Raw genomic sequence first — 110,044 nt, forward strand, 5'->3', positions numbered from 1 at the left:
TCCAAGGGAAGCAGACACTGTTCATGAAAAAAAATCATTTAATCAAAAACCCAATTTTCCACCAAAATAACCTGTCAGCAGCAAACTTTTGACCTGCCCTAATCACACAATGCACATAGATATGGACAGAGTTTTACAGGCAACCTTCTCTTTGGGATTTCCTGACTTTCAAGAGCTTGACTTTGCAACTTTAACATTATTTTAATGTAGTTTTTGGTATGGAATTTGCAAAACAAAGAAATGGCAGCTTGGGGCACCATTTTCCAGACAGCCGCAGAACACGGTCTCAAAGGGGCGAGGGCAGAGTTAAGGAGATACAGGCAATCTTTGGCATTCATTGATTTGTAAATTTTAACATTCTTTTAATGTAGCTTTTTCAGGCAGGGAATATTATTAGTGTAATGCCAAGGTCCTGCTGGGTGGGAAGGTTTAAAGACAAGGATCCCGCTCTAATAAATTTACAACTATGCTGATGAGATTCATTTTCCAATCCTGTAAGCCAGTCATCACTTTTACAAAATAACTTCTAGTTGGAGAGCAAGGTCCCTGTACAGTTCCTGCCTATTTCTCCTCTGCTTTCCACAAACCCCACATTATTATAACTCTGCAGCTGGTGGTTTCTTTCATATGCCAAGAGAACATCTTTACCCAATTAAGGAGGTTAAAAAAAAATGCTTTCTTGTGGGAAGCATTTTTTCCCCAACAGAAAGGGACATATTTAAAACTGCTCATCCCAGCTGACGCATCCTGCCTACAGCGCTTCAGAGATGGCGAGGTTTCTACAGAGGGGTAAGACACGAGCAATTATGCTGATGCGGGAACAATAAAAGCCATTTGTAGGGAGTTATGGGGTTGGGAAGGGTTCTTGCTGAGAGGCGACAGGCTGCTTCCCTGCTGCAGATAAGGAGGAAATGTATTACAGGGATGATCAAAAGGAGGATTAAACCTAGCAAGGCCCTTTAAATGTCAAATTCTCCTTTATGCTTTTAAGTGCTGGGTTAATGACCCTGGAGTCCCGTATTTATCCTCAGGATAGAGACAGCATGTGTGTTATTTGTGGCACCTATTGTGGTAAGTGCTGGACATACAGTTTTTAGGCCACGTCTACACTACATAGTGTAGATACAGCATGCTCTGACAGAAGGAGTTCTGCTAGCTTAGCAATGCCAGCTCCCTAAACGACATCAGCTGAGCCAACAGACGCTCTGGTCTGTCAGCACAGTTGTGTCTACATTGGAGACTTTGCTGGCATAGCTAAATCAGCTGGCGGGGGCAGGGGGCCGTGATTTAGGTCTAGCCTACCCTAAAAAAGGTTTGGTGGTACCCTCAAGCCATCCTAGAGCAGACGCAGCGTCTACAGACAGCAGTGTGCTTTTGCCGATATAGTTTATACCAGTTCCTTGAAACAAAATTAGCTATCCTAGTAAAAGGACTTTTTCTCTGTATAATTTTGTCCATACTAGGGCTTTTGCGGATATAAAATGGTCCTTAAAAACAAATCACACCCCAGCCGACATTATCATACCAGCCAAAGTAGACCTGGTCTAAGAGACAGTCCCTGCGCCAGCGAGCTTCCAGTCTAAATAGACAAGACTGCGAGGGGGTGGGGGGCACGGAGAGGGAAAGTGATTGGCTCAAGGTCAGAGATTTCATAGATTTTGGCCAGAAGGGACCTTTAGATCATCGAGTTTGACCTCCTGAACCACACAGGCCGGAGAATTTCTCCTAGTTATCCCTGTATCAAGCCCCACAACTAGTGGTTGGTTAAAGCGTCTCGTCCAGAAAGGCAGCCAGTGTTGATCTGAAGCCATCAAGAGACAGAGACCCCACGACCTACCTTCCCAAGGGAGTTGGTTCCCCATGGTTGATTACCCGCACTGTTAAATCAAATCGGTGCTGTATTTCTCAGTTGAATTTGTCCAGCTTGGACTTCCATTCTGCCTTTCTCCACGAGACTAAAGGTCTTCCAGCAATAGGCCGGCCATTTGTCCTGTGGTAAGCTGGGCGCCCCTATTTGTCTCTGGCTTGTCCCGTGTCCAGTCCTGAGACAAAACCAGGTGTGGCTTTGTCCGGTCTCACCTGCGCCGCTTGAGATCATACCTGGATGGATGGGATCACACAGGTGCGGGTGGGCCCCGGCGGTTCCCAGAAGTACCAGAATGTCCAGTATTCCGGGGCTGCATCAGCAGCTGAGGCAGGAATCTCCTGACTCTAAGCCTAGTGCCTTATCCAAGAGATCACGGCCTAAAAGCTTGAGAGGGCAGTCATGTGTCCACGATCCAGTCCAGTCTTGGCCTCTCTGCTGAGGCTGCCAGGGAAGTAGTCTAGTGTCAGCTTTGAGGGTGGGGGTTGTAAAACAGACACAGTCCTGTTAGGAAATGCATTGAGACACCCCGCACTGGCCCAGTCACTCACTAGGATTCAGGCTGGTGCTTTAGAGGTTAAAGGCTCTGTGGGAGGCGTTGGGTTTTAAACCAGTGGGAGCTGCAGGAAGTGGTCAACTCTGCTGCTGTCTGGATGGAGAGATGCTGGACTGGAGTCATGGGGATCATTCAGCAAAATGAGACAGCGGGACACGACCTCCCGCTGTGGGTATTTCCAGTGTCCTCACCAACCCAGCCCACCTGGGAATGGCTGGGGGCGGGGAGGGACGACAGCTGCTCCCTCTCGCTTTTCTTCTTGGCTGGAGGGGATCAGTAGCTGCAGCTGGCATGGGAGGAGCCCGGGGCTGGCAGCAGCATTGTGGGGAGCTGAGGATGGAAACAGCAGGAGACTGTGGGTCTGGGCTAGGGTGCTTTCATAGTACCTGACTCTAGCAAGCTCTCTAAACTGCCTGGGGTTTAAATCCAACCCACAATTCAAGCAGGAACACAAGTGAGAGGAGATCGGGTGACAGCTGCCTCTCCTCCCTGCCTGCCTGTGTGAGCCCCTCACAGCTGCGGTGCGGCTCTCCCGGACCCTCCCTTCTGAGCAAGCTCTCCCTGGGGTGCAGCTAATCCCTCCCAGATGCTCTGCTCACGGATGGGCTGAGCTCCCTGCTGGTCCACGTGCAGCCCTCAAAACTGACGGCATGCATCAGGCTCCTGAAAGATGCCCACCTCACCTCCCCCACCTCAGGTGGATGTGCAGCAATCCTCAGGGATGGGCCCATGCTCCCATCCCCTCCCGCTGCTCCCAGAGGCACAGTCAAGAGGCTGATGGCTAGAAGCAGCTCCTTGAAGCTGGAAAGGGGAGAGGGGGAGGGAAAGGCGCCTGTGGGCTCCCCTGGCTTGCCAGGTTCATGTTCAGGCATGTGGCCAAACAGCGAGTGCTGAATCACTTGTGGCTGACGCGCCCGTGAATCTGACCCGGCAGCTGCGGTTGTACTAACTACACAAACCATTGCCATGGCACTGAAAAGGGCAGCAAATCAGTTGCATTCCCATCCCCACCACTTTCTAGTCTCCGGATGTGCTGGGGGCATGGGGGATCTGGCACGGGCAGGGTACAGAATCCCTGCAGCAAGGAGTCCTCTGGCCCCACGCCCCCTTCTGAGAAGATCAGCCACACATGCCTCTTTCTGTGGGCAGGGGTGTGCCCCCTTTGCAATAGGCCCAGAGCCCTGGCATGCTAAGCTGAGACAGAGCTGGGGTGTACTGAGAGCACCCAGAGCATCTCCAATACCCCTGTTTCTGCGGTACCATGCCAGACCTTGGGTGCTCATCCCTCAGGCCTGATTCTCCATCACCAGGGCCCAGGGTTACCCATCCAACTGGGAAGCATTTCATTTCCACTTAGCCCAGGTGAGTGGCCATCCCAGGAGCAGATCAGCCTTCGCCCAGCCAGCCCACTGCTCTGGGTAACCCCGCTGCTCCATCGAATGGAACATCCCGCCCCTAGCTTATGCTTCTAAAGGGGTGTTAGCTCAGTTGTTCCCAGGGGGGTTTTGCCATCCCCACCAGGGGAGGGGGGGGGAGCTACAGGACATCTGAGAATCAGCATGGGTTTAACGAGATCAGAACCTTTTCCTGTTCTTTTCGAAAGACGCCCGGCTGCTCCCCTCCCTGCAAACACCCAGCTCGTCCGCCACCGATTTCTGGCACGAGACTGGCTAGGTTCAAAGACTGCCCGGGCAGGCGTGTTCCTGGAAAACACGGCAGGTTCACGGGCAGGGACTTGGATTGCTGGGTTTAAACCGTCACTGCAGAGGTAGGCTAGCAGGTCATCTCCCTGATCAGCCGTGCTGGCCTTTTATTCTGCAGGTGGCTCTTTCCTAAATGACGGGCTCCGTTGCAAAACATTGCGAATGACTTTGAATCCCCCTCCTCCCCACCCACCCCTCAAACCTCCATCCGGAGCGACGAGGTGCAGTCTACAGGTTTGGCTTATCCCCTCATGCCCGGGTCTTTCCAGTCTTGCATTATCTCCACTCAAGTCCCCAGCAAAACACAACCGCCCCGCAACTCCTAGAGCTTTACAAACGTTAAAAGAGTAGGCTGCAAGCAGGGATGGTGGGGCAGGGTGTGTGGGGAGTGCTGGGGGGGTGTGTCGAGAGCATCAGCAGGGAGGGGTGTAAAGGGAACCCAGGCAGGGCTGTGGGGCGGGCTTGTGGCAGATCAGCAGGGCTGGCTGGGGTGGGGAATCCTGGGCTGGAAGAACATAGGGAGTTGCAAGTCAGGAGCAAGAGGCCGCAAGGGCCCTGAATGGGAACAGCAGGACACACAGGGGCATCGTTGCCCTCAGAGATCAGTGCCTTTCCGTCACTGGATTCAGCACCCTACAGCTGAGATCAGCATCTCCCATGACTGATCCCCCTCTCCTCCAGCCCCTGCTCCCCTTGCTGCCTCGCTCAGAGATTTCCTCTGCCTTTTGCAAACGCTGCTCTGACCTTTCACTTCACCCTAGCCTTGCTGAACAAGGGGAATCAGCTGTTCTGTAGGACAAAGGACAGTTCAGAGACTGAGATTCCCCCCCCACACACACACCTAATATTTGAGTTGGATCCACCCCAGCGGGACCAGAGCACACATCTGGCAGAGCAAACACCTTTCACATGGCTGCCAGCCCTGCTCTGGGGCCCTGCAATCTCAGGGCTCTTCAGCCGGGTGTCAGGCTACTGCTGCCCGGCTAGGGACTAGCAACTCTGCAGGGGGACACAGGGTCACCCCGACCAGCTGAAACGAGCGTATCCCGCAAGCCAAAGAACCGATTCAATAGGGCTTGTCCAGAAAGGCAGAACAGACACAAACACCCGCCAGGATCTGGTCCTAAGCACCTAACTCCATTGATTTCAGCAGATTGCAGGATCTGTGCCTTAGCCCTCTACTCCTGTTGCCAACGCATTACCGTTGGCTCACGTGTGAGAGGAGTTGGGCCGGTTTCAGCTCACACCCTGGCACAAGTGCCCCCCCCCCCCCCCGATTCCCTCCCCTCCCCGTTGGTGCTCGGCAGCCCCTTGACTGGCAACTTCGGCACAATGGCCAAGAAGCAAACGAGCCTGCCTCCTGGGTAGGAGCTGCCCATTCTGCATCTGGCCATGCAGCTTTCCACCTGCTGGGATCATCTATACTGCAACATAAGCCCCAGGTTCAAACTCGGGCTCAAGCTTCACCCCACTTCTGCCTACGCACAAATTGCACTGGTCCCGGGTCCCAGGACCCCATAGGGCCAGAGCATCTGAGCCGGAGTCAAGCCCCAACCCAGGGCTCAAGCCCTGTTGCTTTGCAGTGTAGACGCAGCCCCCCTCCCCGGACTCTGGTAGGCCCTCTGGCCAGTCAAGGTTGCCCACCCTACACCACAAACACAGGAGGTTTGGGATTCAGCTGATTGGACTCAGGCTGACGTAATGCAGTGTGGACGCTGGTGCCGCAGGGTTCAACGCGTCCTAACCTGGTCACAAGCACGGGCAAGACGCTCAGGCCCTAGGTTAACACACACAGAAGCTGCTAACTTGAATCCGACTAACCCTGGGCTTAGTTTGCAGGGGAGACGTTTCTAACGCGGGGCCAGAAAAGCAGGCTAGGGGAGCGTGGCGGGTAGGCCAGCGGGAAGCTTCGAGCACTCAGTCCTACAAAGCCCAGGGTCCCACGGTGAGGAAGGACGCCCCCCGCTGCTTCCCAAAGCCGCCCTGCTCGGTGGCGTGCGGCGAGAGGACTTTCCAAGCCTTGCCCAGCATCTGAAAAGGCAGCAGTGGGGGTGCGGGCGGGGGGCAGGCAAACCCAGCGGAGAAGATTCTGCTAATGGGGGGGTGCGAACTCACGCTTCCCCTGCAGAAGCCGGCTCCGGGGCACGGGAGGGTTTAAACGAGCGTAAATGGCAGATTCTCGGTCACTCGAGGACGTCCGAAACTCAGCCAGAGGTCAGGGCTCTGTTACAGGAGTGGGTGGGGGAGGTTCTGTGGCCTGCAAGGGGCAGGAGGTCAGACCAGATGATCACAATGGCCCCTTCTGACCAAGAGGGCCTGAGGAACCAGAGCCATTCCCCACCCTGAGCCTACGTAATCGGTCGCCCCCTCAGCTCTAGATCTTCTGGGAAGAGAAGCTGGGGCCAGAGCGAACGTGATAACCGCACGAGTGGCCGTGGGGAAGGGCGGCCCCTATTCACCAGTCGGTCTTGGAGCAGCCTTCACTTGGGAGGGCGTCCTGCAGACACGGCGAAGGGCGTCGGCCCTCGCGGCAGGCAGCCGCAACCCGAGAATGCTTGAAAGACAAAAGGGGGAAGGAGGATCGCTGGAGGGGGCCTGCCAGGCTGCCGTTTAAACTGGAGCAAAACAAAAACAAAAAGGGGGGAGGGCTGTTACAAATAGGGAACAAAAGGGGGACTGGGGGTCAAGGAATGGGATATGGGGCCTTTCCCCTTTAGGGGGCACTGGTTCGAATCCCGCCCCAGATCAGGGGGACTGGTGAGCTCAGGAAGGTCAAGGAATGGGGTACAAGGCTTTTCACCTCCAATCCAGGCCCAGGTAGGGGGGACTGGCAGGCTTGGTGGAACAGGAAACGGGATAGGGGGCCTTCCCCACAAGGGACTGGCTCTAATCTAACCTATATTAGCAAAGTCAATGACTATCCAACATCCAGTGATTCGTGTGGAGCAGGCTGCTAGGTTTGAGTCTCGTTCCCGGTGGAGCAGCCCCCCCAGCACCCCACACATCCCAGCAGGGAGGGCCAGGAGTAACCAGGACCCCAGAGACCGAGCCTGCTGGGCAACTGGCTGGGGGTAATGATTTGGGGGGGCAGACCTGTGCTGTACCTATGTGGGGGGTACACAGAGCCCCTCGTTCTCCAGGGCTGTTTGTGCAGCAGAACCCAAGTGCATGAAGAACGGGAGGCACAGGTGAAATGAGTTGTCCGGTCTCAATTCAGCGACTGCAGCTTGGCGGCTTTAACAGACCACAGTCCCCACCCCCAGATGTGCCGTTTGGATCCAAAGATGTGAACACAATAGACAGAGGGCTCCTCCGGGGAGAGCGCCCCGGCTGGCTAACCGCAGAGACAGGAAGCGGATGAGCGCAGAGGTACCAGCTGGCTCAGCCCAGGAAACGCAGCGGCTTGCTCGGCCCAGGCTGCTGCAACTCACTTCCAGCGAGCGGGGGCCTTGGCTTACCCCTCCCACCTGCCAGCTTTCCCCTTTCCACCATCTCCCAGTGGGGCACGCTGCCGACAGCCCCCCGTGCAGCTCCGAGCTGCACCCGTCCCAGGCGTGCAAAGCACACAGTGCCCGCCTTGGCGCCTGTAGAGAGGATCTCGGTCAAGTGGCAAGGGGATGGCAGGCGGGAGGCTGAGAGGTGGGGCAGCGGGTTACAGAACCTTCTCCGGTTCAAATCCCACTCCGGGCTAGGAGGGACCAAACATTCTCACCTGAGGCCGTTCGGTCTCCCAAGTGGAGTGAGTTGGAAGGTCTCAGCCTTGGTCCTGGTGGAGGAACGTCTCCCTCCCGAAAGCTGCCCCCTGTGCTGACTGCCTCAGAGTGGTCACTGGGCAGCAGCTTCAGAGATGTTAAGGGCAGACCCGCTGTGGGCACGAAGCATCCCTTCCTGTAGCACCCAGGCCAGAGTTCAGGAGGGGAGGAAGGACAGTCGAAAGCCCCCAAGACGGGGAGTGGGAACAGCTGGGTTCCCAATTCCCAGCTCAGCCCCAAACTTCCTGTGTGAACCTGGGCCCCTTGCTGATCCCTGGGGCCTCCCTTCTCCCGCCTTAAGAGGGATGATGGAGCAGGGACTCAAGTACCTTCCCAGGGGGAACGCAGCAGCTACTAAAGACCTCCTTAATCTAGCAGAGAAAGGCCCAAAGCCAGACCCAACAAGGCACTGGTTTTGAAGAGCGTGGGCAATTAACCCCAAGAACCAACCCCCAAAGGGAGAGCCGGATGCGGTCTCTTGACATCTTCAGATCCAGAGTGGCGTGTCTGGAAGAGCATGGGCCTGGCCCAGAGAAACCAGGGTGAAATTCTCCAGTCGCACATAGGCTGAAGATGCCCTTATGTTGCCTTCTGGCCTTAGAAGTCTACGGGCATGTCTATGCTGCCATAAAAAAAACCCATGGCTCCCAATCCCAGCGCCTGGGCCAGCCATGGGTCCTTGATTGCAGACATTCCCTACTTCCGGGGGACATCTGTCCATTGTGAGGCACTCCCTACCTTGGACAGCTCAGACTCAGACTGCCATCAATGGAGGGAAGTGGGGGGGGGGGGGCACAATGCAGGGCTCTGCTCCCAGGCCCTGGCAAAGCCTGTCCCGTCACCAAGCTGAAGGCTTTTGCCAGCGCGGAGACCTGCCTCTCTCCTTCATGGACCTGTGTGGTGGGGTGCAGGTGGAAGGGGAGTTTGGGTCTAAAAGGTTTGATCTCTCATTGGCCTGGAACAGCATGGCCTCAAGCAGCTCCCCTGCACTGGCCTTCCCCACTCAGCCCAGGATAATGCTCCCTACTGCTGCATAACCCCACGCATGGGGATATGAGGGGTGCAAATGAGAGAGATTCAAGAAACAACCTAAATATTCATACTCAGGTTGGGCCCAAAACCAGGGCAGGGTTGCAATGCTAAAAATGGGGGAATGGAGTCTAATGGATAGAGCAGGGGGCTGATAGAACCCAGGAGTCCTGGGTCTATTCCCAGCTTTGAGAATACAGTGGGGTCTAGTGGTTAGAGGAGCTGGGGGCTGGGAGCTAGGACTCCTGGGTTGTTCCCAGCCCTTCCATGGACTCTCTCACTTTAGGCAAGTCACTTGACCTCAGTTTCCCCATTTTCAAAACAGCCCCCAAGGATTGGCTTAGATTTCTGTCCCACTCCTTATGCACAGAGGGAGCAGTTCCCCTCTTCCCCCACCCCCTCTAGAACACAGAGGAGCCCACCTAGCAAAGAGGGAAAGTATAGCTCGGTTTTCAAAAGGGCCCAAGCCTGCTTTTGAGAATTTCTTGAGCCCCTCCCCCAGGTTGGGTTGGCAGCGAGAGGGGCCGCAAACTCCAAGATCAAACCCCTACTTGAGAGCTGAGCCTGGAACCCAGGAGTCCTGACTTCTAGGTCCCTGCTCAGTAGTTCTGCAGGAAACAAGCGAGGCAGTGAAAAGCAGAAGGACCCGCTGTACAGAGAGGAGGTGGTTGGCTTAGTGGGTTAGGTGCGGGGGGGGGGAGGGGTGTCACATGAGTGCCCAGACGTTGGTGCAATGAGATCAGCTGCCTCCAACACCTCCTGCGCCTGCTTCCACTCCCGAGTCACAGCCAAGCTTCGCCTCTCAAAAGAGGAACCGAAATGCTCAGTAAGACACCAGCCACTCAGTGCTTCCAACTGGCCCCCCGCAGCACGCTGTGAGAACCTCAGCCCCAGCTCAGCAAACCGAGCCAGAGAAGGGGGAGCCATACGGGGACAGAACTGCGCTCAGAGCCCACCTTTCGGGGGCCTGCTTGACCCCACAGGCCCTGTAGGTACCCAGGGGTCCCGTCATCTTAAAAAGAAGGGATGCTTAACCAACCATGCTTGCTCTGAAACCTTGGGCCTGGTTCACTGATGCTTTGCACCTGCTGCACCCTTGCAAAATCACCCCCATTCTGAGGCCGTCGTTTTGTACCCCCAACTCCACCCAGTGCCAGCCCCTCCGCAAGGCATAGGACATTGGGCTCAGGCCTTCGTTTGAGAACCACAGAGCGCTGCTATGGCAGCGTTGGGCTTAGCTGTGACATGGCCCTTTTCAGCCCCCGGATCCCACCGTGCTTTACAAGAGACGGGTCACAGCCCCCTTTTAAACAGGTGAAGAAACTCCAGCGGCCAGCGGGGAAAGCGGTCAAAGTGACAGAGCCGGAAACAGACCCCGAACTGCAGTGGCCCTGTCCAGAGCTCTAACCACTGTCCCATGCTGCCTTGTTAGAGACACTTGTGGGGAGGGAATAAAAAACCAGGCCCTTTTATAGAGGGAAATCTCTGCATGAAAGTGAGAAATAAAGCACAGGACGGCAGCCAATACGATTTTTAAAAAAGATTTTCATTTGCATAAAGATTAGAAAGAAAAAAAACCCCTTAAAAAAAACCCCTCACACAGTTTGAATGTCATGAGCCCTTTGAAACACACTGCACTTGCAGCCTCCTCTGGCTGCAGGGAGAAATTTACCAACGAAAAATGGGAAATGCTAAATCTTCCCAGGTTACATGTACAGTAGAGAATACTTCCCCTGTGTAGCATCTCCCCAAGTAGATTACAGCCCCCAGGGGTTTCCAGCACATCTTACAGCTGGCTCTTAAAGTACCTTCGTTTTCCTTTTCGCAACAGTGGTACTCCAGTAAAGGCACAAGAGTCTCCAATTCTCTCCCCTTCAGGAGGAAGGTTTTAGACAGCCCCACTTCACACAGGGAAGGTAAACACTCCACCAACTCTGGATCAGAACCAAACCTGACGCAGGATTACGGAGGCGGCCACCCACCGCGCAGCAGGATCAGCTCCCACACCAGCGTACGCTCTTGAGATGAACATCTGTGTAATGAGGAGACGCTTATTTCACAGCCCCAGCTCAGCCCGCTCCAGGGAGCGGAAACAGCCCTAGGACGCCCCCTTGCAGCAGCAGCTTCTGCTAAAGCCCTAGGGCCGGTGCGGCCCCCCCCCACGCAGCGAGGGTTGTGCCTCGGGAATGCAGGCTGGGAAAGCCGGCACGGACCGTTAACATGGCCGATCAGCTGAGTTTGGAGGAAGAGTACATGGGACTCATGCTCTGCAGCCACCCCTACGGTAGAAGCTGCTTGTGCCAGACGCATGCCCAGACTTAAGTGCTTTGGCCTGCTCACCCTGTACAAGATGCAGGAGCAGGGGGGTGGAAGGGGGGGAAAAAACCCGAGCCCGTTTCTATTTTCTGCAGGAAGAGGAGCCTGCCCAAAGAATCACAGCTGTCCCGCAGTAAACAATAAACAAGAGCCGCAGTCTCATCAATTCCAGCTTCATTTCAGCAGGGAGCAGGAGCAAACTGGGCCCCCTGTGCCAGAGGGGGAATTTTGGAAGGGGGTGGGGGGGAAGCAAAAGGAAAGAGACATGTACCAAACTGGAATGTTCGAGGAAATCTGCTCCTAAATCTGCCCATCACCCACTCGCCTCTAGCCCTGTGATGGAACCGGCACTGCCCTGTGCCTCGCTTCTACCGCATCACGGGGTTTCTCGCCAGCCAAAACGTGCGTCAGATGGGGGGGGGAATTGGCACACCTGCACCTTTAAGGGCTAGTCCACAGGGCAAGTGCCCCCGCCAAGAAAGGTAATGCTGGAAGGCTTAAGGACAGAGGCAGCATCAGGACACCGGCTAGTCTCCCCTCGGAGTCAGGGCACGTCCTGTGCCCTGCTCCGCACGGCCGAGCCGGGTTCGAGCGAGAGGCAGGGACAAAGTTTACAAGGCCAAGCCCCGGGGAGAGGCGGCATTTGCAGAGTGGGTGGCACCGGGGCTGCCAGGAGCCGGCTTGCAACAAAAAGGGGCGTTGACTCCTCGGTAATTAGACACTCGGACACCTGAGGGGGGAAGGCACTGCCCCTTTTCCTAGTTATGATTCATTCTCTCCCAGGGGGGCATGCCCAGGGAGTAGGTTGGGAGCCCGGCTGCAGGGATGGGAGTGTGGGATTTCCCTCAAGCGTTGCCCCCAGGACTCAGAAATAAGGAGGGGATGTGAGGACATGGCTCTAGGGAGACTCCTTCCCAGACCAGTCCCTGCTCAAAGCCCCAGCAGCTGGATCTTGGCAGGATGGGACGGCACATCTTAGTGGATGTGTGTGGCAGGCGGAAAGGGTGGGGTGCGAACAGGCCTCGGGCGGGGCAGGCAGAGGCCAGGCAAAACTCATTCCAGCACTGGGTTCGGTTGGAGCAGCACCCACGCAGGGGAGGAAAAAGGGAGTTTAATCCACTCCCTTGTCTAGCAGGTTTCGCAAGGTGGCAGCTTTGCCTTGCCCGCCTCCCCGACGAGCGAGAAAAAGGCCCACGAACCAGGGGCTGGGCGCGAGCCGCCTGAAATCAGAGGGGGCCCCAAGGGGGAAGCGCTGTGTGTGTGAGGGTTAAGAGGGAAGGGGAACAGCTCCAGTTTGGCATGGCCGCTTTGCACCCTCCCTCCAAGGAAGGGCAGGGCTCCCACCAAACGGTGCTACCCCCCCCCCCCATTGCTCCTCCCCTTCCACCAGGATCATCAGCCTCTGCTGGATGCAGTTTCCTTGGCAACAGCCCCTGCCACCTTGTGGGCATTGGAGGAGGATGCTAAGAGGACAGAGCGGGGAGGAGCTGGGGGGCAGAGCCTGTCACCCCATAGGAAGAGGGGCTGGGCCAACAGCTGCAAGCCAGTGCCACTTCCACTCCTCCCAGCAGAAACTGGGAACAGGACTTTCCCTAGCCATGGGGCCCCCCCCCCAATGTGGTGGGGTCCTCTCTCTAAACACACTGGCCCCCCCATCCCTTTGCCCTGGGAATACCCCACCAATAGGAAGCGAAGTCATATCCCAGAGACTAAAGGGGTCCCTTCCCCCAAACATTCCCATCAGGACCCCTTTGCTTGGCTTCAGCAGATCCTTGGGGTATTGGCAGCCCATGCCTGGCCTGGTCACAGACTGGGAGGCCTCTATGGGCAGATGGCCTGGAGCCAATGCAGGGGGAAACCTGTACCCCAATTGATAAGCTGGGGGGGGAGGAGATGGACGCGAGGCATTTACCAGGGAACCCCCTGCCTCACCCCACCCAGGTCCCAGCCTGCAGCTCAGCAAAGGACAGAGCTTTGGAGGAGTCCCAGGGAAGGGGTGCGGCCACACCCACAGGTTAACTACGATCCCAGCTGGGCCTGATCCAAGGCCCACTGACATCCCAGGAGACGGACGCCCCCTGGATTTCCACCAGCCCCGTGGCCGCATTCCCCACAAACAGGAATGTAAGCCAGCAAGGACAGGTAGCCCCAGGATTCAGGGGAGAGCCACTCCTCTACGGCGGCTCTGATGAATGGGCTCTTTGATTCCCACCACCCACGTGCTGGGGAAACTGGTTTGGGTGGAGACATGTGGGCGTGTTTGCGTCTCCCTAGGACGCCAGCTCTCCTCCTGCCAGGGTAAGCTAGTCACCAAGGCGTGCACGGCCCAGTCCCCTCCCACACGTGGGACAGCCCTCACACCTCACCCGGGCTGGGTCACTGGCAGAGAAGAATGGCAGGGCAGGGGGATAAATAAGGATCATCCAAGATTGAGTTTGATCAGGGCACGCAGCTGTCACTCCCAACAGGCAAGGACATTCTTATATTCGTGGATTATTGGGCAGCTGGACGGGGGACCCCCATAAGCTGCTCCCATGAACCTGCCACTCCAATGCAAAAATCTTAAGTGCCTAGTATGAGAGATCTCCAACACTCCCACCGCCCCCCAGTTGGTTCTGCAGACCACCAGGACATAAGGAACGGGATGGATTCTGTGAACCACAGGTGAGAAGGGCTGCTGTCGAGGGCACCCCAATAGCACCAGATGATCTGCCCCTGTTAACATAGCTGCGGGGGAGGAGAAGGAGAGAGTCTACACCCATCCCCTGCTTCCCAATTAAATAATAAAACTACAGGATTTACAATCAGAAACGAGAAAAAAAACTGGCTTGCATTCAGATCTAAAGAGCCACCTCCCCCCCAAGCCCGCAGCATTCACAACACCCCAGGCCCCCCCATTTTAGAGGGCGGGTGCCAAGGTACCATAGCAGGGATCCAATCCCACCCCACCAGCAATTCTGAGACAGAGAGAGAGAGAGAAACAGACAAGTGGGGGAGGATGGGGTTATGGGGTGGGGATGGGGAAATAAAGTTTCATTGGTTAGAGACTCGTGCGCGGGCTCGGGTACAAAAAGCCAGGATTAGGATTTGTAATTGGACGTCAGCCACATCAGACCTTCGCAGAGTCCTTCCCCGGACGTCGCGCACGAGGGCTGGACATACCAATTCCTGTCCCTAATACGCGTCAGTCCCAATTTCTCCTGGATTTCGTGGGGCTTCATGGCATCGGGCAGGTCCTGCTTGTTGGCGAAGATGAGGATGATGGCGTCACGCATCTCCCGGTCGTTGATGATGCGGTGCAGCTCCTGCCGGCCTTCGTCGATCCGGTCGCGATCGGCGCAGTCCACCACGAAGATGAGCCCCTGGGTACCTGTGTAGTAATGTCTCCAGAGGGGCCGGATCTTGTCCTGGCCCCCCACGTCCCAGACGTTGAACTTGACATTCTTGTAGGTCACCGTCTCCACGTTGAAGCCCACGGTGGGGATAGTGGTGACCGACTGGCCCAGCTTCAGCTTGTAAAGGATGGTGGTCTTGCCGGCTGCATCCAGCCCTAGCATCAGAATCCGCATCTCCTTATTGCCGAAAATCTTGGACAGCATTTTCCCCATGGCTGCAGGCAAGCAGCAAAGTCCATACAAGGCTGGAGAAGGAACACAGAGAGATGAAGTGCAAGGCAAGGGCCTGTGATCTGCCTAGCCTCGGGCCCCCTTCCTGCACTCCACCCCACCCCACCCCGAGGCAGGTCACTGCAAGGCACCAGTACTCAGAAGGTGGATGGGCCGGGATGCAGGAGATCTGGGCTCATATCCCAGCCCTGCCACCAATTCCCACTTGAGCTCTCAAGGCCTCAGTCTTGCCCATCTGTAAAATGGGGAAAACACTGTCTCCCCACCCTTTGTCTGCTTAAATGGGAAGCTCCTTGGGGCAGAGGAAGAAGCAGGCCAATACGTCACAGCACCTAGGTGCTACTGGTAGCCATGAATCTAACACAGAAACCGAGGCCCTCCAAAGCATTCAGGCTTGGTCTAGCATAGTAACATTTCGCCCACCTGGATCACAGAGGATCTCAAAGCTCTTTAACTCCTCCCCCATTCCACAGGTGGGCAAAACCAGAGGCAGAGAGGACACAGCAGGTCACACAACAATCAAGGTCTTGTTCCTACAGTCCCACCTCCCAGTCCCCTGTTCCAACCTCTAGCCCTCACTCCCCTCCCAAAGCTGGGAATAAAAGCCAGGAGTCCTGACTCCCAATCCCTCCTCTCCTAGGAGCGGAACCCAGGAGTCCTGACTCCCAATCCCTCCTCTCCTAGGAGCGGAACCCAGGAGTCCTGAGCCACCCCCATCCTCACCACCACTCCTCATAAGGAGCCAGATATTAACAGCAAACCAGGAATGGATCCCACACCTCTGAGGACAGAAGCAGACCTGTAACTAGTTTAGCCAAACGCAAAAGCTTGGGGAAATGTCACACCATTACTGAGGTCTCTGGCCCAGATCCTCAAGAGGAATTTAAGCACTTGCTCACACTGAAATCAGCGGCGGTTTGGCCTTGCTGCAAAGAAGCCAGGATTACCCCAGAAGTACAGGCAGGGCAGCTCCTAACACCAGCTGTTCATTGCTACCCTAGGGGAAGGGGCCAATTTCTCCACAAAGTCCCTGGGGAGCAGAGCCTCCCTCCCCACATGGGATCCTGCTAAGCCAGCATCTGATTAGACAGAGAACAAGCCCAGAGCAGCCTTGAAGGTCAAACTCGAGGGAAAGTTTCCAGGAGATGGAAAATACCCATCATCTGGGCTGGGCTGCCTCACCCCCAGGGCACAGCAGCTCCAGCCGGCATCTGGCCCCCCTTTGTCCCACCCCGAACAGTTCTTCTCCTCGTCCGTCTGTCCTTCCCAAGCTATGGGAGGTGAAAGACTCCTTTCACCAAAAAGGAACCGGGGTAGGAAGGCAACAAACTCTGAGCCCAATTACCTCCAGAAGGTCAGAACACACAGTAGCAATCTCAGTGTCTCAAAATTCCACCTTGACGCCACACCAATCTGCACCCTTTTCGTTAAACTGGTTTAACGGGACACCCCCCTCCCCTTCACCTCCCATGTGGGCGACTCTCACGACACTTTAAGAGCATCTTATTTTGGTTTAGCGGGCCCCTGTCCCTTGTTTGCCTTGAACCGAAATCAGGCCATCAGAAATAGCTTTAGGCAAGCCCCTAACTAAGCTGTTACTCAGCACCTGAAATCCGAGTACCTGCCCAGGGGGCTGCTCCCAATTTAACTGGCTTCGTGAAACTGAGGCAAGTTTGTTGAGGTCCCCCAGCATGGCCCCTCCAAACCCCCTCTTCCCTGCATGGGGACCCGTAGGAACCCAGTCAAGAAAGGCACCGAGTCCCTTTCCCGTCTTACTGTCGGTCGCCCCATCACAGAATCCCACCCATAAACGGCTCAAATTCCAGCCGAAAGCCAGTTAGGTTGTTTGTCCCCACAGCCCCTGCTGGGGTGCTCTTCCAAAGCACCCCCCTCACTCTGATTGGTAGAAACCTTCTGACTTCCAGCCTCGGATTTCCTCCCAGCCAGTTTATCCCCATTCGTTCTTGTACCAACTCTGTCCTTGAGCTTTATCTGCTCCTCCCCCCCACCCCCCGACGTATTCCTGGCTCTGCCTCAGGCCTGCTGAGTTGCTGCCTCCTCTGTGCCTCAGTTTCCCCAGCTTGACACAGGGATAACGATACCGTCCTCTTTCAGAAAGGGCTTTGAGATGGGCTGATGAAAAGCTCTAGATCGATAAAAGCTATAGATTATCATACCCCATGTAGAACGCATACCAGTCCCCTGAACAAAATAAGTCATACCAACCACAGGGGGGGGGGGGGGAGGTGCAGCGTAACTGTGTCTACACTAGGGCTTTTGCTGGTCTAAAAAAGTCCTTCAAACCCTGCTAGCTGATTTTGCTGTACTGGCAAAAATTTCAAGCGTAGACCTGACCTTTGAGCCACAGAAATTGCTCAATGAGGGTCCAACTCTCCAGCAACTGTCCCACCCCCAGCATGGTACAGCAGAAGGGACCTGCTTTGCGAGCTCCAAAATGGCCCCCACAAGGGGCCAGAGGGAATCCCGACCCACCTGTCAAGCCAGACCCAACCCAACTTTTATAGGTTCCCTGGCTCAAGCAAGCTCTTCCACCCTGCAAAGTGAGCTCAAAAGGCTGGCTGCCCAGTTCTGCACATGTGGCTTCCCCCCCACCCCCAGAAGCTTCTGTCCCCAGCAAGCGGGACAGCTGGGCCGAGGGTTGGAGGAAGACTGGATTTAATTTTTTTTAAACCTCCAGTAAGACACTGGAGAGAACTGGGGACAGGTGCGCCGTGCTGCCGGCAAACTCAGACAAATCACTGATTCTAGCAAGAGTCTCTCTGGGACTACATTTTAAACCCAGGCCAAGGAGAGAGACTCAGGACCCCCCCCCCCGAATTTGGTTGGGAAAAGGAAAAAAACATATCCCCTCCCCAATCAGCAGAGCAGCTGGTTGCTACCGGCACCCAAGTCAGCACTGGAAGGAAAAAAAAATCGACCACTTCCCCTTTCTTCCTGCCCCCACCCACAGCAAGCAAGTTCGGGTTTTTTCCGGGGGTGGGGTGGGGGGGGGGTGCATGTGCTGCTGTTTCCGGACAGGGAGTCGTTTCTAGGGCTCTTCCTGGCCGTTTTAATTCAAACCCCGCAGATCCACCCAAGCAGTTTCAACCCTTGGGCACACACACGCCTGTTCCTCCTCCGGGATGCGCTGGGAAAATATTTCACACCAAGGGGGGAAGGGGGGGGGCAGAAGAAGAGACCAGGACACCCCTTTAATCGGATCACTTCCCCCTCCCCTTCCAAACTTGAATTCAACCCCCCCCCCAGCCCCACCCGTGAGAAGTTTCAAGCCTTCCCCCGTCAGACTGGAGTTCAAATCTTCCCCTCTCCCCCGACCACATGCGCCCATCAGAAGTTCACACTCGCCTCCACACCCCCCCCCGCCTCACCCCTTAATGTGTGTGTGGGGGGGTATTTTCAAAGCAAGAAGCCGGCGGGGGGGGGGGGGGAAGAGGAAGGAAACCCTTTAATTTGATCGTTTTCTCCCCCGCCCCATTCGAGGGCTGGTATTTAGGTTTTCACTAAGCGATCAATGCATATCCCGCCCCCGCCCGCCCCCCCCCCCACTGCACTGTATATGGGGGGGGCGGGGGGGTCCACCCCCTCGGTACGCGAAGCGGAAGGGGGTTTCCAGGGGGTACCCCCGCCCCAAGCCCCACTCCGGTTCCCGGCCGCGCCCAGCCCCACTCACCCGAGCGGGGCGGAGGTCAGCGGCTCCCCGCGGCGGGCTCCGCCGCGCCCCGGCGTCGTGGCCGCTTCCCACTTCCGAACGCGATGTAACAATTTTCAGCGTCTCGACGTTCCAAAGCGGGGCTGCCCGGCCGCGGCCGCCCGCGGGCTGCTCGGCATCGCCCCGGCCCCGAGGCGCGGCGGATCCGGGGGTGGGGGGGGGCGCTGCAGGGAGGCCCCGGCTGCAGGATCCACCGGCCGCCGTGTGGCCCCGCTCCGGCTCTCCGGTCCCGGCCTCTGCCTCCAGCCGGCGCCGCGCTCTGCCCGCCTGGGCGTCCCGGAATGGAAAGGGCGCGGACTGGGGAAGGGGGGGGGGCGCCCCGCCCTTTTGACAGCCGTGCGCATGCTCCGGAGCTCTTAAAGGGACCCGACCTCTTCCCCCCCCCCCCTTCCCGCTGTTTCCACCCAGACGAGGGTGGTTAATGGGGGGCGGGGGGGGGTTTCTGGTCAGTTTTCCTGTAGAGAACGGGGAGCATCGGGGATTTGCTGGGCTGCTAGGTGAATACGTGTGTATGTCTGTGTGTGTAGGGCTGCTGGGCGAATACACGAGTGTGTGGGTGCATCGGGCTGCTGGGTTAATGCACCCACACCTGTGTGTGTGTAGGGCTGCTAGGTGACATGACGTGTGTGTGTGTAAGGCTGCTGGGTGACATGACGTGTGTGTGTGGGGCAATGAGCAGAAGCAGCTGAAGCCAATAAGCAATTGATTAAGACTCCGAGCAGCTCATGGGGCCCTGATTTTGTTGTACCCCCCAGACCACCCATCTTACTGACCATGGCAAGGAGAGTCTTGGCATGTGTTAGGCTGGGATATTGTTTGGTTTGTGGCAATAATGCAGGGAGTATTTTTAGGGGATTGGTGAGGGATTGGGGGGAGCCCAAACCATCCCTGCTCAGCCCCCACCCCTCCGGGGTAGCCCCCCCTGTGTGTGTGTTGCATTGTCCTTTAAGCTGTATTTCCCTTGATTAAAAAGAACGACCGAAAGAAAGAAAGGACCCATGAGAGGCTGGGGCTTTGCATGAATGAAAGTCGAATGTGACATGCAGAAGGACGAGTTACACACCAGGGTGGGGCTCAGGCTCCAGCCACTTACAGAGCAAGTGTGTGACACGAACATTGAGACTCGTCATACACCAGAGGTAGGGTGAGGGGGTGAGTCAGCTACAAGCCAGCTACCCTGTGACGGGTGTGTGACTCCAGCCTTTGGACGAGTTATACGCTCGGGACAGGGTGTGTCGTGTGTGTGACACTAGCATTTGGAATAGTTCTCCGCTGGCAGCGGGACTGGCTCTTGAACTAGCTGCAGACTCTTGGTCGAGTTACTTGTGCATGACACTAGTGCTTGGGCGGTGCACTGAATTGCCCGGTGCCTCAATTTCCCCACTTGTAAGATAAGGATAGTGATTCTTCCTTTACCTCATTTCTCTAGGCTGTAAAATGTTGGGGGCAAAGATTGTTTCTCACGATGAGTCTGGGCAGCATCCGGCACAATGGGGCCCTGATCTCAGTTGGGCCTGTCTCTGAGTTCTAGGATAATAACAACACAGGTAACAAGACGACTCTGAAGAGAAACTCAGATTCTCAAGGTGGGGGCAGGGGTGTGGGAGCAGGAGGATTCCCCTCCACATGCCCCCCTCTCAGTTTCTCACACACACGTGCACTGAGCTGGGGAGCTTGAAAGCAAATTCTCCAAGCCATGAGGCTGCAGTAACTGAAGGGCTGTTCGCGGAGGGTGGGGTGGCGAGGAGAAAAGGGAAGTAGAAGAGGCAGGTGCCGGTCTTGCATTTGCACATATTTCCTTCCACCACGCCCCAAACAAAACCGAGACGATCTTGCTGATGTCACTTCATTTTGCATCCGGAGGAAAGGCGGCGGGGAAGGTCCAATAAGACCAGCCAAGTGAGCTGAAGATTGTTTTAAAACTAAAAGGAGATAAGACCATGCACTAGGTACTGCACCTGGGTGCTAGGATGAGATAGATTCGATAGATGATTAGATTAGATAGAGGGGGTGTGTGGGGACAGATAGGTAGAGGGGGTGGATGGGGATGGATAGATAGATATAGATGATGGAGTATATGGGGATGGATAGATAGATAAGCTCCAGATGTACATGGGGATAGACAGCCTCAGCCGTATCATCCTTATATGCAATGGCTGGGAGTTGAAGCCAGACAAATTCAGACTGGAAGGAAGGCACGTGCACCGTTTTAACGGTGAGAGTAATTGACCATTGGAACAATTGACCAAGGGGCATGGTGGATTTTCCCTCACTGGCTGTTTTTCAATCAAGCTGGGATGTTTTTCTAACAGATCTGCTCTAGGAATTATTCAGGGGCAGGTCTCTGGCCAGTGCTGTTCCGGACTTGGAACCTACGAATCTGTGATGGATTCTGCTTGTCCATTGCACCGTGAAGTCCGTATGTAATTGGCTTGTTCACCATTCCATTTGGAGGCCTCCTCCCGTCAGCACCCCTCTCTGGGCCCAGAACGAGCCAGACTTGTTTTTACTCTCCTGCCACTTCAGATTGGTCAACCAGAGGTTGGCAGCTGGATTAGAGGAAGGCATCCAGCTGGTTGGTCTCTCTTCCCGGAGATCCAGCGCTCCTGCTGTTCAGGGCCAGCAAGTTAACCAGCCTCTGCGCTGAGTTGTATGATGTCACTCCCACGACATACCATTGAGGATCTGGGCCAAGCTAGGTATAGCTTAGTCCCCGTCTCACTCGGGAATAGGTAGGCCAGCAGAAAGTGTGTATAACGCTGGCTTGCAATGAATGGGAATTAAATACCCACACACCTTTAAAAATCTGGCCCTATGTTCACACGCAGGGGAGTTGTGTCATGACTTTCTAGTGTAGACAAGACCTTCTATTGGAAGCGCTTTGGGGCGGGGGCCAACTCTTTGTTCTGTGTTTGTGCAGTGCCAGAAGGGCCTGACCCATGACTGGGACACCTGGGTGCTACCGTATTACCCATAATAGCAATAAAAACATACCATACTTGGTACAATGGGGGCCTGGGCCATGAGCAGGGCTCTTAGGCACTGCCATAATACACCTAATAAATGACAATAGTAACTATAAGATTTGTTCAGGTTATGAAATCCCAGCAGCTGAGATCTCACTCTGGTAACTGACGAGGCACATTCCTCCTGGGATTTGCAGGCTAGGGTGGTGGGAGTGGGGAGCGGCAGGCTGGAGGGATCCCGAGATAACCCCGCTGGGCTCAGTCCCTCCCTTTGTACCTGGGTCTGCGGCTCAGTGTAAAAGGGGCAGCATTGATAAGGGTGCTGCGACCATGGGTTGACCCAGCCAGGCCAGCGTATGTGAACGGGAGGTCAGGCTCCTGCTCTCTGCTAGTTCCCTCGAAGTAACAATCCCCCACCTCCTGGGCCAGGAATAGAACCCAGGAGTCCTGGTTCCCAGCCCTGCCCTGCTCGAACCACTACATCCCACTCCTTTTCCTGAGCAAGCTTTACGAAATAAAAGACACGAACAGGCTGAACCGGAAAGTTTCTCTCCAAGTGGGGACAACAAATAACATTTTTGTAGAACACAACTGGTGCCCGTGTGAAGGAAACAGCTCAGCTCCTTGGCTAGGCAAGCCTTGGGGACGTGGAATAGCCATTATGCGGGGCCCTGGGGTTTGCCTTCCCCGTTAGCAGAGGGTCACTGTGCCCACCCCCACACATGCACGCCTCAGACCTCGCACGCACACTCCAAGTCCCACCATGCGTCACCCCGTCGCCATGCGACTCTGTCTCACACATACATCACAAACACACACACAGACTTACCATGCATGACACACGCACTCACATGTACCATGCAACACACACCCGCACCAGCTGTGCGTAACGCACATGCCCACACACCCGCCATGCATCTCTCTCTTTCTTACACATGCTCATACACGCACACAACCCTGCCACGCAAATGTGCGTATAACTTTTTACCCTCCCCTGCTCACTGGGGCTCGGCTCCTCATCACCTGTCTCTCTGGCTGCAGCAGGCGTCGCCAGGCAGCACCGTCACACACGTGCTGACCGAGTCTTTACTTAGCAGTTGGGCAGATGTTTCCTCTCTGAACAAACACTGCGGCTGGGATGAATGTAGCTGGTGCCGCCTGGTTGTGGGGGGAGCTGTTGCAAGCAGCAGGAGCCTCTCCATTCTGCTTTCCTCCATTTTTGATGCAAAGTCGCCCCCTGGGAATGGCGCACAGAAGTCGGGCTCCGATCCCTGCCGGAGGGGACTGGGCGCGTGTCGTTTGCGACCGCCTCTGCTCCAGGACTGGTGCATACAGTGTCAATGAACAAATGGCATTAAGAAAGTACCCAGGCTGCACGGCACTTTTCTCTCCTTCCTCAGGACCTGCCAAGCCCTGAAATCGGTGATTGTGCAGCGGGGGTGGGTGGGTGCAGAACTGCTCTGCTGTGTGTCCTAGACCCCTACATTGCTTACAGCTGAGGGTGATCCCCTTTAGCGCTATGCCCATGTTTAGGCCCGAGAGGGGCTAAGCCACTGCTGCTGCGAGGTAGCAAAGCACCGGCTGGTTACAGCTTTGCTGGCTGCTCACGTGGCTCTTGGTGCTGTACGGGACTCACAGGGAGCCACAACCCCCTGCCCCTCCAATCTGCAGATTGCACCCCCCCCATGGCTGTACTGAGATCTCCCCCTGCCACCCCTGAACTCAGCCTAGTGTGGGAAGGAGTGCTGGGAACTGGGTCCCCCTTTAGGAGGGGAACGTGGCAGGGCTGCCAGGACCTAGGGCCCAGCTGGGGGTGCTGGGCAAATGCCCCTCCCTATGTCATTGATGCTGGCAGCCCTCACTTTCCAGCCCCTCTGCCTACCAGCACATCCCAACCTCGCCCCAGGTTAAGTAGCTGCCCTTTAAAAACTACCCAGCTGGACACCATCAGGCGGCAGCAGTGGGGTTAATGAGGCAACTTTCAACACACACAATTCCCGCCCCCCCCCCACCACTCCCGGCCCCAAGGAATCCTCTGTGGAAATGCTGGCAAGGAAGCTCCAGCAATGAGAGCTGCTTTGGAGTAAGTGAGAGAGGAGGGTCTAGTGGTTAGAGCAGGGGGGCTGGGAGCCAGGACTCCTGGGTTCCAACCCCAGCTCTGGGGGAGGGGAGTAGGGTCCAGTGGTTAGAGCAGGGGGCGGGGGGGCTGGGAACCAGGACTCCTGGGTTCTATTTCCAGTCCTAGTCAGAGGCGTGCATAAGCAGGTACAGCGCTACGCTGTTGAAAGTGGCAGAGCAGGTGTTTTATTTGGGGCCGGGGGCCTGGGAGCGCCCGGGGCGGGGGGCGGGTGACGAGGCCAAAAGAAGATTTTTGCAGCGGCTCTAGGGTAAAACGTCCCCGCTTTGTTAAGGCGCCGCGGGCTCGGTTAATACCGGAGTCAGACAGCAGAGGGCGCCCTTCTCCTGGGAATGAGAGGCCTAGGCAGGCTGTATATGGCGATTCAGGACCAGCTGGCGGGCCCCGGAGTTGTTTGGCAAACACAGAGAATAGAGGGCAAGGGGCCCTGGCTGCGGGTCGGGAGTGAGGGGCACTGGCAGAGGTTGGGGCGGGGGGAGCCCAGGGCTGGGCTAGCAGGGGGCTGCAGGTCGGGAGTGGGGGGCACCGGCAGAGCTGGACGGGGGTCAGGGGGTGGGTGAAGACCTGGAATAGCAGGACTGACCGCAAGCCAGGACTCGGAGAGCTTAAGGCCATAAGGGACCATCCAGTCTGACTCCCCCCCGCCCTGCCCTGGGAGCAGAGAGCTGGAAAGCTTTTGACACGGTCTCCCATAGTATTCTTGTCAGCAAGTTAAGGAAGTACGGGCTGGATGAATGCACTATAAGGTGGGTAGAAAGCTGGCTAAATTGTCGGGCTCAACGGGTAGTGATCAATGGCTCCATGTCTAGTTGGCAGCCGGTATCAAGTGGAGTGCCCCAAGGGTCGGTCCTGGGGCCGGTTTTATTCAATATCTTCATAAATGATCTGGAGGATGGTGTGGATTGCACTCTCAGCAAATTTGCGGATGATACTAAACTGGGAGGAGTGGTAGATACGCTGGAGGGGAGGGATAGGATACAGAAGGACCTAGACCAATTGGAAGATTGGGCCAAAAGGAATCTGATGAGGTTCAATAAGGATAAGTGCAGGGTCCTGCACTTAGGACGGAAGAACCCAATGCACAGCTACAGACTAGGGACCGAATGGCTAGGCAGCAGTTCTGCGGAAAAGGACCTAGGGGTGACAGTGGACGAGAAGCTGGATATGAGTCAGCAGTGTGCCCTTGTTGCCAAGAAGGCCAATGGCATTTTGGGATGTATAAGTAGGGGCATAGCGAGCAGATCGAGGGACGTGATCGTCCCCCTCTATTCGACATTGGTGAGGCCTCATCTGGAGTACTGTGTCCAGTTTTGGGCCCCACACTTCAAGAAGGATGTGGATAAATTGGAGAGAGTCCAGCGAAGGGCAACAAAAATGAGTAGGGGACTGGAACACATGAGTTATGAGGAGAGGCTGAGGGAGCTGGGATTGTTTAGCCTGCAGAAGAGAAGAATGAGGGGGGATTTGATAGCTGCTTTCAACTACCTGAAAGGGGGTTCCAAAGAGGATGGCTCTAGACTGTTCTCAATGGTAGCAGATGACAGAACGAGGAGTAATGGTCTCAAGTTGCAGTGGGGGAGGTTTAGATTGGATATTAGGAAAAACTTTTTCACTAAGAGGGTGGTGAAACACTGGAATGCGTTACCTAGGGAGGTGGTAGAATCTCCTTCCTTAGAGGTTTTTAAGGTCAGGCTTGACAAAGCCCTGGCTGGGATGATTTAACTGGGAATTGGTCCTGCTTTGAGCAGGGGGTTGGACTAGATGACCTTCTGGGGTCCCTTCCAACCCTGATATTCTATGATTCTATGATTCTAAGTGGGGGTCCCTCAGAGACCAGAGCAGCCCAGCCCAGGCTGCCCTTCCAAGCAGAGGGAGACTGGGGGAGGGTGACACACCCCATGGCTCAGCCCAGAGCAGGTGCCCGCAGCCCCCTCAGCCACCACTCCCCACGCCCCACTCTGCCTGAGAAACATGTGCTCTAGGTGTGGGGATTCAGGAACCCCAGCATCTCCCCCGGCAGCCTAGAGAGGGGCAGGCCCGGGACACCTGCACGCATCCCCTGTGCTGAAAGCAATGCAGCCACCCAGTGCTGCGTCTCCGCTCCAAGGACAACCCCGAGCTGGCTGGTGGCTTAGGGGGCACAGTGCGGCCAGGAACAGGGCGGCAGCGTGGGACTCTGCAATTCATCAGAGGTGCAGGAAACAGGATTTGGAAGCAGGCCGCCACCGGCTGCAGCAGGGGCCAAGGGCACCACAGAGCTGTAGTTAGCCCTCCCAAGGGCTCTGTCGGGCTGCGGGCCCTCTGAAGCCATCAGAGACTGGGCTCCTACAGCTTCTGGATTGGCAGAGCTCAGCTCCGGGCCTGGAACCGGTTGTGGGACCCCCCCCACCACCATCGGAGGTTGCTAAGAACAGGTTGGACAAACCTGGGTCAGAGCTGGGTTAGGGTTACGTGGTCCTGCCTCGGCGCCGGGGGCTGGGCTCAGACACCTCCCGAGGTTCCTTCCAGCCTGATGCATCTCTCTTTTACGCAAGAGATCATTTGGCCAGGATCCCCTTGCCGCCACCAATCTAGCGCACCGAGCGAGGAATTCCAGAGACAAGGGACGTTCGTCGGTTTCAGAGGCTACAGCACCTGCCCGCAGGATCGGTGCCTATCTGGCTACACAGAACCATGCCCCACGCAGAGGAAGCTGCCCCCCCCCGCATATCACCACCCAGGAAGGGCAGATTGAGAACCAGTCATGGCCCTAGGGGATGGATCCCTTCAGCACCAGAGCTTTAGGAGCCAGGTATAAGGGGGCTTCAGCCCCTCAGAAGAACACCCTCCCTCCTATAATTACACACGCAGGACTCCTGGGTTCCATTCCCAGCTCTGGGAGGAGAGTGGGGTCCAGTGGTTAGAGCAGGGGAGGGCTGGGAGTCAGGACTCCTGGGTTCTATCCCTAGCATCAAATGGGGGGTGTAGCATAGGGGATAAACACTCCTGTTACAGTAATCGGGGCCGTACAGTTCCCTAGATAGGGGGCTAGGCATCAGGACTCCTGGGTTCTAGGCTCAGACCTTCCCCAGACTTGTCCCTGGATTTTAGGCAATTGGCTTCTCCTCCCCTTGCCTAGTTTCCCCGTCGGTAGGGACTGAGGCGAGTCCCCACTTTAAGCTCCAGCTATTATGGGCCAGGATTGTGAGCGAGAGAGAAGGGGAGCCCGGCTGGCATGGACACAGGGTGCCTGGATCTTCCCTTGGGCCAAGCAGAACAAAACACCCAGGGCTTCACGCCACCAGGCAGCAACCGCATTATAGCTGCAGGGGGACTCAGCGGACAGACTCAGGAGATGCCACCTCTGGCCTGCTGGATGACTCTGGGCAAACCACATCCCTGGGTCTCTATCCCCATTCCCAAAGCTGGGAAGGGAACCCAGGAGTCCCCCCTGCCCCCCCCAGCAAGCTGCCCTGCTCTGACCACTAGACCCCGCTGTCCAGAGAATTACACTTTTAAAAGGGAGAGGAACCTTTTAAGAACGCACGGAGATCTCCAGGTAGAAAAGAAAGCAGTGGGTAGTTACTCTGTGGGCAAAAAACCGAGGCATCACCAGGATACTTCTATAATTGATTGATTCAGGACACAGATTACAGGACTGTTGGGTTGTTTTTTTTCCTGCCCGTTTTCTGCTTTATAAGGAAGTGGAGGGATTATAAAGTAGTTGGAGCCAATTTTAACCCCCCCTCCGATAGTAAACAGTAAAAATAAGCAAAGATTGGGGGGGTTAAATAAAATAATAACCCTTAACGGCACTTTACATTTTGCAGGATTCTCTTTTCTACAGAAGAGAGGAAAACCAGGACTCGACTGCAGCGGAGTTGCCCAGATGCAAATAAATGGCCCGACACGTCCACATCCCTTAGATCGACCGACCCCCTTCTTTCTAAAAGGTCCGTCCGACTTTCTTCAGCGCCAGGGAAATAAAAATAAAATCCACATTCTACAGTTCACAGTGCAAATCGTCTGCCATCAGAGGTGGGAATGCAGTGCTGGGCGAGGCAGCGCCCCCTGGGGGTGGGAAGGGCGAAGCAGGGCGCGCCCCTCTTCAAGGAGACGCCTGGGGAAAGAGAAATGCCGATCAGATGCAGGTGTTTGCCGCGGTAGCAGCGTGGGGCCCCAGGGTGCTGGGCACACAGTGAGAGAGAGTCCCTGCCCCAGAGTTTGCACAGCAGAGGAGGGGCAGGAGTGGAACTGAGGTACGGAGACTGACCCAAGGCCGTGCAAAGCTGGGGATAGAACCCAGGAGTCCTGGCTCTCAGCCCCCTTGCTCTAACCAGCAGATCACGCTTCCTCCGACCCACCAAAGCCAGAACTTCGAAAGGCGGCTTCATACACAGCCCTGCCGGTGACCTTCAAGGTTGATCAGTTGCAGAGGGCTCGGAGAAGAGCCCCAGGAATGATCAAGGGCTGGAAAACCTGCCTTAGAGTGAGAGACTCCAGGAGCTCAGTAAAGAGAAGGTGAAGTGGTGACGTGATCCCAGGCTATCCATGCCTACAGGGAGGGGCAGGGTAAATACTTAATACTGGGCTTTTCAGTCTAGCAGACCAAGGTCTAACACGATCCAATGGCTGCAAGTTGAAGCTGGGCCCATTCAGGCTGGAAATAAGGGATACATTTTTAATGAGCGGAACGACTTACCCAGGGGTCGTGGTGGATTCTCCACCCCGGAGGATTTTTTTTTTAACCAAGCCGGGATGTTTTTCTAACAGATCTGCTCTAGGGATTGTTTCGGGAGCAGTTCTCTGGCCTGGGCTATCCAGATGAGATGAACACAATGGTTCCTTCTGGCCTTGCAATGAGCAAGCTGCAGCCCTTGCCATCCCAGCCCCAGCCTGCCCCCTACCCATCCGGCTCTCCGCAGCGCTACCAGGCTGAACTGCAGCTCTCTCACCTGGGCAGTGGTGGTGTAGGCATGTGGGTCCCAGGATATTCGAGACACAAGATGGGGGAGGTGACACCTTTCATCGGGCCGCCTTCTCTCTCAGCACAGAGCTTGGGCCGCGAGAAGACAATACCTCCGCCTTGGCTCTGTCTAACGTAGGGCGGCCAGCCGGGAAAGGCCAGCTCTGCCGTGGAGAGGCGGCAAGCTCAGGACTTGCCCTGCTGTCCCAGTTTGGAGGGACAGGACCATCCCCTGGCCAATGACCGCTGGAGACGAGAGATGCTCTGCCCTGAGTTACTGCTCAGGTGTTCTGAGTAAATCAGCTCTTAGCTGCAGGGGGCGACACTTGAAAGGCCCTTTTCTAAGACACACTGATGCCTGGGAAGGGGATTTTTTTCCCCCTGTCCCATGCAAGAGAACTGGGCTCTTCCCTCCCTTGCTTTCTGTGATAGCTTGCAGCCCCTGGCAAATCCGGGTCCCTCAGATACAGGAGGGGAGTGGGGGCGGGGGGTGGGAGCCAGGCTGCCCGAGTTCCAGTCCCAGATTGGCCCGGAGCAAGGGGCTTTGCTGCCACACAGTTCCCCCCAGCCTGCCCGCCCGAGAGCACCGGGAACTGGGTTCCACACCGGCCGACCTCCCCATCCATCCTCCCCGGGCTGGATTTGAACTCTCAGCCCAGGGGCTCTGCTGCCACCTAATCGAAAGCCAGCGGCCAGCCCTCTCGCTCACCCAGCGCTAGCTGAGCCCCAGGCAGCCCCTGAGCTCCTGCAGGGAGACGAGCCGGTTGGCGTCCAGGTCGCAGTACTCCAGGAACTTGCGGGCGCAGCGTTTGGGCCGCGTGCGCTGCTTCACGTAGAGCTTGAGGGGCCGCAGCTCCCACTCGCTCAGCCCGTCGCTGAAGTCCTTGTCCAGGCGCACAAAATGCCAGCGCGCTGCCCGCTCCTCCAGGCTGTGATCCGACAGCCTGCGGGGGGCAGAGACACGGTCACCTGCCAGGGCTCGAAGGCCCAGCCCCAGCGCGCAAGCCCCCCCCCCCGCCGCCAGTGAGCCGTGAGGTTGCCGGGGCCGCGGCAGGGCGACGGGGACGCCTGCTGCACCCCACCACCCTGCGGGGACTTTGGGGCGCCAGCCGGGAAGCGCCCCAAAGCGCCGGGCTAGGGCAGAGGACTCTGGCAAGAACAGCTGTCAGGGGCTTGCAAAGAGAGCGGGCGTCTACAGCCTGCTCCCCGTGGGAGCACCCGGCCCTCGAGAATCGATGGTCCATCTAACTCAGCCCAGGGCGATTTTGGAAAGATCCACCCCTGTCTTCCAGCAGCTGGGGGTTTAGGGTCCCCCCGAGCTAGGCTGACCAGATAGCAAGTGTCAAAAATCGGGACGGGGGTGGGGGGTAATAGGTGCCTATGTGAGAAAAAGACCTCAAAATCAGGACTGTCCCTATAAAATCGGGACATCTGGTCACCCTACCCTGAGCCCGGTGTTACGTCCCTGCCAGCTTGGCTAATAGCCACTGATGGATCTATCTGTCCTCCAGGACCTCATCTAGTTCTTTTTTGAACCCAGTTGTATGGAGAGAATGGGGGGTGCACACGCTGGCTGAGGAAGGAGAGGCCTGGGGCCTTTTAGGCTTCTCCCAACTCCCTGTGGGGCAGAGCTTGGCCATTATCTCCATTGTACAGATGGGGAAACCGAGGCACGTAGCGACTCAGTAACTTGCTCACCCAGCAAGTCAGTGGCAGAGCTAGGACTTGAACCCAAGTCTCCTGAGCCCGGGAGCAGTAGCCTAGCCACTGTACCCCCCTCCCTGTCTTGGGGGAAGCAGAGTGGGAGGGAGTCTAGACTTATCAGATGAGCCCATCCACCTCCCAGCCATGGCCAGCCCTGGGCTGAATGGCTAGCCGCACCACCGTGGTCCCCCTATAAAACAGATTCCCCGGGGCCCTGTAGCGTCCCGGCCGGTCACGAGACTAAGAAGTTGATGAACCTTTGCACAGCGTCAATAGCACCGGCCCCGCCCCGCTTCTTCTTGGCCGCCCCGGGGGGATAGTTAGCCCTCCATCAGCCAGCAGGGGTCGCTACAGAGCAACAGGCCAGCCCCCAGTGTCGGGGGAGAGCCCGCCAGAGAGTCCTCGGCTTGCCCTTCAGCATTCACCGGGCCCCCTGCTCCGGCCCGGCTCACCTCCTATATGTGATGAGCATCAGCCGGGACTCGATCATGTCGGATGCCAAGGCCTTCATCAGACTGGACAGGAACTCAGCCTTCTTGGGACCCGGGCAGCCTGGAAGGGGGGTGGGGGGGGGTTATGTGAACTCTGGGGAGCTGCCCACCCATGACTCATCCCCACTGCAGGCCCCTCGTGGGGCCTCTCTCCGTCACCCACGCCAGGAGGGAGAGACCCCGGCACGATGCTCGGGGGGAGGCGGCAGCCAACTGGATTTAGAGTCTTTCGGCCTGGGGGTGGCCACGGACCCCCCAGCCAACGTCAGCGGGGAACTCGGAGCAGAGGGACACCCCGCTGTTCCTACAGTTACAAGCCCCTGTCGCCAGGAGGGCAGCATGGGGGGCTGGCTGGCTGGCTGAAGGAATGGGGCACAGGGCCTTTCCCCTGTAGGGGGTGCTAGCTGTTGTCTGGCCTGATGGCGGGAGTCTGGCTGGCTCAGGGGGGCAGGGAATGGGGCACAGGGCCTTTCCCCTGTAGGGGGCGCTGGATCTCATCTGGCCCCAGGGAAGGGAACTGGCTGGCTAGGGAGGTGGGGAATGGGACACGGGGCCTTTTCCCTCTAGGGGGAGCCGGCTCCCATCCGGACCGAGAGTGGGGGACTGGCTGGGAATGAGGCATAGGGCCTTTCCCCTGTAGGGGGCACTGGTGATCTGGCCCACGGCAGGGGACTGGCTGGCTTGCATGGGGGGGAGGAATTGGGGCACAGGGCCTTTCCTCTCTCAGCCCCAGGGTGGGGGACTGGCTGGGTCGGGGGGGGGGGGGGGGATGGGGCCTTTCCCCTCTAGGGGGCACCAGCTCCAACGTGTGAGCTCTCACCCCCACACCCACTCGGGGAGCTCTGCCCGGCCAGTGACAGGCTCAGCCAGCTCCCTCGTGGGCAGCCTCAGGAGAGAGGCCAAGAGGACCAGACTCCCCGCTGCATGGGGGCCGCTCATTGGCAGGACACTGGGGGTAGCCGAGTGCCACTTGGCCGGAGAACCCAAGCCGCCCAGGCTACCCATGGAAGTTAGGGTGCCAAGGACATTGGTTTTCCCCTGCACCGCCTCCCCACCTGGCAGCGCCCTGTCCCGGAAGAGAGAGCTCATCTCTGCGCTCTTGGCCGCGGCATCGGACTCACAGTCTGGCGGGAAGTTCCTGGGTGGAAGAGAGACGGGTCAACGCCTGGACTTTCACAATTGGCGCGTGGCACTCGCAGCTCCCAGCGCTGGGGCAGAGGAGTCGGGGTGGAAAGGGGCTGCGCTTTGCAGGACTTTTGGTGCTTCCAACCCCTCTCTAGACATACCCCATAGGCAACCTCTCCCCCGCGTTTGCAGGAAGGGAAACTGAGGCACAGAGGGGGTGGGTGGGAGGAAAGTTTTGGCCCAGGCCACATGGTCAGCCAGGAATAGAACTAGAGAGTCCCAACTCCCCCCCCCTTTAACCACTAGACCCCACTCCCCTCCTAGAGCTGGGGACAGAATCCAGGAGTCCTGGTTCCCAGCCCCATCTGGCCACTAGTCTCCCATTATGACCACATAAGCTAGCATTAGCATTAGCCATAAACCGGGTGTTGGCTACTGAGCAATTCAGTAGTTCACACATTAAATCCACATTAAGTTCTTCTCTGCACACGTTTATGGGTTCGCTAGACCGACGGCCAATAACTCAACAAGGACTCTGCCTCCTCCCCTCGGCCTTCATTCCTTGGGACCCCTCGCCATCCCCCACGTGGACGCGCGGGGTCTGCCCAGTGCCATGCACCAGGATTCACCTGGGGTGACTCCGGTGAAGACCGTAATCCTAGAGTTGGCTCCAGCCATCAGAGTCCTGACTCGGGCAAACATTTTCCTTTGAAAAACAGAATTTCCCCCACAAAAGTGTGTCTGTTTCCAGCTGAAAAATTGAAGTTTTCATCCAAAAAGAGGAAGGCCTCAGTATTTCAATCCAGAGAGGCTGCCACGGTGCCTCATGGGAGCTGTAGTTTAGGTGTTTCATGCTTCCCTGTTCCTCTATGGGCTAGGCTCCCTGACTGGACTACATCTCCCATGATGCACTGGGGCCAGAAACTCCCTTGCAGTAATTGCATCTTCAAGCGGGGAGGCTGTGGTGCATCTTGGGAGCTGTAGTTTGGGTGCCTCAGGATCCCATTCTCCTCTATGGGCTAGGCTCCCGGACTGGACTACACCTCCGATGATGCACCACGACCACCCCCCTTTCTTGGAGAGGCGGTTGCATCATGGGACTCCCTGGCCCTGGTGCATCATGGGAGATGTAGTCCAACCAAAGCCCCCCAACATTTCCCATGGAAAATTCAAATAAAAATGATTCCCCCCCCATTTTCAAAATTTCCAATGGGTCCAAAAAAATTGATTTTTTTCCCCTAGCTCTAGCCCCCCCCCCCGCCTTTTAACCCCTTCCACTCCCAGGTGGCAGGAGACAGTCAAGGCTTATGCCAACCTACAGCCACGCATGCAGCAAGCTGTTCTGCTGCATCGGGCGCTGGACGCTGACCTGGTGGAGGTGCCAGGGATGGGCCGGCCGGTGTCGGCCTGCACACACCAGCAGTAGCCCGTGGCCTGGTGGCACTGCACGGGTTTGTAGGTGCCGTCCCTCTCGCACTCTGGGACGAAGGTCCCCTCCTGCTGGTGCTGCTGAATTTCCTCGAGGGCCTTCAGCCGCTCCTGCTCGCAGGACGGAGGGAAATCTGCAGGATGCGGGGAGCAGGGGGGATTATGGGGGTGCTTTTTACCTTTTAACTCTCCGGGCAACCAGTCCCCACCTGCCCCCCCTCCACCAGCTGGGATCAGAACCCAGGTGTCCGGGCACCCAGTCCCTCCTGCCCGCCCCCCATCCCTCCCCACCCCACAGCTGGGAGTGGAACCCAGGCATCCTACATCCCACCCCCAACTGTAGCATAACTAGATCAACCTTCTCACTCCCTTTCCCTTCCTCGCCCCACTTTGGGGTCAACGCCCTTGCCGAAATCCCAGACATCGTCCCCACCCCATTTGGTTTCGGTGGCACCAACGTGTCTGACAGTGGATCCCAGAGCTGGTTTTCTGGGGCTTTTATTTGTGGGGCATCGGCGCCAGACCCGGCCCAGGGCCCCATGGCACCCGGCGCTGTACAAAAGAAAGTCTCCAGTCTAGAGAGACCCAAAGGAAAAGGATCCTTCACTGAAAACAGCCCCCCCTCCCAGTTCTCTGCACCCCAGGGCAAAGCTGGGGATCAGAGAAGGGTCTGCGAACGAGACCCCCAAAGAATTCAGCCCCGGCGGCAGCTGGAGAGCCAGGGGGCAAAGCTGGGAACTGAACCCCGGGTTCTCTGCCCCCCCCCGAGTTACCTTGAATCCGCTTCACCGTGTGGTTGGGCTTGAAGTCAGGGAGGATGATGGGTATGAGGAACGGCAGCGAGGTCCCCTCTGAAAGCGGCAGAGAGAGATTCGGGGGTGGCGGGTGGAAGGAAACCCCCCAGGCTCCTCCTCCCACCCTTTCCACCCACCCCACCCCCTGCCTTCTCTGGACACACGCCCCTCCACCAGGGGGCAGCAGGCACCCCCCCCTTTCCTCCCAGCCTGCCTGGGCAGAGATGCCAAGGCTAAAACCGTGCCGGGGGGGGGGGCACAGACCTCTGATGCCTCTGACAATTCGGGGCTCTCCCCTTCATAGGTGCCGGGTGTGGCCCAGGGGGCAAAGCCCCCAGGGGAGGTATAAGGGGAAGAGCCCCTTATATTTGGGGGGGAACCATCCCCCCCAGATAGGAATGGCATGAGGGAGGGGTGGCTGAGCCAATTGTGGGATGGACAAAGGGGGCAGGAGATCACACGGGGTTAACAGCAGAGCTGCAGCCTTGCCCAGGGGAGCAAAGGGGACCCAGGAATGCCCCAGGTGAGGGGGGGTTCAGATGGCACCCCTGGGAGCGATTTGAGAGCCACCTGGGGTGGTGAAAGCTCCCCCACCCTCCCTGGCACGAGTGCAAAGTGGCAGACGTGCATGCCGTCAGCCGGGTACGTGCCCCCCCGATGAATGGGAGGCGGGGGGCGGGGAGAGGGTTGCTTACCTTCCTGCTTGTGAGGCGGGGGGCTTGCCGGGGTGGGCCTGGGTCTCCCGCCTTCTGCGTTCAGGGAGGAAAAGAGTTCGAAGGCCACTATTACAGAGGTCTTAGTGCCATCTATTCTGCCCAAAGAGTGGAGTTCACAGCACAGACCCCAGCACCAGCAGCCCTGCTGGGGAGAAGCGAGGTGGGGTGGGGGGAATAAGGGCTCCCCCCCATTATCACGGCCGCCAGGACACCGGGCACACACCACCCTGGCCCCCCGCCCTTCAGGGCACTTTCCTGTTGTCCTTTCAGCCTTGTTCTCACTGTAACCACCTGTGACCCCCCCGCAGCAAAGAGAGGGAAACTGAGGCACAGGGAAGGGGCAGTGACTCAGAAACGGGACTAGAACCCAGGCATCCTGGCTCCCAGTCTAAGGAGCTGGTGGGCAGCTGGCCAGTCCCAGGTTATAGGGCTAGAGTCTGGGACAGAGACCCGCACAGACCCATTAGGAAGCAGGCTGCAGTACCTGGGTCTCCCTCTAGAAGGTACCCACTCACTGCTCCCCACTCGCTGCTCAGCTGGCTGGGGAAATCTGTGGGGTGCAGCAACCGCCAGTGGGGGACACCCCCTCGCTGCCCTGCCGGGGTGCTAGGCTATGCAGACGGGCATGGCAGAGGATGGAGCAGGGGTATGGTGAGACAGGCAGGAGTCATGGCACTGCAGTGGGGCAAGGGGGGAGATATAGCATTCATGGGGGGGGGGGCTGGGATGAGGGCTGGGGGGGGTTACCTCTCCGTGAAGAGTTAGGGTCCTGCCAGGACGGTCGCACCACGTAGGACCCTGGGGATGAGCGAGAGACAATTCATCCCCATCGCCCAGGTGTCCTGATGCCCAGCCCCCCGTGCCCTAACCCCTAGGCCCCACTCCCCTCCCAGAGCTGGGAATAGAACCCAGGTGTCCTGATGCCCAGCCCCCCTGCCTATCTCTGACCTCTTCCTCCACATAAGACTTCCCAGGTCCCTGAATATGAACTCCTTCGGTGGGGAGGGCTCAGACCAGACCCCTCGCCCCATGGCAGGATGTTGCCCTACAGGGGGCGATTTCACCTCCTCCCCGACCTAGGAATACAACCCCTGCGTGCCCAGACCAGGCCCAGACGCAGCTGGGGGCTCAGGAGGACACAGGGTCCGTCCCAGATGTGTGGGGCCTAGGAAGATGCTGGGCCCAGCACACAGCAGGAGGCGGGGTGTATGTGTGTGGGGGGGGGGTGCACTGCCGAGGTGGGGGGGTGGGGGACCTGGATCACAACCTGGGGGCAGTGGTGGATTAGCCACTGGGCCGACCGTGCCCGTGCCCAGGGGGCCCTGGCCAGCCGGGGGCCCCTGGAAAAAAATCCACCACGGGGTGGCGGAAGCCCGGAGCAAACAAGTTGCAGGGCCACAGTGCGTGTGTTGGGGGGGCCGCGGAGGGAGGGGCAAAATGGGGGTGGGATCATGGGCGGGGCCTCAGGCAGAAGGGGCGGGGCCGCAGGCAGAAGGGGCGGGGCCTCAGGCAGAAGGGGCGGGGAGGGGCCCCTCACTTACTCCGGCCCGGAGCCCCACGAAACCTTAACCTGCCTCAGCCTGGGGGGGCTGCCGGGTACCTGTGCAGTTGGGCGTCTGGTTGAGCACGGACGTCCCGCTGACGGGTTTGCCCTCGGCGGTGGCACACCAGCAGTAGCCCGTCTGCTTGTGGCACTGTACCTGGGCGGGGAGGGACGCACAAGGCAGGTGACCCCCGAACGGGAGCTTGGGGATTTTCACGGGGGGAGGTTTGGACTTTTGGGGCCGGATGCGGGACGGGGCGAGTCTCTCAGAAATTCTCGGGGGGGGGGGGTGGCGGGGGAGAAACGATCCCCTCGCGGAGCCCTGGCTGTAGGGAGCTGACAACGCGCCCCCCATTGCCAGGATCTGCCCCCCCCCCGGGGTCCCCTGAAGGGAGGCCACACCCCATGCACATGGCCCTGCAGGTTGGTTGCCCAGTTTCCACACAGGGGCTCTATGGAAGGGCATTCATGCCACCACCACCCCCGCACTAGAGGGTGCTGCATGGCAGGGGCCCCCCATGCCCAAACCCCACACACGTTGATACAAGGGGGGGCAGAGATCTGGGGTGAACAGTGGGGGGGGGCCCTCTGGGCAGGGGCGGTGACAGCCGGCGCATTGCACATCCTCCCTTTGCAGCCGACGAGGGCTGGGATGAGGGGGGTTCTCCAGGAAGGCTGTGGGGCGCAGAGGGACCCTGCTGTTCTCCCGCAGAGGAGGTGGGGGGGAAGGGGAGAAGCACGTTCCCCCCACCCTCACCAGTACCTGCAAGAAGGAGCCGTCCTCGTTGCACTCAGGGACGTAGATGGAGTCCGCCTGGTCCCGGGCCAGCGCCGCTGCACGGTCCTCTTGGCACCGGGTGAGGTTCACGCCTGCAGGGGGAAAGGTGAGGGTTAGAGGGGGCTACGGGGGGGGGGGGGGGGCTGCTGGATCCCACAGGGCTGCCCAGGGTCTAGGGGCAAGGGACACATGCCCATGGCCCTGGCATCACAAGCCGGGGGACAGGGAATTCCCCACCCCACCCACGCGGCCGGTCAGAGTGGGGAGCGGGAACCAGCTCCAAGGGCACCTTAGCTGCTCCCCTGCCAGGGCTCTACCTACTGGTGGGGTCCCGGTGGGCGCCCCCACAGCGGAAGCGGGGCAGCGCCTCGAGGTGGGGCTCCTGGCACTGGGCGCGCTGGAAGACACAGTGGGATTTGTAGAGCTTGCCGTCGGAGGCACAGACGGGGCGGTGGCGGTCGTGGGGGCATTCGGCCGGGCACGGCAGCCCCCGCTCGCTCTCCGAGATGATGAACTGCAAGGAGAAAAGGGGCAGAGAGAGATGTGAGACGTCAGCATCCCTGCCCCCCACCAGATCCACCCTGCACCGAACCCCTGGTCCCCCCAGATCCACCCTTCATGGCCCCTTGCACCCCCCAAATTCACCCTGCATGGCCACTCCTTATCCCCCAGATCCACCCTGCATGGCCTCCTTGTTCCCCCCCCAAATCCACCCTGCACAGCCTCCTTGCACTCCCCAAAATCCAACCTGCACTCCGCCAAATCCACCCCCATGGCACCCCTGACCCCTCACTCCACCCCACACAGCTCCCCCTTGCTTCCCCCCAAATCCGTCCTGCACATCAGCCCCCGCCTGCTCCAACCCAACACCCCCACCCCACCCCCACCAGGCTGCAGGCTCCACTGAGACAAGGCTGCTGGACCCCCAGTGGACCAGGTGTGTCTCTCCGGCACCTAACTCCTGGCCAGCAGCCCCCCAGAAGGGATCGGGGTGAACGCAGCACGCAGCCCTGGGGGCTGAAGCGTTGGCTCAGAGAGGCACCACTAAAACTGGGAGGAGTGGTAGATACGCTGGAGGGGAGGGATAGGATACAGAAGGACCTAGACCAATTTGAAGATTGGGCCAAAAGGAATCTGATGAGGTTCAATAAGGATAAGTGCAGGGTCCTGCACTTAGGACGGAAGAACCCAATGCACCGCTACAGACTAGGGACCGAATGGCTAGGCAGCAGTTCTGCAGAAAAGGACCTAGGGGTGACAGTGGACGAGAAGCTGGATATGAGTCAGCAGTGTGCCCTTGTTGCCAAGAAGGCCAATGGCATTTTGGGATGTATAAGTAGGGGCATAGCGAGCAGATCGAGGGACGTGATCGTCCCCCTCTATTCGACATTGGTGAGGCCTCATCTGGAGTACTGTGTCCAGTTTTGGGCCCCACACTTCAAGAAGGATGTGGATAAATTGGAGAGAGTCCAGCGAAGGGCAACAAAAATGATTAGGGGACTGGAACACATGACTTATGAGGAGAGGCTGAGGGAGCTGGGATTGTTTAGCCTGCAGAAGAGAAGAATGAGGGGGGATTTGATAGCTGCTTTCAACTACCTGAAAGGGGGTTCCAAAGAGGATGGCTCTAGACTGTTCTCAATGGTAGCAGATGACAGAACGAGGAGTAATGGTCTCAAGTTGCAGTGGGGGAGGTTTAGATTGGATATTAGGAAAAACTTTTTCACTAAGAGGGTGGTGAAACACTGGAATGCGTTACCTAGGGAGGTGGTAGAATCTCCTTCCTTAGAGGTTTTTAAGGTCAGGCTTGACAAAGCCCTGGCTGGGATGATTTAACTGGGAATTGGTCCTACTTCGAGCAGGGGGTTGGACTAGATGACCTTCTGGGGTCCCTTCCAACCCTGATATTCTATGATTCTATGATTCTATGATTTGGGGATGTGGCAGGAAGGCACAGAAATACCCTCCCCCCACCACATCCAAGGATGCCCTCGTGCTAGGGGATGGCAGAGCCCCACACCCCGATTCTCAGGCTCCCTCCTTGTCTCAGCCCATAGCCGCCCCCCGGCCCCGAATTCAGGATGGCTAGAGAGTGCCCCCTGCAGGGGGGAAGGGGCACATGAGTAGGAGCCTAGCCGTATGAATGAATAAGGCCTCTCAGTTCATCGGTAGCTCTCCCAGCACGTGGTCAGTATCAGTCACACCATTTAACAGATGGGGAAACTGAGGCATGGGAGGGGGGGCGTGATTTGCACGAAGCTTCCCAGCTGGCAGGGCCAGGAATAGCAGCACCGTCTCCGTCACTCCTGTTCAGCGTGCTAACCACTAGGCCACCACGGAAAAAGCACAGAGCCCTGTAGCTTGGACCCAGGCAGGTGGTGACGGGAGGCCAAGGTGTTTGCTAGACTACCAACACTAGAGGTGCCCCATGGAGAGGAAATGGGGGAGCCCCGCCCTGGGGTTCTCCATAGATCCAAGCTGAAATTCACACACACCCCCCCACCCCCCGGGCATTGCTCAGCCATCCCCCCTGCCCGGGGGGAGCCGAGCTCCCTGTGTGACTTGGCAGGGGGACAGGAGTTGGTTTAACTAATTGCACAGTAAATAAACGCCAGGCGAAAGGGGGGCCCATTAAAAGCCACTAAGTTTTCAGACTTCGGTTGCTTCATGCCGGTGTTTTTTCCAGAGCGAGCGCGCGCTGGGCTGGCAGGGAACAGGACAAGCCCGTCACTTAAAGCAGCTGGCGTAACCCTTTAGGTGCCCGGCAGGCACATGCCGCTCTCTACCCCTTTGGGGGTTTTAAAACCGCTGGATCTGCCTGGACGCCTGGGTTCCTCCAGCTCCTTTCCGACAAAGGCCCCCAATGCACGGAGGTCAGTCAAGCCACGCTTGGCAGGTGGGGGGCAGGAGGGATTTGCCCCTCTTTTATTGGGGGGAGGAATCTTGAGGTGCAAGGGAAAGGAAGCACTTGCAAGAGGTCACATAGGGGAGCCAAGAATTGGACCCAGGTGTCCTGGCTCCCCCCCCCCCCAGCTGTCAATTCACAGGGACAGGGGGATCCCCCTCCGAATTAAAGAGCCACTTCCCAGGTCTGCTCCCATCCCTCCTGGGGCCAGGTTCTCAAGCCAGCAGTTCGCCTTGGCCAAGGGGAGCGGGCGCCTTGTGTTAACAGAGGAGAGTTTGAAAGAGGAGCCACTCCTCCCCCGCCAGTGGGAAGCAGCGACCCCGGGAGCGGGCCTTGGCACACCAGCCCAGGGGGGCCTGGGCCCCTCTGCCAGTCTCCGGTGGCCGGGCACAGGTAACATGGTAGCTGGGCTGGAGAGAGAGAGAGAGAGGCAGTCAACCAAAGGCCTTGCCCCAAACAAGAATTTCCTCTTTGCTCCCCGCACACCAGGGGCACCGTGCCAACAAGAGGGTGATTGGCAGCTGGCGGCTTGGACTCAGGGGAACCCTGCCACCTCTCCAGTGCTCCGGTGCCAGGCTGGAAATGGGAGGAGGCGGGCAACGTTTCAGGTCCGCAGGCGGATTAATGGGCAGGTTGTTGTTTGCGCTTGTAAACCGGGAGAGCGCCTGTCTAGTGCCCTGGCCCACCCATGTCCCCGGGGCAGAACCGCGGCTCCCTTCCCAGGCTTGGCTCAGCTGGGGTCCCCGGGCGGCCGCCCCGCCAGGAGCGCTCTAGGTCGGTGGTTACGGGGGCCAAGTCCTGGGGTGACGGTAAAGGGCTCATGTGTTAGGGAGAAAGGGGGAATGCATCATTTTCAACTATCAACTATCCCAGTCCTGCCCCCTCGCGCTTCTGATGCTCCTCAACCCGACCCACAGGCCCGCTATCCCAGCCCTGGGTGCCCCACGGATGCCCCTCAACCCGACCCACAGCCCCGCTATCCCAGCCCTGGGTGCCCCACAGATGCCCCTCAACCCGACCCACAGCCCCGCTATCCCAGCCCTGGGTGCCCCATGGATGCCCCTCAACCCGACCACAGCCCCCTGCTATCCCAGCCCTGAGCATCCCCCTGCCCCACTGATGCCCCCTCAATCCCCGACTTGAGACACAGCACCCAGATTTCAAGAGCCGGGCTCTGCAGGATGTTCCATGGTAGGAAATGGGTCCATGCCACGATCCTCTGTCTTGGGGTGCACCAGACCAGGGGTTGGTGGGGCAGAGCCCCCTGCTCACTGGGCACAGAGCCAGGAAATCTTTGATCCCCGCCCCATCAGCTCACACTCTGCTCTGGCCCGCGGGAACGGACACTGTCACTGGCAGAGCAAGGTGGGATCTTGAGACAGGACAGAGAGAAAATCTAGGATTTGGGGGCGGGGGTGGGGGAGAAGAGGGGCTGATCATCCCCACTCTCAATCCTTGATACCCAGCCCCAAGGGTTTGTACAGCAGTGAGCATGTGGGGGCCCACTCCCTGACTGGGGCGCCTAGGTGCTACCATAATACAGCTAATAGCAATAAAAAATGGACAGCGCCTGGCACAACGGGAGACCCGGGACCCCCCCTAGGGGTCCTGCTAGGTGGTGTGCATTTAGGTGTATTACAGTAGCACCTAGGAGTCCAGACAGAGGTCAGGCCCCCAGGTGCTACCGTAATACACCTAATAGCAATAAACTTGTGCAGCCCCTAACAGGGGATTGAGGTGAAGCGGGGAGGGACCGTGGGTGGGTGTCCTTCCATCCTATCACCCCACCTCAGGGGGCAAGGGCAGCTGTCACTGGGGGGGGGGGGTCACCCAAGAAGCTCTAAGGTACCTGTCCCGGCCCCCATGATTGAAATATTTGAGCCCCTCCCAGGGCTGTTGTCCCTGTTGTACAGAGTGGGAAACTGAGGCACAGAGCGGCTAAGAGAACTGCCCAAGCTCACACAGGGAGCCTGTGGCAGAGCAGAGGTGTGATCCCAGGCGGGTGTCCCAGCCCCTGCAATTCCACCTCCCAGCTTCCCCCCTCCTCCAGCTCTGCTGGTGCCCCTCAGTCCTGACCCGCAGCCCCCCGCAATTCCACCCCTGGCTTTGCTGCACCCCGACCCAAGCCCTCCTGTCGCCCAGAAGCAGGTAAGAGGCACTTGAGGGGGTTTTGGGGTGGGGGGTGGGGGCAGGAGCAGGGAGCCTTGCATGGGAATGGGGCACTTGGAAATACAGAGGCCTGCACCTCCAGGCTGCCTGTCTGATCGGCTGCTCAGCAGCCCCGGTGGAGCAAGCGGGCTGGTTCTGAGCCCAGTTCCCAGCCCCCTGCAACACCCAGCGCTGTCCACACGAAAGGGGGCTGCCGGCGGAGAGGCTGAATTCTGCCCTCCGGCCCTGGCAAGTGCCGGGCGCCACACCTGCACCCCGGCAGACCAGCAGCCTCCATCCTCCTGGGCCACTATCCCCACCCTGCCCAGCCAGGTCCTCCCGCTGGCGCCAAGGGGCTGGGATCCCGCAGGGCCGCGAGCATTGGCATGGGAAGCGGGTGGCGGGCCCCGAGGCCAGGAGCTGCCCTGGCTGCCGTGCAAAGGGCAAAGCTGTTGACAGAATGACGGGACGGTGACATAAACTGGCAGGGGCGGGTGGGCGCGAACTGGCCGAAGCTCCCAAACCCTCACGCGGAGAAGAGCCCTAGACGCACATGGTGCTTTTCAAAACAACAGCCCCGGGCCAGCGGCACCCCCCAGCCCGCTGCAAACAGGACACCAACTGAGGGCCCCCCCCCTTAATAAATACACCCGACGCCTCTTTCCATCAAAGGCGTCTCTTAGCCGCACAGACGTGACATCACTCTTCCCGCCTCTCCATGAGACGGGTCCCCCACCCCGCGAGGAGCAGGGACAGCTGGCACGGACTAGCCCCCCCTCCCCACCGAGCCGCCTCCCCTCCCCCAGCTGCGAGTCCATCCCTGGCTGAGTCTCCGCTCCCCTCCAGCTCTGCCACGGCAGACGCTAGTCACCTCAGGCTGCTGGTGGACCTGACGCTGGTAGCAGCTCAGAGACCGTGGGGATGGGCATGCTAGAAGAACTTGGCTATAGGCCGCCACCCGCTCCCTCACGCTTAGACACTGTTCATGGACCAGTCCTCCTGATCCCAGTTCGAACCCCTGCCACCCACCCCTCTCCGAGAATTCACTTCCTCTTTGCGTCCCTCCCGAATATGCCACACAGGGTCTGAGGCTGCTGGCTCCAGCCACTAGAGGGGACATGACACACACACACATAGCCAGCGTGGTAGCAAAGTCACTGGGAGGGGGAGGGCGCCTCAATAATGAGGGAAGCTCCCCACCCCCACTATACAGCTGCTCGCAGGCAGGCCCCCCCACTCTTCAGGCCGCTGGTCCAAGCTGTGTATCACTGGCCACCAGCCCCCACAGGCCGAAGGCAGCTACCCCACTGAGACCAAAATATCCCAGCCCATAGCAGACACGACTGCCGTGGGCCCCCGGCAGAGAACAAGAGGGACTGAGGGGTGCCAGCACTCGAGACCCCCCAACCCCCACAGTGGCAGGGAAGTGAGATGGACCCAGGTAATCCCGGCAAGTGACCCGCACCCCCTGCAGCAGAGGAAGGCGACACCCCATCAGGGTCCCTGCCGATCTGAGCTGGGGGTGGGGGGAAATTCCTTCCTCTGGTGATCAGTCAGACCCTGAGCACACGAGCCAGAACCAGCCAGGCAAGCGCCTGCGAGAGACAGAACAACCAGTGCCATCTCAGGTACCGGCTCACCCAGTCTCGTGGCCCTTCCCCAGCCGGGGCCATCCCTGCTGGTTAAGAGGAAGGGGATTTCAAAACAAAACAAAACAACCCCTCCCAGAACACATGGTGGGGGGGACATCCCTTCCTGACCCTGGCCAGCAGAAGCCCTGAAGCATGAGATTTAGGAACAGAAGAAAGAAACTGGAAGTGAGCCCCAAGGCTACCGGGGCCTGCCCCCCCCTCACAAGCAATCAGCAGAGGGAGTTGGGGGGGGGGTGAAGACATCAGCTCAGCCCATCTACCCCCACTCCCACCAGAAGGGCAGTTTGTGACTTCCTCCAGGCATGCAGTCTCGCTGCTTTGTGGGGGGGAAGGTATCAGGGGTTTTCCACTGCAGGGGAAGGGAAGGAGAGCTCCTGGCTCTGCCACTCACCAGGAAACCCAGGAGTCCTGACTCCCACTACCCCACACTCCCACACTGTAGGGGGTTGCTGCAGGAACAGCTGCCCCCCCCCAGAGGCAGCTGCATCTCAGCGCTGGCTGAGGATCCCCGTACAAACAGCTGCCCCACCCCAGAGGCAGCTGCATTGGGCGAAGCCGGCCCACATGTACACAGAGGGGAACAGAGCCCTGCAGGCTGCTCCTCAGAGGGACACGGGCTGCCCACGTGGGAGCCGAGGCCAGAGAGCCGGCCTGACGGCTCCCGTCGCAGCTCGGGGCCCCTGCCACCACTTGCTTTTCCTGGCCACTGCTCTGCGGTTACTGAGCCAAGCTCAGAACCTCTTTGCCCCCCAGGGTCTATTTATTCCACCCCGGCCTGCGGCTCCAGTGACCCCTGATAGGCAGGATGAAGGTAGCAGCCACTGGCAGTCCCCACCCCCGCTGACCCAGCCAGGCCTGGGGACGGGAGGGCTGCAGGGGGGATGCTGTATATCCTAGCCACCTGCACCCCTCCACACCCAGCCCGACGGCCCACGGGTGGGAGACCCCAGCTCTGCCTCAGACCGCACGGGCCCTTCTAGCTCCGCATCCAACCCCTCCTCAACCGCACCAGCCCCATGGAACTGGATCCAGCTATCCTAGCAGCTGCTCCCCATCACATCTGTGGGTCCCTCCAGCCCCACATTCCCACCCCCAGCCCCCACGCAGTGTTGCCAACTCATGATTTGGTCACAAGTCTCCTGCTAATTATCGTGTTCCTTAAAGCCCCAGCTCCTGGAAGCAGGTGGATGTGTGATGACCTCAGCCTTCGTTCTGAGTGGACCACCGCTGCCCTCACCCTCTAGAGCATCCTCTCCTCCTTAGCCTCGGGGGGGGGGGAAGGAAACGCATGAATGAATGGCAAGCCCTGGAGCGCCCGCCTCGCCCGCTAGCTGGGGGACTGGCTGCCCGCTCAGTGGTTTGTGGAGATGGCCTCAAAACGGGCACATTTAGTGAAAGAACTGGAGTCAAAGTGCCCAATATGAGGCTTGGCGGCTTCCTCTGTGGCCCACGGGTTGGGATCCAGGAGAGCCAGAGTCCAGGCCCAGCTCTGTGCCTCAGTTTCCCCAGCTGTAATATGGGGATAACGATCCTGCCTTCGTCTAGTTAGACTGAGTTGTTGGGGGCAGCCCCCTGACACAATGGGGGAGCCCCCCCCCACCTCTCAGGCAGGGGTCCAGCCCTGATCATAACCCCTACAAATAAGCCAGGCTCCAAACGGTTTATTAATAATCGGCCGTTGGGCTTCGTTACCGTTTAGCTGGGAAACCAGCTCCGCTGAGTTGTTGTCTTTTCATCAAGGGTCGCTTAGGCCGGTTCTCACCTGGAGGTTAATTCTGGCAGCCGGAGCCAGAGACCACACCCCGTCCCCACCAGCCTCAGCTGCATCAACACCCCGCAGCCATGGCCCGGAGACAGCACGGCCGCCCACACGGGCTGGTCCAACCCCCGGGGGGACCGTGGAGCCTGGCCCGAGAGTGCAATGCCTTTAAACGCCAATATTTGGTTAGATTCCTCTTCCCACCTCCACTCCATCCCTGGAGCGGGCGGCGGGGGGGGAACGCCCCCAGGGAGCGTGTCCCCCTCCCGCATGTGTGTCTGGCCAGCTCTTGGCAGACACCCGCTGCATGCTCAGGGCCCTGGCAAGCCAGCCGCATCCATCTCAGGGCCGTGTCCGTCCCTGCCACGACTCCCGCTGATTCCCCCCCCCCCCCACGCCTGCCTCCTGGCTGCCAGCACTTGCCAAGGCACACAGACAGGCCCATACAGCTGTCAGCCGAGGGTAATTTGTTAGGGCCCCTGGTGGCCCTGCCACCGAGTCAAAGGGCCATTGTGTACCAGCCACACGCCGCGCCGGCCCTGCCCGTCGGCCCCCCCCGCTCCCTCCCCCCCTCAGACAACAAGAGCCCTCGCTGTATAAGGCCGGCGTTGAGGCCTGGCTGCGAGCGACCGGGCCAGGCGGATGAAGGGGGCCTTAGTCTGAGAAGGGAAAAGAGGGGGAAAAAAGATAATCCGTGGGGCTGAAATTGACTCAGTCTTGAAGATGAGATCAGAGACCCCTTCCCTCCCCCCCGCTCAGGATTTCTGTCCAAAAGAGGCTTTTAAGCAACAAAGGGGAGAAAAGATTATTAATAACCAGGTGCTTGACAGCCGAATCTCCAGCCCTGCCTTCCCTGCTGCAACAGGGACAGCTGCGGGAAGGGGATGCTTCCGAGTTGGAGGGGGAAATTGCAAGGCTGGGCTAGCAGGGGGGCACCATCAGCAGAGGCTGAATAGCGACCTGTGCTTTCACCTAGTTACCAATCCACGCGCCCCTGCCTTGTCAGGCTACTCCAAAACCCCACGAAATGTGACAGGTGGAAGAGGAGGGGTCCCTTCCTGCTAGGCTACTCCTCCCCCAGCCTGCATTTCCAGCTCCCAAGCCCATGCACCCTATTCCCCCATACAGTGACCACCGGATCCGATTCTTTCCAGGCCCAGGGAGGCTGCCCTGATCAGAAGAATGCTCCTGTGATCAGGGACGCTGCCAAAGAACTGGGCCGGCTGGTGTTGACCAGCAGAGGTGCTGAGCGGCCGCGGAGGCACTGGGGCTGCCTGCAGACTCAGGCAGACGGGGCTGCACCCCTGGGAGACATTTGGAAGCGTCTCTGATGCCGCGAGGGCCGGAAACCAGCTGCTCAAAGATCTGTCTCTTTCGCCAGCACTAGGTTCAGCAGGATCAGAGCAGGAGGTTGGGGATGGAGGGTGTCCTCTTGGCTCCAGAGAAATGGGACTCTGGCCAGAGAGATTTTCCCCTTACCATGTCCTCAGCCCAACCCCTCCCAATTCGGGAAGGATGGAGGGAGGGGAATGAAAAGACCAGGCCTGCCCTCCCCCCACCCTGATTTCCCTGGCACAAGCGGCCTCAAATCAATTAATGGCCCTCCCGCACCTGAGGAGAGCAAGCCCGTGGGAGGCTAGCTGTCTGTCTGACGTTCCCCCTTCGCATGCCGCTGTTGCTCCTTGGCCTGGGTCCTGGGACAGCGCGTTCATTGCCCATGGGCAGCAGCACCTGGGTGGGTTCCCGCAGCCTGTACTGAGCTGGATTCTGCCTGGAAACGGGCCGTGGGAGGGTAGGGGAAAATCCCTGCTAATTTCCTGATTCCACCCCCACCCTGAGCTCGTCCTGCCCTGGCCTACAGAGACAGCTGGATCTGCATTGCATTGGCATGCGGGGGCGGGGAATTGAGCAAGCCAGAGGATGGGGGGGCCCAGATCTGTGATGTCACCTCTGCTGCTACCTGGGAGGGGGAACACGGAGCAGTGGTGGAGGGCAGAAAGCTTCCACCCACCTAGCCCGGGGGCAAGGCTGGCCTAGCCACAGCCCTGGGGGGAGGGATGAACCTGACGGTGGTGCGGAGACTAGGCCTGAGCCGATGCTACCATGAGCTCAGCTGGAAGCTTTCAGGGCCTGGTACCTAAGAGCCCCCACCAGATGCGCAAGATGAGGGGGCGGGAGGAGACCTTGGAGGGGTGGACGTGTTGCACGCCTACAATAGCGCCTCCACCCTGGGCACACACCACTCTCCCCTCCCCCCCAGTCGGACCTGGGTTCTATTCCTGGCTCTGCTGTGGCATGAATCCCTGTCCAGCTCCATGCCTCAGTTTCCCCGCTCTCTGTAAAAGGGGGGAATGCTGCCTGTCTTTGTAAAACACCCCGAGATCAACAGACAAAAATGCCAGATAAAAGCTAAGGATCGTAGCTCAGGGGTGGGTAATAGATTAAGAAACCGGGCAGAGTGTTATCTTGGTTTTGTTCCCCCAAACCCCTCAATTGCATTTGGTCATTAGCCAAGAGCATAAGTCCTTTGGGCTAGGGACTGTCCCCCTACACACGTGTCCGTACAGCACTTGCCACCATGCCTGCCTTGCATGCTCCCCCCCCTCCAATCCCCCTAGCGGCCATATAAACGGCTCCTCTCAGTATGCTTGTAGACCATCTCCCCCAGCCCGCATGAGTCTCATGTGCAGCAAATCCCCAGGCCAGACCTAATCCAAGAGGGAATCTCCTCCCGGGAACCCACAGCCCCAAGCAACCCCAAAACAAACAGCTCCCTGCTGCCAAAGCAAACCGGAGATGTGAGGACACCGCTGGAGGGGACTTGATCCCAATTCAAGTTCCTATCAAGAGGAGACAAGGCCCCAGGCTGCACACCTGGCTCTGGCTCCTGCTATGGGAGGGAGGGGGGCAGGAACCGAGCCCAGAGATCGGAACGTCTGGAGTTCTGTGCTGTGAGGACCCAGAGTGGCCTCAGTGTCCCCCCCCCCCACACCCCCTTTCCGATCCCCACGCATGGAGAAGCAGAGATGCAGTGGGAGAGACTTTCAGGAAGAGGAGCCTAGAGACAGAGGCCCAGGTAAAGTGTTAGGAGGAGAAAAACAGCTCGACGGTCAAACTTGTTCGGTAGGAGCCTAAATATCGACCTGTGCACACGGATTGAGGTAGAGCTGGGAAGGAAAGGAAAGGAAATTCGATGAAAATGTGAGATTTTGGGGGCGGGGGGGGGGGGGGAATCAAATTAACACAAAAAACAAACAAACAAAAATGTGACCGACAAACCAAAACAAAAGATTTCAGTTCGAGTCAGAGTTGAGGTCAATCGAAACGTTTCTCTAACTCCTGAAACATTTTGATTTTGGCCCTTTTAGTGTAAACCAAAGTTGAATTTCAAAACACAAAGTTGTTTGGAACTAAAACACAAACTTTGAAACTTCTGAAATTTCAAAATTCTCCATGTCGAGTCAGGAAACCCATCAGGATCGACCCTTTCCCCAGGAACAGTCCCGCTCCCAACAAAGCTGCTTTTGGGGGGGCTTTTTGCCCCCAAAATTTTCATTGAAACATTCCCCAGCCAGATCTAGTTTTTGGAACCCAGGTTTTGGACTCCTTTAGCCATATAATTAAAGTCCCTCCCCCATTACTGGGGGAGCCTCCTATTATTAAGGTTGGAAGCCAACTCACTTTTCATCCGTGGTGACCTCTTATGTAAAAATAAGAGCGAGGAAGAGAAGACTGAGGCTCGGGACCTGAGAACAGTTCTCATGTACATAAAAGGTTGTTACAGGGAGGAGGGGGTGGAAATTATTCTCCTTAACCTCCGAGGACAGGACAAGAAGCAATGGGCTTAAACTGAAGTAAGGGAGGTTTAGGTTGGACATTAGAGAAAAATTCCTAACTGTCAGGGTGGTGAAGCACTGGAATAAATTGCCCAGGGAGGTTGTGGCATCTCCCTCACTGGAGATTTTTAAGAGCAGTTTGGACAAACCCCTGTCAGGGCATGGTCGAGATAATACTGAGTCCCGCCATGAGGGCAGGGGACTGGACTGGAGACCTCTCGAGGTCCCTTCCCGTCCTAGGATTCTATGACTGATGCTACCTGCAGCAGCATGACATGGGTTTGGGAGAGTGACATCCCCCCGCCCCCGTATCTTGGAGAGTTCAGTGGTAGCCAGGTGGGGACCTCAGTAACAGCTGGGTAGAAATTTGATTTTCCCTTTCCCAGGGAATGCCGGGATTTCAAATTGTTCTGTTTTGAGACAGAGAAGCAGGGAAAAAAGTTCCTCTGAACCAAAAAAAGCTGGGGGGGGGGGAACAACCCACCCCAGTTGGTTTGGGGTCAAAGTGTTTTGTTCCAGTTTTGACGTTTAAACTGTCTTTTAAAAATATATTTTAAAAAGTGAATTTTTGTTTTGGAAAAGGGCAAAAATTTAAAATGTTCAGTCTCCAAATGGTCAAAACAGGATGTTCTGAGATTATTGGAACATTCATTTTGTCCTCTCCCCCCCCCCCCCCCAAAGATGAAACTGACAGGATCAGAAAGACGTCAGTTTCCATGAAAGTGGTACTTTCTTCCACAAGGATGCTGATGAAGAGTTTCCAGCCAGCACTGCTCAGCCCCTCCTCCGAGCCCCGCAGCTCGCGGCACGGGATCTGGCCAGACAACATGAGCTTTTGGTGTATTGTAGCAGCCACATTAGAGAACATTTGTCCCCAATGGCCTGAGAGGTGCAAAAGGCGGCTGGCACGCATGCCCCGACTCCTCATGCAGAGAGCTGCAGAGAGGGCCCGGTGGCTAAGCCAGTCTCTTGGGAGTCAGGTCTCCGTCCTCGGCTTTCCAGCAGCTGATATTCTAGCATGGGTAAAGCCGGGCCACCTGTTGCATCAGGGAGTCAAGGTCACATGCCAGCCAGCGAACCCAGCCCGTATTGATCGCTTTCCAGGGCACGCGCTGGCAGGGCCTGCAGCTGACTAAGGCCGATATATATAAGGCCCAAGAGGATGATGGCAGCATGGGGCTGCGATTAAAATTAGAAGGTGCATCAGCACCCAGACAGGCTGGGTCAGGCACTAAATACAGACGCTGCCCGTAGCTTGCACCACAGCCAGATCGGAGCTAAGCAACACCCCTGAAGCTATGTGATGCAGCTTACCTTCCTGTCCAATGACCCCGCTACAGTTCTGGGGGAACCTCCACCCTGTTACAAATCATGCTTATTTTGCATGCTGGTTGCCTATAAACTGCGGTTTCCTCGTTAAACCACCCCACTCTAATTCCACTGGGAGCTTGCCTTGTTGATGTGCCCAACTGGTGCCCGTCCCTGCGTCTTGGTCTGAGATCCAACCAACTCATGCCACCCGCCAGCCTCGCTTACCAGCCAGTTCGGCTTTCACCAACCTGGATGCTAGAGGCTCTGAGTCTTGCTAGGTGCTCACCAGAACCATGCAGTTGTAACCCACTCCGCGGGGTCTTTTCTACACCCCCCCGGCCTGTGCTGGGGATGGAACAGGCTCTCATTCTGAGCCTCGCTTTCTGCTCTGCAGTCCCCCCATCTGATCCCCAGTCTGGGGCATCACCCAGCCTCGAGAGTCACCCTGTGGTGTACATTGGTGGACAGACACAAAGCAAAAAAAACCAGACCCATCTCATTGTAGCTGATCCCACCAGGCTGTCCCCCGCACAGAGTTAATACACCCCTCATGCTGCCAACCCTGCAAAATTCGATACGCTCCCAGAACAGGAAGGTGATGTGGAACCGAGGGGGTGGTGGGCTAAGTCTATAGTTCTCCCCTTGCCCCTCGTCAATGCAGCTGAGAACAAGCTAATGGTTCCCTCCCATACTCAGCCCAGAAAAGGTTTTAGGAGACCACCCCCAAAGGGCTTCCCAGATTTAGCCACAATGCCTCAGTTCTCAAGATCATCCCAAGGGAGCAAGTCAGTCCCCCACCGACAGCTGCCGTGGAATAGAACAAGGGCTTGATGTTAACATGCCACACAACTGCCATCTACCATGGGCGGAGAGCAGGATTTGAACCTAGGATCTTCAGCTCACGTAATAGAGAACCGAGCTGGTGCTGCTTGAAGAGCGACTCCCCTAGCCAGGCGCAGCAGTAGGCTTTTATCCACTGTGGACTAGCTGCTAGAGGGAAACACTGCCCCAAATCTCTCTCACACTCTGCCCCCCTCCCCCCCGCGTCAGGCAGATCTGTTAAGCAATGGAGATTCACTACCTTAAAGCAGTATGGTCTACTGGTTAGAGCCTCGGCCTGGGAAGCTCTGGGGTCTCAGTTCCAGCTCTGCAACTGACCTGCCGGGCGACCCGGGTCAAATCACTTTCCAGCTCTGTGCCTCAGTTTCCCAGCCTACTCTTCATCTTGTCTAGCTGGGCTGTGAGCGCTTTGGGGCAGGGACGCTGACTAGGAGTTCGTGCCGCACCCTGCACAACAGGGGCTCCCGTGCACGGCTTGAGCCAGAATCGGAACCCAGCAGAGCCAAACGGGGCTCTAAGGGGAGCTGGACTCACGCAGTGGACAGCAAGAGAATTGGGCACTGGAGCTCCAGTATCCAGCCAGAACAGACCCAGCTTAATTCTCAGCTTCCACAGGCAAAACAAGAGAATACTTTTTTATACAGGGCCCCTTCTCCCCCTCGAGCTGCAGTTGAAGAGTTGGAAGACCCTGCCTTTCCTGCACCCCCATTTCCACAGATCCAATCTCAGTTATTCCCATTCCAGCAGCACCTACAGATCACCCTGCCCTCGCTATATCCCACCAGGTGCCGTGCAGACCCCGACCAAGATCGGCCGCCCTCCCCCCACAGGCGCTGCACAGACATGGAGCAAGACTGTCCCTGCCCTGAAGGTCTTTCCATCTAAATAGCAAGGGCAGCCCTCGTTTGACAGGTGGGGAAATCGAGGCACAAAGACCAAATGACTCCCCCGCCGGCCACAGAGAGCCGACGGTGGAACCAAGACTTGAACCCAGATCTCGAATCCCTTTTGTTCAAGTGAGGGGGAGAGTTACTAGATCCTTCAAACTGTGGATTTAACAGCATTGAATCCCACTAGGGTTCACTCCACGGGCTGGGAGTTTGGCTCTGGTCTTAAAAGCAGCGTGCTCAAGAGCCCAGGCTAGTGAAATCAGCTCCCCAGGGGTGGCACAAGCAGCTAGATAAGGGGTCTCCCAATGGGAAAGATCAGGGAGATTTGCGCCCAAGGGCGGTTGCTTGCTCTGTGCTGGGGGAGTTTCCTAGCTTCTCCTTCTAGCCCGCAAGATGGACTCGAACCAAAAACCAGAGGGGGCAAAGCACAGCCAGCGTCTCACCCAACACGCCTTACACGAGGCCAATTCAGAAGTCAATTACTTCAAGGCCTCGTTGGCCCTCTCCAGTCACGTCCGGCCACTTAGCCTCAGCACACGGCGCATGGCAGGAGCTCCCGGGTCACAGCTGCAATCAAGTGCCAACAGCCAGCCCCTTCTGCACGGGGATCTCAAAGCCCTTTGAGGAGCAGTAAGGCTTGCACCTGTTCTCTTCCCAGAGGGTAGGTAAAAAACATACCCTATTTTGTAGAAAGGGAAACTGAGGCACAGAGAGCAGAAGCTACTTGCCCTATGTCACAGAGCTGGTAGAGAACCCAGGAATCCACAAGAACAACGAGGAGTCCGGTGGCACCTTAAAGACAAACAGATTTATTTGGCCATGAGCTTTCATGGGTAAAAAACCCACTTCTTCAGATGCATGGAGTGAACATTACAGACACCGGAGACAGTGTTTCCACAGAACCCTCTGCACCCCACAAGCTGCAAACACAGAGCTCGCCCGGAGCTCCAAAAGGGAAAGCCCCTCCTTAGCAAAACCCAGGGACCTGTAGGAGGAGCTGAATTTGGGGGAGATCCGCTGGGGTTGCTTTTGCAGGCAATCAGGGTGATGTTCGGGGGCAGGGAGCTGGGCTATTGAGGAGTGAGGCGATCAGATTTTTTTTTCCCTTTAAAGCCCCGCAGGAAGAGGCTGCCCCTGCCCCACAGAGGTGGAAGCTATACGCGCCTCCAGACAGTGTCCTCCGGTTTGAAGCAAAAGCAGCAACCCGCCACCTGCAGGCTTCCATCGTCCCCGAGGGTCACAGGTGCATTCACCGGCTTTCGGCACCCCTACGAGCAAGGCTGGCCCAGGCCTCCGGGCGTCTCAGCGCCCCCCTCCAGGCCGATCCGCCTCCAGTGCCATTCTCTTAGGAGCTTCGATCCTTTTCCGCCAGGGTCTGCTCGGCCCTGCATATGGGACACGGCCCCAGCTCGACCCTCTCGCCGCGCCAACCCACGAGGCAAAGGGAGTTTCTGCCACAGGCCTTGCCAGCCGGGGCTGATCCCCCACCCCACAGATAACCCACCCCAAAAAGCCTGGAGGGGAGCCCCCAGCAGACCCCTCCCCTCCATAGCAGACAGCAAAGCAGCCCTCGAGACTAAATGCTAGTCCTTAAAGCACAGGGCACCCACAGCTACTCCCAGCCCCTCACCCCGCTCCCTATAGCCCTCCCCTGTTCCCTCCTCCTATAGCCAGAACCCACCTCTAGCCTCACAACCATGCTCCCCCATAGCTAGCCCCAGCCCCCTACCTGTAGCCCCACAACAATTACACTCTCCCCATGGCTAGCCCCTAGCCCCCCACCATGCTCCCTACTGCCAACCCCTACTCTCTCCACACCCCATGAGCCTTCCCATACTCCTCTCCCCGCATAGCGCCAGTCCCTCATCCCTTGCCCTCTCCCACACCCTCTGCCCCCCCAGAGCCAACCCCTCCCCCAAATCCTTTCCCCACTCTCCTCCCACCATCCCCGTGTCCTTTCCCCACTCTCCTCTTCCCCCCTCCAAAGCCAGCCCCGTGTCCTTTCCCCACTCTCCTCTCCCCCCAGAGCCAGCCCCATGTCCTTACCCCACTCTCCTCCCCCCCCAGAGCCATCCCCGTGTCCTTACCCCACTCTCCTCTCCCCCCCAGAGCCATCCCCGTGTCCTTACCCCACTCTCCTCTCCCCCCCAGAGCCATCCCCGTGTCCTTACCCCACTCTCCTCTCCCCCTCCAGAGCCAGCCCCGTGTCCTTACCCCACTCTCCTCTCCCCCCGCAGAGCCAGCCCCGTGTCCTTACCCCACTCTCCTCTCCCCCCGCAGAGCCAGCCCCGTGTCCTTACCCCACTCTCCTCTCCCCCCGCAGAGCCAGCCCCGTGTCCTTTCCCCACTCTCCTCTCCCCCCCCAGAGCCAGCCCCGTGTCCTTACCCCACTCTCCTCTCCCCCCGCAGAGCCATCCCCGTGTCCTTACCCCACTCTCCTCCCACCATCCCCGTGTCCTTACCCCACTCTCCTCTCCCCCACCAGAGCCAGCCCTCGTCCCATGTCCTTACCCCACTCTCCTCTCCCCCCGCAGAGCCAGCCCCGTGTCCTTACCCCACTCTCCACTTCCCCCCTCCAGAGCCAGCCCCGTGTCCTTACCCCACTCTCCTCTCCCCCCCCAGAGCCAGCCCCGTGTCCTTACCCCACTCTCCTCTCCCCCCCCAGAGCCATCCCCGTGTCCTTACCCCACTCTCCTCTCCCCCTCCAGAGCCAGCCCCGTGTCCTTACCCCACTCTCCTCTCCCCCTCCAGAGCCAGCCCCGTGTCCTTACCCCACTCTCCTCTCCCCCCCGAGCCAGCCCCTCCCCACTCCTCCCCCCCGGTCCCCGCCGCCCTCGGGTCACCTTACCGGGGACCGGTCCCACCGCAGCGGGGCGGCCAGCGCGGGGCCGGCCAGGAGCAGGAGCAGCCCCCAGCGGAGGCAGGACATGGCTCGGGGCGAGGCGAATCCCAGAGGCAGCTCCCCGGCGCCGGGCTCCCGGTTTATAAAGCCGGAGCGATCCCCCCCTCCCCGCCCCGCATGCCAGGGCTCTCCAGCCGCTCCGCCAGCCACGTGGAGTCACCGGGCAACAACAGCTGGGGGGAGGAGCCACGCCCCCTTTTCTACAAGCCACGCCCACCCCTCCCCCCACCTGGGGGGGAACTTACCCCCCCCCCCCCCCGCAGGCCTGATCCCCTGCGGAGTCTAATGCCCCTCACAGCAGGGGATGGTGACCTGCAGTGGCAGCTAGATAGGGCCGCGTCCAGCAGGTATTTGGCTTGCAGCGGGGTCGGTCCCAGGACGTTAGCGAGCCAAGGCGGGCGAGGTGATCTCTTGTACCCCCCACAACTTCTGTGGGTGCGACGCGCTTGCCTGCTGGCCCAGGGCTCTTCTTCCAGAACCCCAGCTCCAAAGACGGGCTCCCTGTGGCGGGCAAGCTCATCTCTTCCACCAGCAGAAGCTGGGCCCGTGCAAGATAGCGCCTCGCCTGCCTTGGGTCCGTGTAGATGGGCTCTGGCTACAGCGCCGTGGTGTAGACGCAGCCTCCAGCGCTGGAAGTTAATCCTCCTCTTTGAGAGGCAGGCAGTAGGTTGACGGATGACGGAGTCCTGTCTACACCAGGGCGCTAGATTGGGTGACCCTTGTGGTCGCTTCTATCCCTATGATTCTCTCCCCAGCGCTCAGGGGACAATGTTCTTCTCAGCCCTGAGCGCCGTGGCGAGGTTGGTGTAATTTTTAAATGTAGACCAGGCTCTAGGTTAGAGAGGCAGAGGACAGGCAGGGTGGCAGGTTGGAGGGGGATGCTTGGCCATAGCTAGGTGGCACAGCTGGGTCCTGGGCCAGGACTCGGGCTCCTATGCGCGGCTGCGATACAAATAAATGTGACTAATAAGGGACTGGAAGATTGCTAAACTAGATTAGACCAGCCAGCTAGCCCAGCTGCCCATTCCCAAGAGGGCTTAACCTGAGATGACCCAGGCCAGGACTTGGCAGCCTTTCCACACCTCTTAGAGGAACTGGTCTAACGCCAGGCGTTCACCTTGTCCGTGTGAAGCCTCGTCTACACCTAAAAATTAGATTGGCTCTGAGTTTTGTAGCTAGGCCGTGAAAGATTTTGTTGTTCGGTCGACCTCATAGCCATTGTAGATGCAGTTAGGTCAACCAAAAAATTCTTCCATCCACCTAGCTACTGCCTCTGAGGTAGATGGGTGAGCTACAGCGATGGACAAACGGTCTGTTGACGTAGGAAGGGTCTAGACTACAGCTCCCCAGGGTGCAGCTACTGGGCCGGAGCTGTTCTCCCGTAGCCACTGTAGATGGGTGGATACATGGCTAGACAGAGGGTGTGAATGAGGCTAGATAGATAGATGAGGTGTATGGGGATAGCTAGATAGATTGTGTGTATAGTGAAAGACAAATTCTGTCACAAATAGATAGATAATCCCCAATAGATTTGAAAGGGTTTCTTATCCTACACCTCAGTTTTGTGCCCGATTTTAAACAAAACTTCCTGCCATGGGAAGACAGTTAAAACACACTTTCCCCCTTGTCCAGATCCTTTTAAGAGCCTCCCAGGGGTCTACAAATGGAGTACATCAAACCTCACCACCACCTGCTTAGAGCTACTCAGCATCTCTCCCATTTTATGGAAAGGTAAAAGTGAGGCACAGGGAAATGAAGGTATTCGCCCCAGGACACAGGGTCCGAGCCAGAGCTGAGAATAGAACCCAGGAGTCCTGACACTCAATTCCGCCCCGACACCACTCCCCTCCCAGAGGTGGGCTTAGAACCCAGGAGTCCTGACACTCAATTCCGCCCCGACACCACTCCCCTCCCAGAGGTGGGCTTAGAACCCAGGAGTCCTGACACTCAATTCCGCCCCGACACCACTCCCCTCCCAGAGGTGGGCTTAGAACCCAGGAGTCCTGACACTCAATTCCGCCCCGACACCACTCCCCTCCCAGAGGTGGGCTTAGAACCCAGGAGTTGCCGGTGGTACCCAGCAAACCACAGGCCCCACCCTGCCCCCATGACTCAGGCCTAGCACACTGACAGACAGGCACTGAAGAGCAGACCTGGGCCCAGATCCTGAAAGCAATCGAGGTGCCCAACCTTGGATTGCTTCCATTGGCTGTTAGGAGACAGAGGGGCCGGGCCCCGGGCTAGCTGTCCATTTTAAGGGGGGGGGGCATTAAGCTATGGTCCAGGAGCTCCCCACTATTCATGCCTTGTGGGAGGAGAGTGGTGTGAGCTTCTCCCCCACTCCATGCACCAGCCCCCCACCGCAACTGCAGGCCACAGGGACTGAATGGAGAGCGCCCCTTACCGGGCCCCCCACTTTGCTCCCTGCAGCGCAGTGGCCCCTAGCATTGCACTGGGGCCAGCACACACTGCCAGGGGCGCCTCCCCCCCCCCAGAAGTAGCCCAGCTTTGGAGAGCACCGAGGAAGATGAGCAGGCAAGAGGCTAAAAGACAGCAGGCTGTTGCACTGAGACCCGCTGAAATGCCCCAGTGCAAAAACATATGCCAGGTGACTGTGGCCCTTGTCTTACCCCCTCTCAGCCAAGCTGCAGGCAACCGCCCGCTGCCATAAACTGTTACAGGGGGTGACAGCTAATTTATATGCATCTGTCCTCTTAAAATGGACATATACATATAAAATGATGGGGTGTAAATTAGCTGTTACCACTCAAGAAGGAGACCTTGGAGTCACTGCGGAGAGTTCTCTGAGATAATCCACTCTATGTGCAGCGGCCGTCGAAAAAGCCAACAGGATGCTGGGAATCATTAAGAAAGGGAGAGAGAAGAGGATGGAAAACGATGGGAGTGCTGTGCTCCACCCCAGGGGCGGCTGCATTTCAGCTGCAGAAAAACTCATTGAGGTGAGGCAGGGCAGCGTGCGGGGAGGCAGGACGCCTGGGTTCTATTCCTGGCTGGTCACTCCCCCATTTTGTGCCTCAGTTTCCCCTCCCCTCCTTTGTCCATTTAGGCCCAGCTCCTCAAAAAGAACTTGGATGCTTAATTTGCATTGCCAGGGGCTGGGCCTAAGCTCTTGGGGGCCGGGGCTGTCCCTCACCCTGCCTATGTACTGCAATACACTGAACAGCAACCACAAACCCTCCCGCCCACGGTCTGCCAGGCCTTGCGTTTTCAGAGGTTCTCTCCTTTTATTTAAAGAAAGAGTAACCAAGCGGGCAAAAGTCCTCCCTTTACGGGGGGAAGGTTATATAAATATATAGTCCCTGACGTAGGCAGAAGGTTGAGGAGTTTAAGGTCACTTCCCCTTTAAGCAGGGATTCCCATGAGTTGGGTTCCTGGCCCTAGAGAGAAGTGGTAAAGCTCACAGCACATTTGAACAGCCTCGAATTGTGGGGGGAACCAAAGGGCTGGTTAGTTACAATCATCTGGATTTGGGGTGTGGGGAGGTCTGGTGCAGCCCTTGGGACAGAAGCTGATGCAGGGACATCAGGGCAAGCTGCTCCCCCACCGCTGTGCCCCTTGGGCAATATATGCCAGTCCTGCCACGGAGAGGAAATTGGACTTGGTTTTCCCCTGCCCCTTTCCCACTGGGCTGCAACCTCCCAAACCCGTACAGCACGGGACCACCCCGTCCCTGCTCAGGCAGCTGGCTAGAGCAGAACAATTCCTGTGCTCCGGACCGCAGCATCCCGAGCCATCCACATCCCGGCCCTGGGCTGCAGCTGGGAGCCTAAACGACCAACACGGCCCCAAGGCTGGTAGCATTCCAAGACAGGGAAAGGCCGTCCCAGCTTGGGACACCTACTCCCCCAAGCTGTGCCCTGCCGAGATGAGGGACGCCCCGTCCGCCCCAGCAGGATTGTCCCCTCCAGTCAGCTCCTCTGGGCTTTGGCCGTTCCTAGTTATAAGTCAATGGGGCTTCCACGCTTTCTGCTGGCCACTCCAGCGCCCGTTTGCTCCGACCCTTGGGAAGTTTGGGTTTGTTTTTTCCCCAGGTGGCCCGAGATATTAGGACCCGGGAAGCTCTGGGGAGAGTCCGGCATCAGTCCTGAGGCCACTGGGCTTTGGCTGCACAGACTGGACGCTCCCATCCGGCCAGCCTCTGCTTGCACCGTCTCTCCCCCGGCCTTATATTGGTTCCTGAGCAGGAGCCGGGCCGTCGCCCTCAGACGGGGCTTCCTGCTCCTCTCTTTTCAGCTTGTAAACAAAGCAGCTGGAGGCGCTGTGAGATTTGAGGGATGCTGAGCGGATCTGCTGGGGCTGGCTGTCCTCCGCCAGGAGCCGGGAGGTGCTGTCCGTCACCAGGAAAAGACCATAGGCCTCCGGGTTGGGGACGCCATATTTCTTGCCGCAGACCACACACACTGAGGCCGCTGTCATGTGGGCGGGGACGGGAATGGCCTTCTGGTTCGCGAAGGGCTCTTGGAAGGAGACGTAGAGGATGTCCTGAGAGAAGGAGAGGGGGAAGAATAATAAATCAAGCAGTCCAGAGGCTATGGTGATGGGCACCCTGTACATACCATAGACAGATCAGATTACAGAGAGAGTGGGTAGGGCACTGGACTGGAACTCGCAAGATCTGGGCTCTGTCCCGCCCCGTTGTAATCAGTAGACGGCGCCAGAGGCAGGCGTAGAACCCAGCAGCCCCCTGAGCCCCCCTTAGAGCCGTGACCTCCCAGAGCAGCCGACCCTACCGGGGAGCGGCACCGGCTGTGTTGGTTGTGGTGGATGGTACGTCGACGCTGCCACTGATGGATGGAGTCCTGCGCTTCTACGCTGATTTGCCGGGTCACCATGGCCGACTGGAAGTTGCTGATGTGGTAAAGAGCCCCGAACCAGGTGGTGAGGTAGTAGCCGCCTGCAGGAGGGGTGGGGAGGAATGCGGGGCTCAGACGTCAGGGGCCTGTGGGCATGCCCGTCACCGCTAGGGGCTGGCGCGCAGAGAGGGTACAGGGACTAGGACTGCTGCCGGTGAAGGGAGACCTGCCCCCCTACCGTCTCCGTGGCCTCTTTGCTTCTTACGCGCTGTCCTGAGCTGCAAGGCAGCCGGGTGGCGCCGGCTTCCCCCCTAAGCCCTGCGAGCCCCCACCAGCTCAGCTCAGCCAAGGAGCCATCGGGGGGGCTGCGGGCGTGTGCCACCCGGGCACTGCTGACCAGGGCACGGTTCGACCGGGGAGAGGGGGAAACCGCTCAGCACCCGCTTTCCCACCCCATGAGCCACCGGGTCGGCCAGCCCGGCTGCAGGCTCACCCCTGCGGGTCCCCGGCCCGGCTGGGGGAAGGACGGGGTCAGGGCTCTGACCTTCTCCCTGCAGCTGGCTGGGGTCCAGCAGCTCCATCATGTACTCGACGTCCAGCTGCACCGAGACGATGTCGCACTTCACCAGGACGTAGGTCAGGACAGGCAGGAAGTCGTCCGCCCCGTAGACCTCTGAGCAGAGACAGGCAGGCGGTGAGAACGGCCCCCTTGGGGCCAGTCCCAATTCCCCGGGGTTGGGAGGGTTTGATCCCACCCCTTGCAGGGGCAAGTCCCAATACCCACGGGGGGAAGGGGGGGGAGGGGGCGGGGAGATTGATTCCATCCACCCTGGAGTGGCCAGTCCCAATACCCTGTGTGTGTGTGGGCTCGATCCCACCCCTTGCGGGGCCAGTCCCAATACCCCTGGTGGGGGGAGGGTTTGATTCCCCGCCGTCCCCAGCGGCCAGTCCCAATACCCTGGGGAGGGGCTCGAGCCCACCTCCCGCAGGGGCCAGTCCCAATACCCCAAGTTACGGGATGTCCACAGTACCCCACACAATCCCCCCCCCCCCCCCCGAAACAGAGACCCATCAAGGCCGGGGGGGCAGAGATGGCAGCTCAGAAACACTTCACAGGGGGCAGGGGGAGACAGGGCTGTCTCAGGGAGGGTGTAGGACGCCATCTTTTGGGGCTGGGAGGCAGCTAAGTGGGGTCCCATGCGGTAGCGGGGGTTCCCCGGGACCTGGGTGCAGGTTTCCCTGGCAGCCTCGTGCCGCCCCCGCCTCCCCCCGCCAGCCAGCCTCCCCTACCCTTGCCACCCGTGCCGTGGTTCATGGCCTCGTAGATCAGCTTGCAGGCCTTGAGCAGCTGGGCCTCCTTCTTCTTGGGCGAGTAGGCCTGGTGCATCTGGACCAGCTTGGCCTGGATGCGCTCGAGGGCCGGGGCGTCGGGGACGTTGGCCGTCACCCCCAGCTCCGCCAGGCTCTGGCGGCCCATGGTCAGCTGGTGGTCGCGCAGCTTCTGCAGACTCCCGTCCCGGCTGTGAAACTCCAGGAGCTGGCCGTAGATGCAGTCCCGCAGCGGCTTCAGGACGCACTTGTACAGGGCCGTCTCCACCACGGAGCCTGAGGGGGGGGGGAAGGGGACGGAGAGAGGGGGGTCAGGCCGGGGGGCGTCTGGCACAGGGCAAGAGCTCGGGGGCTCCGGATCAGGAACCTCGTCTCCATTGGGCCTGCTACATTGGGTCAGGCAACTGGGGCTGGGGCCCTGGAGGGCAGAGGAAGCTGCAAAAGTGACGAGGGAAGGGGAGTTCAGTGGTTAGAGCAGGGGGGGGCTGGGAGCCAGGACTCCTGGGTTCTCTCCCAGCTCGGGGAGGGGAGTGGGGTTGAGTGGTTAGAGCAGGGGGGGCTGGGAGCCAGGACTCCTGGGTTCTCTCCCCAGCTCGGGGAGGGGAGTGGGGTTGAGTGGTTAGAGCAGGGGGGGCTGGGAGCCAGGACTCCTGGGTTCTCTCCCCAGCTCGGGGAGGGGAGTGGGGTTGAGTGGTTAGAGCAGGGGGGGCTGGGAGCCAGGACTCCTGGGTTCTCTCCCCAGCTCGGGGAGGGGAGTGGGGTTGAGTGGTTAGAGCAGGGGGGCTGGGAGCCAGGACTCCTGGGTTCTCTCCCCAGCTCGGGGAGGGGAGTGGGGTTGAGTGGTTAGAGCAGGGGGGGCTGGGAGCCAGGACTCCTGGGTTCTCTCCCCAGCTCGGGGAGGGGAGTGGGGTTGAGTGGTTAGAGCAGGGGGGGGCTGGGAGCCAGGACTCCTGGGTTCTCTCCCCAGCTCAGGGAGGGGAGTGGGGTTGAGTGGTTAGAGCAGGGGGGCTGGGAGCCAGGACTCCTGGGTTCTCTCCCCAGCTCGGGGAGGGGAGTGGGGTTGAGTGGTTAGAGCAGGGGGGGCTGGGAGCCAGGACTCCTGGGTTCTCTCCCCAGCTCGGGGAGGGGAGTGGGGTTGAGTGGTTAGAGCAGGGGGGGCTGGGAGCCAGGACTCCTGGGTTCTCTCCCCAGCTCGGGGAGGGGAGTGGGGTTGAGTGGTTAGAGCAGGGGGGGCTGGGAGCCAGGACTCCTGGGTTCTCTCCCCAGCTCGGGGAGGGGAGTGGGGTTGAGTGGTTAGAGCAGGGGGGCTGGGAGCCAGGACTCCTGGGTTCTCTCCCCAGCTCGGGGAGGGGAGTGGGGTTGAGTGGTTAGAGCAGGGGGGGCTGGGAGCCAGGACTCCTGGGTTCTCTCCCCAGCTCGGGGAGGGGAGTGGGGTTGAGTGGTTAGAGCAGGGGGGGCTGGGAGCCAGGACTCCTGGGTTCTCTCCCCAGCTCGGGGAGGGGAGTGGGGTTGAGTGGTTAGAGCAGGGGGGGCTGGGAGCCAGGACTCCTGGGTTCTCTCCCCAGCTCGGGGAGGGGAGTGGGGTTGAGTGGTTAGAGCAGGGGGGGCTGGGAGCCAGGACTCCTGGGTTCTCTCCCCAGCTCGGGGAGGGGAGTGGGGTTGAGTGGTTAGAGCAGGGGGGCTGGGAGCCAGGACTCCTGGGTTCTCTCCCCAGCTCGGGGAGGGGAGTGGGGTTGAGTGGTTAGAGCAGGGGGGGCTGGGAGCCAGGACTCCTGGGTTCTCTCCCCAGCTCGGGGAGGGGAGTGGGGTTGAGTGGTTAGAGCAGGGGGGGCTGGGAGCCAGGACTCCTGGGTTCTCTCCCCAGCTCGGGGAGGGGAGTGGGGTTGAGTGGTTAGAGCAGGGGGGGCTGGGAGCCAGGACTCCTGGGTTCTCTCCCCAGCTCGGGGAGGGGAGTGGGGTTGAGTGGTTAGAGCAGGGGGGGCTGGGAGCCAGGACTCCTGGGTTCTCTCCCCAGCTCGGGGAGGGGAGTGGGGTTGAGTGGTTAGAGCAGGGGGGCTGGGAGCCAGGACTCCTGGGTTCTCTCCCCAGCTCGGGGAGGGGAGTGGGGTTGAGTGGTTAGAGCAGGGGGGGCTGGGAGCCAGGACTCCTGGGTTCTCTCCCCAGCTCGGGGAGGGGAGTGGGGTTGAGTGGTTAGAGCAGGGGGGGCTGGGAGCCAGGACTCCTGGGTTCTCTCCCCAGCTCGGGGAGGGGAGTGGGGTTGAGTGGTTAGAGCAGGGGGGGCTGGGAGCCAGGACTCCTGGGTTCTCTCCCCAGCTCGGGGAGGGGAGTGGGGTTGAGTGGTTAGAGCAGGGGGGGCTGGGAGCCAGGACTCCTGGGTTCTCTCCCCAGCTCGGGGAGGGGAGTGCGATACCACACTCTCCAACCCCAGAGCACTTTGTTCTCTCCCTTAAAGCATCACTAACGCTGCACCCCGCCCTGCCCCGCCTGGTGGAGGCGGTACCCGTTATCCGCTGCCCTGCCCGAGCCGCCCCCCTTCCCTGCCTGGCTCCCCGGCCCTGGCACCAAGCTGTCCTCCCCCAGGAGCGGGGGGAGCCTCTGGGCCCCCCCCAGCACCAAGGGGCCAGGCCCGGTTCCCCTTTAAGAGCTCTCCTCTGGCCCCCCCAGTCCCCCCCAGCTTCCTGCTCAGGCGTTCACTGACACCCCGGAGCCAGGGCGGATGCGGCAGTGGGTTGGGGGGCGGTTTGACCACAGTGGCCTTTCCGGCTGCATTTACAGACAGCGCTTCTCTTCCTGGAGGGGCTATTTATAACCCCGGGGCGGGGGGGGGGCCCCCGCTACTAGCTTACCCGTGACAGGCTCCATCTCAGGGGGGCAGGGGAAATCGAGTCAGGGGCCTTTCCCCCCACCAATTGCCTGAGCCAACCCTGCCCCCGCCCCAAGATCGGGGGGAGTCTGGGCAACCAGCCCCCCGGCCCCAGCGCGTCTCACCCCCACCCCAGGGATGGAAGCATGTGGGGGGTGGTAAATGACTGGGGGTGGGAAATGACGGGCCGTAAGCCGGACCAAAGCGGTGACCTTAAGGTGGGATCCACTGAGCCAGCCCCCCACCTCCCTCACCGCCTTGAGAATTCCTCACATGGGGGAGGACGTCTGTCTTCTTCTGTATCCCGTACCCAGCCCCCAGCCCGCCCCCATCCTGCCACCCCCCCCATACCCAGCCGCCCCCATCCTACTGCCCCCCCATACCCAGCCCCCAGCCACTGCCCCCCACATCTTGAACCCAAAACCCAGCTCCCAGATGCCTCCCCTCCCCCAGCTCAGAGACAACCCTACCCCCTTGAGCCCAATGCCCAGTTCCCAGCTGACGCCCCTCACCCCTTTGAGTCCCCCATAGCCAGCGGACGCCCCCCGCCCCGTACCCAGGTCCACGTCCTCGAGGTCCCCGTACTCCCAGGCATCCTGCAGCTCCGAGCTCTCGCACAGGTAGCCCTTGAGGCTGCTGATCATCTGGCGGATCTCCTGCAGTAGGTCGGTGCTGGTGGGGTGCCGGGCTGCCCCGCCCCGCAGCACGTGCCCCACGAAGTTCTGCACCAGGCCCCCGACGTAGGAGGCCGGCTCCTGCGTCAGCTCCTGGACCCGCTTGGCCAGCCGGCGCTCGGCCGAGAGGAAGCTGGTCAGGGCGCTGCCCACGGCCGACAGCCGGTGCAGGACCCGGCCCGGCAGCGCGGCTGGTTGGTGCTTCTTGCGGGGCGTGGCCGGGTGGGCGTCGGGCTCCTCTTCCACGCTGCTGACCGACAGCGAGTCCAGCTCGGGGATGGGCGGCAGGAGCAGGCTGTCCCGGGGGCCCAGCAGCGAGGACTCCGAGTGGGACTTCTTCAGCGCCCAGGGGGCGTCCAAGGCCCCCTCGATCCAAGAGACCCGGTGCGGGGAGGCCGGACCCTCCTGCCTCTCGGCCAGCGGCGGGGACACCTGGTCTTCCGACATATTCCAGGCCGGACGGCGTAGTAGCAGTTTCCGTTTCACCAAGGCCGGTGGGGCATCGCCTGCTGGGGGCGCGGACGGGGGGGGGGGGCGCTGAGGGGCTGGCGTCTTGCTCACCCAGTGGCAGCCCCCTAGAGAGCGGCTTGCGCCCGTTGCCCCACGCAGCGCCCCCCCCCGCCCCGGAGCATTATCAGGATAACAACCTACTACAAGGCTCGCCGCAAAAGGGAGCAACTCCTTCGCGTCTAGCTGGCCGCTAGGGGCTCTGGGGTGAGGAATTTACACCCCCTCCCTTCCCCTGATCCTGAGTGCAGGGCAATTCCGCCCCCCAGGAGCCTGCAATTTGGGGGGTGGGGGACGACCCCTGTGGGAGAGGAGAAAGGGAGCGGCCTAGGCATGAAGGCTTAGCCAGGGTGGGCGTGTTACACAGATGCCCCAACGCCATTGAGTCCCAGCACACACTCGCCCCCCAAGCCCGATCCCAACACCTCCACCCCCAAACTGATAGGCCACCGGCGCTTACCTTTGCCCGGCTCTCCCTCCTTCCCGGGCTCCGGGGCTCCCAACTGGCCCGTCTCGGCGTCGGCGGGCGCCGGCAGCTTGTCCAACAGGCCGGGGCCCTGTCCGTTTTTCAGCCGGATGGTGCCCCCTCTCTCAGGCAGGTGGAATGGGGGCGGCACCCCAGCGGGGAGCCAGCCCTCGCTGCTGTGCTCCGACAGGAAGAGAGGGTTGATGATGCAGAGCGCCCCGTCCTCCGACGTCACCCGGATGCAGCAGGCCGGGCCGCTCATCTCCGGGGGGTTGGGGAACTCGGGGCTGGACCCCATGTTCTCTTCCTCCTCCTCGCCTGTGTCCGACGGCTTAAAGGGAGGACTCCAGAACCCTGCTGGGGACACCGGGCAGCAGGAGACAGACATGAATGCCTGGGCAGATGTAACCCAGCTTGGGGGTGGGGGGGTCAGCGCTGTGTGCTGAGGGTAGGACACAGGTACCGTTCCTGCCCCGCTGTCATGCTCTGGGGCTTACTAGTTAAAGTGGGGTGGGGTGGGGTGGGGAGGGCTGGGAGCCAGGACTCCTGGGTTCTATCCCTGGCTCTGGGAGGGGAGTGGGGTCCAGTGGTTAGAGCAGGGGGGCTGGGAGCCAGGATTCCTGGGTTCTCTCATCCGACTGCATACAGAGGTCGGACATTGAGTGCCTCTTTACCCACGAGGCGACCTGACCCCATTCCTCCCTCGCCCCCGAGTGAGGGTGTCTGGCTTCCTCGCGGAGGCCCTGGCTGGGGGTGAAATCGCCCGCGGGCGAAGCACTCACTCATGCCCAGGGCCGCACAGCTGTTCAGCTCGGCCCTGCTGAGGTGTTGCAAGGCGGCCGGGAGCCGTAGCGGGAGGGGCAGCACATCCCTGCAAGCAAGAGAGACCAGGAGCCAGTTAGCGGAGGGCTGTAGGGAGAAGGGGCAGTGCAGGAAGGACCCTCCCGATGCCCGCACTGGCCAGGATCCTGCCCTCTGGCACCATCCAGCCCCCCGCACCAGACGCCCGCACTGGCCAGGGCCCTGGAGTGGAAGAAGCAGGGGTGCTGCAGGGGAGGGGCATGCCCCACGCTGGGTGGCTGCAGGAGGAAGTCACCGTGGCCACCCTGCCCCCACCCTCGCAGCTTCCTCAAACCCAGGCAAGCACCCATAAATTGCACTTCCCGGAATGCTGGGCTAGGGGTCGGGGAATGCCCCCACCCCTGAAGGGCGCCCCCATCACACACTCACATCCCCTCTGCGAGGGGGCTTTTCACCTGACGAGTGGGGTGGGGGCAGGTTATTGGGTCTTTAAAAGGGAGTGGGATGGGGAATCAGGAGTCCTGGCTCCCAGACTCCCTTCTGTAACCACTAGACCCCACTCCCCTCCCAGAGCTGGGATAGCACCCAGGAGTCCTGGCTTCCAGTCCCGCCCTGCTCTAACCACTAGACACCACTCCCTTCCCAGAGCTGGGGTAGAACCCAGGAGTCCTGGCTCCCAGCCCCCTGCTCTAACCACTAGACCCCACTCCCTTCCCAGAGCTGGGGTAGAACCCAGGAGTCCTGGCTCCCAGCCCATAACTGACAGAGGCAAAGGCCTAGCCCTGGAGACAGGAGAGCGGAGACTCAGGGAAAGTGTCACCTGCACGTTCCCACCCCTGACCCAGCCCCGCTCACCGGCTCACGGAGAGGAAGGCGACCAGTTCCAGGAGCCCCAGGAAACGCAGTTGGGACCCTTCCAGGGAAACAGCTGGAAGAGAGAGAGAGAGAGACGGGGTCTGAGAGACAGAGCGGGGCCCCAGTGCAGCCTAGGCGCTGGGGGCGGTGGAGAAGGGGAGGGCTGGGGGGTTGCAGGGGGCTTGCCCAGAAGCAGAAGCTGGCTGGAAGTTTTCCTCAGTCGGGAGATTCTCTTGAGCTCTTAAGAAGTGGCTTGTTCTGGGGGAGGGGGGGGGGGGAGAGGCACGTCCCAGGCCAGGCCGGTTCCAAAGGTCGATTGTGTGTATGTGTGGGTGGATCTGCGTGACAGGGCCTCCAGTGCCAGACCCCCCTCCCCAGTCTGTGCTCCCCACAGCACCACACTGCCAGAAACCCTCCCCGATCCCATGTCCCTGATGGGGACTCAGAGGCTCCAAGAAATGAAGAAACAAGGTGACGCAGAGAGTCCATGGCAGAGCAGGAAAGGAACCCAGGAGTCCTGGCGCCCAGCCTCCTGCTCTACTCACTAGACCCCACTCCCTTCCCAGAGCTGGGGAAAGAACCCAAGAGTCCTGACACCCAGCCACCTCCCCACTCTAACCACTAGACAGTGGTTCTCAAACTTTTTTTTTTTCCCCACGGACCACTTGAAAAACCTGAAGGTCTCGGCGGACCACTTAATGATCTTTCCAAATGTTGTTTGTACCTTTAGCTAACTATTGCAACACGCTTTGGATAAAAGCGCTACTACTAAAAAAAAAACTTAATAATAACTAACTATTTTTGTTCTAGAAATAAAAGCCCACCACTCATATTTTCATATCAGTAGTTTTACCTTCCTAATGCGAGCTGGGGCTGGGAAGGAGGCGGGGGGGTGTCTCACCCTCTCTCCCCTGCCGCGGCAGCCCCCGAGCTGGGGCTGGGAAGGGGGGAGGGTCCCTTCCCGGCAGCCGCAGCCCTGGAGCTGGGGAAAGTTGCCTCTTTCTCTGGCCGCTGCAGCCTTGCATGTCCCAAATTCCCCCCACCCCCTCTTCTCACCCCACTGCTCCCTCCGACCTACCCTCTATCCTCCCCAAGGCCACCACCTCACCTTACATGTGCGTCTGTGCGGCTCCACTAATTCGGCGGGTGGTCCGTCATTCTCTCGTGTGCGGCCGCCCAGGGAATAGGGGCCCAGGGCAGTCCTTATAGGGAACTATCCGTGGACCGCCTGAATGGAGTTCACGGACCACTGGTGGTCCACGGACCACAGTTTGAGAACCTCTGCACTAGACCCCACTCCCCTCCCTGAGCTGGGAAGAGAGCCCAGGACTCCTGACACCCAGCCACCTCCCTGCTCTAACCACTAGACCCCATTCCCCTCCCAGAGCTGGGGAGAGAACCCAGGAGTCCTGGCTCCCAGCCCCCCGCTGCTCTGACCACTATCTGGCACTGTCCGGCACTCATTTAAATCAGGTACAAGCCTGGGCTATTTCCTGACTCTCCCAGCTCTGGTCTGCACTGACCCCTCAGGGGCAAGACCGAGGCCCAGGCTGGCTCCAGGTGGCCGTACCGCGATCTGTTCCCTTCAGGACTGCCCTGAGTAACCCCATCGCCCCCCCGCCCCAGGCACAGAACACGTCTGCAGCAGAGATCAGCAGAGATAAGCCGCCCCGGTTCTTCCCAGAAGCAAGGAGGAAGCTACGACAGGCTGCCCTGATGCCAGCGCAGGGTGGGGGTGTGGGCACGGCTGGGGCCTTCACATCACTGACCCTTGGGCCGATGGAGTTTCTGGCTGGGGATAGAACCCAGGAGTCCGGGGGGGGGGATTTTTCTATCCACCTGCTTGACCTTGGGCCCAGACTTGCCATCACTCCGTGTCTCAGTTTCCCCCCAGCCAGCTCTGCACCAAGCTAAGCTCTGCCCCTTCTCCACCTCCTGCAGCTGCCTCCTCACCCCATCACAGCCCCCCACCCTTCCAACACCCCCAGCCACGAGGATCTGTCCACAACCTGCAACCCCGCCTGGGCTGCCAAGCCAGATGCACCTTTGAGAGAAACCTGGCAGGAGCACCGGACAGGGAGCTCAGACACCTGGGTTCCATCCATCCTCGGCTCCTTCACCAGGAAGAAGGAAAGGAGTTGATGGAGGAAAAGGAGTTCCTGGCTGGGAATGGGAATCCAGGAGTCCTGGGTTCAATCCCCTCCCTTCCACCCTCCGTCTGACCTTGGGCCAAGAGCTGTCATCTTCCTGTGCCTCAGTTTACACCATCTATCCTAAAAATGGAGATGATTTAACCTCCCCACTACGATGTCTAAAAGGGGGGAAACTGAGGCACAGAGAGGGGAACAGAGTTGCTCAAGGCTACATAGTGAGTTAGGAGAAAGAGGGCCAGGAGTCCTGACTCCCAGCCCACTCCCTGGTCTAACCACTAGACCTCACTCCCCTCCCAGCACCAGGGATAGAACCCAATAGTCCTGGTTCCCAGCCCCCCCTGCTCTAACCACTAGACCCCACTCCCCTCCCAGAGCTGGGGAGAGAACCCAGGAGTCCTGGCTCCCAGCCCCCTTGCTCTAATCACTCGACTGAACTCCTCCCTAGCTGGGAGCTGCCCTTTCCTGCCCCACATACCTCACCAAGGAACCATGAGCTGGGGCAGGGGCGAAGCTCAGAGGCTGATTGCTATTGGGAGCAGCCGGCTGCGTCCTGGGGGGGGGGGGGGTGGGTGGGTCTAGCCCCTCCCCCAGGTCCCCGGCATGGCATCAGATCCTTCCCCCTCCAGGCTTTTGCTCAAGTGGATAGCTTGAGGCCCTTCCCTTTTCTTGTTCAGCAGGAGGAAACGACATCACTGACCTCAGAACTTTACGGGCTGGTTGTATCATCCAGCTGTTGTCGAAGCAGTGGGGACTAGAGGTTAGAGCAGGAAAAACTGATGTCCGGACTCCTGGGTTCTATCCCAGCTCTGGGAGGGGAGCGGGGTCTACTGGTCAGAGCAGGGGGCTGGGCGCCAGGACTCCTGGGTTCCATCCCTGGCTCTGCTGATGTGCTGCGTGAGCCCAGACAGGTGGCTCCCGGGGGCTGGGGCGCCGGCGGACCCCTCTGCAATGAGCCCAGCCGCTGCCCCGACCTACCCGAGCCGCCCTCCTTGATGTGGAAATGGCAGACGGCTCCGGCGTGGCGCCCCTCTCCGCTGCTCTGCACCGACAGCACCTTGAGCTCCCCGCTCCCCGCGCCGGTCACCAGGAACGTCTGGGGAGGGGAGAGAGTTTGGCAGGTTTGGAAGGGAGCCGGCTGGCGGGTCTGGGTGAGGGCCCCAGGGCCTGCCTCTGGAGGCTGGTTTGTGGGGTCCCAAGCGGAGACGGGGGTGGGGGGGCAGTCTGGCTCTCTCCATGCCCCACAGGGCCTTGGTTTGTCCCCGAAGCCTGCAGTTCCCAGTCTGACCCCTGCCCGACAGGAACGGTGCTAATGGCAGCCCCAGGGCATTAGCCACCCCAGTGCCAGCCCTCCCTGGGACCGGAGGGAGGAAAAGGGGACGGTGTAGCCCCTAGCCCCCCAGCCGCCTCCTTACAGCCCCGCCCACCTTCCAGCTTCACCCCTGCAGACCTTACGGCCCCACCCACCTTACAGCCTCACCCAGCCACCTCCTTACAGCCCCGCCCACCTTACAGCTCCACCCCCGCCCACCTTAAAGCCCCGCCCACCTTACAGCTCCACCCCTGCCCACCTTACGGCCCCGCCCACCTTACAGCTCCACCCCCGCCCACATTACAGCCCCGCCCACCTTACAGCTCCACCCCTGCCCACCTTAAAGCCCCGCCCACCTTACAGCTCCACCCCTGCCCACCTTACGGCCCCGCCCACCTTACAGCTCCACCCCCGCCCACCTTACGGCCCCGCCCACCTTACAGCCTCACCCAGCCACCTCCTTACAGCCCCGCCCACCTTACAGCTCCGGCCCCGCCCCACCTTACGCCCCGTCCACCTTACAGCTCCGGCCCTGCCCACCTTACGGCCCCGCCCACCTTACAGCTCCACCCCCGTGCACCTTACGGCCCCGCCCACCTTACAGCTCCACCCCCGCCCACCTTACAGCTCCACCCCCCGGTCCACCTTAAAGCCCTGCCCACCTTACAGCCTCACCCAGCCACCTCCTTACAGCCCCGCCCACCTTACAGCTCCACCCCCGCCCACCTCCTTACGGCCCCGCCCACCTTACAGCTCCACCCCCTGGTCCACCTTAAAGCCCCGCCCACCTTACAGCTCCGGCCCCGCCCACCTTACAGCTCCACCCCTGCCCACCTTACAGCCCCACCCACCTTACAGCTCCACCCCCGCCCACCTTACGGCCCCGCCCACCTTACGGCCCCGCCCCCCGGTCCACCTTAAAGCCCCGCCCACCTTACAGCCTCACCCAGCCACCCCCTTACAGCCCCGCCCACCTTACAGCTCCACCCCGCCCACCTTACGGCCCCGCCCACCATACGGCCCCGCCCACCATACAGCTCCACCCCCGCCCACCATACGGCCCCGCCCACCATACGGCCCCGCCCACCATACAGCTCCACCCCCGCCCACCTTACGGCCCCACCCACCTTACAGCTCCACCCCCGCCCACTTTACGGCCCCACTCACCTTACAGCTCCGGCCCCGCCCCACCTTACGGCCCCCGCCCACCTTACAGCTCCACCCCCGCCCACTTTACGGCCCCGCCCACCTTACAGCTCCACCCAGCCACCTTCTTACTGCCCTGCCCACCTTAGAGCTCCACCCGGCCACCCCCTTATAGCCCTGCATGGTCCCACACCCACTGCCTGCCTCACTGGCCAGCCACTTACCCCAGGCGGCTGCATCCTCAGCAGCTCCGTGGCTTGCTCCGGGCCCAGGCTGAGCAGCTGCCAGAGCCCCTGGGTCAGCAGGAGCCTGTCCAGGATCCTCAGGGGGGGCGAGGGCTGGTCTCCCGCCGGGGCCTGGCACTCGCCATTCGGCAGCGGACGCTGGAGGCTGTGCACAAACACACGAGAGGCTCTGAAGTGTGGGTGGGCATCAGCCACGCCTTGGGGGTGCATCCAACCAATGAGAGGGCGTGGCAGAGCCTCTGGCTAGCCTCCCATTGGCCGATGCGGCAGCGCTGTCCCGGCTCCTGCTTGTGGAGTTGAATTTAGCGGGGCACGAAAAGCCGTGGCTGGGTGTCCCGGATGCCTGGGTTCTAGCTGGTCGCAGGAGGTCCCAGCCCAGCCCCACAGCTCCTCAGAGCAGGGGGAGGGAGGGTGGTTCTCTACCCCTCTGCCCAAGGCACAGACCTCTCTGCACCCATATCTGTGCCTAAGGATCTTAGCAACCACTAGGCCGTAGCTTCAAATACACACGCGTCTAGCATCGAAGGCGCTGGATGGGACTCAGGGCATGTTGGGTCAATCCCCAGCTCCCTGGGTGAGTCACGGCATCCTGCTGTGCCTCAGTTTCCCCACTTGTAAATGGGTGTCACGCCCCTTCTCCTTTGTCTAGTTAGATGGCAAACTCATTGGGGGCAGGAACTGTCTCTTACTATGCGTCTGTGCGGGGCTGGGCACAATGGGGGACCCCTGATATCTGGCAGGGGGGGGAGGGGAGGGGGTGCTGCTGCTCCTGGCATGACAGGGGGATCCTGGTCTTTGTTGAGAAGGGTCTGTGCAGTGCCCAGCACAATGAGGGCCCCAATCTTGGCCAGGGGGGTTGGTGCAGCTCCCAGGATAACAGGATCCCCCCAACCTAAGAGGGATCAGTCCAGGTCCTGGCATCATGCGGGGGCAATCTTGGTTGGGGGGGGGGGGGGTTCTGTGCAGCGTCGCCCCCTTTCCCAGGGCTGCTCTGCCCCCCAACTTGGATCCGAAATGTTGCCAAACGGATCCAGACGCTACAGAGAATTGCTTCTCCTGGCGCCAATCTGCGTGTGGGATGGACAGATGTGCACAAACCTCCCTGTCCTCCTGCGAGTGACGCCTACCCAACCCCACTTGGGAAGGAACTCAGCTCCGCCATGGGCTGGCTCCCTCCACCCACACACCCTTTGTAACGGCTGAAAAAGCCACCCAGCCAGGGTCTCTTTCCCCCAACCCCCTTGGCTGATTTCCAGGCCTCTAGGGGCTGGGGGAGGTGAAGGCCCTGCCCTGGGGGGCTCCCCGAAGCCAAGGGGGGAGGTAGAAACTTGCAATGGCCTGAACATGTGTTCAAAGGGCTCCCTGAAAAGGAAGGGGGGTCCACACACACGCCACCCCCTGCACTCCAGCCTACACCTCTCCTCCCTGCCCCCCAGACCCTGCATACCCATAAACCTTGAAATCCCATCAAACCCACTCCCAGCTCAACCTGGGAAGCACCCAGACTTGTGCATGGGGGAAAAGCAGAACCACGAATGACCGTTTCCTCCAGGAAGGGAACATATCCGTGGCACTGCCCCTGGGCCTCAGTTTCCCCCATCCACCCCCTGTCTGGCCCTGGCCTCGCTGTCCCCATCCACACCCTTTCTTGGGGCCCCCAAAGGAAAAGTTTTGCCATTGGATGTCCTGGACAGCAGAGCGAGGACTGGGACAAGCTGCAAAGCTTAGCACAACCCCATGCAGGGGCTGACCAATCCACCATCCCTCCCACCAAGGGGGCTAGAACCCAGTTCCCTTTGCCCCAAGGGCTCAAACCCCCCTGACTCTCGAGTTAAAGGCGAATCCCCATTGACTGGGGGCAGTACAGGGCATATGACACGCAGGAGCAGCCCTGGTGCCATCCAGCAGAGGGCAGTGGTTGCACACGCACTGTCCGAAGCTTGGCTGGATACAGACTCAGTCCCGCCTCAAGTTTGCTTACCTGCTATCATTGTCCCCAGCCCCCGAAGGATCGACATCTTCTTCAGCAGACAAGTGAGGCATCCTTTATAGCCCGGCAGCTGTAACTAACCCATCAGCAGAGGCGGCTTGCTCAGAAACCCGTGTCCCAGGATGCATTTAGGCGCCAGATCCCTCTGCAAGGGGAGCAAGCAGGAGACAACTTTGTAACGGGGGGGGGGGGGCATTGTGAGGGGGGTGTTGCCCCCCTGCCTGCTGCAGTGTTACTGTCACTCCCATTACCCCCTTCAGCCTCTATGTGTCTCTGCACAGCGCAGCGGTCCCAGCAGGGGCCTGTCCCCTGGTTAACAAGGGAGACACAGCGGGTGCGCGAGCTGTGTTGGGGTACATCGCTGCGGGGCGCTTCTCCTCAACGCACGTCTCCTGCTTCCGGAGGACAGCGATTCCTTGTGGCTCCACCACCGCCCACGGGCGGGATAACGGGCTCGTAGGATCGGACCCAGCCTGACCCTCTCCGGTCCCAGGCATTGGCTATTCAGCCTGGGAGCGCCTCAGTGGCTCTTCCTGGGGTGCCCTGGGCCTTGAGGCACAGACATCAAATAGGGGATGGACGTCTCTGGAGACCGGAGTCCTTTGTTGGTCGTTGGAGCGGGAGCTCCCCCCGACACAGAGCCAATGCCCCTCAGCCTTGCCTTGGACAGGACCCCAGCTGAGTCCTGGCTCCATGGCCCGTGTATCCCTGAGAGCCACCTTCTCCGCTGAAACTCCCTGGCATCCCCCTTGGTGCATCAGTCTCTAAAGAGCGCTTGGAGAGGGTTAACGGCCCCCTCCCGCCCCCTCCATGGGCCTAGTTCCGGGGCGCTTGCCCCCCAGCCGAGCCCGAGGGAGCCTTTCCGACGGGTGCTTGGATCAGGGCCCAGGAGCCCCACTGGGTGCTTGGATCAGGCCCCAGGAGCCCCACAGGAACCCCCCTCCCCTCCCACCTGCAAGCCCATATTTCCAAACAGGGCCGCCGGTCTTCAAAACAAACCCAGCGCTGGTTTCAATCTGCCCAGCGTATCATCGGGGGAGGCGGAATCATCCCCAGGCTTAGTCACTGGGTAACGGCAACCCGCATTTCAGGTCCTCTGCTCTCTCTAGCATCTGGGCATGTTCCAGCATCGCCTCCCCTGCAAGCGGGAGCCCAGAGAGACTCTGGGGGGGTACGTGAGATTGGGCTCACAAATTGGTTTGTAATTTAAAAAGCGTATTATGGTAGCATCTAAAGGCCCCAGACCGAGACCGGGGCCCCGTCGGGCCGGGCGCTGCCCAGACCCCGACCGAGACCGGGGCCCCGTTGGGCCGGGCGCTGCCCAGACCCCGACCGAGACCCCGTCGGGCCGGGCACTGCCCAGACCCCGACCGAGATCACAGTCCCATTGCATTGGCTTCTGCACAGACCCAGGGCGAGAGATATCCCCTTGACCCAAAGAGCTTCCACGCTCAATGGACAAAGGGTGGGAGGGGAAACCGAGGCATGGAGCAACAACTTGCTGGGGGTCACGCAGCAGAGCTGAGGCCAGAACCTAGCTCTCCTTAATCCCAGCCCCCTGGGCCACGCTGCCTCTTAGCCTGAACCACATGGAGGGAGCTGACAGGTGTCTGACCCCACAGATTGGGCTGTGTGTTGCTGCGGCGGGCTGTACCTTGGATGAAGGGCCCTGCCGGCTGGTAGACACCCGACAGAACGGGCTGGAGATACTTCAGCGTCTCTCTGATGCCCGAGGGCTCAGCGGAGCAACTGGGAGTCCAGTGGGCTGCGAATCAGGCCCTCTTGCCCCTGGGCCCCAGCCCAATCCGCCCCCCTTCACCCAGATCTCCCCGGTCCAGGCCCTTTGCCGGGAGCAAGCCAGGGAAGGAAGAAAGCAGCAAAGCCAGGGGGCTCTTACCTGGGGAGGGAGAAGTGGCGGCAGGGAGATCTCTGGCGAGGACGAGGGTGAGTGGGAAGGCGATGACGAAGGAGTGAAGGCTGCGATACCAGGGCTGTGGTTGTTATACCTCCGGCAGCCTTCACGTGGTCTCTGGGCCGTGCCGGGCGGAGGGGAAAGGCCACGGGGCACGGTGTGAAGGAGAGAGAGGAGGGGGAGGGACCAGTGTGTTGGGGTGTCACACTTCTGGCGCCCGCTGGGACCCGGGAGCGCCAGTGACTCGGATGGGTGCCCTCAGGCAACTCCCCCCAGGACAGCGGAGGCAAAGGGGCCAGGTTCATCGCCATCCATAGCTCAGGATGGGTCCTGGGCTGGGCTGGCAGGGGGCTGCGGGTCGGGAGTGAGGGGCACCGGCAAGGTTGGGGGGGCGGGAGCCCGGGGCTGGGCTGGCAGGGGGCTGTGGGTCGGGAGTGAGGGGCACCGGCAAGGCTGGGGGGGGCGGGAGCCCGGGGCTGGGCTGGCAGGGGGCTGTGGGTCGGGAGTGAGGGGCACCGGCAAGGCTGGGGGGGGCGGGAGCCCGGGGCTGGGCTGGCAGGGGGCTGTGGGTCGGGAGTGAGGGGCACCGGCAGGGCTGGGGGGGGCGGGAGCCCGGGGCTGGGGGGGGCGGGAACCCGGGGCTGGGCTGGCAGGGGGCTGCGGGTCGGGAGTGAGGGGCACGGGCAGGCCTGGGGGGGCACGTGGGAGGGAGCCCGGAGCCAGGCTGGCAGGGGGCTGCGGGTCGGGAGTGAGGGGCACCGGCAGGGCTGGGGGGGGGCGGGAGCCCGGGGCCGGGCTGGCAGGGGGCTGCGGGTCGGGAGTGAGGGGCACCAGCAGGGTTGGGGGGGGCGGGAGCCCGGGGCCGGGCTGGCAGGGGGCTGCGGGTCGGGAGTGAGGGGCACCAGCAGGGTTGGGGGGGGCGGGAGCCCGGGGCCGGGCTGGCAGGGGGCTGCGGGTCGGGAGTGAGGGGCACCGGCAGGGCTGGGGGGGGCGGGAGCCCGGGGCCGGGCTGGCAGGGGGCTGCGGGTCGGGAGTGAGGGGCACCGGCAGGGCTGGGGGGGGGCGGGAGCCAGGGGCCGGGCTGGCAGGGGGCTGCGGGTCGGGAGTGAGGGGCACCGGCAGGGCTGGGGGGGGCGGGAGCCCGGGGCCGGGCTGGCAGGGGGCTGCGGGTCGGGAGTGAGGGGCACGGGCAGGGCTTGGGGGGGCGGGAGCCCGGGGCCGGGCTGGCAGGGGGCTGCGGGTCGGGAGTGAGGGGCACGGGCAGGGCTGGGGGGGGGCGGGAGCTGGGGCCGGGCTGGCAGGGGGCTGCGGGTCGGGAGTGAGGGGCACGGGCAGGGCTGGGGGGGGGCGGGAGCCCGGGGCCGGGCTGGCAGGGGGCTGCGGGTCGGGGGTGAGGGGCACCGGCAGGCCTGGGGGGGGCGGGAGCCGGGGCCGGGCTGGCAGGGGGCTGCGGGTCGGGAGGGGCACCGGGAGCCCGGGGCCGGGCTGGCAGGGGGCTGCGGGTCGGGAGTGAGGGGCACCGGCAGGGCTGGGGGGGGCGGGAGCCGGGGCCGGGCTGGCAGGGGGCTGCGGGTCGGGGGTGAGGGGCACCGGCAGGCCTGGGGGGGCACGTGGGAGGCAGCCGGGGCCGCACCGACAGGTCAGAGCCCTGCAGCGATGCTGGCAGAAGGGGCCCAGCCCAGGGGCCCAAGCAGGATGCATGTTTCGCATTTCCTCCCGCGCCTCCTTTATCTGAGCGCAGATCTACGCAGCGAAGCTCAGGTGGGGGCCGGCCCGGGGCCTGCTGGTTCTGGTGCTCGAGAGCGGGGGCCTGTGCGGGGTGGAGGACTGGGGGTGGCGGGGAAGGAAGGAGCCTCCTGGAGCAATTCCCCCAGACCTTCCATCGCTGCCCTTCCCCCTCCGCCCCACATCAGAGCCATGCGCCCATCTAGCCTGGCATCCCGGCTGTCTGCCCGCACCGGGCTCTTTGGCCCAGCTGATCCAAACCCTCCCCCCAGCCCCCGGCGCGTTCTCCCCTCGCTCAGCATCTCTGTAACTTTCCGTCTCCTCCCACCCTCGGCCTGTGGCAGGAAAGCACGTAGCGCTTTGCATCCCCAGCTAAAAACGCCACTACGGGCCTCCGGCCGGGCCCTGGGTGAAGAGCGGGAACCGCCCCCCCCCCCCCCCCCCAGGACTATCCGGGCAGCGGGGAGCGGTCCTTCCCCGTCACCTCCACCAGGGGGAATCGCTCGGTTGCCCAGGCAGGGGGCAAAGCTGGGCACCGGGGACAGCCAGCGAAAGGCAGAGCTGCAAATCACAGCTGCCCCCCAGCAGGGAATTCGGCCTGTCCTAGGGGCAGCCCTCTGTGCAGCAGCTGACGCCGGGGGAGATCGGCTCACTAGGCGAGGCCGAGGCAGTAAGTGGGGCGGGGGGTGCAGCGGGGTGGGGTCTTCCTTCCGAACAGCAGGAAGGGACGGCTCAGAAGTAAAGCAGAGCTCCCCCACCCCGGGCTGACCACGGCAGATGCTCACAAAAGCCAGACGGGGCTAATACCACGGTCAGCTAGACTTGGAGTGTCTGAGGCCTGCTCCAACCCATAGCCCCCCCCCCCTCACCTCCCAGAGCTGGGGTCAGAACCCAGGAGTCCTGGCTCCCAGCTCCAGCCCATAGATCTCATCCCCACTCCCAAAGCCAGGGGAAGAACCCAGCAGTCCTGACCCCCATCGCCCTCCCAGAACCAGGCAGGGAACCCAGGGGTCCTGACCCCCATCGCCCTCCCAGAACCAGGCAGGGAACCCAGGGGTCCTGACCCCCATCGCCCTCCCAGAGCCAGGGGCAGAACCCAGGGGTCCTGCCTCCCCCCCCCGTCCCCGGTTCTAACCACTAGCCCCTATCTGCCGATAACAGCTTTACTTCCCTTCTGCGGCTCAGGTTGGTCCCTGGCCCAGCACGTACCTGCTCCCTCCCTCCACAGCTCAGCCAGGGGCACTGGAGCCATTTTGACGCCCGCTCTGTCCCTGCGTGGCTGGGAAGGGACGCCACAGCCCCCGGCCCCTCCCTGCGGGCCGAGCCGGGAGGCTGTTTGGTTTGCGTCTGTTCCGGTCTTGGAGTCAAAGGGGTTTCGTAACCCGGCCGCTCGCCTGGACCTGCTGCCTCTGACAGGAGCTCGCCCGGCCTGCTCCAGCATTGGCATCCTGGGCGGAGGAGAGGCAGGGCAGCTGGCGCTTGCCCCAGCTCTGGGAGGAGAGTGGGGTTCAGTGGTTACAGCAGGGGAGGGTGGGAGCTGAGACTTCTGGGTTCTCATCTTAAGCGTGCCACTGAATCTCTCTTTGGCCTGGGGCCAGTCACTCCTCCCGCTCTCTGCGTGCCTCAATTTCCCCATCTGTGGAACGGGGATAGAAATACAGAGCTGTCCTCCTAAAGTGACACACACCAAGCGCAGAGGGCCATGGTCTTGCCTGCCAGCGTGTAACCTCTGACTCGGGCCCTGATCCTGCAGCCTGTCCGCACTGCTGCCAGCGGGTCGAGTGCCACAAGGGGAAGGAAACTCGGATTCTGATCTCGGCTAAATCCGCTCCCAGTCACACCGGCGCTTCTATTTCTTCTCTACCGCTTGTCATTACCAGATCTCAACCAGCCTCACTCTCTTTAACGGACTTATCCTTCCTGTGAGGCAGGGCAGCTTTACCATCCCCCTTTCACAGATGGGGAAACAGGCAGGGAGCAGACTCAGGGCCACTTCCTGTGGCCACAGCCACACAGGAAGTCTACAGCAGAGATGGGAATTGAACCCGGGTCTCACTCATAAGCCACTGCCTAACACTGGCCCCCCCGTCCCCTCTAGGATGCACAGAGATGACACCACCCCAGGGTAGGCTGTGACAACTCTTTATACAAGGATCCCTCACTCAGCACTGAAATGCAGCCACCTCTGGGGCAGGACCGTTGTTTATACAGGGATCCTTTGAAGTCAAGAGAGTCACTCCGGATTTACACCAGACGGACAGAATATGGGCCAATACCTCCGCAGCACCAGGACCATCTACAGCTCTGTACGAAATTCGATTTCCCTTTATAAACGGGAATTCATTTCAGAGTGAGAGAGACCCAAAAGCCAACACAAGCCTACCTCCAAGATGCTAAAATTTAATAGTCAAGTGATACTTAATACACTGCACTAACTAATCCAAAGTAAACACCAAGCTGGGGTGGGGGGGAGACTGCGTAAGGTGCCAGTATTCGGTTTTCAGCCCCAATGCACCTAACGGCGACGCTTGTCGGAAAGTCTTGGGCCTGGTATTAATTAGCGAGATGGGTCTCGGAGGGAAACTGAATCCCAGCTGGGGAAACAAATTAGAAAGGAAATGCAATTCTATCTTGCGGTGCTCTCCTTGAGCCCTGGATTTCAGTTAGTTTAGCTCGGTGGGGAAATAACGAAACATGCGGTCAGCGCGAAATGACTCAAAGAAGCCCCAGCTCACCCGGGATAGGTGGCTCCAGAGTCAAACTCCCCTGAATCTCAACGCTCAGACCCCCCCCCAAGCCACAAACTTGGGGTGACCCTAGCTCCCAGCCCTCTTTAGATCAGAGATGGCTCTTGCCCCTCGTCGGGGAAGACTGTCCAGGCAGTGGCGAGTTCAAATCCACTCCAATGAACGGCCCTCGCCAGCCACGGCCGGGCTCCATCATTCCGTCTTGTTTCCGGCGTCGCTTTCCTTCTCGGGCGATGACCCTGGCTTCGCTGGGGGAGAGGAGGGGCTTGCCGTGGCCCCAGCCGGGGGAAGAGAGGGGCTTGCCCCGGCCTCGCCGGCCTGCCCCGGTTTGGCATCGATGGCAGAGTGCTCCTTCTTCACCAGCGCCTCCAGCTCGTTCTGCACAAAACCACAGGGCAGTGGGGCTGGTGAGCAAGGGGCAGAGCGGGGGAGAAGTTGGCTGCCCTGGGAAGGGGGCTAAAGCAAAGATCTCTGATCACCTTTGCCTTGAGAGAGGCGCTTTCCTCCTCCAGGATCTCAGCTCGCTCTGCCGTACCATGCGTACGGAGACCCCTCACCGGCGCGGAGATGCAGCCACCTCTGGGGTAGGGCATGGCAGCTGTTTGTACAGGGATCCTTCATCCAGCACTGGCATGCAGCCAGCTCTGGGGCAGGGCAGCTGTTTACACAGGGGTCCCTCCTCCAACGTGGAGGTGGAGCAGAGCAGGGCAGCTGTTTGTATAGGGATCGCATACTCCCCCTATGAAATGCAGCCACCTCTGGGGAGGGGCAGGGCAACTGTGTGTCTGTGAATCGCTCACCCAGCGCTGAAACACAGCGTCTTCTGGGGCGCAACGTGGCAAGTTCTGACGCAGGCCCAGAGCAAAGGCAGCTCCACGCGAATGGGGTCACCAGAGCTCGGATTCTGGCCAGGACACCCGAGCTTGACACCCTGGACTCTTAAGAAGAACTTGCATGGGACTTTGGGATGGTGCGTAGATGCAGGAATACACGGGAGAGGAGTAAATACCTTCCATCCCAGCAGCTCGGCCAGTGCTGTGCAGCCTTGGTCACACTCCCCGAGCCATGCCACATCCCTGGGGCAGGGAGGGAGAGCCCCGCAGGGGAAGAAGGCAACAAGCAGGTGTTAATGCAACTGCTTTGTGATCAGGGAGAATCTCACTCCACCCCCAGATGACCTGCCCTGGAGGCGGAAGAGCCCAGTGCCCGTCTCTAGCACCTATCAGCGACGGATCTGAAAGGGCTCTCTCAGAATCTGCAATTTCCCACCTTGTGAAGGATTGCTGGCCCTGTTTTACAGAGGGGAAACTGAGGCACGTAGAGGTTTGGCGACTTGCTCAAGATCTCAGCAACTCAGTGGCAAAGCCAGGGCAGGAAGCCAAAAGGTGTAGCTCTCACCATACCTGGTTCTAAACTCTAGCCCCTCCTTCCTCCCCCCCCCCCCCCCCCCACCGAACCAGGGACAGAATCCAGGAGTCCTGGCTCCCAGCACCCTCTCTTGTAACCACTAGACCCCACTCCCCGCCCAGAGCTGGGGATAGAACCCAGGAGTCCTGGCCCCCCATCCCCTGCTCTAAACATTAGTCCATTTCCTGTCCCTCCATCCCAGGAGCTGGGCAGACCCAGCCTGCCCCCCAGCAACGAAATGGGCCATCCCTGACTGTCACCCCTCTCTCAGGGTGGGCCGTGCGCTGGCCCCTCGTCCCCAGGGAACTTGCCTGTAGGCCTTTTCTGAGTCGAAGTCCATGCCGGTGCTGAGGCCCATAAGGGACATGAAGGGATCGCTCTGCAGACAAGACAGACCACCAGTGAGGACAAACAGGCTCCCAGGCGGCTGCGGGGAAGGGGGGGGCAAGGGGGTGGGGGGCTCCTGGGGGCCATCGGGAGATCATACGAGCCCCCTGGAGAAACCCTAAATCATGTCCCGCCCCACTCCACTCCTGGGGCTGGCTAGGTGGACGCCCAAGATTTTGGGGCATGGGTGGGGGAAAAAAAGGCGGGGGGGGGATCATAACTGCCTCCTCCTCCCCCCCAACAGTGCTAATTTCACCCCCTTCTCCTGGCAGGATGCAGCCAAGCATGGCAGGCCGGCATCGTCCCGGCTGGCGCGGGAGCCTGCCAGTCAGTACCGCTCGAGCAGTCCATCCCCACAGCTCCCGGGCACCGAGAAAGGCCTCACCTGTCCCGTCTTCTCCTTGTTAATCAGCAGCCTTGGGGTGTTTGTGGGCACCCTACGTCAGACAAGGAGAGGGGAGGTCAGGAGGCGGCAACCCACAGCCAGGGGCCTTGCAGGCGGCCCCGGAGCACCACCCACCTGCTGACGAGGGAGGCGAAGGGCTGCACCTGCAGTGACGTGCCCATGACGATGAGCAGATCCACCTTCTGGAAATCCTGCAGGGAGCACGCGGTGGGGGGCAGGGGGTTAGTGCCGTCACCGTGGGGCTGGTAATCCCCCCCGCCCTGCCACTACTGCCCCGACGATCGGACCTATGGGCCCCCCCGGTGTGTCCCCCTCGTGTCAGACCAATGGGCCCACCCAGCCCTGTATTCCCCCCTCCCCCCAAATTAGACCAAGGGGCCCATCCAGCCCCATATATCTGCCCCGTCCCCAATCAGACCAACTGACCAACTGAGGATCCCGCCCTGCCACTGTCCCAGCTCAGAGCAACAGGCCCATCTATCCTGGTATCCCGCCTGCATCGAAGACAGATACCCGCTGCTTCAGGACATGTGGGTGGGGCAGGTGTTTATTCGGAAGCTGACGCTGGGAGCGCGTCTGGCTGGGGCACTTACCGACTGCATGAGTGTGAAGAAGCGGGGGGGCAGGCTCTCCCCAAAGAACACAATATCTAGGGAAAAGAGAAGCTGTCACACTCAACACCTTGGCCATGCCCTTCCCTGGGCAGCAGCTCCCCGAACGGCCGAGGAGAAGCCAAGGCGCTGGGTATGAGCAACGGCAGGCCGGCAGCCTCCCGGGGCCAGATCCTCAGCTAGGGTGGGTCAGCGACACTCCAGGGAAGTCAGGGGCGCTCCGGTTGATTTACACCAGTCAGGGGTCTGGCCCCACTGATTCCCATGGAGCGACATCAGCTCACGCCAGTTGGGGATGTGGCCCCACAGACTTCAGACACCCCTTAGAAACCTCCCAGCTCCTCTCAGAGCTCTTTGGGGCAAGGACCATGTGTTTGCTCTGTGCTTGTACAGCCCCTGACGAGTCCACGGCCTAGGACCCCAAGGCGTTATCATAATACAGCTAATAGCAACAAAAATGTACAGCGCCTAGTGCAGGGGAGCTGCAGGCACGGACCGAGGACCCCAGGTGGGACCCCTACACAAATAATTAAAATACCATCCCTGGGGAATTGATCCCGAGAGCAGGCGATTACTCTAGCGTCCTTAGCCAAAACTGGCTTTCCCGTCACTGTAGTGTGGGAGGTTTTCAACAGCGGCTGCCCTCCGTTCCAGGGTGGCTGCATTTCAGCCATGCTCTGCACCTATGTTTGTAAATCACTTTTGGAAAAAAGGGCCCCGGAAACATACAAGACTCAGGGGAATTTCATTCCACCTCCCTAAAAATCACTTTCCTCTCCTTGCCCTCCCACCGCCACCATTTCAATTGGATACAGGATTCTTCACTTCCTGTCCTCAACCGTTGATGCCTGCTGTTAAACAGTTGTTGCACTCTGCCCTAGAGATGGCTGCATTTTCAGAGGTGGAGACCGAATGCTCCTCACTGCTTTTCAGGGGAGCCGTGAGGCTTAATTCAGATTTGCTAAACCCTCCGAGCTCTCTGGAGCCGAAGGAAGATCAGAAGAGAAGAGCGTTGTTATTACCAGTTTCTGCTAAGCTGCTCTTCCAGACTACACTGCTGAAGGAGAGACATACACAAAGACAGACGTGAGGAGAGATCCATGCTCCAATTCTTAGGATACGTCTACACTCAAAGCGTTACAGTGGTGCAGCTACACCATTTCAGTGTGGATACAACTTACGCTGATGGGAGGGGTTCTCCCATTGGCGCAGGTAATCCACCTCCCTGAGAAGTGGTAGCTAAATCAACGGAAGAATTCTTCCGTCATCCCAGCGCTGTCTACACCAGGGGTTAGGTCAGTATAGCTATGTTGCTCAGGGGTGTGGATTTTTCATGCCCCTGAGAGAGGAAGCTAGACCAATGTACTTTCCTAGGGTAGACCAGGTTAGATTCATCCCCCATGAACGAATCACCAGCGGGTGAGAACTAGACACTCACCTGGCTTCACCAGACTCTGACATTGGTCGCACTTTGGGGTGACAGTCGAGAAAATCTTTTCTGAAAGAGGGAAAAGGAATGAAAGTCGGCGGCCGGATTCTCAGCTCAGCTTTGGAGGAGTCGGGAACAGACTGCTCTGATGGGAACCAATTGCAAGTTATGAACATTAGCAATTCTAACGGATTTTGGAAAAGATCTAAAAGCTTTGAGCAGATTCCTAACACTCAAGAGATCAGGAAACTAGCCAACGCGACAGCAGATCACACCACATCCGGACCTTCCTCTGCAGCTTTGGGCCACCGTCAGAGATGGAATACAAGCTAGACGGGCCTCTGGTCTGATCCAGGCAGGCAATTCCTGAGGTCCCAACTTTGTGCAGAGACCCAAGGGAACACAAATGACAGCCTCGTCCTCTTGAGCGCGAAGCAGACCTAGAGATCGCTAACCTCAAACGCCCAAGTTCTGCCTCGCCATCGAGTGTGCAGGAGTCTGTCAAAGAGATCGGCTACCACCCTGGCGAGTCCCAAGGTTTTTGCTCCCCAACATTAACCAGAGCTCCTAGCTCAGGCGCAAGCCTGTGCGTGACAGACTCTCCCCCAGCCTCGCACGGGCCGCCCATTCGCTGGGGAAGAACCCGGCAGGAGTCTTTGCTTCGCTCCTGTCACATCCTCAGGCTGATTTGTCTCCCCATGTCCCTTCTCTTACTGGCGGGGTGGGAGCACCCGGAACAGACGGGGATTAACCGGGCCTCATGGATTACGTGCCCATCTCGATCGGTGACGGACCGGGGCCCCACGGGGACTCTGAACGGTGTGGCCATTGATGGAGGTAGCTAAGGCGAGCCGAGGGAAGAGGTACCTTTCATCCAGTCCAGGGTGTACTGCTTCTTGCAGGAGGAGCCGAGACAATGAGAGGTGAAGAAGGTGCCGTGGGCTTCCACCAGATCTTCCTGGTCCAGGCCGGCCACCCGCTCCAACGTGTCAATGTTCTGCAAGGTACAGACATGCCCACCTGCCCCTTGTAACGCCGCAGGGTAGGGGCCGAGACCCAGGTAGCGAAACTGAGCAGGCCTGAACTGCCCCCAGGCTGAGCTGATGCCCCTGAATGCCCCACGTAGATCCCCCTCTGCCCCAAATCACAGTGTGGCTGGTCCTTTGAAGGGGGCGGGGCCCAACCTCACCTGGGACTGATCAGCTGGAGAGCAGGAAGTCAGCAAGTAGCTCAGCTGGGCTGGAGAGTAGCAGGAAGGCTCTTGGAGCATGGGGGGGCGTTGCTGGAATGAAGAGGGGCCATGCTCCCTCCCTTGGGCTGGGAGCCCCAGCCTGTTAAGTGTATTAAGCCCACCCCCATGCTCCCCACCACACCTCGCTGGGCCTTCCGGGGGTCACCCACCTGCGTGTAACAGCGCAGCAGCAAACCCTTCTCCTTCAGCAGCCGGATGAAATAGTGGCACACGGTGGGCTGGAACGGAGCAGGGGAACGTTTGAGGATTCCCTTGTAGGTCAAAAGCAGCTGTCCTTGCCTTTTATTTACACCAGCTGATCCCCAGCTTGCGAGGGGAGGAGGAAATCTGCCCCCCATACCCAAGTTTAGGACTGCCAGGGAAGGTTCATTAAGGGGGGGTTCTACACCTTACAGCGGGGCAGCGGTTGGAGGCCGGACATCTTCAGACTGGCCAGCTGGTGTGACCCAATGGGGAAAGAGAGAGGGGATACCAGACCAGCTGGGTCCATCTGTCTGATGGCTATGCCAGGCTAGGATCCGTGGATCTAAGTGGGGAGGGATAGCTCAGTGGTTTGAGCATTGGCCTGCTAAATCCAGGGTTGTGAGTTCAATCCTTGAGGGGGCCATTTAGGGATCTGGGGCAAAAACTAGGGATTGGTCCTGCTTTGAGCAGGGGGTTGGACTAGATGACCTCCTGAGGTCCCTTCCAACCCTGATATTCTATGATCTGGTCCAACGCAACCCAGGGGCGGGTAGCAGTGTGATCTGGAGTGAGGTGCGTGTCTGGCTGTGCACGGATACCAAGACAGCTGGGCCTTTTCGTCTGATCCACGATAGCGTCACATCTATTCCCCAATACCCTGCCATCCCAGTGCCAAGATCGGAGAGCCCAGGAGTCCCGGCTCCCAGTCCCCTGCTCTAGCCACCAGACCCCTTCCCTTTCCTGGAACAAGGAATAAACCCAGGAGCTCTGGCGCGCAGTCTCTGGGTCACAGCACTACACAACGCCTCTGTATTAAGATGCTGTAGAAAGTGAAGAGCATCCGACAGCTCAGGCTGGATGTACCTTAAACTGGCCTGGATATAGCTCCCTGGCAAGGGCAAAGAACGGCTCCGGGTGTTGCTGTGTGGAGGGAAACAGACAAACGTTTTGGGGGCGGGGTTAAGTTTGGTTTACTGATTAAGAACAAATCCTGTATGTCCCCCAAGATGATGCCTCACTGATCGGTCCCCCCAGTTTTGGGGTTTGGCAAACTGGTCTCAGGATCAGGCCCTCAAGCGGGGGTGGGGGAGTTCTTTGGCCACCCCCAATTCTCCCTGTGCCCCAGGATTTGAACTCCATGCCCGCCTCTGTGCAAAACGAGCGCAGCTCCCCATCACTGGCACTCCGGACGCCCCCATCCTCGCGTTAGGGCCGGTGCTGAGCTGCCATCGGCTCTAGCGGGGGGCTACTGGTGCTCGGCCCTCCCTTGTGCCAGGCTGCCTGGGTCTTAGAGAGACAGGGGTTTGGTTTGGCCAGTCGGCTAGAGACGGGAGGCAGCAGGTGCGAGTTTGTATCCCCGAGATCTTCAGGAGTTTGAACTGGGACAGTTTCCCCTAACGAGACTAGAAACACGAGCAGTTTAGGGAGTCCCAGTCGTGTTTTTAACCTCAATCCGTCCTCGCTCAGGGATCAAACAAGAATACGACGCGTCTGCAAGTGCTGACAATGGAGGGGAATTCTTTAGGACGTGGGTGGGTGGGTGTGTGTGTGAGACGCATCAAAGGGACTGTTCAGGTGGCCCACCGGGCAATGATCAATCATTATGGAAGGAGATCTCCAAGGTAGGAGGAATCCTGGGTGCTACCTTGAAGTAGTTGATTTCGAAGATGGCTTCAGGGTACGGAAGGTTGTAGCTCTGCAGATTGGCATAGAGCCCCGTGCCGGGCGACCGGAAGTCCGGGATCCCGGCAGCTGAGGGACACAAGGGGAGCTTGTTAGAAAACCCACCCAAATGCCAAGCGGTGTCGGTCAACGGGATGAGATGGAGAAGGGATGCCTCAATGTGGGGGGGGAGGGGGGAAGCCCTCTAGCCAGGGGCTCGTCACCTCCTTGTCCCTCAGCCTAGCAGGGGAGCAGTTTTCTAGTAACACTCATTTTCTGGGGTGCCACCAGCATAGATTAGATCAGCAGTGGACACAGCTATTAGGTTCTAGGGATTCCAGATTCTTCACCAGGACATGGGAACAGCCAAAGTCCCCCAACTCCCCACAGAATCCATCCCAGGATTTACAGGGAGCCCACTCCAGGTGCAGACAGGCCTTCTGCGAGTCTGGCCAGTGCTAGGTGGATGCCCACCTGGCATAGGCACATCATAAAGCTCCTGGCCACACACCTCAGTGCTGGGTCTTAGTGCCCAGGAGCCAGGTGCTTTGGTTATGAAACTCCGCCGATGTGCAAGTCTGGATGTGCAATAGAACCACGGCCCAACAGGGGGCGCTGTGATGCCAGAGGTGTTGTCTTTCAAACAAGACTTAAATGAAAGTCCTGAACGTTCCTGATCGTTCAAGGTCCCACAGCACCTTTCCCTCCCTTCTGCCCAGTGACACCCTGGCATTAGACACAGCGTTCCGGTCAAGTTCCAGCCAGCCCCATTCCATCCTGCCTCCCTACCACCCTCCTGCAGTTTCAATCAGATACAGGGTTCATCTTCGCTTCCTCTCCTAACTGCTGGGCAGCTGTCACGCTCCACTCCAACTCGGTGCTAGATGCGTGATCCCTGCATAAACAGCTACTGTGCCCCAAACCCAGAACTGGCTGGGTCTCGGCACTGGAGGAGGGAACAGTACGAACAGCTGCCAACCTCAAGCGTCATCTGCATTGCCGTGGAAGGGTGAGCGATCCCTGTACAAACAGCTGCCGCGTTCCACCCCAGAGATGGCTGTATTTCAGCAGTGGCTTGTAGACAGCTTTGGGATGGAAAGTGCTATAGAAACACTGGGCAGAACCGAGTCGTATCAGAACCCCTCCGTTTATTGCTATGCGCTGGTTTCTTTTCAACGTGATTGATCTACCGCCACCGTGTCCGCTGCTATACTCACAGGTCGAGATCCCAGCGCCCACTATGCAGACGACGTTCCTGCCTGCAAGGTAACAGAGGGAGGTGTCAAACCTGACTCTGGAAAGCTACCAGGAAAACAGCCCCACGCTCTCGGCGCCTGGGGGGGGCCGGCGTCGGCAGACATCATGGCAGCCATGTGGCCCAATTTGCAAACCAGCAGGCTCTCTTCAGAGCTAGTCCGTCTAAGAACTAGATCAAAACCGGGGTGCTCCCCGCACTCCTGACCTCTGCTGGACCAGGCCCTGATCTGCAGTTACAAGCAGGCCCCTCTGTGCTGCTCCGGAGAGGGACAGCCCTCTAAGAGCATCCCTAGGGGCCTCCCCAGCTAGCATAGAGCTCACATCAAGGCCCCGCTCCCAGCATGGGGGACCAGCCCGGCCAGAGCACACTGCATTATGGCAATTCTCTGCTTCACAGGGGCCATGGGAAGCAGAGACTCAGCAGAGCAGCCCTGAGGCAGCTCTAACTTATGCTAGGACCAGAATACGAGCAGCGCAAGGGAGGTTTAAAGACACCTCCACCAATCCTGTCCCAAGTGCCGAGAGGGAGTAACTGCGAATCAGGCCCACAGAGGCTTGATCTCTCCCAGCAGCACGGAAGGAGAACCGATACACGTAGGAATGTGTAAGTCAGACTTGTCCCGCAGCTTGTAAATTACACCAACATGGAGTCCTTGCCACATCCATGGTCGGCTCCATGCCTCCCCCTCTGGCCCTCGGTCTCTCCCAGGCAGTTACCCGCAAGCACCTTCCCCTTCCCGTTTGGGGGATCAGAACGAGGGTTGGCTCCCTGGCTTGGTCTCAGGGAAGCTTCCTCCCAAGAAGGGAGAGTCAGCTTACACTTCTCGCTCTGCATGAAGCGGCTCACTCCATCCAGCGTCAGCTCATCCAGCACCTTCTCCGGCTTCTCGCTGCCCAGGCCCAGCGTCCGGGACAGGAGGTTTCGCAGGAAATCCACTGAAAGGGAGAGAACAAACAATGTTAGCCGCTGTGGACCCCTAGGAGCCAGGACTCCTGGGTTCTGTTCCCAGCTCTGGGAAGAGAGTGGGGGACTAGTGGCCAAAGCAGCAGGGGGCTGGAAGCCAGAACTCCTGGGTTCTATCACTGGCTTTGGGTGGGGAGTGGGGTTCAGTGGTTAGAGCAGGGGGCTGGGAGACAGGGCTCCTGGATTCTGTTCCCAACTGTAGGCGAGGAGCAGGGTCTAGTGGGTTAGAACAGGGGGCTGGGAGTCAGGACTCCTGGGTTCTGTTCCCAGCTCTGGAAAGGGAATGGGGGCTAGTGGTTAGTGCAGGAGGTGTTGGGGGCCAGGACTCCTGGGTTCTAATCCCAGCTCCTCCACGGATTTGCTGAGCAGCCTTGGGCAAGGTAGTCCCCCTCCCTGTGCCTCAGTTTCCCCCTCAGGAACCTATTTATTCCCATTTCCCAATCTCACAGAGGGGGATTATTGTGAAGATTAGTTGATGTTTGGAAAGCGCCTTGAAGATGCTACTTAAGAGGGGAAGGAGGGCTCCGTGGTTAGGGTTCAAGTCATAGCTCTGCAACTGACTCCTTGTGCAATGCTGGACAAGTCACCCAGGCCTGGCGCACGCTGCAAAGTTCTCCCCACATAGGTCTGTGGGCTAGGAATGTTCACGCCCACTAGGTGACCCAGCTGTGCCAGCAGAACCCGCAGTGCCAATGCGGCGAAGCCAGCAGAAGAGCACGCCTGTCAGTTTAGTTACCGTCTTTTCTGGCGGTGGTGTCGCCGGACTGGCAGGCTCCAAGCCTCAGTTTCCCCACCTGTACACTGGGGATAATGGCGCTGCCCTGCCTCCCAGGGAGTTATGAGGACAGATATGTTAGAAATCACGAGGCGTTTAGGGGCCTGACAAGCACAATCGACACTGATTATTCAATCCCGATTCCTACCAGGTTTTGCCTCGAAGCCTGGACAGAAAAAGATGGCCTAAGTGCATTCACCCAACGCACTCCCGAGAGGAAGGAAGAGCCATAGATTAATAGACCCAGCTGGCTCTCGCAGGCTCTCTCTAGCTGGCTACGCCCAGTCCATCCCCTCGGTATGACAAAAGAAAGCCCAGGCAGCTTGGCCTTCCCATGCGCCCCATCCCGCCCCCTGGAATAATGCACAAGCAACTTACTTTCAGACTCTCCAGAGGCACCACCGTTTTCGGAGTCAGAATCAGAGTCCTGAAGAACAAAATATAAAACGATCTGTCGGTGAAGTAAGCCAGTGTGAACACAGAACTGTCTTCTATGTTTAGTGGCTACTGTGAGAAGCATCTCAGCCTGGGGTAGAATCGTCTGGGGAATTGGAGAGTCAGGACTCCTGGGTTCTAGCCCCAGCTATGGGAGGGAAGAGGGGTCTAAATGACTGGAGTAGGAGCTTGGGGGATCAGGACACCTGGGTTCTATTCCCAGCTTTGGGAGAGGAGTGGGGCCGAGCAAGTTAGAGCAGGGAGGTGGGGCGGGGTCAGGACTCCTGGGTTCTATTCCCGGCTCCAAGAGGGAGCGTGCTTTGGTGGTTCATCACCAGAGAAGGGTTTGGAGATCAGGACCAAACTCCGTCTCTCTAAGGACTTTCACGCCAGACCCAGAAGGGACAATTTGCACAACTGTTGGGTGAGACTCTCACCGTGGTCCAGCGTCACTGCTGCAGGATATGAAAGCCACACGGGGCTGAGCCCTGGGGAATAGACTGCAGGGAAAGAGTGCAATTAGGGGACAGGGAGGGAAAGGGTTAGCTAGGACCTGATGGGGTTTCCCCCTGTCCCTTGGTTGCAATGGGTTAGCTCAGAACAACTACATGCCCCGCTCCGAGCTTGCTGGGCCTCGCCACAAAGGGGAACCCTGGCTTCTTACCTAAAAGGGCTTCCACACACCGCACCCCCCAATACTCACAGGAGAGTCCAAGCCCCTCTCTGCCTCATTTCCTCCGGCACCAGCCGCTGTGAGACAGAAAGGAAAAAATCCAAGTTGCTATCGGAAGCCTGGGTGGAAAGGGGACCCCGCTGGGCCAGGGGGCACGGGGGGGATGGGCACTGGTGACTTGGGGGGCAGGGGGAAGGAGCCCCCCAGGAAAGGGGGGACCCCAGTGACTCAGGGGGGACAGGAGGGGAAGGGGGGTGCCTGTGACGAGGGGGAGTCATCCCCGGGCAGGGGGGGCGGGTGGGACCGTGGGGCACAAGGGGAGGAGCCCCAGACGGAAGGGGGGGACCCCGGGTGACTCAGGGGTGCGGAGGGGAGGCCCGTAACTCGGGAGGAGGTGCGGGGGAGAGAAACCCCAGGATCGGGGGACCCCAGTGACGCGGGAGGCGGGGGGGGGGGTGTCCCCGCTGCCTACCGTCCCGCTCGGCCATAGATCCCGGCGCGGGGCTGCCCAGCTCCGCCAGCGGCTCGGGAACGGGTCCGCCCGCCGTGACAGAACTACAACTCCCAGGGGGCCCCGCGCCCAGAACGGCAACTCCCAGGGGGCCCCGCGCCCCGCCCCCTTTTCCCAGCGCGCCCCGCGCCACAGGACCACAACTCCCAGCGCGCCCCCGCCCCCTTTTCCCAGCGCGCCCCGCGCCACAGGACTACAGCTCCCAGCGCGCCCCGCGCCACAGGACTACAGCTCCCAGCGCGCCCCGCGTGCCCCGCCCCCTTTTCCCCAGCGCGCCCCGCGGCCCAGGACCACAACTCCCAGCGCGCCCCGCGGCCGCCCGGCGGCGATTGGCTGGGGCGCGGGGAATTCCCCGGGCCCCGAAATCCCCTGCACGGGCGCAGCCTGAGCCAGCGGCGCCGGGCCGGGCATGGCGGCGGCGCCCCGCGAGCCGCAGCGTTAGGGCGGGTCCGGGAGCCATGGCGGCGCCGCAGCCGGCGGCCGCGCTCGGGGAGGCCAAGCGGCCGGAGGCGGGCGAGGACTGGTGCGACAGCGGCCTGGGCTCCCTGAGCGAGGGGCAGCTCAGCCAGATCCAGGACGGCCTGGGGGCCCCGCCGGAGAAGCCCCCCCCGGGCCCGGGCCCGGCCGCCGGCCCCCCCGAGGCCTGCGGGTCGGTCTCCGAGCGCCTGGACTCCGCCCTGGGCGAGGAGGAAGCCGGCTGGGGGGCGGCCGCGGGGCCGGAGCTGGGGGCGCTCGCCCGGGGCGTGGAGGCCGTGCGGCTCGGGGACCCCGCGGCCGGGCCCGGGGAGGCGCCCGCGGCGGCCCCCGGGGCCTGGCTGCGCCACGTCCTGGGCTTCGTGACCGAGGACGGGGATACGTAAGTGTCCGGGCGCCCCCGCTTTGTCCGCCGCGCCCCCCTCCGCGGCTTGGGGGGAGGGGGTGAAGCCCCCCGGCTTCGGGGCCGCCCCCCGGCTTCGGGGCCGCCCCCACACCGGCCAGGCCCCCTCCCGCCGCGCTCGGGGGCCCTCTCCCGGGAACGGCCCCGGCTGGGGCCTCGTGGTCCCCAGCCCCGTCTCCCCCACGGGTCCCCGGCCTGGGGGCGACGTTAAGGGGGGGGAAGCCAACTCCGGGAGAGCCGCTGGGCTGCAGCCCGGCTCGATGGGCCGTGAAAGTGCAGCATTGCGGGGGTCCGAGTCGTCGGCTCCCCCGGGTGCGCCTCGGTCCTGGCCCACAGCCAGCTCCCTGCTCTAGTTTCGGACTTCGGACACGCAGCTTTGTTGATGTGCTTCAGCCCTAAACCGCGTATTTCAGTGCTGTCTCCACTGACCCTGGCCCTCAATCCCTGGCCTCTCGGTCCCGGGAGGCTTTAGACGGCATCTGCAACTCGGTCACCCCTGGGAGCTTTTTCCGTTGCCTACGCTCCTACCAAGATTTGCCCTATGGCCTCCCTGCTATATCCCCAGCTCCTTGGTACGTGCTCGCTCTCTCTCTCGGCTGACTAAATCAATTCCTCGGCTTGCTAATCGCTTTGCTTCCCTTTCAGGTGCAGTATTTTCAGCCAGTTGCGCGGTACCGCTTTTTCATTTTGCTGGGAGTGGTGTCTGTTCTTCTCTCCCCAGAGCTCTCCACCTGGCTGTGATTCACGAACATGAGGCCTTTCTGGATTCTATCTTGCAGTACACGGCTGGGACGGAATACTTGGATCTGCAGAACGACCTGGGCCAGGTTGGGCCGAGACTGGAGCATTTTCTGTCTGTATCATCCTCCATTTTCCAGTGGGGAAACTGAGGCACGAGGGGGCAAATTGGCTTGCCCGAAGATTGCACAGCAAGTCGGGGGGCAGAACTCAGGAGTACTGGCTCCCAGTCTGGTCCCCGCATGATGCCACCTCCTTTATGGAATGCTTGGGGTGCTGGTTAGAAAATGAAACACAACCCCACGTTAAAAAACCCCTCGGCATCATAAATGACTTGTGGGAGCAGGGAAGAGTGTTACAGAGCACAACAATCTCTTTGGGGCAGGGACTGTTCCTAGCTTTGTGTTTGTACTGTAGCTAGCAGGATAGAGTCCCAAACTGATGGAGATGCTACTGCAAAATAAGTGTTAACAGGGGCTGACATCAAAACACATCTGCCCCTTTTGTGGCAGGGGGATGGGGAGCAAGCGTGGGGGTTTGACAGCAATGGACCAAAGCAGATACGGGGTCAGGGAAGGCTTTGTTTCAGGACATAAGCTGATCTGCACTCATCCTGGGGTCTTCGCTCATCCCAGGCAGATAAACTGACTTCCGTGCAGCTCCTCGTGCACAGGGAGGATACAACCTTGTCCGCTACTGCGCCCGAGTATTACAGGCGGCTTTTGTGAGAATAGTGGATTTACCCTGGCATCCTTGGCTAAAATTCCTGACCCTCTTGTGCAATTGGCTGCTGCCCTCCTGCCCAGAGGTGGCTGTTCCTGGGTTATAGGGTGCAAAGCTGTTTGGGAGAAGTTGGGGTGAAAACCACTGAAAGAAGTGATCTCTAGTGCTGTTGATGATGGTAGGCCAGGCCCCTTTTAGGGGAGATCTACCTTGAGCTTTCTCACCCCCTTCTCTCTCGCTGCCCTTCTCCAGACGGCACTGCACATCGCAGTCATTCTCGGCGCCTCCAACTTTGTCCGCAAGCTGATGGCAGCCGGGGCGGGGCTCTGCGTGCAGGAGAAAGCTGGCCACACCGCGCTGCACCTGGCATGCCGGGAGGGCTGCCAGGACTGCGCACAGTGGCTCCTGACATCGCTGAGTGGGTACAGGCCCTGCGAGGGGAATGATGCCTGCGCTCAGTTGGACTGCACCAATTATGATGGTATGGAGACTCTCGTCACCCACCTGGGAAATACACTGGGCCTGTTACACGTGGGACCTTTGTCATGAGCATTCTCACCCTCCTTCCCTTCCCCAGCCAATATGGAGCTGGCATAACAGCCTGGCACCAGCCCAGCTCCCGTGGCCAGAGCATGCTGCGCTCCAGCTATGCTCCGCTCCCTCCGAGCCTGCGGAGGGCCAAACGTAAGTTAGAGCAGTCCTGAGGCTTCTCTAACATACCCAAGAAAACACCAGAATTTGGCCATCACCAAAATGACTTCCATGCCCGTTTTCCCCAAGTGCAGAAATGGCTTAACTGAGAGAGAGAGGCCTGCCACTTTGGGGGTGACAAAAACCAAAAGGCAGCGTGCTGGATGGATACATAGTCTGTTGTGTAGCCTATAGTTAACCTGTGGAACTGCCTGCTGCCAGACATGACTGGAGCGAAGAAATCAATGAGACTGCTCCATAAAAGATCCCTCTAGTCTTGGTTCCCCCCCCTCAGCAGGGCAAACAATCCTCTCGTGCTGCCATGACAGCAGCCAGCTGGTCCACCAATAGGTTACTAGCTGGCCTGAGGGAGGCGGAAATCAACTTGTGGGGTTGACCAAAATTGTCCGCTCTTGGTTTCCACAGGTTACACGCCGCTGCATGTGGCTGTCCTGCGGAAGGACCTTGAAGTGGTCAAGCTCCTTGTGGGTGCCGGAGCCGATCTCAACAAGGCAGTTAGTACTGGGCGCTGGGGTGGATCGTCTATGGGGAGGGGTGGGAAGAGATCGGAAGGCTTTTACCCTTCCCCGAGTACTCCATAGCAGCCTCGCTGACTTGTCTGTCCACCGCTGGCAGGAGCTGAGCTGTGGCCGGAGTCCCCTCCACTTGGCAGTGGAGTCGCAGAGCGCGGAAGTGGTGGAGTGTCTGCTGCGTGCCGGAGCGGACCCGAGGGCCCGGATGTACGTCGGTTACACCCCCATCTATAGCGCCCTACACAGGCCCAACCAAAAGGTCTTGCAGCTGCTCCGGGAGTTCGGCTCGGAGGAGCCCGACTGGGATTCGGAGGAGAGCCTGGCTGAGAGCAGTGACGTGAGTGGGGTGGGGGTGCTGAATTAACACCAGGCCAAGCTTCACCCCTTGCAAGTGTGGCTCATCTCTGTCCTAGAGCAACCCCTCCCCCTGTAGGAGTGACGGGGGACTTGAGGCCTAGACAGCAGTACTGGAAAGCCATTCCCATTCTCTAGCCATGTAGCATCCCCCATGTGGAACGAATTGGCAGGTCTCAGCCTGGTTCCTAGTTCGCTCTGCCACTAACCAGCCCCCTCCTGGGTAAGCCTAGTGGACGCTGAAGATCAAACAGGACCCACAGAGACTGAACCCCCCTGCTTAGAGTGGGTCCCTTTAAAACACAGTGGGTGGGGAAGCTGGCATTGCGATTGGCAGCAGTGCAGACCAAAGGGGTCTTTCACCAGCAGGGGATTCTCTTTTCGAAGGGATTGAGTTCCTCGAGTCTCTGGTCTAGTTGGATTAACACAGACCAGGTTAAGGGGTGATTGTATCGGTTTGTAAGTACGTACATCACAGTGCTTGATTTGTAGTAAAAGAGGTGTGACTTTTTTTTTAACATTCATGACTGACCTGGCAAGCCCCGAGATGCCGGTGCTATGAATTGCCAAGCCTAAAGGTGCCAGGACTCGGCCCTAGCACAAATTAAGCACTGCTATGTGGGTATAAGAAATTTGACAGTAGATGATCCAGCGGTTGGAAATTGAAGCATTCAGACTTGTCTAGCTTCAGGATATTCAGGAGAGAAGGGCAAATTTTTAAGAGTAATTAGTCCTTAATTTTCCTAGAGCTGTGATGGATTCTCCATCACTGACAATGTTTTTAAATCAAAATTGGAGGTCTGTGTCTCTTCTCCCCCCCACCCCCATCTGCTGTTGTTCAAACAGCAATTAATTCAGGGCAGCTCCAGGGCCTGCATTTTACAGGAAGTCAGACTTGATCACAGTCGTCCCTTCTGGCCTTAGGATCTATGAGCCTAATACAAGAAGGGAAGAAACCTGAACACGGGGCATCGGCAGCAACAGCCAACTTTGTGTTTCAATCTGGCCCTCCCCACCTGCTGCATAACAGTCTCTAAACACGCCCATGCCCCCTTCGATCCCGCCATACCTCTCAGGTCATCAGTGAAGCTCTCCCGTTTTTCAGGAGGAATACGACGACATAGTCATCAACAGTGGACACTATAAGAACTGACGGGGCCGGGCCGGCATCCCCTGCAGCGTGAGCCGTTACCCATCGTGGCAGTGAACCTCTCCGTAAAAGACTCGTGTCCTGCTCTGCTGCTGTGGGAAGAAGTTTGGCAGTGGCTCAATCTCTCCATTCCCAGCTAGTTCCGACTATTTATCCAAAAGCTGCAGTTTCTGGCAACGCTCAGTGTAAAGCTCCCACTACTTGGAACCGGTAGCCGTGAGCCTTGATCTAATCCGTTTATTTCCCCCCCCTTTGTTCGTTTTCTTTTGTGTTTCTTAGCTGTCAGTTTATATTGAGTTATTTTGATTACGTTAAAATAAAAAAAAGGTATTTCGGCACCTGCTGCTCTTTGCAGTCGCAGCTGGGATGGACTGTCGGCAGGATTTCTCTGCTCGCTGTATCCTTTGCCCTGTCGAGCCATTCAAAGCGGGAGCGTCATCCCTATCCATGCAAGGGGTCCTGCTGGAGTCCACAGATGCTGTTCACATAACCAAGCAATTCGGGTCAGTGGGGAGCTGCACAGCACGTTGCATTTCCGGCTGGGTTTTAGCTGCCTTTCAAACGTCCTGGGCCTGTTTGCTTTTATCTTGAGCAGCACTGAGCACCGCCCAACTCCAGTTGGATTTAGTACTTGGGAACAGCTAAAAAGAATCTGACCCCATCTAAGCACCTAAATGAGGTGGATAGATTTTCACGAGCGCCATGCAGCCCTGGTCTCCTCCTGCAGCCGTAAGGCCGAGGGTCGGTGAGTGCTCTTGAAAATCTGAGCCTCTGCTAGCGTTTAGGATCTATCGGCCAAGACAGGGCAAGAGCTCCGGCGCAGGGTAGGTGGATTGAAACAGGCAGGGTGGGGGAGGAATTCACAGGAGGAGCAGATGAGAGATGAGGCTGGTGGAAAGAATGGGGGTGGGGTGTGTGATGAGCAGAGGGAGTGACAGAGTGAGGAAGAGGAGGGAAGAGAGGCCAAAGAGCAAGACCTTTTAGATCTCGAAGGTGGGGGTGAGAGATTGGAAAGAGTCAAGGTGTGTTTGGAGCTGTCTGATTTGGGTCAGACATGGAGAAGGAGGGACTGCGCCTGTGCCCTGTCTGGGGTAGGAACCGCGCATCTCTTGTACCTGTGCATAGGGTCCAAGATGCATCTGTGTCCAGAAGGGCCAATCTTGGCTTCTTAGCAGCTAGCCAGTACTGCAGGGTGGGACCGTCTTCATTCCTTTCCCTGAGGAGTCGGTTTTCTTCCTCGGTGCCCGCTGATTGGCTGTAAAGCCTTGTTCGTGCTATCCTCGGCGCTGGGTGTCAATGGGGTCTCTTGGAGCTGTGTGAGAAGCAGTTGTCCCATCCCGTAACGTTTTTAGAGATCAACAAATTTGCCTGCTCCAAATTTGAGCTGAAAACTCCCACCTCGGCCTTTCACGAGCGGAACGGCTGAAAATAATTTCAGTTGCGTTGTTATATTTTGATCGTTTTGTCGTCTGAATTTATTCATTTCAAAACCAAAAGTTGTTTTGATGACAAAACTGGAAACTGTCCTTGTTAAAACAGGACGTTTCACTGGTTTTAAACCCCCAGCCGCCCCCCAGTGTTTTGGATTGAGCAAGTCAGCCAAAGCAGCCCTGTTCACAAGCAGCTTTGGCTCTGACAAATTGATGTGGGTTTTTTTCCGGGGGGGAAAACCGGTTTGTCAAATTCCCAACTAGCTCTGATCTTTGTGTCTAACGTGATGGAGATGGGACCGCTGGGTGCTGTGCTGTCTGAAATGGCTTCTGTTTGCCAGGGGGGGAAGCGGGGGGTAATTTTGGAAGAGCTGCCCTAGGCAGACCTGGGACTTGATTTAGAAACTGGCTGCATGAGTTACAGATGGAATGGGGGGGGGTAGGTCTTACTAATAAACCATTTGTGGTTTGGAAAGGTGTGGGGAGAAAGGATCTAATTCTAAACAAAATCCTCCTTCAACGAGGCTGCTGTTTTCTCCTTTACGTTCTCATACGTCTTGTAAATGAAAACACAGGCCAAAATGTAAGGGGAGATTGGGGCTCTCTGTTTTTAGGGGGCCGGGGTTAATTCTCAAGCTCTGAGCACCTTAGCTGACCTCAATGTGATCTCAGTACCAGGAGGTGGGGGTGGGATAATGAGGTTCTGGGTGTGTCTTTGGGGGTGGGGGGGCCTAGAATCAGTAGCCTCCCTAGGAAGTAGGGTTGGATTTTTAGTTCACTTGCCCCAGTGCGAAGGACTGAGGGACCTGACTGTTAAGAGTCAATAATACTTTTCCCAGCTCGCAAGTGGACCAGGATTGAGCCCTCTAGGCCTCCGCACTTATTACTAAAGGGCTTGTCTAACACACAAGTTGTAGCACTTCAACACCTGGCTCTGTGCAGCAGGAGATAACCACGGAGGTCAGTCTCATTGTCCCCATTTTACAGATGGGGAAACAGATGCACAATGAGTTGGCCACGGTCACCCAACGGGCCCGTAGCCAAATTGGGAGTAGAACCCAGGTTCACCAAGTCCTCTGTGCACTAGATCACACTGCCTCTTTGTGTCTTTCTAGTTCAAGTTGTACAATCCCATCTGTGGGCATGCAGTTATATTGTCACAAAGGTGCTTTATTCCCCTCTGGGAAGGGGAATAGGCTGTCCCAATATAAGGCACCTTTCGACCAGTCTAACTGACCACACTAGCGGTTGTACTGTCTTGCTATCAATTTAAAAACAAAACAAAACAAAAAAAAACCCCCAAACCTGTCACCCCGCAAATGACCTAGTTCTACTGTTACAAACATTGCTGCGTGGATCAGGCCTCAAACCTGGCCTTCTTGGAATGGACAGACCGATGCCCAGCCCCACAGATGGGTTTTGATCCATTGGATGAGGGACACTTTTGTTCATGAGGCTCTTCCCAGGTTAGCTCCTGAAAACAACCTGGTCCCTGGCTCATTCTTCTCGAACACCACACTGAAGAGGCTGGCTGAAGAAACTCGGCAGAAGGGAAATGGCTTTCTCTATGTAAGCATTGTCTCTTCATTTCCCCAGCTGGTTCTGTGTCTAAAGACCCAGATACCACATCACTCTCATCCAGTGCGTGTGGGTTTTAAGCTATGTTGTGAGTTTTGTGGGAGCTGTCGTTCAACTTTATACGGTTCTGTGTCTGTGTGTTCTTTCTCCCCACCAGTCTTTGCTTTTGCTGGATCCCGCTCTCTGTATCGTGTATGTTCTTGACCAGTGATGGGGGATGAGATTAAAGCTACTGCTTGAACTATACAGCGTGTCCGGTGTTCATGTGGCGGGCAGGGCGTTTGGACAGAGGACTGGACTCGCTGCATCACCGCCATAGTCCATCTCTAATAATACCCGGTTCTTACATAGCACATCCCATCCATAGAGCTCAAAGTGCTGCACAAAGGAGGTAAGCAGCATTTTCTCCCCATTTTACAGACAGGAAAACTGAGGCACAGAAAGGGGAAGTGACTTGCCCGAGGTCATAAACCAGGCCAGTGGCAGAGCTGGGCCTGGAACCCCTGGCTCCTGAGGTCCAGCCCAGCAGTCTACCCACTAGGCCATGCGTGCCTGATCGAGTCCTGCATGCTGCCCCCCACACAGTGCGTGCTTCCCTCTCCGGAGTTCTGACTTCGCTACCTTTTCAGTTTCCTCAAATACTTCCTTTGTTCTTGTGTTGGGAGAAGAGATGCTCCCGATCTCTGTGTCCAGGAATCTCACTGCTAGCATTGTGCCCTACTTTGGCCTTGTCTACACCCAGGGCGCCCCAGCTGCTGCAGGGGAGATTATTATGCGTAGCCAGAAGCAGTTTTTCTGCTGCTGTAGTTAATCTGGGTGGTGGTCGCTGGGTCAACAGAAGAATTCTTCCAGCCACCTAGCTGTGTCTGGGCCAGGCACTCAATTTTTCACACCTCTGCACACGTGACCCACGTGGCATTGACGGGCAGAGCTATTGTAGCCGAAGCTAGTCCGGTAGCGTTTGACTTTGCGGGTGGAGTAACTATTCTGCCGTAGAGCCACTCATTCCAGGATCGAGTATCCAAAGTGGGCTGTGATATTGAAATAGCTACGCCAGCCCGTTTTTACCTCCTAAATCCTTCAAAGCCCCTGGAATGTATCTAACAACTAGGCTTTATGTTGGCTCTGCCTAGGGTGACGTCAGCTTATTAGCTCTTACAGAGCGCTGTGTTTTCCAAGCACACAGAATCCGAGACGTGTCGGGCTGGAAGGGACCTTGGGTGGCCGTCTAGTCCAGTCCCCGGCCCGCAGGCAGGAGCAAGTCCAACCTGTCCTTAAAACCCTCCAGTGATGGGGATCCCACAACCTCCCTGGGACGCCTGTTCCAGAGCTTCACTCCCCGGAGCGTTGGAAAGTTTGTCCTGATATCTCACCTCAATCTCCCTTGCTGCAGATTAAGCCCATTACAGCTTGTCCTCCCACCCAGTTTTGATTTAAAAAGTGCCACTGGTGGACAGCCCTTCGTAGATTGTTCCAAGTGTTAACTATCCTCTCTGTGAAAAATTTACACCTTGTTTCCAGTCTGAATTTCTCTAGCTTCAATTTCCAGCCATTGGATCGTGTTAGACCTTCCTCTGCTAGACCGAAGAGTCCAGTATTAAATGTTTGTTCCCCATGGAGGTACTGATAGCCTGGATCCACTTACCTCTTCACCTTCTCTTTGTTAAGCTAAAGAGATTGTTCTGAGTCTGTCACTTCAAGGCAGGTTTTCTAATCCTTTAATCATTTTTGTGGCTCTTCTCTGACCCCTCTCCAATTTATCAATGTCCTCCTTGAGTTGTGAGCACTAGCACTGGACACAGTATTTGGTTTTACGAGGCTTGCTGCTGCTGCGAAGACTTATGCCCTGGCTTAATGTTACACACATCCCATAAAGATTAAGCATGTGCTCTGTCTAAATGCACCTTTTTCCATAACACAGACAAGGCCTGACCGAGAGAGAGAAACAGAGAAATCTCATGCTTCAGGCCATCAGCGGTCACAGGGGTCAGGAAGGAACTGGACTAGGAGGGTTCTTAATTAAACATTTTAAAAAGCACTGCAGGCTATCATGACATTAGCCCTGTTGTAAGTGGATTACTGTGGGGGAATCTACATGTTAATGTGATAACTAAGATCCAGGCTTTCGAGGGGTCCCTTTCAGAAGCAGTTTCTTGTCCTGAAGGATTCGGTGGTCATTGAGGTTATTCCCGTTCTGCGATGGTGACCAGGTGACGCTCGATCTCATCCTCGCTCAGTGTCCTGCAAGCCACCAAGACAGGGTGTTGTTAATTCGAGACTGCTCTGGAAATGGGCGGGAGGAACTTGTAAGCCAAGAAGTCTTACCGGAATTGGGGATGCTCTGATGTTACTATCCCCACTTCAATCTCACTGGCCTTGAAGTCTGTGGAGAGGACCGTCGATAAGCAAGTAATTGCCAACTGTCAGCCAAGGAAGAAAAGGAAAAGACTTTTTCTACTTTGCATGTGGTTGACCTGTGGAACTCCCTGCTCCAAGATATTACCGAGACAAATAACATAGGTCCTGATTCTTCCACTCTATGACCTGTGCTAGTTTTTTAAATGGGACGTGACACCCCTGGAGAGTAGAATTCAAAACTTTCACCAGACAAGTCACTGCTGAAGGGAGTGTTGCATTGTGGGATTGTTAGTGGAGGACTGCGTATACGTTCTAGCACCAGACTGATAGATCTATACCAGCACAGGGCTCACGTTGCTCCAGGAAGGGGATACACTCACCCAGTCATGTACGGTTGTGTGGTAACACACACAATGCACAGGCATGCATGGAGACACACACTGACCTCTACAGGATCCACAGGTGAGCCCTGTTTCTTCTTCAAGGTCTTCTCCAGGAAGCTGTTCGCTTCGGTCTGCTTCACCCCAGCAGTGGTCGCTTTATAGCCACAGTAGTAACCCGCTGGGTCGCATTTGAACAGCTGGGGCCCCAGTTCCTGGTCGATCCCGATCAGGATCATACCTGCTGCCAGAAGCGGGAAGGGAGGGTTCATGGGAAGGGGCGGGCTCCTGTGTCTCGAACCGTCCGAACCAGGGGCATTTAGAGCCAGAGTGTGAAGGGGCCCTAAAGGAATAGTCAGTGGCGGTGTTGGGGGAGCTCCTAGGGGACCACCGGGGTCCTCGGGGAGGTGAAAGGGGGGAGGGGGCATTTAGAGAAGGGGAAGAAGTTGGAGGGTTTGCTGGGGCAGCCATGCGGGGGTTAGCAATTAAGGGAGGGCTGAGTTAAGGGTGGGGGGGTCTGGGGTTATGGGGCAGGCTGTGAGTGGGGTAGGGGATGGGGGTGATCAGTGATTGAGCAGGGCTAAGTGGGGAACAGATGGAGGCTGGGTAAAGGAGAGGGGTGACTCTGGGTGAGTCCATGGTGGGGGGGGCCTCTCCCCTGCCCCCCATCACTCACAGCAGCCCAGGGGTCTCATCTCGGCGTTCTGCGTGTAGACCTGGGAGATGTCAGCCATGCGCCTGCACAGCATCGCCACCGGGATCTCGTAGCCCTTCTTGTACTTCCACTTGGCAGCCTCGTGCCGGGCGCGCTGCACCTGGGACCGGCCGTCGGCTGGGCGGGGAAAGGAGCCCCCGTCAAACGAGGCACAAGCAGGACGTGTGTGTGTCACCCTCCCTGCCGCCCCAGGCTGGAGGGTCTAAGTCCTGCTCTGTGTGTGTCTGTCCCCACCGCTAGAGGGAATCAGAGCTGTGTCATTCAATGAGTCCGTTGCTTTCTGCGGGCCAAACAGCTCACAAACAGGATAAAAGCCCTAATACTGCTACACCCAAGAGTCGTCCCCTTAGAGCCTGGCCGCTGCGGAGCTGGAGGACCAGGGTTCTGACCCCTGGCCGGCTCCCAAGGACGCGTGGGGCGAGTCACTCCCTCTCTCGCGGCCTCAGTTTTCCCATCTGTACAACAGGGATAATCACCCTGCCTGTGGCTATTTAGAGAGTGAACTCCTTGGGGCAGGGACTATAATGTGCTCTTGTCTGGGCAGCGCCCATCATAACAGGGGCCCTGATCTCAGTGTGTGTGTGTGTGGGGGGGGGGTCTGGGCAGCGCCCGGCAAATGGGGCCCCTGATCTCGGTTGTGGGGAGGATCTAGGCAGCACTACATGGGCCCTGATCTCGACGGGGGCCCACAACAGGGGCCTCGATCTCAGCTTGTGGCCCCTAGGCGCTGCCGTAATACCGTGCATTTGAGATCTCAGTGCATCCAGGCTAGTGTGTTTCTAGAGGAGAAAAACTTGCCGGCCAGCCTGACGAGATCACCCCACGTACCTTGCTCTCTAGATCAGGACTTTGGGGCAGCCAGTGTAAGCGTCTCCGGGTCAGATCTAGATCTGGTTTCAGGCCGCCACATGGGAGGATGTGGGGGATTGAACCAGCGAACTCCAGAGCGAGAAGGTGGAGGGGCAGGGCCCAGGCCCTGTTCCGGGGGCGGTCTCAGACTCGTACCCCGCATGGACGGGCGCAGAGCAGGAGTCCCCAGGAATTGCTAACGCCAGGTCAGGATTCATCCCCTGGGAGGGAACCAGAGCCCGCCCCTGGCCCCGGCTTACCACTCATGCCGGTCATGGCACAGCCGATGGTCTCCGTCAAGCGATACAGGTTGGTGACCGTGCTGGGATCCAGGAGCTTATCCTAGGGGTGGGAGTAAAGACACCAAGGCCAGGTGATTTCCCAGCAGGCCGCCCCGGCCCGTCACCTGCTGCCCCGGGGGTCAGGCTGGAGGGCGGTTGCCCTGGGGCCCAGGTGGAAATCACCCCTGCATCCTACGGCTGGACCTGCTCATCCCTGGGCTTTATGTGCCGAGCCGGGTGGGGAGCCTCCAAAGAAACCCGGCAGGGAGCGGGGGGGGGGCAGTCAGTGCTGGCCCCAGTGTGATGCTAGGGGGCGCTGTGCTGCAGTGAGCTGGGCAGGGGGCGCTCTCCCCACCCAGTCTGTGCTGACCCCAATGAGGCGCTAGGGGGCGCTGTGCGGCAGGGAGCCGGGCAGGAGGCTCAGCAGGGGGCGCTCTCCCCACCCAGTCTGTGCTGACCCCAATGAGGCGCTAGGGGGCGCTGTGCAGCAGGGAGCCGGGCAGGGGGCTCAGCAGGGGGCGCTCTCCCCACCCAGTCTGTGCTGACCCCAATGAGGCGCTAGGGGGCGCTGTGCAGCAGGGAGCCGGGCAGGGGGCTCAGCGGGGGGCGCTCTCCCCGCCCAGTCTGTGCTGACCCCAGTGTGGCACTAGGGGGCGCTGTGCGGCAGGGAGCCGGGCAGGAGGCTCAGCAGGGGGTGCTCTCCCCGCCCAGTCTGTGCTGACCCCAGTGTGGCACTAGGGGGCGCTGTGCGGCAGGGAGCCGGGCAGGAGGCTCAGCAGGGGGTGCTCTCCCCACCCAGTCTGTGCTGACCCCAATGAGGCGCTAGGGGGCGCTGTGCAGCAGGGAGCCGGGCAGGGGGCTCAGCAGGGGGCGCTCTCCCCACCCAGTCTGTGCTGACCCCAATGAGGCGCTAGGGGGCGCTGTGCGGCAGGGAGCCGGGCAGGAGGCTCAGCAGGGGGCGCTCTCCCCACCCAGTCTGTGCTGACCCCAATGAGGCGCTAGGGGGCGCTGTGCAGCAGGGAGCCGGGCAGGGGGCTCAGCAGGGGGCGCTCTCCCCACCCAGTCTGTGCTGACCCCAATGAGGCGCTAGGGGGCGCTGTGCAGCAGGGAGCCGGGCAGGGGGCTCAGCGGGGGGCGCTCTCCCCGCCCAGTCTGTGCTGACCCCAGTGTGGCACTAGGGGGCGCTGTGCGGCAGGGAGCCGGGCAGGAGGCTCAGCAGGGGGTGCTCTCCCCGCCCAGTCTGTGCTGACCCCAGTGTGGCACTAGGGGGCGCTGTGCGGCAGGGAGCCGGGCAGGAGGCTCAGCAGGGGGTGCTCTCCCCGCCCAGTCTGTGCTGACCCCAGTGTGGCACTAGGGGGCGCTGTGCGGCAGGGAGCCGGGCAGGAGGCTCAGCAGGGGGTGCTCTCCCCGCCCAGTCTGTGCTGACCCCAATGAGGTGCTAGGGGGCGCTGTGCGGCAGGGAGCCGGGCAGGGGGCTCAGCAGGGGGCGCTCTCCCTGCCCAGTCTGTGCTGACCCCAATGAGGTGCTAGGGGGCGCTGTGCAGCAGGGAGCCGGGCAGGGGGCTCAGCGGGGGGCGCTCTCCCCGCCCAGTCTGTGCTGACCCCCGTGTGGCACTAGGGGGCGCTGTGCAGCAGGGAGCCGGGCAGGGGGCTCAGCAGGGGGCGCTCTCCCCACCCAGTCTGTGCTGACCCCAATGAGGCGCTAGGGGGCGCTGTGATCCAGCAGTGGACGCTTTCTCCCCACAGCACTCACAGCCCCCCCGCCCCCCCCCCCCCAAAAGCTGGTTGTCGCACATGATGTGCGAGAGCCGAGGTATGAGCCTTGGGGTCCTGGCCCAACTCCAGCTCTTGCGCCCGTGTTCTTTCTCCCCTAAGGCTCCCCACACGGCGGGTTCAGCTGGCACAAGGACCGGGGCCGCCAGCAAAGAGCCAAGGCTGCCCTTGTTAATGCAGGGCACCATGGGCCCGCCTGACCCCACCCCCCGATCTCCGGCCTCTCCCCCACACGCTGGGCTCCTACCGGTACTTTTTTCTGGGTGACCATGGCCACAGAGTCCTCCCCCCTCACGGCCACGGTGGTCAGCCCCCCCTGGCTGATGGCTTTGAAGGCATATTCTGCAACCAGAGACAGCAATCGGTAAATGGAAGAAGAGAGAGGGAGGTGTGGGGGTGATGGCATTTCTCAAGGGCTTTCCATCAGGGCTTCACAGACAAAAACCTGCATGCTGCTGCATGGGGAAACTGAGGCACACTGGGGGGAGGGGAGGGACTTGCCTGAGGCCATGCTGCAAATCAGTATGATGTTGGGAATGGAGCCCAGGAGTCCTGATTCCCAGCCCTGCCCCAGTCCTAATCCACTCTAGATCCACCCCCCTCCCCTCCCAGACCCAGGCATGGAACCCAGGAGTCCTGACTCCTAATTCCCCAGCTCTAACCACTAGACCGGGGTGGGCAAACTTTTTGGCCTGAGGGCCACATCTGGGAATAGAAATTGTATGGGGAGCCATGAATGCTCACAGAATTGGGGTTGGGGTGAGGGAGGGGGCTCTGGGCTGGGGGAGTAGGGTGCGTGGGGAGTGAGGGGGGGATGAGGGTTCCGGCTGGGGATGAGGGGTTTGGGGTGTAGGAGGGTGCTCTGGGCTGGGACCGAGGGGTTTGGAGGGCTGGGGCAGGGGGTTGGGGTGTGGGGAGAAGCTCAGGGGTGCAGGCTCTGGGTGGTGCACTGCCCTGTCCGCAGGCGTCCCATCCCCCCCCCGCTGCAGCTCCCATTGGAGCGCCGGAGGGGGCCATTGGAGCACGTAGGAGCCGGAGGGGGGCCATGCCGCTGCTTCCTGGAGCCGCGTGGAGTGATCCCCAACCCTGCTCCTGGGCTGGAGCGCCGGAGCAGGGCAAGCCCCAGACCCTGCTCCGCAGTGGGAGCTCGAGGGCCGGCTTAAACGGCCGCGGGCCATAGTTTGCCCACCTCTGCACTAGCCCCTGCTGCTTCTCAGAACCAGGACCAGCACCCAGGATTTCTGACACCAACCCTGTACTCTAGTTGCTGGACCCTACTCCCCTCCCAGATCAGGGGACAGAACCCAGGAGTCCTGGCTCCCAGCCCCCCCCCCCCCGCGCTCTAACCACTAGACCCTGCTCCCCTCCCAGATCAGGGGACAGAACCCAGGAGTCCTGGCTCCCAGCCCCCCCCCCCCGCTCTAACCACTAGACCCTGCTCCCCTCCCAGAGCAGGGGACAGAACCCAGGAGTCCTGTTGATTATTCCAGGCCCCATGCTTGGGAGCGAGGGCGCCAATCCCGCTCTGGCTTCAATCCCAAGGGATGAGAAACGTGCGAACCCCCCACCCCAGACAGCACCCTACAGACTGACCCACTTGGTAGAGACGCCCCTCGGGGGAGAAAATGGTGATGTGGCGATCGAAGCCGGCGCTGGACCCACGGGACATTTTGCCGTCCGCCCGGGGGCAGCGGGAGGGAGACAGGCAGACAGGGCCCTCTGCAGAGAAACGGACACTCGCCTCTTTCCCTTTCACTTTCAGTTCACCAGTGGAAAGTACCTGCTGGGAAAGGCTGCGTTAATTGGGCAGAACTGGATGCTGCAGAGGGGGTGCTGGGAAAATATGGGGGGGGTGATCACTGGGGTTGGGGAGTGCAGGGCAGTCAGGAGGGGGTCAGGTTGGGGGCTCACTGGGATGAGGGTGCAGAGCAGCCCAGGGGGTTCAGTTTGGGGTGGCAGGGCAGCAGCAGGGAACCATCCTGCCCTGGCATCTGTCACATTTCTGGGCAAACTGCACCTCCATTTCCCACGTCGGGGGCTCCTCGGCCATCACCTCTCTTGGGCAGAGCCCTGCAGCTCTCCCCCTGCTGACCGGGGTGTTCCCAGGCTCCGCAGCTCCCTGCCCGGTGCTGGCAATCGCCCAGTGAGCCAGACGGCCTCAACGAGCCAACGGCCACGCTGAGCTCCCTCCTCCGGGGCTCCGGGCCGCGGAACGGCCCCTGCTTTTATTCCGCAGGTCACAGCATGACGGAGAAACCATGTAAACCTACACGCGGGCTAAAAAGCTCCCCGGAGATCCACCCAGCTCCAGCCTCACGTCCATCCTTCCAACCCTTCCCTACAGATTGGAGGCCCCCCTGCGGCTCACGATCCGGTGTGTTGCAGGATCAGAAAGCAGGTCCCAGATCAGGTTAAACCCGGGCAATTTAGCCAAGAATCCTTTCTTTGTTTGCTGCTCTCTGGGGAACCCAGTTTGAACCAGTATATGCAAGCCTCCCCAGCGGGGGGTACCTCTCTGGAGTGAATCTGCCTGATCCCCCATAGTCCTTAGCGGGCTCTGGTCACCTTCTCCCATGGCACTACAGACCATCCCTGGCCCCCCAATCATACAGAAACCTAAGACAGGGAGATCTCCCCAAGACAGTGCAGGGAATTGCCATGGCTGTCACAGCCCCCCCAAA

General features: G+C 59.4%; 6 protein-coding genes across 12 annotated transcripts; 1 reads left to right on the plus strand and 5 right to left on the minus strand.

Moving 5' to 3' along the window:
- Window positions 1–10,429: 10,429 nt before the first annotated feature.
- Window positions 10,430–18,886, minus strand: LOC140901963 (ADP-ribosylation factor 6). The gene is made up of 2 exons (XM_073321469.2): window positions 18,538–18,886; window positions 10,430–14,860 (listed from the first exon to the last, which is right to left on the minus strand). The coding sequence occupies exon 2, from the start codon at window positions 14,826–14,828 to the stop codon at window positions 14,301–14,303; it is 528 nt and encodes a 175-aa protein (XP_073177570.1). The 5' UTR covers window positions 14,829–14,860; window positions 18,538–18,886; the 3' UTR covers window positions 10,430–14,300.
- A 10,570-nt stretch (window positions 18,887–29,456) lies between these two features.
- On the minus strand, window positions 29,457–33,796 carry LOC140902373 (SPARC-related modular calcium-binding protein 1; the record flags this gene model as incomplete). Its single annotated transcript, XM_078850354.1, has 5 exons — window positions 33,739–33,796; window positions 33,314–33,506; window positions 31,875–31,957; window positions 30,781–30,880; window positions 29,457–29,568 (listed from the first exon to the last, which is right to left on the minus strand). Coding segments are annotated over exons 1-5 (546 nt in total), but the record flags the coding sequence as incomplete, so codon positions are not given.
- A 23,160-nt stretch (window positions 33,797–56,956) lies between these two features.
- Window positions 56,957–80,545, minus strand: RINL (Ras and Rab interactor like). 4 transcript variants are annotated; one of them, XM_073321330.2, is made up of 12 exons: window positions 79,445–80,545; window positions 74,590–74,743; window positions 72,588–72,753; window positions 70,884–71,001; window positions 67,756–67,828; window positions 66,882–66,970; window positions 66,094–66,456; window positions 65,009–65,635; window positions 61,551–61,865; window positions 60,805–60,933; window positions 60,198–60,361; window positions 56,957–59,949 (listed from the first exon to the last, which is right to left on the minus strand). In XM_073321330.2, exons 2-12 carry the CDS (start codon window positions 74,649–74,651, stop codon window positions 59,632–59,634), a joined length of 2,424 nt encoding a protein of 807 aa, XP_073177431.2. In that variant the 5' UTR covers window positions 74,652–74,743; window positions 79,445–80,545; the 3' UTR covers window positions 56,957–59,631. The 4 variants fall into 4 exon arrangements, with proteins under 4 accessions (XP_073177431.2, XP_073177433.2, XP_073177434.2 ...); XM_073321332.2 differs by lacking the exon at window positions 79,445–80,545 and adding an exon at window positions 76,496–77,002 and having other exon boundaries at window positions 66,094–66,453; XM_073321333.2 differs by lacking the exon at window positions 79,445–80,545 and adding an exon at window positions 76,496–77,002 and having other exon boundaries at window positions 65,009–65,632.
- A 74-nt stretch (window positions 80,546–80,619) lies between these two features.
- Window positions 80,620–93,021, minus strand: SIRT2 (sirtuin 2). 3 transcript variants are annotated; one of them, XM_073321335.2, is made up of 16 exons: window positions 92,896–93,017; window positions 92,454–92,500; window positions 91,694–91,742; window positions 90,396–90,512; window positions 89,537–89,578; window positions 88,303–88,409; window positions 87,522–87,578; window positions 86,624–86,692; window positions 86,090–86,219; window positions 85,232–85,291; window positions 83,776–83,831; window positions 83,297–83,373; window positions 83,162–83,213; window positions 82,701–82,768; window positions 81,992–82,058; window positions 80,620–81,360 (listed from the first exon to the last, which is right to left on the minus strand). In XM_073321335.2, the coding sequence occupies exons 1-16, from the start codon at window positions 92,909–92,911 to the stop codon at window positions 81,175–81,177; spliced, it is 1,200 nt and encodes a 399-aa protein (XP_073177436.1). In that variant the 5' UTR covers window positions 92,912–93,017; the 3' UTR covers window positions 80,620–81,174. The 3 variants fall into 3 exon arrangements, with proteins under 3 accessions (XP_073177436.1, XP_073177437.1, XP_073177438.1); XM_073321337.2 differs by lacking the exon at window positions 80,620–81,360 and adding an exon at window positions 81,372–81,561 and having other exon boundaries at window positions 92,896–93,021; XM_073321336.2 differs by lacking the exon at window positions 92,896–93,017 and having other exon boundaries at window positions 92,415–92,458.
- Window positions 93,022–93,226: 205 nt separating this feature from the next.
- NFKBIB (NFKB inhibitor beta) lies at window positions 93,227–101,253 on the plus strand. Its single transcript, XM_073321961.2, has 6 exons — window positions 93,227–93,790; window positions 94,533–94,638; window positions 95,525–95,753; window positions 96,389–96,477; window positions 96,599–96,832; window positions 97,955–101,253. The coding sequence occupies exons 1-6, from the start codon at window positions 93,393–93,395 to the stop codon at window positions 98,000–98,002; spliced, it is 1,104 nt and encodes a 367-aa protein (XP_073178062.1). The 5' UTR covers window positions 93,227–93,392; the 3' UTR covers window positions 98,003–101,253.
- LOC140902176 (proteasome subunit alpha type-6) lies at window positions 99,754–109,112 on the minus strand. Of its 2 annotated transcripts, none has more exons than XM_073321962.2 (7): window positions 108,957–109,112; window positions 107,611–107,705; window positions 105,570–105,651; window positions 104,422–104,577; window positions 103,811–103,986; window positions 103,333–103,427; window positions 99,754–103,248 (listed from the first exon to the last, which is right to left on the minus strand). In XM_073321962.2, the coding sequence occupies exons 1-7, from the start codon at window positions 109,030–109,032 to the stop codon at window positions 103,191–103,193; spliced, it is 738 nt and encodes a 245-aa protein (XP_073178063.2). In that variant the 5' UTR covers window positions 109,033–109,112; the 3' UTR covers window positions 99,754–103,190. The 2 variants fall into 2 exon arrangements, with proteins under 2 accessions (XP_073178063.2, XP_073178064.2); XM_073321963.2 differs by having other exon boundaries at window positions 108,961–109,027.
- Between the last annotated feature and the right edge of the window lie 932 nt (window positions 109,113–110,044).

Source organism: Lepidochelys kempii, chromosome 23 (genome assembly GCF_965140285.1).
Source record: "Lepidochelys kempii isolate rLepKem1 chromosome 23, rLepKem1.hap1, whole genome shotgun sequence".
In the NCBI taxonomy this organism is placed as follows: domain Eukaryota; kingdom Metazoa; phylum Chordata; order Testudines; family Cheloniidae; genus Lepidochelys; species Lepidochelys kempii.

Excerpts from the sequence above, each read along its gene's own strand:
- LOC140901963 (XM_073321469.2), bottom strand. The coding sequence starts at position 14,828 with ATGGGGAAAATGCTGTCCAAGATTTTCGGCAATAAGGAGATGCGGATT.
- RINL (XM_073321330.2), bottom strand. The coding sequence starts at position 74,651 with ATGCCTCACTTGTCTGCTGAAGAAGATGTCGATCCTTCGGGGGCTGGG. Across the intron at positions 72,754-74,589 it reads GCTGGGGACAATGATAGCAG|CCTCCAGCGTCCGCTGCCGA; the intron begins GTAAGCAAACTT and ends GTTTGTGCACAG. Across the intron at positions 67,829-70,883 it reads CATCAAGGAGGGCGGCTCGG|CTGTTTCCCTGGAAGGGTCC; the intron begins GTAGGTCGGGGC and ends TCTCTCTTCCAG.
- SIRT2 (XM_073321335.2), bottom strand. Across the intron at positions 91,743-92,453 it reads AGAGGGGCTTGGACTCTCCT|GACTCTGATTCTGACTCCGA; the intron begins GTGAGTATTGGG and ends TTTGTTCTTCAG. Across the intron at positions 89,579-90,395 it reads CTTCATGCAGAGCGAGAAGT|GCAGGAACGTCGTCTGCATA; the intron begins GTAAGCTGACTC and ends GTTACCTTGCAG.
- NFKBIB (XM_073321961.2), top strand. The coding sequence starts at position 93,393 with ATGGCGGCGCCGCAGCCGGCGGCCGCGCTCGGGGAGGCCAAGCGGCCG. Across the intron at positions 95,754-96,388 it reads GGACTGCACCAATTATGATG|GTTACACGCCGCTGCATGTG; the intron begins GTATGGAGACTC and ends TGGTTTCCACAG. Across the intron at positions 96,478-96,598 it reads GAGCCGATCTCAACAAGGCA|GAGCTGAGCTGTGGCCGGAG; the intron begins GTTAGTACTGGG and ends CACCGCTGGCAG.
- LOC140902176 (XM_073321962.2), bottom strand. The coding sequence starts at position 109,032 with ATGTCCCGTGGGTCCAGCGCCGGCTTCGATCGCCACATCACCATTTTC. Across the intron at positions 107,706-108,956 it reads GGGGCGTCTCTACCAAGTGG|AATATGCCTTCAAAGCCATC; the intron begins GTCAGTCTGTAG and ends CTCTGGTTGCAG. Across the intron at positions 104,578-105,569 it reads TGCCATGACCGGCATGAGTG|CCGACGGCCGGTCCCAGGTG; the intron begins GTAAGCCGGGGC and ends TTCCCCGCCCAG.